At 47.8% G+C, this 122,829-nt stretch overlaps 1 protein-coding gene across 4 annotated transcripts; it reads left to right on the top strand.

Annotated features, from left to right (window-relative positions):
- Positions 1 to 922: 922 nt before the first annotated feature.
- GNB1 (G protein subunit beta 1) lies at positions 923 to 117,329 on the top strand. 4 transcript variants are annotated; one of them, XM_033228690.1, is made up of 12 exons: positions 953 to 1,226; positions 59,156 to 59,204; positions 72,237 to 72,339; positions 80,821 to 80,859; positions 84,391 to 84,497; positions 93,357 to 93,420; positions 95,611 to 95,773; positions 108,622 to 108,688; positions 111,659 to 111,860; positions 113,315 to 113,531; positions 115,184 to 115,299; positions 115,568 to 117,329. In XM_033228690.1, the coding sequence occupies exons 3-11, from the start codon at positions 72,283 to 72,285 to the stop codon at positions 115,288 to 115,290; spliced, it is 1,023 nt and encodes a 340-aa protein (XP_033084581.1). In that variant the 5' UTR covers positions 953 to 1,226; positions 59,156 to 59,204; positions 72,237 to 72,282; the 3' UTR covers positions 115,291 to 115,299; positions 115,568 to 117,329. The 4 variants fall into 4 exon arrangements, with proteins under 4 accessions (XP_033084583.1, XP_033084581.1, XP_033084584.1 ...); XM_033228693.1 differs by having other exon boundaries at positions 1,030 to 1,226; positions 115,184 to 115,295; XM_033228691.1 differs by lacking the exon at positions 953 to 1,226 and adding an exon at positions 27,722 to 27,800 and having other exon boundaries at positions 115,568 to 117,325.
- The last annotated feature ends 5,500 nt before the right edge of the window (positions 117,330 to 122,829 follow it).

The following is a 122,829-nucleotide window of genomic DNA, read 5'->3' on the forward strand; positions in this document are numbered from 1 at the left end:
GGCCCAGGCGGGTGGAAGAGCAGGGCGCTGGCTGGGGAGGAGCAGAGTGAAGAAGCCGGGGGTGAGGGGCAGCCGGAGCTCAGCTGGAAAGACAGCAGGAGGCGGTGGGCGCAGGGGCGGGTTCCACGGGCGTTCTGGAGGCTTCTGAGGACACCAAGCCTGGAAGTCAGGACACGTGGCCTTCTTGACTTCGTTCCCCTTCCTCACCTGGGGTCTCCGGTCCCCGCTGTCCACTGCTCAGCGGCTTGGGAGGGGTCCGCGGCCTCCGCTCCTGCCAGGCGGCCCTGCCTGCAGCAGCGAGAGGCGCCACGGAGCGCTGCCCTCCTCCGCAGCCCGAGGCCCACCTCACACGCACTGAGCCCACGCGCGGGTCTCTGCCCGCCAGCCCCGTCCGCGCTCGCCGCAGTCCCTGCTTGAGAGGCCGGGGAGCACCTGCGCCTGCCCGGGACCCCGACCTGCTCGCGGGGCCCGGCGCCTCCTCTGCAGGCAACGACCTCGCCCGCGGTGCCCCCACTCGCTCCGTCCCCAGAGGGACCGCCCCCGCCCGCGGCCTTCCCCGCCCCTGTCCCGTCCCTCGAGTGCCCCCCGCCCGCCGTTACCCAACCACCGCCCCCGGAGGAGCCCCCGCCCGCGGTTACCCAACCTTACGCTGTCCCTGGAGGACTCCGCGCCAGTGTTCCCCCCGCCCCGTCCCGTCTCCGAGGGCCCATTGCCCCGGTCCCCATCCCGCTCGGTCCCCGTAGGGCCGGGCCGCCGGGGGGAGAGGGGGTCTCCTGAAGCAGCGGTCCGGGAAGACAGCAACACGGCCTCTTTAAGCCGCTCGGACACGCGCTCGGGCCCGTTGCGAGTTGCAAGCGCGCAGGCGTGCGCGTGCCCGTCGGGCCTAGCGAGCGCGCGCGACGCGCGGCGTGCGTGGTGACGCGAACGCGTGGGGTTTCCCGAGACTGCGGGCAGGGGCCCGCCGCGCCCATCCCGATGGCTGGAGGCGTCTGAGGGGCGGACGGAGGCGGCGGCGGCGGCGGCGGGAGCGGGAGCGGGCGCGGGCGGCGAGTGGGGAGTGGGGTCGGGAGTGGAGCAGCCGCCGCGGCGGGAGTGGACCGAGCCTTGCCGGTGCGCACCTGCCCGCAGCGCCTGCGGAGCGCGCAGCGCGGCCCGAGCGCGACGACCTCCCGAGCAGCGGCCGAGGCGGCGGTGTGGGCGCGTCAGGCCGCGACGAGGGCGCTGAGGTGAGCGCGGCAGCCCCCAGCCCCGGACCCGGCCTCGGTTCGTCCACCGGCCCGCCCAGGGGGCGCCCGCCCCGCCCCCACCGCACCCGCCGGCCGGGGCCGCGTCTTCCTGCCCCGCCCGGGTGCGGCGGGCGGCGTCCGAAGGCGGGGGCCGGGAGCTGGGGTCCGAGGTTCGGGGTGCAGGGTCGGGGTCGAGGGCGGGATCTCGGGCGAGGAGCCGGGGTCCGAGGCCCAGGGCTGGGGTCTGAGTTTCGGCCCCGCGGTGCAGGGCTGTGCGCGCCGCGGGAGCTTCCCGTGGCGGCGGCCGGGGCCTCGGGGGCGCGGGTCGGGCGGGGCTGGGCCCTGCGTGGGGAGCCGGACGTGGCGCTCGGGCCCTCGGCGCGAGAACAAAGGCCGGGCGGGCGTGCAGACGGGGCGGTGTCGGCGGCCGGAGCCCCCTCGCGGGCCGCCTATCGGGGTGACTTTGAGGGCCGGGAGGCCGCAGGGGGCGAGCGCGGGGAAGGGGAACAATGAAATGGGGAAGCCGGGCCGCGCGCCGCGGGCGGAGTGGGGATTTAAAGCGGAAGCCGGGCGCGGCGTCGGGAAATGGGAAAATAACGGTTTCGGCCCTTTGGCTGTGCCAAGTCGCGGAGACGGCCGCGCTGTGGCCTCGCCCTTCTCCTGCCGAGGCTGGGGTCTGTCTGGCGCCGGCGCCCCGCGCGTGTCGGCCGGGGGGTTGCGCGGACCCCGGCCCGGGCCCGCGAATGAATGGGCCCGGTGGCCGCGCCAAGATGGCGCTCTCGGCGGTGCCTTTGTGGGGCGGCCGCCGCCGCTCCGAGTTTCGGGGCCCGGTTTGCGATATTCCGAAGGCCCGAAGGTGGGGGAGAGGACAGGAAATAGCACAAAGGCTGGGTGTCTTCCTCCTGCCTGGATCGGCTTTTCGGCTGAAAGCTGGGTGGGGGTGGGGAGTGGGGAGCTGAAAATTCCACACGGCTGCTGGCTGAGGCTTTTGACTTTTAAGAACCTCCTATATTTTTCCCTGTCAATCGATAGTTGGTTCAAATGGTATTTTAACATTTCTTGTGTCCTTTAAATTACATGGTTAGCATGCAGAACCAGTATCAGCTTTGTTTGCTTAATTCATCTTCATGGAAGCTCTTTTTTTTTTTTTTTTTTTTTAATAATAGAGATGGGATCTCTGTGTAAAAGAGATCCTGTTAACCAGGCTGGTCTCGAACTTTGGGGCTCAAGCGATCCTCCTGCCTCAGCCTCCCAAAGTGCTGGAATTAGAGGCCTGAGCCACCACGTCCATCCTGTCTTCATGGAAGGTTTTTGTTAGGATTGTGAAATGCATTTATTGAAGGAAAATGCCGATGTTAAAATTTGTGTTTTGAAAAGGGAGTTGGTGTGCATTTACAGTTAGGGTATACAGTACTCGACTTGTGGATAAATAGTGTAAAAAGGTTAACCTACGGTTTTCGTTTGGGGAGCATTAGTTCATGGTATTTTCAGGTTGCTATCTATCTGATAACAGTAGTCTCAAATAGTATTAGCTGATTAAGCAGTTGCTGGTGAGATTATTAAGAAAATGTGAAGATTATTTTTCATGATTAGCAAATGGACGTATTAGTTTGTGAAAAGTCCCAGTGAACCATGCATACTGAATAAGGCCTTTGGAGCAAGCATTGTTATCGATAAGGTTTCTGCATAAATTATTTTCTAATCTGAAGTGATAGTCTTTTCGGAGAGGGAGGAGCTCTTTATTGAATGTAAGGTTTTAATTTTCATGCTATTGAGATATATAGTTTGTTCTGGATTCTTTGGTAAAGTATATATATCAAGAAAGTGAATAGGCAGGTCCTTCTTTCTTTGCTAACGCTGGGCGCGTGGCTGGGGATGAAGCTGGTGCCACTGACCTGGAGACAGGTCTGAGAGCCCCCCCAGGGTAGGACTGAGTGGTGGATTTTGGCTTGGTTTATGGTAAGGCAGAACTTTATTATTATTATTTTTTGAGATGGAGTTTCGCTCTTGTTGCCCAGGCTGGAGTGCAATAGTGCGATCTCAGCTCATTGTAACCTCTGCCCCCCAGGTTCAAGTGATTCTCCTGCCTCAGCCTCCCGAGTAGCTGGGATTACAGCTACCGCCACCACACCCAGCTAATTTTTTGTATTTTTAGTAGAGATGGGGTTTCACTATGTTGGCCAAGCTGGTCTTGAACTCCAGACCTCAGGTGATTCACTCACGTTGGTCTTCCAAAGTGCTGAGATTACAGGCGGGAGCCACCGCGCCCCGCGGTAAGGCGGAACTTTCTAACAAGTAAAGAGCTGCGCAGAAATGAACTGCAACTGCAAGGTCTACAGGCTCATCCTGTCAACCCTGGGGAAAGGCTGGACTGCAGGTGTTGGGCGGTGGTCTCAGGTTAGGAGCATTTGGTTTTGTCGACACTGAAAGTCCCTTTTTTTTTTTTTTTTCCTTTTAGACGTTGAGAGTTGGAAAACCAGTTAAGTTCTGAGGTGCCCGTGCCCCCTCCCAGTTAAGCACGCACTGCCCAGGCCCAGTGTGAGGATGACATTTCATCTTCTGCTGGAACCTTTCAAGATGAGTCTTAGAGAGGAAACTGTTCCAACATTAAATTTCAGCTTTCTCAAAAGAGCATATCCACTGGACAAAAGCTATTTCTCTAGCATAATCTGAATTTATGACACAGCCATAGTTATCTCATGAGACAAGTACTGACAGTGCTCTTCGGTGATACCTTTAAAATGTTTTTATTTTTCTTTGATATCTTCAGTTAACTCTGTTTTTGGGGGGGTGGGAGAGTTGAAGTAAATTTTCTCAGATTTAATTTTGATCTTAGAAGATTCAAGAGGCTGCAGAATAGTGTTTTTTGTTGTCGTTTGTTTTTAAGCGTAAAACCCACTGGGTGTGGTGACTCACACCTGTAATCCCAGCACTTTGGGAGGTGGGGCGGATCACATGAGGCCAGGAGTTTGAGGCCAGTCTGGCCAACATGGTGAGACCTTGTATCTACTAAAAATATAAAAATTGGCCAGATGCGGTGGCTCGTGCCTGTAATCCCAGCACTTTGGGCGGCTGAGGCGGGTGGATCACGAGGTCAGGAGATGGAGACTATCCTGGCTAACACAGTGAAACCCCGTCTCTACTAAAAATAGAAAAAATTAGCCAGGCACGGTGGCAGGTGCCTGTGGTCCCAGTTACTGGGGAGGCTGAGGCAGGAGAATGGTGTGAACCCAGGAGGTGGAGCTTGCAGTGATCCAAGATCGCGCCACTGCACTCCAGCCTGGGCGACAAGTGAGACTCGTCTCAAACAAACAAACAAACAAACAAAAAGCCGGGCGTGGTGGTGGGCGCCTGTAATCCCAGCTACTCAGGAGGCTTAGGCAGGGGAATCGCTTGAACCCATGAGGCAGGGATTGCGGTGAGCCGAGATTGCACCACTGCACTCCAGCCTGGGTGACAGAGTGAGACTATCTCAAAAGAGTTAAACCTCTGTAAATCTTTTTGATGCCCAATGACTTCGATTTCAAACTTGTATCATGTAGGTAGATTTATATTGATCACTTGAGAAGTAGAATTTGAGGAGTCAATTTATTTCTCAAAGGAGGTGTTGTACTATCCCGCAAAAGTACCAGAGCTTTGTTCTCTTCCCTTTACTTTGTTAAAAATTTTCTGTGTCTTTTGGTTCATTTTCTGTGTGTGTTGGTCCACTGGAAAAGTTGTAGCTTTGTAGCTAAATACAGCTTTGATTAAAGGATGAAAAAGGTCTTCAGGGCATCTGTAGACTCATCTACCATCAGTTGACTTTTTGTAGCTAATACTTTAATGAATAACGTTGATTTTATTTTAGAAGTGCAGTGTCGGCATTTATTGTAGGTTTGTCATTGGATTGTTTGTCTCTGCCCAAAAGATTTGGCTCATGTCGGTCTCTAAATTGGATTACATTCTTACTGTCTGTGACTTTGGCTTTAGCATTAGTGGATTGGTAATAGATATTCTCAATTTTTAAATCTGGCTTGACCATATGGCAGGCCATGTTATTTTGAAACCCCTATTTAGTGTAAGTCTCATAAGACATGGAACACAAATTTTTAGAGAATTTTAAACTGGTTTGGCTGGGTGTGGTGGCTCATGCCTGTAATCCCAGCACTTTGGGAGGCCGAGGCAGGTGGATCATGAGGTCAGGAAATTGAGACTACCCTGGCTAACACGGTGAAACCCCGTCTCTACTGAAAATACAAAAAATTAGCCTAGTGTGGTGGCGGGCATGTGTAATCCCAGCTACTTGGGAGGCTGAGGCAGGAGAATGGCGTGACCCGGGAGGCGGAGGTTGCAGTGAGCCAAGGTCGCGCCATTGCACTCCAGCCTGGGCGACACAGTGTGATTCCGTCTCAAAAAAAAAAAAAATTTAAACCGGTGTTTAAATTCTGATTTCAGGTTTGCATTTGTTAAGAGTGGTTGGAGAGATTATGAAGTAGGCAATTCAGTTAAGTGTTTGGTTTAGGAACATAGAATAAGGAGATAAAATACATTTAAAATGCAAACTATCAGAAATAGTTTATGAAACTGCAGTGTTCAACGTTACTTAAAGAAAAAGTAGGGCAAACATATATGGGAGTGTGTATGAAGAGAAAGAGAAATACAACACCACATCAGCTGCTCTGGGAGAGGGATGGAGCACTACCTCTTTCAAAGCTGTGTATTTTGTTCCAGAATTTTGATTGAAGAAATATAGACAATCTATAGACATTTGAGTTTGCTAGTGGATTAGTGGAATGCTGAAAGCTTTTTTTGTTTTGAGACAGTCTCACTCAGCCGCCCAGGCTGGAGTGTAGTGGCGCAGTCTCGGCTCACTGCAACCGCCGTCTCCCAGGTTCAAGTGATTCTCCAGTCTCAGCCTCCCGAGTAGCTGGGATTACAGGCACCCACTGTCATGCCCAGATAATTTTTTAAAGTTTTATTTTAGTAGAGACAGAGTTTCACTATGTTGACCAGGCTGGTCTTGAACTCCTCACCTCAGGTGATCCGCCCATCTCAGCCTCCCAAAGTGCTAGGATTACAGGCGTGAACCACTGCGTCCTGCCGGAATGCTGAAAGTTTTTTTAAAACCTTTTAGCCTCTTGTTTTTGTGGCAGTGCCTACCATTGGGTGCCATGGTAATCAGTGGAAATTACTCCTGGCTTTGAGTGGTAGAAAAGCTTTCTGTTTTATAGAGCAATGTTGCTTGTTTTCTTTTTTTTAAGATTAAGTGAAAGTATTTCTTTTTTTATGTCTTCTTAAATTAGAATTCTGAGAAAGACCCATTTTTTAAAAGTTAACTGATTAAAAAGACCAAATTAAGATTATCTAAGGCAAATCTTTTTTTTTTTTTGAGATGGAGTTTCGTTCTTATTGCCATTGCTGGAGTGCAATGGGGCGGTCTTGGCTCACTGCAGCTTATGCCTCCCGCCCGGGTTCAAGCGATTCTCCTGCCTAGCAGTCTCGCTCTGTCGCCCGGGCTGGAGTGCAGTGGCTGGATCTCAGCTCACTGCAAGCTCCACCTCCTGGGTTTACGCCATTCTCCTGCCTCAGTCTCCCAAGTAGCTGGGATTATAGGCGCCTGCCACCACACCCAGCTGATTTTTGTGTTTGTAGTAGAGATGGGGTTTCACCATGTTGGCCAGGCTGGTCTCCAACTTCTGACCTCAAGTGATCTGCCTGCCTCTGCTTCCCAAAGTGCTGGAATTACAGTTGTGAGCCACCACGCCCAGTTTGTCTAAGATAATTCTTAAGTTTATTCTGTTGAATGTATTTTGCCATGGATAAAATAATGATTTGATCATTAGTTGCTCCAAGCTCACTAATGCATTTTATCAAGAGAGGACTTTATGTATTAATTCATTCACCTGTTAAAATTGGAATACTGCCGGGCGCGGTGGCTCAAGCCTGTAATCCCAGCACTTTGGGAGGCCGAGACGGGCGGATCACGAGGTCAGGAGATCGAGACCATCCTGGCTAACACGGTAAAACCCCGTCTCTACTAAAAATATACAAAAAAACTAGCCGGGCGACGTGGCGGGCGCCTGTATCCCCAGCTACTCGGGAGGCTGAGGCAGGAGAATGGCGTAAACCCAGGAGGTGGAGCTTGCAGTGAGCTGAGATCCAGCCACTGCACTCCAGCCCGGGCGACAGAGCGAGACTCCGTCTCAAAAAAAAAATAAAAAAAAAATTGGAATACTGGCTGGGCACGGTGGCTCACGCCTGTAATCCCAGCACTTTGGGAGGCTGAGACGGTTGCATCACGAGGTCAGGAGATCGAGACCATCCTGGCTAACACGGTGAAACCCTGTCTCTACTAAAAATAAAAAAATTAGCCAGGTGTGGTGGCGGGGGCCTGTAGGCCCAGCTACTTGGGAGGCTGAGGCAGGAGAATGGTGTGAACCCAGAGGGGCGGAGCTTGCAGTGAGTGGAGATCTCGCCGCTGCACTCCTCCAGCCTGGAGGACAGAGCAAGACTCCATCTCAAAAAAAAAAAAAAAAAAAAAAAAAGAATTGGAATACTAAGGGCATCAATGGAATGTATTCTTGTTTACTGGTGGGTAATCGTGTCTCCATGCATGTCTGTGTGCAGTCCTGTGGCACTTAGAAAATATATTCCCTATGTTGATTACAGACTTCCCGCCGAGTGTTGTCATTAATAAAACTTTAAAAAATTCTGGGCTGGGTGTGGTGGCTTACGCCTGTAATCCCAACACTTTTGGAGGCCAAGGTGAGCGGATCACCTGAGGTGGGGAGTTCGAGACCAGCCTGACCAACATGGAGAAACCCCATCTCTACTAAAAATACAGAATTAGTCGGGCATGGTGGCACGTGCCTGTAATGTCATCTACTCGGGTGGCCAAGGCAAGAGAATTGCTTGAACCTGGGAGGTGGAGGTTGTGGTGAGGTGAGATCGTGCCATTGTACTCCAGCCTGGGCAACAAGAGTGAAACTCCATCAAAAAAAAAAAAAAAATTCTGGACACTTTCTAATTAGATGAGCATGTCAAAGAGTCTACAGTAGATTTCAGAAGTTTGTCATAGGAATTTTAAAATAGTTCCTGGCCGGGCGCGGTGGCTCAAGCCTGTAATCCCAGCATTTTGGGAGGCCGAGACGGGCGGATCACGAGGTCAGGAGATCGAGACCATCCTGGCTAACACGGTGAAACCCCGTCTCTACTAAAAAATACAAAAAACTAGCCGGGCGAGGTGGCGGGCGCCTGTAGTCCCAGCTACTCGGAGGCTGAGGCAGGAAAATGGCATAAACCCGGGAGGCGGAGCTTGCAGTGAGCTGAGAACCGGCCACTGCATTCCAGCCCGGGCAACAGAGCGAGACTCCGCCTCAAAAAAAAAAAATAAATAAATAAATAAATAAATAAATAAAATAGTTCCTAAATTCTAGGGAGGGAGAAAAATTCAGTAGTTTCCAAAAAGGATTGGCACTAAGTTAGAGCCCAGCTCAGCTCTGTCACCTCACTGGCTGATTTGCAGTGTTAGGAATTTTATTCGCTGGCCGGGCGCGGTGGCTCAAGCCTGTAATCCCAGCACTTTGGGAGGCCGAGACGGGCGGATCACAAGGTCAGGAGATCGAGACCATCCTGGCTAACCTGGTGAAACCCCGTCTCTACTAAAAAATATAAAAAACTAGCTGGGCGAGGTGGCGGGCGCCTGTAGTCCCAGCTACTCCGGAGGCTGAGGCAGGAGAATGGCGTAAACCCGGAAGGCGGAGCTTGCAGTGAGCTGAGATCTGGCCACTGCACTCCAGCCTGGGCGACAGAGGGAGACTCCGTCTTTTTTTTTTTTTTTTTTTTTTTTTTGAGACGGAGTCTTGCTCTGTCGCCCGGGCTGGAGTGCAGTGGCCGGATCTCAGCTCACTGCAAGCTCCGCCTCCCGGGTTTACGCCATTCTCCTGCCTCAGCCTCCCAAGTAGCTGGGACTACAGGTGCCAGCCACCTCGCCCGGCTAGCTTTTTGTATTTTTCAGTAGAGACGGGGTTTCACCGTGTTAGCCAGGATGGTCTCAAACTCCTGACCTCGTGATCCGCCCATCTCGGCCTCCCAAAGTGCTGGGATTACAGGCTTGAGCCACCGCGCCCGGCGGGAGACTCCGTCTTAAAAAAAAAAAAAAAAAAATTTTATTCGCACTGAAAATCAAGATCAAGCCAACTTCTGCCTTTCCACAGGAGCTTTCTGTCCTCCCTGAGCCTGCCTTAATTTAGGTCACCTGCAGTGTTAGGACTTCTGTGTCTGTCCTTATCTGTGACACAGGCATCCTAGAGCCGCCTTCATGGGGTCATTGTGAGGATTGAGTGAGTCCGGATGCGGGCACTGATAACGGAGCTGTGCAAGGGTTAGCCATTTCTGTTGCTGATGGCCTTGCTTTGTAAAAATTTCTTTTATGGCAAGGTTAAAAAATGTTATTATAAGATGAGAGTGTACTGAGATTTTTCTTTCTTTTTCCATGGTTCCAGAAGAACATTAATTCAGGGTGTGGAACATACATATTAGCTATCTTTGCAAATCCCTATCACTTATTTACTGCCTCACTTTCTTTTTTTTTTTTTTTTTTGAGACAGAGTCTCGCTCTGTGGCCCGGGCGGGAGTGCAGTGGCTGGATCTCAGCTCACTGCAAGCTCTGCCTCCCGGGTTTATGCCATTCTGCCTCAGCCTCCCGAGTAGCTGGGACTACAGGCGCCCGCCTCATCGCCCGGCTAGTTTTTTGTATTTTTTAGTAGAGACGGGGTTTCACCGTATTAGCCAGGATGGTCTCGATCTCCTGACCTCGTGATCCGCCCGTCTCGGCCTCCCAAAATGCTGGGATTACAGGCTTGAGCCACCGCGCCTGGCCTTTTTTTTTTTTTTTCTTTTTTTGAGACAGAGTCTCACTCTGTCGCCCAGGCTGGAGTGCAGTGGCGCTATCTCAGCTCCCTGCAAGCTCCGCCTCCCGGGTTCCCGCCATTCTCCTGCCTCAGCCTCCCGAGTAGCTGGGACTACAGGCATCCGCCACCACGCCCGGCTAATTTTTTGTATTTTTAGTAGAGATGGGGTTTCACCATGTTAGCCAGGATGGTCTGGATCACCTGACCTTGTGATCCGCCCATCTTGGCCTCCCAAAGTACTGGGATTACAGGCGTGAGCCACTGTGCCCAGCCTTTACTACCTCACTTTCTACTAAATCTTCTCTCACATCCTTGTCTTTTCTTGAAAGGTTTTGTTTCTTTTTATTTCTTTTTTTTTTTTTTGAGACAGGGTTTTGCTGTGTCACCCAGGCTGGAGTGTGGAATGTGATGGTATGATCATGGCTCACTGCAACCTGGACCTCCGGGGTCATACAATCTTCCTGCCTCAGTTTTACAAGTAACTGGGACCACAGGCACATATCACCTTGCCCAGCTAATTTTTTTAAATTGTTTGTAAAGACAGGGACAGGCTGGTCTCCAGCTCCTGAGTTCAAGTGGTTCTCCTGCCTTAGCCTCCCAAAGTGTTGGGATTATAGATGTGAGCCACAGCACCCTGATCTTAAAGGCTTTCCTTTACCTTTGCAGAATAATCTTGAACTATGCCTCATTTTGAAAACTGGTAAGTTTTTGTCCTTTTTTTTTTTTTTTTTTTTTTTGAGACGGAGTTTTGCCCTGTCGCCCAGGCTGGAGTGCAATGGCGCAATCTTGGGTCACTGCAACCTCTACATTCTGGGTTCAAACAATTCTCCTGCCTCAGCCTCCAGAGTAGCTGGGATTATAGGTGCCCGACACCACACCCAGCTGATTTTTATATTTTTAGTAGAGACGGGGTTTCACTGTATTGGCCAGTCTGGTCTCGAACTCCTGACCTCACCCGCCTCAGCCTCCCAAAGTGCTGGGATTACAGGCATGAGCCACCATGCCCTGCCCGTTTATGTTCATTTTTTAGAGAATTCTCCTCCCCCCATTTATGAAACTAGAGTTCTTTGAATTTCACCAAAATTTGTTGACATCCCTTGATTTTTGCTGACTAGGGACAATAATTAAATATTTTCCACTTATTTTTATAAACTGTAATACTGATTTGTTTATTTATTTAACAAATGTTGACTTAGCACCTTCTCTCTCTCTCTTTTTTTTTTTTTTTTTTTGAGATGGAGTCTTGCTCTGTCACCCAGGCTAGAGTGCAGTGGCGTGATCTCGGCTTACTGCAACCTCTGCCTCCCGAGTTCAGGCGCTTCTCTTTCCTCAGCCTCCCAGATAGTTGGGATTACAGGCACATGCCGCCCCGCCTGGCTAATTTTTTTTTTTTAAATCTTTGTAGAGATGGTGTTTCACCGTGTTGCCCATGCCCGTCTCGAACTCCTGAGCTCAGGCAATCCTCCTGCCTTGGCCTCCCAAAGTGCTAGGATTACAGGCGTGAGCCACTGTGCCCGGCCCCAATTTAGCACCTTACTGGGTCCTGAGGCAGTGAGCCGTAGTAGAAGGCACGTGATCCAGGGCCTTGCTGAATTCATGGTCTGATAGGGAGCCTGACACGCAGGCACAGAGCAGAGGGCATTGGCTGTGGCTCCCAGGGAGACCACCCTGTCCAGAGTTTAGTGGCAGCTTCTTATAAAAAAGCTTCAAGTTGAGACCTGAACTGGAGTCTGTCTGGCAGGCAGGTGGGGATGGAGGGGAGGAGTGTATCCTAGGCTGATGAGATGGTGTGTTTTTTATCCGGCAACCAACTGGTCTCCTTTACTGTCTCCAGCACCCAGCACAATGTGTGCCAGGTGCTCAGTAATTATCCAGCAGGTAAGAGCACAGCACATCCAGGGACGGAAGTTCCAAAGGGCTAGCAGAGTGGTGAGAAGTGGAAGCCAAAAGGTTTAGAGCCTGGATAAAGAGCTTTTACCTTGAGGCCAGTTACAGTGGCTCACGCCTGTAATCCCACCACTTTGGGAGGCCAAGGCGGGCGGATCATTTGAGGTCAGGAGTTTGAGACCAGCCTGGCCAACATGGTGAAACCTCGTCTCTACTAAACATATAAAAATTAGCTAGGCATGGTGGTGCACACCTGTATTCTCAGCTACTCATTAGGCTGAGGCACAAGGATGGCTTGAATCTGGGAGGCGGAGGTTGCAGTGACCCAAGATCACCCCAGCCTGGGTGACAGAGTGAGACTCAAAAAAGAAGAAAAAAATGAACTTTTACCTTGAGAGCTTCAGGAAGCCTTGGAAGAGTTGTAAGGAGATTGATCTGATGGGGATCATTACTTGGTAGTTGAACGTAGAGTGCTCAGGGGAGGGAGGGGCCTCTAGTCAGTTGGCAAAGCTGGTGTAGAAAAGGAAAGGGGTCTGGAGCAGGGTGATGATTGATAAGACCTGGTGACCGAAGGGAAGGTGAGGGTGGCGAGAAAGATGTAAATGACCACAGGTTTCCATCTGCCCTCTGGGTAGCTGTGGGGTATGATGAGTTTAGTTTGTGCGTGTTGGGTTTGAGGACTCTCTGAGGCATTCTCATGTTTTGCATCAAGGGTACAGCGGGACTTATACTTTCTTCTCCCTGTCCTTGGAAAACTCTCCTCCTGGCTGTGTGTTTGCGCAGTTCACTCCCTCTCTCCATTCAGGCCTTTCTTTGTTCATGTATCCCTTCCTCCGAGGGTGTGCTCTGATCTCATTGATCTCTGTCGCTTCACCCCACTCTGTCTTCATAGCCTGATACTGCTCTTCCCACTTGTTCTAAGCTCCGTGGACACAGGCACTCTGGTTCACTGCAGACCAGCCCCTAAAACAGTACACAGTAAATGTTGACATAGTGACTCCTGTACCTGTGAACGGGGTGCTCTGGAGGATAGGTCTGGATGGAGGCAGGCCTTTGGGAGTTAGCAACATTTCGATGATGATTGAAGTCTTAGGAGCAGTGGTCATTTAGAGCAGTGGTTCTTAAAAGTGTGATTGTGGACCCTAGGGGCTCCTGAGACCGTTTCAGGAATTCACTTGGTCAGAACTATTTTCATAATCATATTAAGATGTTATTTAACTTTTCATTGTGTTGACATTTCATTGATGCTGCAGAAGCAGTGGAGGGTAAAACTCCTGTCTCCTTAGCACAGCTCAAGGCTTTGATTCCAAACTAGTCTTAGCAGCCACTGTCAAGGCACTCACAGTGCTCTTCACCGCCATGAACCCACAGTGAAAGAAAACCTTGTTAATCTAATGTCCTTGGTGAAGCAATAAAAATTGACTGTATTAAACCTTATCATTTGAAAATCTATCTTTGTAGTATTTTGTGTGATAAAATGGAAGTAGGTATAAAGCACAGTGAAATACAATAGCTGTCTCCAGGAGGAGTTGTGTAATTGAGTTGAAAGAATGGCAGACAGAAAACAACGGCTGTTTAGATTAGATGTGGATATTTGGCCAATACCATCTTGAAAATGAATGAAGTGAACGAGATACTTCAAGGAAAATAACTAACACTATTGTTGCCAGTAATAAAATTTGAGCTTTCAAAGGAACATTTTGGAAAACTTGGTTCTGCTACCATGAGCTTGACATCTTCCCAGTATTGATAGACTTTTCGTATAAGCTAGGTGATGATACTAATGAAATTTAAAAAATATGTAATGAAATGTGTCAGTATTTGAAAGATCTGCTTAATTCAGTGAACCTACATTTTTCTACATTGCCTGTAATCCCAGCACTTTGGGAGGCTGAGGCAGGCGGGTGACTGGAGGTCGGGAGTTCAAAACCAGTCTGGCCAACATGGTGAAACCCCATCTCTACTAAAAATACAAAAAAATTAGCTGGGCGTTGTGGCATATGCCTGTAATCCCAGCTACTCGGGAAGCTGAGGCGGGAGAATCACTTGAACTTGGGAGGCAGAGGTTGCAGTGAGCCGAGATTGCGACACTGCACTCCAGCCTGGGGGATAGAGCGAGACTGCATCTCAAAAAATAAAATAAAGTAAAATAAAATAAAAAAATAAAATAAAATATAAAATATAAAATAAATTTTTGTTCTTGATTACAGCTCACACCTGTAATCCCAGTGCTTTGGGAGGCCGAGGCAGGAGGATCGCTTGAGGCCAAGAGTTTGAGACCAGCCTGGGCAACATAGTGAGACCCCCATTTGTACAAAAAATTTGAAAATTAGCCAGGCATTCTGGGGAGGCTGAGGCAGGAGGATTGATTGAGCCTGGCAGGTTGAGGTTGCAGTGAGCTGTGGTTGTACCATGGCACTCCAGCCTGGGTGACAGACTGAGACCCTATTTCTTTTTTTTTTTTTTTGGAGACAGAGTCTCACTCTGTCACCGAGGCTGGAGTACAGTGGTGTGATCTTGGCTCACTGCAAGCTCCGTCTCCCGGGTTCACGCCATTCTCCTGCCTCAGCTTCCTGAGTAGCCGGGACCACAGGCGCCCACCACCACGCCCTGTTGATTTTTTTGTATTTTTAGTAGAGACGAGGTTTCACCGTGTTAACCAGGATGGTCTCGATCTCCTGACCTCGTGATCCGCATGCCTTGGCCTCCCAAAGTGCTGGGATTACAGGCGTGAGCCACTGCGCCCGGCCAGCTGAGACCCTACTTCTTTAAAAAAAAAAACAAAAAAACAAAAAAAACCTCTTCTTTTTCTTTTAACTGCATATCTATGTGAGACTGAATTTTCCTCATAGACTTCAGCTAAAACTGTGTGTTACAGCAGGCCGAGAGCAGACACAGATGTGAAGATCCATTGCTTCCATTGAGGCAGACAATACAAATATAAAATACAGTTTCTCACCAGATTATTTTTCTTTTTTTTTTTTTTTTTTTTTTTGAGATGGAGTCTCGCTCTGTCGCCCAGGCTGGAGTGCAGTGGCTGGATCTCAGCTCACTGCAAGCTCTGCCTCCTGGGTTTATGCCTTTCTCCTGCCTCAGCCTCCGGAGTAGCTGTGACTACAGGCGCCCGCCACCTCGCCCGGCTAGGTTTTTTTTTTGTATTTTTTAGTAGAGACGGGGTTTCACCATGTTAGCCAGGATGGTCTCGATCTCCTGACCTCGTGATCCACCCGTCTCGGCCTCCCAAAGTGCTGGGATTATAGGCTTGAGCCACCGCGCCCGGCCTATTTTTCTTAAAAAAGAGATGGAGTCTCGCTCTGTCACCTGGGCTGGAGTGCAGTGGCATGATCTTGGCTCACTGCAAGGTCTGCCTCCTGGGTTCACACCATTCTCCTGCCTCAGCCTCTCAAGTAGCTGGGACTACAGGCGCCTGGCTAATTTTTTGTATTTTCAGTAGAGATGGGGTTTCACTGTGTTAGCCAGGATGGTCTTGATCTCCTGACCTCATGATCTGCCCGCTTCCCAAAGTGCTGGGATTATAGGCGAGCCACTGTGCCCAGCCAAGAAAATAGTTATTCTTTATAAAAATGTTATGTATGGTAACATGCAGTGGGCTTCTTTTCAAATCATTTAATAAACAATTTTAGAACATCTCAGTTTTAATTTATAGCATAGTAAATATTGATAGATCAAACTCTCATAAACAAAAGCCCCTGGGGTCCTTAATAGTTGAGAATGTAGAGGGGGCCTGAGCCGAAATATCTGAGCAGCGCTGGTTTAGAGAGTGGGCCAGGCCCAGGGCACCTGTGGGGACCAGAGAAGTTGTCAGCTGGAGGCGGGCACCCTGTCCCTGCCCCCGTGGGCAGTACTATAGGATTGTGCCTTTTCCTGGGGAGGAGAACCGAGATTTGTCAGCGGTGAAGACCCATTGGTGTAGCTTGAGAAGAGGCCCTTGTATTAGGGATGTGCAGAGGAAGAGAAACACATAAAGGAGTGACCAGACGTTGGGAGACCCAGCACTAGTGTCATGGAGCCTACAGAAGGTATTCTGAGAGCAGAGGGAATGGTCTGAAGTTGGAGCTGGATTCATCAGTGGTAGAGATTGCTGAGGGCCAGTGAGTTCCAGTGGGGTGAGGAGAGTCTTGTAGGAAAGTAGTTGGAGAGACAAGTGTGGGGCTAGGGGAGGCTCTGTCTGCACGGATTTTAGATGGGAATACTGACAGGGCAGCGCCCATAAAGGAAAAGGGGAGAGATCTTTGGTAAAATGCATATTCAGGGCCGAAGATGTGTCAGGGAGGGGCAGGTGATGGGCAGTGAATAAGATATGCCAACTTGCTTTGGTGAGAGACACGTCACCTATGAGACAGTGGGAAAGGCTGTGTGCTGAAAAAGATGGTGGATAAGTCTGTTGTAGGGCTCTAGGCATTGCTGGTGCTTCCATGTTGAAAAGGATGGTCAAAACATTTGAGGAGAGAGTAGGAGGAGGTGAGAAGACAAACCAGACAGACATCTGGGAAAAGAGGGTTCCAGGCAGGAGAAGCCCCAAGTCAGGGCTGTGCTTGGACTTGGAATTGAAATAAGTCCTGGAAAATTGGTTAATCCCCGCTTGGCATACATATTATGTAATTATGTGTTGGGAGAGGTACTTGAAGGTTTTCCTGTTGAAATAAATTCCCTACAACCTTGGCCTTCCAGTCCCTCTGCCTGACACTCCCATGGCAGTTGGCGCACTTGCGTTTTGCCCTGTTGAAGATGCCTGTGCCATTAGCTTGCATTTGTTGGGTACCTTCCTTGCATCAGGCACCATGCTGAGAACTATGCTATTACTGCGTGGTCCTCACATCAGCTCTGATAGGTGCTGTTAATAGCTCCATCTTACAGATGACTGGATGTACAGGGAGACCAGGCAGCTGGCCGTGGTGACCGTGAAACCCATGCATGAACTCGGTTCTTGGTTCATTGCTCCTGGAGCCTGTGCAGTATAGACCTGCCGGCATGAGCTCTTTCTCCCCATTCATCTGAGAAGACTTCTGTGTCTGCATTTGCCTCTTCCTATGTTAGCAAAAGGAACATTCTTCCACTGGAAAACAGTTACCAACAGTTTTATCTTGTCAGGGCTCCTTCTATTATACTTTCAAACATGCCTAAATCTTATATAACTCAACACCCAGTTAATCTTGGTGTCTGTTCTAGCCACTCTTATTGTTTTTCTCTTTTTAAACTCCCCAATCTGTTTCCATTGCCTCCACCATCTATCCTGTCCTCTTTCTCTGGAGATCTTGTTCCTGTTGTCTCATTTTTATTTTCAACTTTTTCATTTTGCTAATAAAAATGTCTAAGATGTTCATTGTAGTAAATTGGGGGTTGGGCATAGTTGCTCATGCCTGTAATCTTAACACTTTGGGAGGCTGAGGCAGAATCACTTGAGGCCAGGAGTTTGAGACCAGCCTGGGCAACACAGCTAGTCCCTGTCTCTATTTTTTTTTTTAATAAAATTTTATAAAAAAGGGAAATTAGGAACATACAGCAAAAATCTGTAATCTCTCGATCAGGAAATAACCACATAAGATTATTATATTTCTTCTAGTGTTCTGTATTTCTCGTGCATGTGTGTGGAGATATTTTTCCTTGGATTGGGGGTCCCACTCTGTGTTTGTGTATTTTTTTTTTTTTTTTTTTTTTGAGACAGAGGCTCACTTTATTGCCCAGGCTGGAGTGCAGAGGCACAATCTCGGCTCACTGAAACCTCCACCTCCCCAGCTCAGGCGATTCTCCAGCCTCAGCCTCCTGAGTAGCTGGGATTACAGGCATGCGCCACCATGCCTGGCTAATTTTTTTTTTTTTTTTTTGAGACGGAGTCTCGCTCTGTCGCCCAGGCTGGAGTGCAGTGGCCGGATCTCAGCTCACTGCAAGCTCCGCCTCCCGGGTTCCCGCCATTCTCCTGCCTCAGCCTCCCAAGTAGCTGGGACTACAGGCGCCCGCCAACGCGCCCGGCTAGTTTTTTGTATTTTTTTTAGTAGAGACGGGGTTTCACCGTATTAGCCAGGATGGTCTCGATCTCCTGACCTCGTGATCCGCCCGTCTCGGCCTCCCAAAGTGCTGGGATTACAGGCTTGAGCCACCGCGCCCGGCCCTTAATTTTGTATTTTTATTAGAGACGGGATTTCACCATGTTGGCCAGGCTGGTCTCAAACTCCTGACCTCAAGTGAGCCGCCCACGTTGGCCTCCCGAAGTGCTGAGATTACAGGCATGAGCCACCATGCCCAGCCTGTATATATAGATTTTTAAAATTATGATTTTTCTACTTTGTAATTGTTTCCAAATGTCATTCATCTTGGAAAACGTGACTAGTAATTATGTAGATATCAGTGGTATTTCTTGTACCTTTATCCATATGCTGGACATCCTGGTTCTGCCATCTCAGATTTGAAGTCTGGAGCAAGCTATTGAACATCTCTACCTCAGTTTTCTTGTCTTACAGGATTGTTGTGAGGACTGAATGACATGCTACACATAAAATTCTTAGCTTCAAGCCAAGCAGGACCTCAAAGTGTTAGCTTCCAGTACCGCTACTACTGATGGTGTTTGACTCCTTACCTTCATTCCTGAAATGCTTCTCCATTGACCGGGTGTGCTGGCTCATGCCCATGACCCTTATCACTTTGAAAGACTGAGGAGGGAAGATTGAGACCAACCTAGCAACATAGTGAGACCCCATTTTTGCACATGTGCGCACTTGCCCACTGGTTCGTGCATGTGCACGCTCGCTCTTGCTCTTTCTTTCCTCTGTCTCTCGTGCGCGCATGCGCGTCTTCTCTCTTGCGCGCTCTTTTTCTTTTTCTTTTTCTTTTTTTTTTTTTTGAGACGGAGTCTCGCTCTGTCGCCCGGGCTGGAGTGCAGTGGCCGGATCTCAGCTCACTGCAAGCTCCGCCTCCCGGGTTTACGCCATTCTCCTGCCTCAGCCTCCCGAGTAGCTGGGACTACAGGTGTCCGCCTCCTCGCTCGGCTAGTTTTTTGTATATATATATTTTTTTTAGTAGAGGCGAGGTATCACCGTGTTAGCCAGGATGGTCTCGATCTCCTGACCTCGTGATCCACCCGTTTTGGCCTCCCAAAGTGCTGGGATGACAGGCTTGAGCCACCACGCCTGGCCTGCACTCTCTTTTTCTTAACTAGGCCTGTTGGCATACACCTGTAGTCCCAGCTAGCTGTCTAGGAGGCTAAGGTGGGAAGATTGTTTGAACCCAGGAGTTCGAGGCTGCAGTGATCTGATTGTTCAACTGCACTCCAACCCTGTCTCTATTCAAAGAAAAAGGAAAAAAGTCCTTCTCCAAGCTGATCTGTGATTTCTACCCTTGTGGTTCTGGCTTAGTAAAGATCTTCAGAAATTACACAGTGTTAGTTTCCCGTGGCTGCTGTAGCAAATCATCACAAGTTGGATGGCTCAGAATGGATTGATTCCCTCAGTTGTGGAGGACAGAAGTCTGAAATCAGGGTGTTAGCAGGGCCCCAGTGCTTCTGAAGGCTCCAGGGGAAGACCCTTCCTTTCCTCTTTCTGGCTTCTGGTGCGTGCCAGCAGTGTGGCTTGTAGAGGAGCCACTCAGTCTACCTCTGTTTTCTGTGGGCTTTTCTCGGTGTTGCTATTCTCCTTATAAGGACATAGTTATTAGATTAGGGCCACCCTAATTCAGTATGACCTGGTTTTAACTTAACTAATCATACCTGGAAAGACGCTCCAAATAAAGTCACATTCCCACGTTCCAGGTAGACGTGAATTTTAGGGGAGACACAGTTGAACCTGCTACAGTTCCTGGAGCTTCATCCTTCGCCCCTTGTGTTTCTAGCTGTCTCCCATGTCTTCCCATTCCCCCTGTGGCCAGGCTTGTGAAATGAAGTCTCCGTTGGAGGTTGAAGAAACTTATAAGAGAATTTAAATAGAAAAAGGGGCCGGATGCAGTGGCTCACGCCTGTCATCTCAGCACTTTGGGAGGCCAAGATGAGAGGATCACTTGAACCCAGGAGTTCATAGCTGCAGTAAGCTATGATTGTGCCACTCTACTCCAACCTTGGTGACATAGCAAGACCCTGCCTTTAAAACAAAACAGAATAGAAAAAGGTAAAGTGTTCTTGGCCAGGTGTGATGGCTCATGCCTGTAATCCCAGCACTCTGGGAGGCCAAGGCGAGTGGATTGCTTGAGGCCAGGAGTTTGAGACCAGCCTGGCCAACATGCCAAAATTCTGTCCTGCTAAAAATACAAAAGATTAATAGGGTGTGGTGGCGTGCCCCTGTGGACCCAGCTACTCAGAAGACTGAGGTATGAGAATCACTTGAACTGGAGAGGTTGAGGTTGCAGTGAGCTGAGATCACACCACTACACTCCAGACTGGGAGGCAGAGCGAGACTTTGTCTCAAAAAAACAGAAAAAGATAAAATATCTTATAAGCATGGGCCCCCAACTCCTCGTGCATGGTCTGTTAGGAGCCGGGCTGCACAGCAGGTGAGAGGTGGGCATGCGAGCATTCCCGCCTGACCTCCACCTCCTATCAGATCAGTGGCAGTGTTAGATTCTCATAGGAGCGTGAACCCCGTTGTGAGCTGCACACGCGAGGGATGTAGGCTGTGTGCTCCTTAGGAGAATCTAATGTTTGATGATCTGAGATGAAACAGTTTCATCCTGAAACTATCCCCTCTGTGGAAAAATTGTCCTTCACAAAAACAGTCCCTGGCGTCAAAAAGATTGGGGACTGCTGCTATAAGGATTCTGAATGCTTCACAGAACGAAGTGCAGGAAGCACTTTTTTATTTTGAGACAGGGTCTCACTCTTTGTCCCCCAGGCTGGACTGCAGTGGCACCATCTCAGCTCACTGCAACGTCCGCCACACAGGCTCAAGCAATTCTCCTGTCTCAGTCTCCCAAGTAGCTAGGACTACAGGCGTGTGCCAACACGTCCAGCTAATTTTTGTTTTGTTTTGTTTTGTATTTTTAGAGATAGAGTCTTGCTCTGTTGCCTAGGCTGGAGTGCAGTGGTGCAATCTCATCTCACTGCAACCTCTGCCTCCCAGGTTCAAGCAGTTCTCTTCCCTCAGCCTCCCAAGTAACTGGGACTACAGGTGCATGCCACCACGCCTGGCTTTCCCGGTGCTTTAGTAGAGACACGGTTTCACTGTGTTGCCCAGGCTGGTCTCCGACTCCTCAGCTCAGGCAATCCGCCCGCCTCAGCCTCCCAAAGTGCCAGGATTACAGACAGACATGAGCCACCAAGCCCGGCCTCATTTTTGTATTTTTAGTAGAGACAAAGTTTTGCCATGTTGACCAGGCTGCTCTTGAATTCCTGACCTCATATGATCTGCCCGTCTTGACCTCCCAGAGTGCTGGGATTACAGGCGTGAGCCACTGCCCCTGGACAGGGGGCGTGTTGTGTTTGTGCTTTGCTAGTCGTCTTTCTTTTGTGGGAACTGAAGAGTGTTGTCCTTGGTAGTTTCCACAGGGATGGATTGAGGCTGCTGCCAGCATTTGTCCCACTGACTGTTCTTGGGGACCGGTAACCTAGATCAGAAGTCAGTGAGAAGACATAAAGAATGCCTCCAAAGCAGGGACTCTCTCCTTCCCTGTGAAGGCGCTGAATCCCCTAGAGGCAGGTTTGTGTTCCCTCTTTTATTTAGTCCCCACACTGCCTGCCTGGATACATTGGTGGTTGTCACAGCTGGGGTGTGCCACAGGGATCCTGCTCCACCATGGAGGATTGTCCAGTCCAGCACTCTCAGTGCCAAGTTTATTTATTTAAGACGGAGTCTTGCTCTGTCGCCCAGGCTGGAGTGCGGTGGCACCATCTTGGCTCACTGCAACCTCTGCCTCCCGGGTTCAAGCAGTTCTACCTCAGCCTCCTGAGTAGCTGGGATTACAGGTGTGAGCCACCACGCCTGGCTGATTTTTGTATTTTTAGTAGAGATGGGGTTTCACCATGTTGGCCAGGCTGGTCTTAAACTCCTGACCTCAGGTGATCCGCCCACCTCGGCCTCCCAAAGTGCTGGGACTACAGGTGTGAGCCACCGCGCCCCGTCTCGGTGCCAAGTTTAAAAAGAGCATATTGCCACGGCCTTATATCAGTTACATATTGCTGGTTAACAAACTACCCCAAAATGAAGCGACTTAAAACAGTAACTTCTTGTTCGTCATCCTGTGGGGGTATATGGATGTGGGCTGGGCTCGTCTCTGTTCACTGTGCTGGCCATGCTAGCAAGGGCAGTTTACAGTTGGTTGGCAGGTAAGCTGGGTTGTGCTTCCCATTAGCCTCACCCACGTGGGCTTTCAGCCAGGGTGCCTCTGATCTCTTCAGCCTGCCCCTCCAACAGTCTAGCTCAGGCTTCCTCCCATAGTGGCTGAATTCCATGAGGGCAGGAGCAAAGTTTGACAGGCTACTTGAGGACATGTTTAGAAGTCACGGTGTCACCTCTGCTGTATTCCCTTGCTTAATGCAAGTTATAAGGCCTAGCACAGGCCAGGAGCACTGGCTCATGCCTGTAATCCCAGCACTTTGGGAGGCCAAGGTGAGAGAATGGCTTGAGGCCAGGAGTTTGAAACCAGCCTGGACAACATAGTGAGACCCCATCTCTACAAAAAATAAAGGAGGAAAACAAAAAAAAGCAAAGCTTAGCACAGGCTTGGAGAGTAGAAGATAGACTCTGGTCCTTGATGGTGGGACCTGTAGAAACCATGGTCATTTTTCATCACAGCTTTTCCTATACTGTGTGACCTCGAGAACTGCCTGCTTTAGGATGCCCAGTTAATAATATGGTATCTGTGGGATGGAGTGAACTCTTTAACAAATATTTACCGAGTACTTACTTCGAGCAAGACACTGTGCTTGGTGATGATTGAGTACTGAGAAGTTGCAATTGATAGTTCATTCTCTGTGGGGAGATGGCGAACTTGAGGAAGCGAAGATTAGGCCTATGATAGGTGCTGGGAGCTGTTGGGTGGAGAGGGCACTTGGTTTAGGGTATTTAGGGAAGGCCTGAAGGATGAGAAGGAACCAGGTAGGCAAGGAGCCTCCATGCTTCAGGTGGAGAACAGTGATTACAGAGGCCCTGCAGCAGGGACAGCAGGCTGAAACTCAGCTCAGAGGAGCAAATCTGTAGGGCAGAGGTAGGGGTGGAAGTCAGGCCTTGGCCATACAGCCTCAGGCAGTTGCCAGAGGCCTAGTTTGCCCAGAACAGTCTTGATTTACGCCCAGTGAGTGAGTGTCCTCGTGCAGATGATGCATTTTCTACAGTTTCCACACTGGAGAAGAGCTTGGATGTTTTCCTTGATGCAGTGGGAAGCCGTTGAAAGATTTTAAGCACCAAGTGACAAAAGGTGAATTTTAAAAGCTTGTTAAGGCTGGGTGCAGTGGCTCGTGCCTATAGTCCTAACAGTTTGGGAGGTTGAGGCAGGAGGATTGCTTGAGCCCAGGAGTTCAAGACCCTGTCTCTACTTAAAAGAAAAAATTAGCTGGGTATCGTGGCATGTACTTGTAGTTCCAGCTACTGGCGAGGTTGAGGAGGGAGCATCACTTGAGCCCAGGAATTGGAGTTTGCAGTGAGTGAGCTATGATCACGCAGCTGTACTGGAGCCTGGGCAACAGAGCGAGACCCTGTCTCAAAAAAAAAAGAAAAGAAAAGAAAAAAGATTGTTCAGATTGCTGAATGGAAAATGGATTGTCGGGGGCACTGATTGAGACATAGGTCATTTTAAGGAGACTGTTGATGAGAAATGGCGTGGTTTGACTGAGGATGGGGACTAAGGAAATGGGAAGAAATGGGCAGTAGAGTCAGCCAGGTTGCTGATGGACCCGGATGTAGGGGAGTAGGGAAAGGAAGGAAGCCAGGATGATTTCTGTGTTTGCTTTGCACATTTAGAGGGTGGTGATGTTGAGCACTGAGGGAAGGCAAGTCTGTTGGCTGTGCAGAGCCATGCCTTGAACATCTGAAGCTCAAAACGGGTATAGGGCAACTAAGTGCCAACTGCTGGCTAACAGCCTGTTGGCCTGGAGTCCCGTCTGGAAGTCTTGGTCTTTCTGTTCTTGTGATGGTCAGTGGAGGGGTTAAGAGGAGAGGTGGGGTGCCCACCTATTAGAGGTTAGATCGAGGAGACACGGAGAGGTGGGATGTGACAGTGTAGGGTGCAGTTGAGGAGTCAGGTGAATGGGGGTGGGGAAAGGGTTCCTTAATTTTTTTTGTTTTGTTTTGTTTTGAGAGAGAGTCTCACTCTATTGCCCTGGCTGGAGTGTAGTAGTGTGATCTGGGCTCACCACAACCTCCGCCTCGCGGGTTCAAGCAATACTCCTGCCTCAGCCTCCTGAGTAGCTGAGATTACAGGTGTGTACCACCACACCTGGCTACTTTTTGTATTTTTAAAAGACACGGGGTTTCACCATGTTGGTCAGGCTGGTCTCTAACTCCTGGCCTTAAGTGATCCACCTGCCTCAGCCTTAATGTTAGCGAAAATGCTGGGATTACAGGTGTGAGCCACTGCACCTGGCCAAGGGTTCATTAAATTTAAGGACTGCAGGTACTAGATGGTCAACCTTTTTGGTGTCACAGTAAGGAGTGAAAGCCAGATTGGAGTCAGTTGAAACATAGGAGATGGAAAGGAGACCACCTGTGTAGATACGACTTCAAGAAGGTTGCTCTAGAGGGCTCAGAGAAGGAGCTCAGTAGTTGGAGGGTGATGTGGGGAACAGTGGAGAGTTCTGTTTTTATTTTATTTTATTTTTTATTTTTTTGAGATGGAGTCTCTGTTGCCCAGGCTGGAGTGCAGTGGTGAAATCTTGGCTCACTGCAACCTCCACCTCCCGGTTTCAAGCGATTCTCCTGCCTCAGCCTCCTGAGTAGCTGGGATTACAGGTGCGTGCCATCAGGCCCAGGTAATTTTTTTTGTATTTTTAGTAGAGACGGGTTTCACTCTGTTGGTCAGGCTGGTCTTGAACTCCTGACCTCGTGATCCACCTGCCTTGGCCTCCCAAAGTGCTGGGATTACAGACATGAGCCACCGTGCCCCGCCAACTTTTTCGCTTTTTAAAAGGGGAAAACATGACCGGGTGCAGTGTCTCATGCTTGTAATCCCAGCACTTTGGGAGGCCGAGGCAGGTGGATCGCTTGAGGCGAGGAGTTTGAGACCAGCCTGGCCAACATGGTGAAATCCCATCTCTACTAAAAATACAAAAATTAGCTGAGCGTGATGGCAGACACCTGTAATCCCAACTACTCGGGAGGCTGAGGCAGGAGAATCGCTTAAACTCGGGAGGTAGAGATTTCAGTGAGCCAAGATTGTGCCACTGCACTCCAGCCTGGGCAATAGAGCAAGACTCTGTCTCAGAAAAGAAGCTCTAAGGAGCTTGCAGGTACTGCTGCTGTTGCTGTTCCATGACCATAGGGTGAGACCAAGCGTGCTTGATGTAGGTGGGAATCAGCTGGCAGAGGAAGTGGGTGGCTTGGGGGTTCTCTCTATCTTTCTACTCACAGGCCTGGCTCATCGTTGCTGCCAGCTATTAGGATTAAATTTAAATGGTCACGTGACCTTTTCTGTCAGCCGATTTTTGTGGCTTAAAAATTTCTTTTTTTTTTTTTTTTTTTTTTTTTGAGACAGAGTCTTGCTCTTTCGCCTGGGCTGGAGTGCAGTGGCCGGATCTCAGCTCACTGCAAGCTCCGCCTCCCGGGTTTACGCCATTCTCCTGCCTCAGCCTCCCGAGTAGCTGGGACTACAGGCGCCCGCCACCTCGCCCGGCTAGTTTTTTGTATTTTTAGTAGAGACGGGGTTTCACCGTGTTAGCCAGGATGGTCTCGATCTCCTGACCTCGTGATCCGCCCGTCTCGGCCTCCCAAAGTGCTGGGATTACAGGCTTGAGCCACCGCACCCGGCCACTAAAAATTTCTTCTACTCAGTATGCAGCTCTGTCCAGTTAGCAATTTGGCTGTGACATGAAACACGTGATAGACCTATTTTTTTTAAGAGGTTAGACTGCAGTTTGAATTAGCATAAAATTGCCTTTTTTTTTTTTTTTTTTTTTGAGACGGAGTCTCGCTCTGTCACCCAGGCTGGAGTGCAGTGGTGTAATCTTGGCTCACTGCAGCCTCTGCCTTCAGGGTTCAAGAGATTATCCTGCCTCAGCCTCCCAAGTAGCTGGGACCACAGGCATGTGCCACCATGCCCGGCTAATTTTTGTATTTTTAGTAGAGATGGGGTTTCACCATGTTGGCCAGGCTGGTCTTGAACTCCTGACCTCAGGTGATTCACTTGCCTCTGCCTCCCAAAGTGCTCAGATTGCTTCTTATATCAGAAATAGGTTGAACTGGCTGGCTCTTAGCAGATGATTATATCTTACTGTAATTCCAGCAACACTAATGCACAGCAACAGTGCATAAAAAAGTGTCTTGCTAAGCTCAGAATATTAGGTTTTGGAAAAGACAAAGTGCGATTCAGAAAGTTGAGTTTGATAGGGGAGGAATTTGATTTTTAAACAAAACGGATTGGTTGCAGTTGCTCATAACTATAATCCCTGTAATCTCAGGATCTGGGGAGGTTGAGTTGCCAGGATCCCTTGAGCCAGGAATTTGAGACCAGCCTGGGCAATGTAGTGAGACCCAGTCTCTGCAAAAAGTTTTAAAAAAACAAAATTAGCTGGGCATGGTGCCTGTAGTCCTACCTACTGGGATGGCTGAGGCAGGAGTTTGAGGTTACAGTGAACTATGATCATGCCACTATACTCCAGTCTGGGTGCCAGAGTGAGACCTTGTCTCAAAAAAGCAAAAACAAAACCCCACAAAAACAAAAACAAAAGATTGTCTTTGGGCCAGTGCGGTGGCTCATACCTGTAATCCTAGCACTTTGGGAGGCCAAGGCGGGCAGATCACTTGAGGTCAAGAGTTCGAGACCAGCCTGGCCAACATGGTGAAAACCCTTCTCTACTAAAAACAAAAATTAGGTGAGTGTGGTGACAGGTGCCTATAATTCCAGCTACTCGGGAGGCTGAGGCCAGAGAATCTCTTGAGCCCAGGAGGTGGAGGTTGCAGTGAGTCTAGATTGTACCACTACACTCCAGCCTGGACGACACAGTGAGACACTGTCTCACAAAAAAAAAAAAAAAAAAGATTGTGTTTGTTTTTGAATCTGAAGACATAACAAAGCAGCATTACGAGTTGTGTTGTACAAGCGTGTTAGCGTAGGTAGTCCTTGATAAATTGAATATAAATAGCTCTGAAGTTTTTGTATATATTGACCCATTACAAAATCAGAGACTTTCTTTCGGGGTTGGGAGGGCAGTTTGAGGGTCATTGGATCATCTGGAAGAAGAAGCAGAAAAGAGGAACCAGCTACATGATGAATAACTGTGATAAGACAAATAGGCTCCTCTACTGCCACCTCCTCGTTTTTTCCTGCTTACTGTTTCTGTGGCTGTGATTGTTGGGGATTCACTGGAGGAGGAAGCAGGGACAGTAGGAAAAGCTCCAGTTCCTGATGGACCTGTGTTGCTGTTACTGCACCGTCTTTTCTCTGACTACATCCCACCCACCTTAGAGACACTAAGGTGGGGGCTGAGGTCCGCCCTGTAATTAATTAACCATTAACCCTGTAATTAATTAACCCATAATTAATTAACCCTCATAATCCTCTTGGGCATGAATGGTTAGCTGAAACAGACTGTCGTTCAAGTGAAATTCTGTTTTTTGGATTCTTACAGAAGTCAGTAATAAGTGTCAGATAGTGAATGGGCGGATAACAGAAAGGAGCAGTGGACTGACCAGAGGCTCTGGTCTCTGTAAGTTTGCTTTTCTTTTTTGTAAATAACTTATTCTTTTTTTTTTTTTTTTTTTTTTTTTTTTTTTTTTTTTGAGAAGGATACTTGCTCTGTTGCCCAGGCTGGAGTGCAGTGGCGCGATCTTCGCTCACTGCAAGCTCCGTCTCCTGGGTTCACACCATTCTCCTGCCTCAGCTTCCCGAGTAGCTGGGACTACAGGCGCCGCCACCACGCCAGCTAAGTTTTTTGTATTTTTTTAGTAGAGACGGGGCTTCACTTTGTTAGCCAAGGTGGTCTCGAGCTCCTGACCTCGTGATCTGCCCGCCTCAGCCTCTCAAAGTGCTGGGATTACAGGCATGCACCACCGTGACCAGCTGTAAATAATTTATTCTTTTAACTTTAGAAGATTTTTTGAGTTCTTAGGGAAATAGACCAATGGCATCTGTTTCATGGTCGTTAGGCCTAAAACTTTTTCACTTTTTTCTTTTTTGAGATGGAGTCTTGCTATGTCACTCAGGCTGGAGTGCAGTTGTACAATCTCAGCTCACTGCAGCCTCTGCCTCCCAGGTTCAAGCAGTTCTCTGCCTCAGCCTCCTGAGTAGCTGGGATTACAGGTGCCCGCCACCACGCCTGGGTAATTTTTTTGTATTTTGAGTAGAGTCTTGAACTTCTGGCCTTGTGATTCACCCGCCTCGGCCTCCCAAAGTGCTGGAATTACAGGCGTGAGCCACTGTGCCCAGCCAACTTTTTTCACTTTTTAAAAGGGGAAAGCATGGCCGGGCACGGTATCTCATGCTTGTAATCCCAGCACTTTGGGAGGCTGAGGCGAGTCAATCACTTGAGGCCAGGAGTTTGAGACCAGGCGGGTCAACATGGTGAAACCCTGTCTCTACTAAAAAATATAAAAATTAGTTGGATGTGGTGGCGCACGCCTGTGATCCCAGCTACTCGGGAAGCTGAGGCAGAAAAATTGCTTGAACCTGGGAGGCAGAGGCTGCAGCGAGCTGAGATCACGCTACTGCCCTCCAGCCTGGGTGACAGAGTAAGACTCCGTCTCCAAAGAAATAAATGAATAAAATAAAAGGGAAAACATGTTTAAGTTAGTTATAAGAACTATATGGCCGGGGCCGGGTGCGGTGGCTCAAGCCTATAATCCCAGCACTTTGGGAGGCCGAGACGGGCAGATCACGAGGTCAGGAGATCGAGACTATCCTGGCTAACACGGTGAAACCCTGTCTCTACTAAAAAAAAAAAAAAAAAAAAAATACAAAAAACTAGCTGGGCGAGGTGGCTGGTTTGCCTGTAGTCCCAGCTACTCGGGAGGCTGAGGCAGGAGAATGGCGTGAACCCGGGAGGCAGAGCTTGCAGTGAGCTGAGATCCGGCCACTGCAGTCCAGCCTGGGCAACAGAGCGAGACTCCGTCTCAAAAAAAAAAAAAAAAAAAAAGAACTATATGGCCGGGAGTGGTGGTTCATGCCTGTAATAATCCCAGCACTTTGGGAGGCCAAGGCGGGTGGATCACCTGAGGTCGGGAGTTCAAGACCAACCTGACCAACATGGAGAAACCCCGTCTCTACTAAAAATACAAAATGAGCCGGGTGTGGTGGTGCGTGTCTGTAATCCCAGCTACTCAGGAGGCTGAGGCAGGAGAGTCGCTTGAACCCGGGAGGCAGAGGTTGCAGTGAGTCGAGTTCGCGCCATTGCACTCCAACCTGGGCAAGAAGAGCGAAACTCCATCTCAAAAGCTATGTGAAGGAGCCTTTAGATTCATGATTGAAGGGGTGGAAGAGAACTTGAGTAGATATAAATACAGAGCTTGAATGCAGTGTTCCTACATGTGTGTGCTTGAATATTTTCAAGATGTCACTTGATTTGGAGAAGTAAATATTTGAGGGGGTTCTAAAGAAGAAAAGCGGGAACGTGTCCAAGTAGATTTTTTCAGAAGTACTGTAGGTAAGTGGAACAAAGCAGTCTAGATACTGATGTATAAATTAATGGAAATTATTATTAATGTAGCATTTATAATCAGTTGGGAATGGGTGGTTTGTCATGTAGAAGGTATTGGATCAACTGGCAATCCAGCTGCAGGTAAAGAGTTTCTTAGTAAGACAGTAAGGCTATCAACCATGAAAAGGTAACTGCTTAAGCATTCAGAACGCATCCACAGCAAAAGATGCCTGTTTGGGGACCTTTGAACTGTAGTTCAGAGGCAGGCAAATTAGAGAAAAATGTTAGGAATATATATGATAAAGGATTATTATTTTGAGTATAAAAGTAGCATTTCTAAAATAAATTGTTCCAGCAAGTCTGTTTTTAGAAATTTATTCAAAGGAAGAAATAAGAGAATGCTTATTGTAAAATTAGTTATAAAAACAGAATATTTAAGACAGTCAATGCTCAAAAACTCCCAGCTAGAATTTTTGGTATAAAAGCAAAAAATTGTCAATAGTCACTATAATATAAGCTCCATGAGGGTAGAGAACTTCTTGTTTTATTTACTGATATATCCTCTGACAGTGCCTGGTACATAGTAGGTCTCAATAAATATTTGCTGTATGAATGCCTAGTCATGCTTGTCCAACCTGAGGCCTGTGGGCCGCATTGCAGCCCAACACAAATTTGTAAACTTTCTTAAAATGTTGAGATTTTAGGTTTTTGTTTGTTTGTTTGTTTTGTTTTGGTGGAGTTTTGCTTTTGCTCAGGCTGGGATGAAGTGGCCTGATCTCGGGTTACTGCAACTTCTGCCTCCCAGGTTCAAACAATTCTCCTGCCTCAGCCTCCCGAATACCTGGGATTATAGGCGCCCACCACCACGCTTGGCTAAGTTTTGTATTTTTAGTAGAGACAGGGTTTTGCCATGTTGTCCAGGCTGGTCTCGAACTCCTGACCTCAGGCGATCTGCCCACCTCGGCCTCCCAAAGCCCTGGGATTACAGGCGTGAGCTGCCGCACCCAGCCTAGCATTGAGATTTTTTGTAGCGATTATTATTATTATTATTTTTTAAAGCTCATAAGCTATCACTGGTTAGTGTATTTTATGTGTGGCCCAAGATAGATCCTTCAGTGTGGCCCAGGGAAGCCAAAAGGTTGGACACCCCTGGATTAATCTAAATGCCCATCAATAGAGATTGGTCAAACTAAGGCAGACTTGGAATGGCATACTGTGCAGGTGTCAAAAAGATTTAAGGTGGCCTTTCTTTATTGGCATGAAGAGATGACCACAATACAGTAAGTGGTCGGGCATTTTGAATATGTATAGTTTTGGAAATATGGTATCATTTCATTGATTTGTGAAAAATTATGCACATATGTATCAAAATCTGGAAGAAATATGCATCCCTGTGAAACGTCATGTCTCATGGGGTGAATGGGGAAAAGGAACATACTGTTTTAAGATACTGTTTTCTGGCCAGATGCAGTGGCGCACACCTGTAATCCCAGCACTTTGAGAGACCAAGGCAGGTGGATCACCGGAGGTCAGGAGTTTGAGACCAGCCTGACCAAGATGGTGAATCCCTGTCTCTCTACTAAATAGAAAAAATTAGCTGGCTGTGGTGGTGCATGCCTGTAATCCCAGCTACTTGGGAGGCCAAGGCAGGAGAGTCAGTTGAACCTGGGAGGCGGAAGTTGCAATGAGCCGACATTGCACCATTGCACTCCAGCCTGGGCAACAAGAGTGAAGCTCTGTCTCAAAAAAAAAAAGAAAAAAATACTGTTTTGTCTTTAGTTTTTGGAAAATTCGCTAAAGTCAGTGACAGAAAAAAGGAGGTATTTTTTCATTTTGGAAGAAACGTGAAAGTGGATTATTTACATTTAAAACTTTTAAAAGCTTTCTCAAAGTTAGCATGACTGAAATTAGCACATTACAGGGATTTGTTTAAATCTGCCTTGAGGTTACTATAGTCTGCTCTTTCATAGACCTTGTGGTCATGTTTCTTTCTGTATTCTGTCACTGGTTTTTGGATGCTGTTATTGTCAACAACTGTAATCTGGTAGTTCTTTTTGAGATGGAGTCTCACTCTCTTGCCCAGGCTGGAGTGCAGTGGCGCAATCTTGGCTCACTGCCACCTCTGCCTCCTGTGTTCAAGCGATTCTCCTGCCTCAGCCTCCTGAGTAGCTGGGCCTACAGGCGTGTGCTACCATGCCCGGCCAATTAATTGTATTTTCAGTAGAGACGTGGTTTCACCGTGTTAGCCAGGATGGTCTCGATCTCCTGACCTTGTGATCTGCCTGCCTCGGCCTCCCAGAGTGCTGGGATTACAGGCATTGAGCCACAGTGCGTGGCCTGGTAGTTTTTATAACAGATGTTAAATAGCAATACTCTTCATAACTCTATACAAGGCAATCAGGCAAAACCAAAGGCCAAGTAAAATGTAATTGGTTAAGCTAATTGTCACTGATGAAACCTTCACATCTTGTGGAAGAGGAGACGTGCATGAACAGCTGTAAGTGAGCACTCTGAGATGCAGTGAGGAAAAGGTGTTGGGAGATGAGCAACTAAAATATAACCTCTTAGTTATAAATTGCAGAACATAGACTTTTACTCAGAGTACAAACTTGTGGAAAAAGCCTTTTGTATACTGGGTTTTTCAGAGTTCTTTGGCAAGATTACATAGTTTGATTTAAAGACTCAAAAATGTACTTGGGGTGCAGGAATGTCAGGTTTCTCTTAGGTGGGAATATGTTTTTCATGGCACAGAATCGGCTACATGAAGTTAACCTATAGGCCAGGTGGTAATCGACAGGATGGGTCAGCCAGAAGGAATAACTTGTGATGATAGTGGGAGAAGCCAGTATCATTGCAACTGTTTTAACTACCTGCTGTGTGCTAGACCCTATGCTATGAGCCAGAAGTTGCCACACTACAGCTTGTCGTATCTTTCTATGGCTTACAAGCTAAGAATCGTTTTTTTGTTTTTTTTTTGTTTTTGTTTTTGTTTTTTGAGACAGAGTCTTAACTCTGTCGCCCAGGCTGGAGTGCAGGGGCGCAATCTTGGCTCACTGCAACCTCCGCCTCCCAAGCAATTCTCTGCCTCAGCCTCCCGAGTTGCTGGGATTACAGGTGCCTGTCGCCACGCCTGGCTAATTTTTTTGCATTTTTAGTAGAGATGGGGTTTCACCATCTTGACCAGGCTGATCTTGAACTCCTGACTTCGTGATCCACCTGCCTTGGCCTCCCAAAGTGCTGGGATTACAGGCGTGAGCCACCACGCCTGCTGCCTGGCTAATTTTTTAAATTTTGTTTTGTTTTGTTTTGTAGAGACAGGGTCCAACTATGTTGCCCAAACTGGATCCACCCGCCTTGGCCTTCCAAAATTTTAGGATTACAGGTGTGAACCAGCGTACCTGGCCCAGACCCTCTTGTTTTCAGTCACTGTGCAACATCACCTCCCACAGAAATATTGCTCTGTCCTATTCTTTAAAAAAATTTCTTTTATCGGTTATGTGCTACCATATGCTACACTGAGAGTGGGGATTCTGTGCTTAAGCATAGGTAGGTTTTCTGAATTTTTCCAACTTAAATCTCCTTTGGATTCTTACTGTGTGTGATACCTGAAATTTGGGTGTTTGCTCACTAAAAGGACGTTGGAAGGAGAATTCCTCTGTGGTGGTATGCTGAAGAAGGTCTCAAAATGAGCTGTTCGTGGGTGAAGAGTGAGTCCTGTGGGTTTTTGTTTTTTTACGTTCTTTTATATTTAACAGAGTAACAGCGTGTGGAAGGTGGTGGAGCCTGAACACTGTAGGTTTAGCCATAGAAAGGCAGTTAGGTCTCCTAGGGAGACAGTTCAGTAAAGGGCTTTGTTGACACTTTGCAATGTCTGGGGTGTGTTTGTCCCACTCCCAACCCCCTCCGGTGGCAGCAGCCACGGTGGGCAAGGGACGGCCATGCTTTTCTGAATTGGCCAGGTTTCTTTGGGAGGTGAAGCTCTAAAATCAGTCAAATTATCTCAGATATTACTCAGGTTGGCTATAAATTGTATAACTTAACATGACTGGGTGTTGTCACTTATTTTCTTTATTTCTCTGTGGCCCTCACTGCTTCCATTCTAGCCAGCACCACCACGCACCTTGCCCATCTGAACCTCTGTTACTCATTTGATTGGTTGGAAAACCTCTACAGTTCATTTGTAGACTGGTGGCTGAAGAGGGGCAGTGACCAAGGATTCGTTCATCTGATGAACAGACGCCAGGGATGCTGTTCAGCACCCTGCAGCATCCAGGATCCCAGTGTCCACAGCACTGAGGGTCAGACACATTCAGCCTGGGGTCTAGTACTATGCTGTTAGGTAGAGGGACGTGGCCTGGCGTGGGGCTGAATGAGGTTTGGTTTTCCCTCTTGTGTGTTATGGCTGTTACTTGTGTGGACTTCAGCACCGCAGTTCAAATTCAGCCACCTTGCCTCCTCCATGGTGTTTTTTTTTTTTTTTTTTTTTTTGAGACGGAGTTTCGCTCTGTCGCCCAGGCTGGAGTGCAGTGGCCGGATCTCAGCTCACTGCAAGCTCCGCCTCCCAGGTTTACGCCATTCTCCTGCCTCAGCCTCCCGAGTAGCTGGGACTACAGGCGCCCGCCACCTCGCCCGGCTAGTTTTCTGTATTTTTTAGTAGAGACGGGGTTTCACCGTGTTAGCCAGGATGGTCTCGATCTCCTGACCTCGTGATCCGCCCGTCTCGGCCTCCCAAAGTGCTGGGATTACAGGCTTGAGCCACCGCGCCCGGCCCTCCATGGTGTTTTCTAAGAGTCTCCAAGGGTTGATGCCTATGTGTAATACCTTACCGAGGAGCCCTCCTCAGCTTCCTTACCTTTCTGTTGGGTGTATTGGTTCTGCTTCCATACAAATGAAGTACTGGCCAGGTGCAGTGGATTATGCCTGTAGTCCCAACACTTTGGGGGGTCAAGGCAGGCAGATTACTTGAGCCCAGGAGCTGGAGACCAGCCTAGGCAACATAGGGAGACCCTGTCTCTATAAAAAATACAAAAATTAGGGGGGCATCAGAGCACAGCTTGTAGTCCCAGCTACTTGGGATGCTGAGGTGGCAGGATTGCTCGAGCCCAGGAGGTCAGGTCTACAGTGAGCTGTAATTGTGCCACTGCACTCCAGCCTGGGCAACTGAACGAGACACTTTCTCAAAAAAAAAAAATAAATAAATAAAAAATAAATGAAGTACTTTACCGGGAAACAGACTTAGGAAACTGATTGTGTGGCTCACTCAGAGTGGGGAGAAGTTAATGGGTGGACTACTTCTCACTTAGACTATTGTAATCGTCTCCTAATTGACCTGACAAGCCTCTGAAGAGGAGGTCCCGGGAGTTACTTACTGGCTCTTCATACTCTGATTCGTTGTACATGGGACTGCCATATTGCTCTACCTGACACACAGACTTCATTTATTTGTTTATTTGACAAGGTTTTACTCTGTTACCCAGGCTGGAGTGCAGAAGCGCGATCTTGGCTCACTGCAACCTCCGCCCCTCGGGGCTCAAGCGATTCTCTTGATACTCATTCTCCTGAGTAGCTGGGATTACAGGCGGGAGCCACTGTGCCCGGCCTCCATTGAGGTTTTAAAGAGTACAGGCCAGTTATCCTGTAGGACAACCCTCAGTTTGGGTCTGGTGGCTGCTTCATGGTGGGATTCAGGTTTTGCATTTTGAGCTGAATACCCCAGAGATGTATCCTGGGGCTTCTCTGGTGAATGTTTCCAGTGCTGTCTGTGTTGCTTGGAGGGTCTAGTTTGAGCTCTTACTGGAGTCTCAGCACCAGCTCTCTGCTTTAGCCACAGATTGAAGCCTCCTTCAGGGCTGCTTCCAGCTCTGGCCTGTGTCTTACTTACATCTTTTCCTGCCACTCCTTCACTCCTCCCCCACCACCAACCCCCAACCCCCTGAGTATATAAAATCTCTGAGATGCTTCTGTCCTCAAGGCTGCTTGCCAGTTCTTCTTCTCTTGGGGGATGCCTTTCAATAAGCAGTTACTGAGTTCCTGCTGGCTTTTTTTTTTTTTTTTAAAGACAGTACACAGGGTCTTGCTCTGTCACTCAGGCGGGAGTGCAGTGGTGGGGTCATAGCTTGCTGTAGCTTTGACCTCTGAGGCTCAGTGATCCTCCTGCCTCAGCTACAGACGTGCACCACCATGCCCAGTTAATTTAAAAAAATTTTTGTGTGTGTGTGTGGGGAGATGAGGACTCTTTATGTTGCCCAGGCTGGACTCCAAGTCCTGGCTTCCAGCAGTCTCCCTGCCTCAGCCTCCCACAATGTTGGGATTACAGGCGTGAGCCACTGTGCCCAGCTGTGCTGGATTTTGTTCTGAAACACAAAGATTAGGAAGTCAGTTCCCTTTTTATTTTTTATTTTTTTTGTGAGATGGAGTCTCACTCTGTGGCCCAGGCTGGAGTGCAGTGGCAGCATCTCAGCTTACTGCAACCTCTGCCTCCCAGGTTCAAGGGATTCTCCTGCTTGAGCCTCCCGAGTAGCCGGGACTACAAGCGCCTGCCACCACAACTGGCTAATTTTTTTTTTTTTTTTTTTTGTAGTTTTAGTAGAGATGGGGTTTCACCGTGTTGGCCAGGATGGTCTTGATCTCCTGACCTCGTGATCCACCCACTTTGGCCTCCCAAAGTGCTGGGATTACAGGCGTGAGCCACCGCACCTTGCCTGTCTCCTTCGTCTTTCCCATCCCTCTCCCCCACCTCACTTCTCCTTCCTCTCTCCTTTAGTTTGCCCTGTTCCCCCTTCCTTTCCATTTTCTTTCCTCCCCCACCTCTGCCAGTCAGTCTCTGTTGGCGTCTCATCCCTGAGGGCAGATTCATGGCATCTTTATGTCTCAGGGTATTCACAATGCCCTTAGGCCCCGATACATATGTGACATTCCCTTTATTGAATGTTTTTGTTTTAAGAGACAGGATCTCCCTATGTTGCCCAGGCTGGTCTCAAAGTGCTGGGATTACAGGCTCCAGTGATCCACCACGCCCCGCCCTTTGTTGAATCTTTCCATCTAAACAGCTTAACTCTTTATGTCCTAGGAAGTTAGGGTAGCCATTTGAAAACTAATACATGTCGTTGGGGGCGTGGTGGATCACTTGAGATCAGGAGTTCAAGACCAGGCTGGCCAAACTTGTGAAACCCCGTCTCTAGTAATACAAAAATTAGCCGGGCGTAGTGGTGCACACCTCTAATCCTGGCTACTTGGGAGGCTGACACAGGAGGCTTGAACCTGGGAGGTGGAGGTTGCGGTGAGCCGAGATCACACTGTTGCATTCTAGCCTGGGCAGCGAGTGAAACTCTGCCTCCAAAAGAAAAAAAGAAAAGAAAATGAATACCCATAAATTGAAGGAAACTATATTTTATCTTTAAATAGCCACAATTACTAATGGGTTATACAGCTTCTCAAACTTCAGAATCAGATTGGACTCCGCCCAGCCCCACCCCTTGTTTCCTGTTCCATGTTGATTTCATGCAGCGCTTGCTTCTTTATCACAGCAGCCACTGCACACCGGGCTTTATTAGGATGTGACGTCATCTGGAAGGGTGTAGTGCCATCTGCTGTTAGAGCACGAACCCCCTTGAGCTGTGGCTCCCTTGGTGTCCAGCAGCTGCTGTTTTGCTCTGCTTCCCTCGAATGTCTTTCGGTGTCCTCTGAGATGACTGCAGTGTCCCTGGCATCTTGTCATTTGTTTTGGGAGCTGAGGCTTTCATGACTCACAGTCTGGGCTGGACTCACCACTGTGGTCTGGTGAGTGGGAGTAGTATGTTCCCATGAGAAGGGGACCCACCCTCTGGAAGTACCTGGAAGGAGGGATCTGTCCCTTTTTAAGAATCAAAATAAGTCTTTGGGATGCTACCTGTCACCAGAGAGGAGGCCGTAGGATGCCCAGGAAGAACCCAGGGATGGAGGACCACAAAGGGGTCTCTCCAGCATGCATAATATGGCTTCTGTGGTACAAGTGGAATTTGTCATTAAAAAGAAAAAAATTAAAAACAGACATATAGGAGACAGCCTATGTTTTTCTTTTTTTTTTTTTTTTTTTTTTTTTTTTTTTTTGAGGCGGAGTCTCGCTCTGTCGCCCGGACTGGAGTGCAGTGGCCAGATCTCAGCTCACTGCAAGCTCCGCCTCCCGGGTTTCTGCCATTCTCCTGCCTCAGCCTCCCGAGTAGCTGGGACTACAGGCGCCCGCCACCTCGCCCGGCTAGTTTTTGTATTTTTAGTAGAGACGGGGTTTCACCGTATTAGCCAGGATGGTCTCGATCTCCTGACCTCGTGATCCGCCCGTCTCGGCCTCCCAAAGTGCTGGGATTACAGGCTTGAGCCACCGCGCCCGGCCTGTTTTTCTTGACAGATGCGACAGGTGAACTGAAAGCAAATGACTTGTCAGAATAACAAGTGACTGCCTTTGTTAGATGTTCCATGATTCTGGCCATGGCCTTCTCTCCTGTTTTTGACACAGTGGGCAGATAAGACAGTGGGGATATTCATGAATGCTTTTAAAGGAAAGAAAAAACACCAGAGACTGTTCTGTTGTGTTTTTATTTTGTGTGTTTTGGGGACTGGAATTGTTCTGGATTCTCCATTATGAATCCACGTGTGCTGCTTTGTGGCATGTCCTCAGCTAGTGCAGTGCCAGAGCGAAGAATTGCAGTAGCCCCTGTACCTGTGGCCTTTTGAGGTATGGCACCATGAAATAATCACGGGACAGTATGAGAGAGACCACATTCTCATGACTTTTGTTACGGTATGTTGCTGTGGTGGTTCTGCTTGATTATTAGTTATTGTTAATTTATTACTGTGCCTAATTTATAAATAAAACTTTGTTATAGGATTAAGTTCCTACCATTTGTATAGGAAAAAATACAGCATAAAGGAAAAAATGTAGTCTATATAAAGTGTGGTACGATCCACAGTTTCAGGCATCCCTTGGGGGTCTTGGAGCATGTCCTTCTCAGATATGGGGGTAGTGCTCTAAGCGCACATGTAGAGAAATTGGTTCCCATGTTAAAGACATCGTCATTGCTTGGCCTACCCATGTTCCCTTCTCAGGCACCCCACCCATTGTCCCTGTGTCAAGGGCAGCTGCCCACAGGACTTGCTGTATCCTCCCCAGTTCCATGGTGCACCAGCCACCTGGCCTGCAGCAGTGAGGGAGGGAGTTGGTGCAGAGGAGACTCTCTGGAGACAAAGACATGGCTGACGTTTGCTGATTGCTGTGATGTAGAATCCTAGGCTGGGTTGGACCCTGTACGGGATGAGGGTGGTTGGTTAAGAGAGATTCGCAGAGGAGCAGAGAAAGCACAGCGGAAGGAGAGAGAGGGGAGCCAGCCAGCCCCCAGAGCCACCCCAGACTGGGTTCTTGGTTCCTTTTTCCACTTTCTCGTTTCCAGTTTATTTTCCCTGGCACCTCTCACATTCCTCCTCTCTCCACTTCCCAGTGAGAACCTTGGCTAGACCAGGTAGACTTTTGAAGTGGGGTTAAAGGGAAGTCAGGAGTAGTTTTAATTTTCCATTTCTAGATTAACAATTTCGTAAACGATGTAGTTAATACCAAATTTCTTTTCCCATTAAGGGTTCTCATTAATAAAGCAGGATTTTGAGACAGATGATTGGACAGCAAATTTAATTACCTGGTGAAAATATCTGAAGTGATTAAAATCAGAGTATGCTCTCTATGTACCCGGGCTCTCCTGAATGTCTTTACTGTGTTACTGTTTTCTAGGATACTTCCCTCAGAAGAGTGAACAGTACAAGAGCCTTTTTCTTGGGCCTTCTGAATTAATAATATTTTTGGTTTTAAATGAAATATCAACTGTTGTCAGAAATTACATTCTTGGTTGTCCCAACTGTTAATTGCTACATTAGGTGGGATTGTGGAGGGGGAGAGGAACATTAAGAAATTCTAGGCTGGGTGCAGTGGTTCACGCCTATAATCCCAGCACTTTGGGAGGCCAAGGCGGGCGGATCACAAGGTAAAGAGATCAAGACTATCCTGGCCAACACCCATCTATACTGAAAATACAAAAGTTGGCTGGGCGTGGTGGTGCCTGCCTGTAGTCCCAGCTACTCAAGAGGCTGAGGCCCAGGAGAATCAGCTGAACTCAGGAGGTGGAGGTTGCAGTAAGCTGAGATCACGCCACTGCACTCCAGCCTGGTGACAGAGCAAGACTCTGTCTCAAAAAAAGAAATAAATAAATTCTGGCCCAGTGGAGAGGCTCATGCCTGTAATTCCAGCACTTTGGGAGACCAGGGCGGGAGCTTGAGCCCAGGAGTTGGAGATCTGCCTGGGCAGTATAGCAAGACCCCATCTCTAATTTTAAAAAAGCCCTATTCAGGAGGTTGTGGCAGGAGGATCACTGGAAGCTGAGAGTTTGAAAACAGCCTGGGCAACATAGCAAGACCCATCTCTGAAAATATAAAAATTAGCCAGGCGTGATGGCACATGCATTTAGTCCTGGCTACTCAGGAGACTGAGATGGGAGGATGCTTGAGCCCAGGAATTTGAGGCTGCAGTGAGCTATGATGGTGCCACTGCACTCTAGCCTGGGTCACAGAGCAAGACCCCCATCTCTTAAAAAAGGAGAAGAAGAAGAAAGTCCATTGATTAAAAACAACTGGAGAGGCTGCTTTACGCCATGAGTCCTGAGAACACAGTGGTGAAAAGGTAGAGGGCCCTGCCCTGAGCTCCCCACTTATCACCTTCCCCACATCAGTGCTGTTACTTCATTCTTATAGTAAGAAGGTCATAGCGTCTAGTTCTGTAGGCGCTGTATTGCCTCCTTCTCCTTGAAATAGCCAAGGAAGCAAACACCAGGTGTCTCTATTGCCCCAGGTTACTGTGATGTACTTTCCTTACTGGAAAACAGTGACGTAGTGTTTTTTATTCTTTTGGGAGTTATTGTTTTGCTTGCTTTTTAGTCATTGCTGGTTAACTTGGATGGAATTTGGGTTCTTTTTTCTTTTTTTGTTGACGGAGTCTTGCTGTGTCACCCAGGCTTGAGTGCAGTGGGGGCGATCTCAGCTCACTGCAGCCTCCACCTCCTGGGTTCAAGTGACTGGGATTACAGGTGCCCACCACCACACCCAGCTAATTGTTATTATTATTTTTTTTGAGATGGGGTCTTGCTCTGTTGCCCAGGCTGGAGTGCAGTGGAGCAATCTTGGCTCACTGTAACCTTTGCCTCTGGGGTTCAGGCAATTCTCCTGCCTCAGCCTCCCAGGTAGCTGGGAGTACAGGTGCCTGCCACCGTGGCCGGCTAAGTTTTATATTTTTAGTAGAGATGGGGTTTCACCATCTTGGCCAGGCTGGTCTTGAGCTCCTGACCTTGTGATCCACCCGCCTTGGCCTCCCAAAGTGCTGGGATTACAGGTGTGAGTCACCACGCCTGGCTGTATTTTTAGTAGAGATGGGGTTTCACCACGTTGGCCAGGCTGGTCTTGAACTCCTGGCTTCAGGTGATCCACCTGCCTCAGCCTCCCAAAGTGCTAGGATTACAGGCGTGAGCCACCGCGCTTTTTAGTTTTTTAAAGACATGATGTCTTACTATATTATCCAGGCTGGCCTCCAACTCCTGGGCTTAAGCAATCCTCCTTCCTCAGCCTCCCAAGTAGTTGGAATTACAGGCATGAGCCAAATGCGCCCAACTTAAAAGCTTACTTAGGATGGAAGGTCTGGGACTAATAGGAGATGTATCTGTCTTCCTTAAAACAGGTTTTATAGGCTGGGCAAAGTGGCTCACGCCTGTAATCCTAGCACTTTGGGAGGCCGAGGCGGGCGGATCACGAGGGGTCAGGAGGTCAAGACCATCCTGGTTAACATGATGAAACCCCGTCTCTACTAAAAAAAAAATACAAAAAATTAGCTGGGCGTGGTGGCGGGCGACTGTGGTTCCAGCTACTTGGGAGGCTGAGGCAGGAGAATGGCATGAACCCAGGAGGCGGAGCTTGCAGTGAGCCGAGATCTTGCCACTGCATTCCAGCCTGGGCGACAGAGCAATACTTAGTCTCTAAAAAACAAACACACAAACAAAAACAGGTTTTGTAGTGAGTCCCTCTTGCTGTGTTTTGCTGCCTCATTGTGGTCCCCTTCCTCTACCTTTTTTTTTTTTTTTTTTTTTGAGACGGAGTCTCGCTCTGTCGCCCAGGCTGGAGTGCTGTGGCCGGATCTCAGCTCACTGCAAGCTCCGCCTCCCGGGTTTAGGCCATTCTCCTGGCTAATTTTTTGTATTTTTAGTAGAGACGGGGTTTCACTGTGTTAGCCAGGATGGTCTCGATCTCCTGACCTCGTGATCCGCCCGTCTCGGCCTCCCAAAGTGCTGGGATTACAGGCTTGAGCCACCGCACCCGGCTCCTCTACCTTTTATGACTGAGCTTTTTTGTACTGTCAGAGTTTAATTTAAGAGAAGGATAGCAGTTGGACTGAACATTCCAGGAGAGAGACAATAAAGTTAATTTGCCTCTGACATTCAGAGGTAGAAATGGCAGGCTTTATCAGTGTTCCAGCAGGTAAGAAATCTTGACTAGTAGGAATAAGTTGGAATCTCGGGGACTCTTTATACCTGCTCACCCTCTCCTTGGGACCCTGCTTAGATTTCTCCACACCAGAGTGGCCTTCTCTGGCCACCTTCTGAGAGAGACCTCCCCATCTCACCTGTCTCCCCTTCTTACGCAGTTTTATGTTTCCTTAGCAATGGATAGCAGTTGATGTATCAAAATAAAGACTTGCACTGTTCACTTAATGCCTTCCTCAACCAGCAAGCAAGTTCTGGCACAGCAAGTGCTGTGTCTTGTTTCCTACAGACTCCCCTGAGCTGTGGTGCCTGGCACATGATTGGAGATGGGCAGGTCGTTGTTGAGTGAATGAATGAAGCCATACAAATACGAACCCAGATATTGAGGCCACTTTATTGTTAAATGTGTTATCAACAATTGAAACTTTTATCCTATTTTCATGTTGTTATATAATATGGTTATATATGTACTCAGACTCCAAGTAAATATTTGTGCTTATTTTACTCTGACCTAAACTGGTGCCTGGCACCAGAGTAGGCTCACAAAATGCTTTCCTCACAGTGACCACATAACAAACCTAGACATTAGCTGAGCTTTACAGAGCACTGTGTCATTCTAAATAGCCTGAAGACATAGTTTCTATTATTCCTGTTTCCTTCCAGTTCTCTTTCTAAATCACAGATGATTTAGAATATGGGTTATAAAAACATTTCCAACTCAGAGTACTTTCTGTGTTTTGTAGTTTTTGCAGGAAATAAGCTAAGTTTTGGAAGCATGTCTTTTTTCTTGCCTGGTGGGGAGATATTTTACCTTTAAAAATTGGCTCTCATTCTTTAAGGCAAAAATATGTTCATGTTTCTAGGATTTCTCTTTAAGAGACCAGTGGTCAGAGTTCGGCAGAGACCACCAAAGTCGTCTGGGGTGTTTGTGCCCATGTGTTTGACCTTCTCTAGGCTTACTTGACTCCCTGGGGAGGAGTACCTGGGAATACAGTCGGTAAGAGCTTTAAATTAGGCCAGGCTAAAAAGTTTGATTTTTTCCGTAGGAGGAGTATTTGAAGACTTTTGAGCGGAGGAGTCGCATGTCAGAGCTGTCCTTCAGAAAGATAAATCAGGCAGTGCTGTTTAGGATGGATTGAAGTGGAAAAGAGGTGGGATAGAGAAGCAGATTAGTAATGGGCCAGGCAAAGATGGTGAGCTGTCAGGAGGCTGAAGCGGTGGGAGTGGAGCACAGGGGCAGGAGGGGAAAGGGATGGAACAGGCTGGAATCTGTGCCACAGGAGAGCTGGGAGGGACTGCCAGCGGGTTTGGAAAGGAAAGGGGTGCTGAGGCTTGCTTTACACTGGTGGAATCTGAAAGGATTGAACCCTCAGAGCTCTGCAGTGCATAGAGCTTTCTAGGAACTGGGGTACATTCAGGGAAAGGGAATAAGGAGTGGATCCTCAACTTGGAAGAAGAACCACAAAAGAACCAGTCGAGGGTTCAGAACTGGGCGTGACTGGGTGTGGCAGATGTGGACCTGGGTTGGTGAGAGCAGGATGAGGGGCTGTTGCTGGCCCCATGAGCGTAGGGTAGGCCCGTAAGTTGCACTCCACTCAGGGGCTGAGAACCTGTGTACATAGCAAGGCACACAAGACATTCATTGTATATATTTTTTTCCTTAAGAGACAGAGTCTCACTCTGTTGCCCAGGCTGACGTGCAGTGGCTCGGTCCTGCCTTGAACTCCTGGGCTCAGCCAATCCTCCTGTCTTAGCCTCTGGAGTAGCTAGGTCTACAGGTATGTACCACCATGCCATTTTTTTTTTTTTTTTTCCTTTTTGAGACGGAGTCTCACTCTGTCGCCCAGGCTGGAGTGCAGTGGCGTGATCTTGACTCACTACAAGCTTCACCTCCCGGGTTCACACCATTCTCCTGCCTCAGCCTCCAAAGTGTCTGGGACTACAGGCACCTGCCACCACGCCCGGCTAATTTTTTTTGTATCTTTTAGTAGAGACGGGGTTTCACCGTGTTAGCCAGGATGGTCTCGATCTTCTGACCTTGTGATCTGCCTGCCTGGGTCTCCCAAAGTGCTGGGATTACAGGCGTGCGCCACCTGCGCCCGGCCGTACCACCATGCCAATTAAAAAAAATATGTATATATTTTGAGGCCAGGCGTGGTGGCTCAAGCCTGTAATCCCAGCACTTTGGGAGGCCGAGGCAGGTGGATCACAAGGTCAGGAGATCGAGACCATCCTGGCTAACATGGTGAAACCCCGTCTCTATTAAACCAGGCATGGTGGTGGGCACCTGTAGTCCCAGTTACTCAGGAGGCTGAGGCAGGAGAATGGTGTGAACCCGCGAGGCAGAGTTTGCAGTGAGCTGAGATGGCGTCACTGCACTCCAGCCTGGGAGACAGAGCAAGACTCTGTCTCAAAAAAACTTTTTGAGAGGTGGGATCTTGCTGTGTTGCCCAGGCTGGTCTCAAACTCCTGGCCTCAAGTAATTCTCCCCTGGTATTACAGGCATGAGCCAACACGCCTGGCTCCTAACGTTTGGCATCTCTTTTTATATATTCAATCACAATATGTTGTTGTTGTTGTTTTTTTCCCCAGTAAAGTGAATGTCTCTTTATTTATTTATTTTTGAGACGGAGTTTCGCTCTTGTTGCCCAGGCTGGAGTGCAATGGCGCAATCTCGGCTCACCACAATCTCCGCCTCCTGAGTTCAAGCAATTCTCCTGTGTCAGCCTCCTGAGTAGCTGGGATTACAGGCATGCACCACCACGCCTGGCTAATTTCATATTTTTAGTAGAGACAGGGTTTCTCCATGTTGGTCAGGCTGGTCTCAAACTCCTGACCTCAAGTGATCTGCCTGCCTCAGCCTTCCAAAGTGCTGGGATTACAGGCGTGAGCCACTGTGCCTGGCTGAATGTCTCTTTAACAGGCACTCACTACTGCCAAAATAAAGTGAAGGCTTGTCCTCATGGCAGCCTGCAAGACTGTTCACATCTTCCTGTGAATCTGAACTTTCAGAAGTTGTATGGCTTGCTTTTCTGCCTTTGTTCTGTCCTCCACTAGGTGTGAGTAGTGAGGTTTCCTCTTTGGCCAATTTTTTTAAAATTAAATTTAATAAATTTATTTATTCATTTTTGAGACAGAGTCTTGCTCTGTCACCAAGGCTGGAGTGGTGGCACGATCTCGACTCACTGCAACTTCTGCCTCGGGGTTCAAGAGATTCTCCTGTCTCAGCCTCCTGAGTTGCTGGGATTACAGGCGTGCACCACCACGCCCTGCTAATTTTTGTATTTTTAGTAGAGACGGGGTTTTACCATCTTGGTCAGGCTGGTGTCAAACTCCTGACCTTGTGATCTGCCCGCCTTGGCCTCCCAAAGTGCTGGGATTATAGGCATGAGCCACTGCGCCTGGCCGGCCAATATTTTTTGAGAAAAATATGGTGCCACAAAGTTTAAGGCGGCCCCCTCCTGAGGATTATAAAATCCAAACCCAACTAAAGACTAGATTGAATTAACCCCTCATCCATCCCCACACACTAGTGACTCAGAAAAAGAGGTGTACCCAATTCTGGTTGCAGGTACTGTTTAATTGAGTTTTCTGTTATCGTCTGATATTCAATAAAAAATTATGAGATACACTAAAAAGTGATTTCTGGTTGAGAGGGAAATAAATGGAAGCCAACTCAGAGATGACCCAGATACTGGAACTGCCAGAGACTTCAAATGACTGTGATGGAAGTGGTAAAAGATTGAGGGAGAAAGGTGTACAGCATGCATTGTTTGTGAAAAGATCGAGAATTTCAGGATGCAGAAACTCTAGAAAAAGTTAAATTGAAATGTTAGAGATTCTTTTTCTTTTTTTTTTTTTTGAGGCGGAGTCTCGCTCTGTTGCCCGGACTGGAGTGCAGTGGCCGGATCTCAGCTCACTGCAAGCTCTGCCTCCCGGGTTCACGCCATTCTCCTGCCTCGGCCTCCCGAGTAGCTGGGACTACAGGCGCCCGCCACCTCGCCCGGCTAGTTTTTGTATTTTTAGTAGAGACGGGGTTTCACCGTGTTAGCCAGGATGGTCTCGATCTCCTGACCTCGCAATCCGCCCGTCTCGGCCTCCCAAAGTGCTGGGATTATAGGCATGAGCCACTGCGCCTGGCCGCCAATATTTTTGAGAAAAATATGGTGCCACAAAGTTTAAGGCGGCCCCCTCCTGAGGATTATAAAATCCAAACCCAACTAAAGACTAGATTGAATTAACCCCTCATCCATCCCCACACACTAGTGACTCAGAAAAAGAGGTGTACCCAATTCTGGTTGCAGGTACTGTTTAATTGAGTTTTCTGTTATCGTCTGATATTCAATAAAAAATTATGAGATACACTAAAAAGTGATTTCTGGTTGAGAGGGAAATAAATGGAAGCCAACTCAGAGATGACCCAGATACTGGAACTGCCAGAGACTTCAAATGACTGTGATGGAAGTGGTAAAAGATTGAGGGAGAAAGGTGTACAGCATGCATTGTTTGTGAAAAGATCGAGAATTTCAGGATGCAGAAACTCTAGAAAAAGTTAAATTGAAATGTTAGAGATTCTTTTTCTTTTTTTTTTTTTTGAGGCGGAGTCTCGCTCTGTTGCCCGGACTGGAGTGCAGTGGCCGGATCTCAGCTCACTGCAAGCTCTGCCTCCCGGGTTCACGCCATTCTCCTGCCTCGGCCTCCCGAGTAGCTGGGACTACAGGCGCCCGCCACCTCGCCCGGCTAGTTTTTGTATTTTTAGTAGAGACGGGGTTTCACCGTGTTAGCCAGGATGGTCTCGATCTCCTGACCTCGCAATCCGCCCGTCTCGGCCTCCCAAAGTGCTGGGATTACAGGCTTGAGCCACCGCGCCCGGCCTAGAGATTCTTTAAAAACATCACAGGTGGGGGCCGGGCGTGGTGGCTCAAGCCTGTAATCCCAGCACTTGGGGAGGCCGAGACGGGTGGATCACGAGGTCAGGAGATCGAGACCATCCTGGCTAACACGGTGAAACCCCGTCTCTACTAAAAAATACAGAAAACTAGCCGGGCGAGGTGGCGGGCGCCTGTAGTCCCAGCTACTCCGGAGGCCGAGGCAGGAGAATGGCGTGAACCCGGGAGGCGGAGCTTGCAGTGAGCTGAGATCCAGCCACTACACTCCATCCAGCCTGGACGACAGAGCGAGACTCCGTCTCAAAAAAAACAAAACAAAACAAAACATCATAGGTGAATAATTTCTTCAGTGAGTTTGTCAGCAGATAGGAAAGAATCAGTGAAACTGAAGATACGTCAATAGAAATCCAAAATGAAATAAGCAGAAAAAAATATACCAGAACAAAAATAGCATTTAGGCTGGGTGTGGTGGCTCACACCTGTAATCCCAGCACTTTGTGGAGGCCTAGGCGGGTGGATCACCTGAGGTGGGGAGTTCGAGACCAGCCTGACTAAAATGGAGAAACCCCATCTCTACTAAAAACACAAAAAATTAGCGGGGTGTGGTGGTGCATTCCTGGAATCCCAGCTACTTCGAGAGGCTGAGGCAGGAGAATTGCTTGAACCCAGGAGGTGGAGGTTGTGGTGAGCCAAGATCCCACCATTGCACTCCAGCCTGGGCAACGAGAGAAACTCCGTCTGAAAAAAAAAAAAAAAATTAGCTGGGTGTGGTGGCAGGGGCCTGTAATCCCAGCTACTCAGGCTGAGGCAGGAGAATCACTTGAACCTGGAAGGCAGAGATTGTAGTGAGCTGAGATTGTGCCATTGTACTTCAGCCTGGGTGAGATGGGGAGACTCCATTTCAAAAAAAAGTGTTCAGTAGTTGTGGGACAATAACAAACTGACTAATGTACATATAATTGGAGCCTGGAAGAAAATGGGGCAGAAGAAATATTCAAAGAGCTAACGGTTGAGAATTTTTTCATTAGTAAAAGACAGCAAACGAGAGGTCTGTGAAGTTCAGAGAACTCCAAGCACCATAAATATAAACAAAGAGCCCTCAACACCTAGGGATATTATAGTCAAACTGCTGAAAGTCAAAGAGAAAGTTTTGAATGTAGCCAGAAAAAAAATATTTCATACAAGTCGGACACGGCAGGTCATGCCTGTAAATCCCAGCACTTTGGGAGACTGAGTGGGAGACTCACTTGAGCCCAGGAGTTTGAGAGCAGCCTGGGCAACATAGCGAGATTTCATCTCTACAAAAAAAAAAAAAAAGAAATTATCCAGGTGTTCTGGCGGCACCTGTGGTCTCAGCTACTCAGGAGACTGAAGTCGGAGGATCGCCTGAGTCTGGGTGGTTGAGGCTGCAGTGAGGCAAGATCGTGCCACTGCACGGTAGCCTGGGTGACAGAGTGAGACCTAGTCCCACACAAGACTTCCTCAGACAAAAGTTGTGGGGTTTGTTGCCAGTAGATCTGCCCAGTGAGATGGAGGAAGTTCTTCAGGCAGAAGTGTGTCCTGACACTGCAGTTCTCTTCTGGTGCTGTAAATAGTTTAATACAAATCAGACCGGGCAAATGAAGAGACATACAGCAAGGCCTAGGAGAGTCTCAAACACATATTCTCCAAGCCCTCTCCCATGGGGTCTCTCCTGACAAATCAGGGTCAACGAGCTTCTGACCAGGAAGCTCCCTTGAGCCTTGGTGTTGAGAGTTTTTATTGGGACTTTGTTACTTGGGCACAGTTGATCGAGCATAATCTCTAGCCCCTCTCCCACCCCATCAGAATGGTTTCAGACCCCAACTGTCTAATCCATGGTTGGTCTTTCTAGTGACTAACCTCTGTCTTGAGTCAGCTCATCTCGTAGCACAAACATGGAGGCTCATGAATAACAAAGGACATCCAATAGTTGTTGAAGCTCCTTCTGAGGAACTGGGAACAAAGACCAGATAGAATCTTCAAAAACCATGTAGAAGTAAAATGCTAAAACAATTGTGTTACAAAGAGTGAAGGGGAAGAAGTACCATGACCCTTAACACAGGGGTTAGGGGTGCTCACCTGCTGTGCAGTCAAAATTCTTGTATCACTTGACTCCTAAAACTTTTTTTTTTTTTTTCCTTGGAGACTCTGTTGCCCAGGCTGGAGTGCAGTGGCGCGATCTTGGCTCACTGCAAGCTCCGCCTCCCGGGTTCACACCATTCTCCTTTCTCAGCCTCCCTAGTAGCTGGGACTATAGGTGCCACCTCCACGCCTGGCTAATTTTTTTTGTATTTTTATTAGAGAAGGGGTTTCACCATGTTAGCCAGGATGGTCTCAATCTCCTGACCTCGTGATCCGCCCGCCTTGGCCTCCCAAAGTGCTGGGATTACAGGTGTGAGCCACTGTGCCCGGCCGACTCCCAAAACCTTAACTACTAATAGCCTGCTATTGACTGGAAGCCTTACCACTAGCAGTCAACAGATATTTTGTATGTTGTATATATTATATATTTTTGCAATAAAGCAAGCTGGAGAAAACACTAAGAAAATCATAAGGGAGAAAAAAATATATTTACTATTTAATGAGTGGAAGTGGAAGATCTTCCTTCAGGTTGAGGCTGAGGAGGAGGAAGAGATGGGCTTGGTCTTGCTCACTTAGGTGGAGGAGGTGAAAGGGGAGGTAGGAGAGATAGGCATACTTGGTGGAACTTTACTGAAATACGTAATTTCGGCCGGGTGCGGTGGCTCAAGCCTGTAATCCCAGCACTTTGGGAGGCCGAGACGGGCGGATCACGAGGTCAGGAGATCAAGACCATCCTGGCCAAAATGGTGAAGCCCTGTCTCTACTAAAAAAATACAAAACCTAGCCGGGCGAGGTGGCGGGCGCCTGTAGTCCCAGCTACTCGGGAGGCTGAGGCAGGAGAATGGTGTGAACCCGGGAGGCGGAGCTTGCAGTGAGCTGAGATCCGGCCACTGCACTCCAGCCTGGGCGACAGAGCGAGACTCCGTCTCAAAAAAAAAAAGAAAAACATAATTTCTGACTTTTTTCTTTTTCTTTCTTTCTTTTTTTTTTTTTTTTTTTTGAGACGGAGTTTTGCACTGTCACCTGGGCTGGAGTGCAGTGGTGCAGTCTCGGCCCACTGCAGCCTCTACCTCCTGGATTCAAGCAGTTTTCCTGCTTCAGCCTTCCAATTAGCTGGGATTACAGGCGCCCGCCACCACACCTGGCTAATGTTTTGTATTTTTAGTAGAGACAGGGTTTCACTATGTTGGCCAGGCTGGTCTGGAACATCTGACCTTGTGATCCGCCCGCTTCGGCCTCCCAAAGTGCTGGGAGTACAGGCTTGAGCCACCGCACCCGGCCTGCTGTTTGATTGCTCTGAAGAAGTTTCTGTATAATACCAACCTTCTATTGTGTGCTTTAGTTTTAGTTTCTGTGCCATAAAAGGTCTGTGTCCTAAAGAAGTCAAGTGCAGTCTTGGGTAGTGGAGACCTTTTGCCAGATTGCCCAGTGTCCACGTGTTTTCGGCACTGCTGCTTCCTCATGGTCTGTCTCCACCTTGGAAGCACTGACATCTGTCGAGGTGTCGTCTGTTACTTCCTCTGGTGTGGTGTCTAATAGCTCTTGAATATCTCTAAGATCCGTATGTTGAAGTCCTTACCCACCCCTACCCTTTTAAAAGCATATCCACAGTCTTTTCATGATGTCCTCGATTGGCTCTCCTAAGTCCTGTAAGGTCAGGCGCAGCATCTGGACATCGTCCTCTCCAGCAGGAATTGGTTGTTTCAGGCTTCATGGCCTTCACAGCTTTTTCTGTAACAATCTTGGCATCTTCAGTGGGATAATCCTTCCAGGCTGACACGATGTGTTCTGTCTATTGGGATTCTCTTCCATAGCATTGACAGTTCTTTCCATAGAGTACTGTGTGTCATGGGCCTTAAAGGTCCTTAGGACCCCCTAATCTAGAGGCTGAAGGAGAGATACTGTGTTTGGGGGCAAGTAGACCACCTCAGTGCCTTCAGTATTGAACTCATGGGGTTCTGAGTGGCCAGGGGCATTGTCCAATATCTAAAGAACTTTAAAAGGCAATCCCTTACTGGCAGGGTACTTCCTGACTACAAAGAACATGGATGGAACCAATCCAGAAAAAGGGATTTTGTTGTCCCAGTCTTGTTCCGCAACCAAGAGACTGGCAACTGGTGTTTATCTCTTCCCCTTCAAGGCTCAGGGGTTAGCAGCTTTGTAGATAAGAGCAGCCCTGTTCATAAACCCGGCTGCATTTGCACAAAGCAGGAGAGTTGGCCTCTCCCTGCCTGCCTTCAGTGCTGGGGCTCACTTTTCTTCCTTACTAATAAGTGTCCTTTGTGGCAGTTTTTTCCAGAATAGGCCACTTTTGTCTGCATTAAAACCTGTTCAGGCAGATTTTCTTTTCCTCAATGATTTTCTTTTCTTTTTTTTTTTTTTTTTTTTTGAGGCGGAGTCTCGCTCTGTCGCCCAGACTGGAGTGCAGTGGCGCAATCTCGGCTCACTGCAAGCTCCGCCTCCCGGGTTCACGCCATTCTCCTGCCTCAGCCTCCCAAGTAGCTGGAACTACAGGCGCCCGCCATCTCGCCCGGCTAGTTTTTTGTATTTTTAGTAGAGACGGGGTTTCACCATGTTAGCCAGGATGGTCTCGATCTCCTGACCTCGTGATCCGCCCGTCTCGGCCTCCCAAAGTGCTGGGATTACAGGTTTGAGCCACCGCGCCCGGCCTCCTCAATAATTTTCTTCATGGCATCTGGTAACCCTGATGCCTGTTGGTTGGCAGAAACTGCTTCTCCTGTTACCTGAACATTTTTTAAGCCAACCCTCTTTCTAAACTGATCCAGCCACCCTTTGCTGGCATTAAATTCTCTGGCTTTAAGTCCTTCACTTTCAGCTGCACTGCTGGCTCATGCCTATAATCCGAGCACTTTGGGAGGCCAAGAGAAGAGGATTGCTTGAGACCAGGAGTTCAAGACCAGCCTGGGCCACATAGCGAGACCCTCTCTCCATAAACAAAGAAACAAAAAATTTAGGTGCAGTGTGGCACATGCCTGAGTCCTTGCTACTTAGGGGGCTAAGGCAAGAGGATGGCTTGTGCCCAGGAGTTCAAGGCTGCAGTGAGCTGTTCAAAGCTGTCACCCACTTGGGTGACAGTGAGACTCTGATTGATGGATTAAGTCTCACTTTGTCTCCCAGCCTGGAGTGCAGTGGCGTGATCTCTGCTTGCTGCAACCTCTGTCTCCTGGGTTCAAGCGATTCTCCTGCGTTAGCCTCCCGAGTAGCTGGGATTACAGGCGCCAGCCACCACACCTGACTAATTTTTGTGTGTTTTTTTTTTTTTAGCAGAGATGGGGTTTCACCATGTTGACCTGGCTGGTTTCAAACTCCTGAGCTTAGGTGATCCACCTGTCTTGGCCTCCCAAAGTGCTGGGATTACAGGCATGAGCCACTGCACCCGGCTAAATCTTACTCCTTCTATATGTATTGGCATTAAGAAGAGCTTCGCTTTTCCTCTGTTTTTGTTTGTTTGTTTTCTGTTTTATTTATATGTTATCGTGTGCTTGTGTGTTCTTTTTGTAGCTCCAGTAGGTATATTCCGTTACCATTGTTAGTCATGTTGACCCTCAGATTGTCCTAAATTTGGCCAGTGGACTTCCTTCAAGCTGGTGTGTTTTTGACATGTTCTTTTTAGTTTTGGAGCCCTTCCTTTCTGCCATAGCAAGACAGTTCCCTGTGCCAGACCTTGAGGGAGTGATTTCTTAAAGGAACACTGAAGCTCCTTTTAAAGGGAATCATTTTTGTAAAACCAAGATTTGGGCTTTGTGTGTGGAGAGGTCGTTGCTTCTAGACCTTTCAGTTGACAAGAGATAGGACATATACGTGTGTGTGTATATATATGTATATATGGACTTAACACACACAAATGACTTTACAGAGGAATAAATGTATAGAGAATTTGTACCGTTGTCTCCAAATTCAGATTGAACACCAGGGGCCCTTCCTTGCTTTCAGATAGTCCATGTTGTGCCTCCCTCCTCCAGTGTAAACCTTGCTCCCCAAATAACAACCATATCTTCGCTCATTTTGCTCTGGCATACATATCCATATTAATATTTTAAGCATTATTATGCTACCAATGTGGTACCTAAATTTCAGAACTTTTTGTTACTCTCTTTGCCCTTAGAATATGCCCCCATGTTTGTACAGCTAGAGTACCCTAAATTAACGGGATGTATTTAGACCTTTTTTTGGTTGGTTGGTTGGTTGTGTTTCACAGGTATTGTCATCTTTTTATTGGTACTGAACTCTAATTTTTGTTTGAAAGAAGGCATTTCTAGTTTGTTTTTATCCTGTTTATTAGTTTAATCATAGCTAGTTGAAGATTATGATACAGAGTTGTCATTAAGTTCAGTATTATTTCACATTCTAGTTGTTCAGTGTGTTAGAGCAAGGCTTTTATCAGATACCCCAAAGCCTGTAGTAAACATAAGACTGCTCACACTGAATGTGAGAAAGTCTGTGTCCTATTCTGGTTTGGGCATCTCAGAATTGTAGATAACCAGTGGTGCACTTGTGTGTGCTTCCCATCGTAGGGTTGTGTTGATAGAGAAGAAGTCATCCCCCACAAGTATACCCTGACTTGATTTGAAATATTAATGCAGCCTGTAGAGAAATCTCTAGGTATGTCTCAAGGACTCAGCTTCTAGATTTTGAAAAATGTTGAAATAAAAGTAGGAATATGGCCGGGCGCGGTGGCTCAAGCCTGTAATCCCAGCACTTTGGGAGGCCGAGACGGGCGGATCATGAGGTCAGGAGATCGAGACCATCCTGGCTAACACAGTGAAACCCCGTCTCTACTAAAAAATACCAAAAAAACTAGCCGGGCGAGGTGGCGGGCGCCTGTAGTCCCAGCTACTCGGGAGGCTGAGGCAGGAGAATGGCGTAGACCCGGGAGGTGGAGCTTGCAGTGAGCTGAGATCCGGCCACTGCATTCCAGCCTTGGCGACAGAGCGAGACTCCGTCTCAAAAAATAAAAAAAATAAAAGTAAGAATACTAGGATATATGTGCAAAGAAGTCATATTAATATTTAATACTGCTAAATTAGCTTTATAGAGTCAGTTGATTTTATCAAGAGCCTTGAAAAAGTGCCCAATCTTTTTTTTTTTTTTTTTTTTTTTTTTTTGGAGATGGAGTCTTGCTCTGTCACCCAGGCTGGAGTGCAGAGATGGTATCTTGGCTCACTACAGCCTCCCCCTCTCAGGATCAAGTGATTCTCCTGCCTCAGCCTCCCGAGTAGCTGGGACTACAGGCGCATGCCACTGTGCCCGGCTAATTTTTGTATTTTTAGTAGAGATGGGGTTTCATCATGTTGGCCAGGCTGGTATCGAACTCCTGACCTCAGGTGATCCACCCACCTCGGCCTCCCAAAATGCTGGAATTACAGATGTGGGCCCAGCTCCTGATTTTGTTTAAGGGTGGTGCTACTGGTTTAGGGTTACATTATTGTGGGACCAGTAGTCCTGTCCTTAGTGTGGGGTTCTGTGAGCTGGATAGTCAGAAAAAGAGCATACATTTGGGTCATCTTGTTTTTAGCCAGAAATGGGTCCAGACAACTCTCCATGTGAATCCAGGCTAAGGTGATTTGATAGCACTTTTAGCATCCTTACTCCAATCTTGAGTCATGATTTGAGCCACAGGGCAATCTAGGCATTAAAATAGAGCAGCTGGGTGCGGTGCTTCATGCCTGCAATCCCAGCACCTTGGAAGGCTGACCTGCAAGGATCGTCTGAGCCCAGGAGTGCAAGACAGCCTGCGCAGTATGGCGAGACCCCATGTCTATAAATAATTTTTTTTTTTTTTAAATTAGCTGGGCATGGTGGCGCATGCCTGTGGTCCCAGCTACTCAGGAGGCTGAGGCAGGAGGATCACCTTAGCCCAGGAAGTCAAAGCTGCAGTGAGCCATGATTGTGCCACTGCACTCCAGCATGGATGACAGTGGATGATCCTGTCTCAAAAAAATAATTAGTAATGATAAAATAGAGCAGATTATGTATTTTTTTTTTGAGTAGCGTTTCTTTTCCTACCTGTCCCTTGATCTGGAAAGTACTTTGAAAAGATTTATATTTAGTGATTGAGATAATTGTGACAGTTAAAGAGTTCTCAGCTGGGGTCAGTATGGCCCCTTGGACGCCAGGTGGCTGTTACAGCTGGGGAAAGGAGCGCTACTGGCATGCTGCCACATATCCTACGGGGACACACACACACCCCTGCCTAAAATGTTCGTTGTGCTGAGGTTGAGACCCATGCTTTGAAACTTGATGATTTGATGGCACCTTTCGAGTGTGCTTATAGAACCTTGCCCTGGAGCGAGGCTTCGCTTCATGAAGTCTGGGGTAGTTTGCATCATTCATTGTTTACCTGTGTGCCCCAACTTTCACACCCAAGTTTTTTTTCTGAGGTGGAATTCGCATAACATAAAATTAAACTATTTTAAAGTGAATGATTCGGTGCCATTTAGTACATTTACAATGTATTGCAACCACTGTTCCTACCTAATTCCACGACATTTTCATCACCTCAAAAGGAAACCCTGCAATTGTCTACTGCACACACATGTGCAACCACACACACACACGTGCAGCCCCTGGCAGCCACTGCATTCTGTCTCTTTGGATTTGTGTGTTCTGGATATTTCACATAAATGGGGACGTATATGTGGCCTTTTGTATATGGCACCTGTCACTTAGCATATTTCTGAGGTTTGTCCGTGTTCTAACAGAGACAGGACCAGGACTTCTTCTTTTTTTTTTTTTTTTTTTTTAAGACGGAGTCTTGCTCTATCGCCCATCCTGGAGTCCAGTGGCACGACCTTGGTTCACTGCAAGGTCCGCCTCCCGGGTTCACGCCATGCCATTCTCCTGCCTCAGCCTCCCGCGACTACAGGCGCCCGCCACCATACCCGGCTAATTTTTTGTATATGTAGTAGAGATGGGTTTCACCGTGTTAGCCAGGATGTTTTCAATCTGCTGACCTCGTGATCCACCTGCCTCAGCCTCCGGAAGTTCTGGGATTACAGGCGTGAGCCACCGCGCCCGGCAATTTTTGTATTTTTAATAGAGACGGGGTGGCCAGATTGGTCTCAAACTCCTGACCTCAGGTGATCCACCCGCCTCACCTTCCCAAAGTGCTGGGATTACAGGCGTGAGCCACCACGCCTGGCCTGTTCTATCTTTATAGCTGAATAATATTCCATTGTTTGGATAGACCACATTTTATTTATCCATTCATGCTCAGTGGGTATTTGGGCTGTCTCCGCCTTCTTCTGGCTACTGAGTACTGCTGCTAAGAACATAATGTGTACATGCATTGAGTCCCTGCTTTCAGTTCTTTTGGGAATATACCTAGAAGTAGAATTCCTGGGTTATGGGGTAATTCTGTGTTTAATTTTTTGAGGAACTGCCAAACTGTTTTCCTTCCACACTCACTTTTACTGCCAGAAAAGTATGTGCTTGCTTGTACATAAGCAGCATAATTGCAAAACGAAACTACTTTAAGCACATGAATTAGAATTCACAGTTCAACTGGGAGACATTTCAGTTTGTTGATTCATCTCCTGACTCCAGACTAGATGTGTGCATGTTAGTTTGCAGCCTCACAAGACACTGAATTAATAGGCAGGTGGTGACCTGTGAAGCCTCCGCAAGTGGTCTTTTCACATAGTTTAATTTGAGGGAGCGATTACGAAAGCATCTTTAAATGTTCTGAAATGAGGCCGGGCGCAGTGGCTTAGGCCTGTAATCCCAGCACTTTGGGAGGCCGAGGCGGGCGGATCACAAGGTCAGGAGATCAAGACCATACTGACCAACACGGTGAAGCCCCATCTCTACTAAAAATACAAAAATTGGGTGTGGTGGCGTGTGCCTATAAGCGCAGCTACTCAGGAGGCTGAAGCAGGAGAATCGCTCGAACCAGTGAGTCGGAGGTTGCAGTGAACTGAGACCATGCCATTGCACTTGAGCCTGGTGACAGAGCGAGACAGCTGTCTCAAAAATAATAAAATAAATGTTCTGAAATCAGAAGAAATCTAGAATTGGACATATTTTCATTCCACCAGAAGTGTGTCAAGTGGAGTCAGAAACCTCTCTTGTGATCTCTGTCACCATTCATGCCACCTTCCTGGACACCAGGGCCAGGCACTGGATGGGACCGTGTCAGCAGGAGAGGGACAGAGGGAGGGATTGGAAGTGTCCCAACATAGACTTGCCAGGACTCAGGAAGTAGTTATTTAGTGGCTTCCTTGAGATTCAGATGAAATACTTTCCACTGTCATGCCCAACAGGCAAAGTCTAGATCAAATTAATCTTCAGAATTTGTTGAATTGTATTAGTGTTTTCTGTGTGTGCGTGTGTGTGTGTGTGTTGCGGTTGTTGTTTTAAGATGGAATCTCGCTCTGTGGCCCAGACTGTAGTGCCGTAGCATGATCTCGACTCACTGCAATCTCCACCTCCTAAGTTCAAGCAATTCTCCTGCCTCAACCTCTTGAGTAGCTGGGACTACAGGCACCCGCCACCACGCTCAGCAAATTTTTTTGTATTTTTAGTAGAGACAGAGTTTTACCATATTGGCCAGGCTGGTCTCGAAATCTTGACCTTGTGGTCCACCCACCTCGGCCTCCCAAAGTGCTGGGATTACACAGTCGGGAGCCACCGTACCCAGCTTTTTTTTTTTTTTTTTTTTTTTTTTTTTTTTTTTTTTTGAGACGTGGTCTTGCTCTAACCCAGGCTGGAGTATAGTGGCGTGGTCTCTGCTCACTACGACCTCTGCCTCCCGAGTTCAAGTGATTCTTCTGCCTCTGCCTCCCAAGTAGCTGGGATTACAGGCGCCTGCCATCACGCCTAGCTTTTTTTGAATTTTTAGTAGAAATGGGTTTCGCCATGTTGGCCAGACTGGTCTCAAACTCTTGGCCTCAGGTGATGCACCCGCCTCAGCCTCCCAAAGTGCTGGGATTACAAGTGTGAGCCCCCATGCCCAGCCTGTTTTGTGTTTTTGTTTTGAGACAGTCTTGCTCTGTCAGCCAGGCTGGAGTGCAGTGGTGTGATCTCAGCTCACTGCAACCTCCACTTCCAGGTTCAAGCAATTCTCCTGTCTAAGCCTCCTGAGGAACTGGGATTACAGGCTTGTGACACCACGTCTGGCTAATTTTTTTTTTTTTTTTTTTTTTGGTATTTTTAGTGGAGATGGGATTTCACCATGTTGGCCATGCTGGTCTCCAATTCCTGACCTCAGGTGATTTGCCTGCCTCAGCTTCCCAGAGTGCTGGGATTACAGGGGTTAGCCACTGGCCCGGCCTGCATTCGTTTTTAAATCGTTACTGTAATTTTTCTAGTGATAGGATTCAGTTTAATTCAAGATATTTTCTCTGGGGCATTTCTAAGGATTCTTTTTTTTTTTTTTTTTTTTTGAGACGGAGTCTCGCTCTGTCGCCCGGACTGGAGTTCTCAGCTCACAGCAAATTCTGCCTCCCGGGTTTATGCCATTCTCCTGCCTCAGCCTCCGAGTAGCTGGGACTACAGGCGCCCACCACCTCGCCCGGCTAGTTTTTTGTATTTTTTTAGTAGAGACGGGGTTTCACCATGTTAGCCAGGATGGTCTCGATCTCCTGACCTCGTGATCCGCCCGTCTTGGCCTCCCAAAGTGCTGGGATTACAGGCTTGAGCCACCGAGCCCGGCCTCTAAGGATTCTTAAAGAAACAGATCTGATTTCTTATTTTGTTCCGACACTGAAAAACAAAATATGACAGTAGTGCTAAATAAAGCAATTTTGGGGGAGAAATAGTAATAGGGAAGGGTCGAAATTATGTGTTGTTGCACAAAATGTAACTACTAGCAAAATAGAATATTTTATTCACAACCTTAATGCAATACAAATACAACCTTTTCTGTTTGTTTCAGACAAGTTTACATGTATTGGAAACCAGACCAGAAGCCCTTCTGAATTAAGGTAATTTTGATACATTTGATCCTCTTCAGTTTTAGAAAGACAATATATAAATTTTTTCAGAGTTTGTTTTTTTTAAATAGCTGGTAGTTTTGTTTGTTTGTTTTTAAAGAGGCAGGGTGTTGCCATGTTGCTCAGACTGGATTCTGACTCCAGGAGTCCAGGGGTTCTCTTAACCTCGGCCTCCTGAGTAGCTGAGGCTATAGACATCTGCCAGCATGCCTAGCCAATACCCTGGTTTTTGTTACAGTTTTTTTCTATCTCTGTTAAGCCAAAGATGGTTTTCAAAACAATTTGATCCTCAAAAAAACCTTCCATTTAGTGTTGAGCAAGAAGGTTTAGGGTCCCAGTGATGAGGATTTATATTCCGAATGAGAGCGGTACTTCTCTAGCTGTTTTCTTTTTTTTTTTTTTTTTTTTTTTTTTTTTTTGAGACGGAGTCTCGCTCTGTCACCCAGGCTGGCGTGCAGTGGCCGAATCTCAGCTCACTGCAAGCTCCGCCTCCCGGGTTTACGCCATTCTCCTGCCTCAGCCTCCCGAGTAGCTGGGACTACAGGCGCCGCCACCTCGCCCGGCTAGTTTTTTGTATTTTTTTTTTTTTTTTTTTGAGGCGGAGTCTCGCTCTGTCGCCCGGACTGGAGTGCAGTGGCCACATCTCAGCTCACTGCAAGCTCCGCCTCCCAGGTTTACGCCATTCTCCTGCCTCAGCCTCCCGAGTAGCTGGGACTACAGGCGCCTGCCACCTCGCCCGGCTAGTTTTTGTATTTTTAGTAGAGACGGGGTTTCACCGTGTTAGCCAGGATGGTCTCGATCTCCTGACCTCGTGATCCGCCCGTCTCGGCCTCCCAAAGTGCTGGGATTACAGGCTGAGCCACCGTGCCCGGCGTTTTTTGTATTTTTAGTAGAGACGGGGTTTCACCGTGTTAGCCAGGATGGTCTCGATCTCCTGACCTCGTGATCTGCCCGTCTCGGCCTCCCAAAGTGCTGGGATTACAGGCTTGAGCCACCGCGCCCGGCCTTAATTTTTGTATTTTTAATAGAGATGGGGTTTCACCATGTTGGTCAGGCTGGTCTCGAACTCCTGACCTCAGGTGATCCACTCGCCTTGGCCTCCCAAAGTTGTGGGATTACAGGTGTGAGGCCCCGTGCCTGGCTAGTCAATCGGATATTCTTATGCAAAAGGAGAACTTGACATCATGTACAGAAATTAACTCAGGCCAGGCGAGGTGGCTTACGCCTGTAATCCCAGGATTTTGGGAGGCCGAGGTGGGCAGATCACCAGGTCTGGAGATCAAGACCATCCTGGGCAACATGGTGAAACTCCATCTCTACTAAAATACAAAAAAAAAAAAAAAATTTAGCCAGGTGTGATGGCACGCCCCTGTAGCCCAGCTACTCAGGAGGCTGAGGCAGGGGAATCGCTTGAACCCAGGAGATGGAGGTTGCAGTGAGCTGAGATTGCGCCATTGCACTCGAGCAAGGCGACAAGAGCGAGACTCCGTCTCAAAAAAAAAAAAAAAGAAACTCATTGGATCATATACCTAAACATAAAACCAAAAATTAGAAAAATTGTTGAGATTTTGAATTAAGCAAACAACTTTTAGATACGAGATCAAAGATAAAATGCATAAAAGAAAACATTTATAAATTGGATTTGATCAAAATTTAAAACTTCTGCTCCTTAGAGAAAACAGAGAATGAAAGACAAACCATAGTCTGGCAGAAAATATTAGCAAATGTCTTTTAGGTGACATGTATCTGCAATAGGTAAAGAACTCTCAAAACTCAGTTTTGGCTGGGTACTATGGCTCACACCTGTAATCCCAGCACTTTGGGAGGAGAATTGCTTGAAGCCAGTCGTTCAATAATCCTGGGCAATAAAGTGAGACCCCTGTCTCTTCAAAAAAAAAAAAAAAAAAACTTAGTGTCCAGGCACAGTGGCTCACATCTGTAATCCCAGCACTTTTAGAGGCCCAGGCAGGCGGATCACCTGAGGTCAGGAGTTCGAGACCAACCTGGCCAACATGGCGAAACCTCATCTCTACTAAAAATACAAAAATGAGCCAGCTGTAGTGGCTTATGCCTGTAATCCCAGCCACTTGGGAGACTGAGGCATGAGAATCACTTGAACCCGGGAGGTGGAGGTTGCAGTGAGCCCAAATTGCACCACTGCACTCCAGCCTGGGCGGCTGAGTGAGACTGTCTCCAAAAAAAAAAAAATTTAGCCAGGTATGGTGGTGTGTGTGTAGTACCAGCTACTTGGGAGGCTGAGGTGGGAGGATCACTTGAGCCCGGGATGTTGAGGCTATAGTGAGTCACGATCACACCACCGTACTCCAGCCTGGACAACAGAGCGAGACCCTGTGTCAGAAAAAAAAAACCAAGAACCAAAAAACAATATTAAGAAAATAGGTAACCCAATAAAAAAGAGGCAAGTGACTTGAACAGACACTTTACCAGAAAAATGTATAGACAGCAATTAAGTACCTGAAAAGTTTAGCCATCAGCGAGATGCAGATTAAAACCACAGCCAAAGCCCCCATTTGAATGGCTGTGATACCTAACGTTGTGGGGGTTTGAGGAGCTGGGACTCTCCACATTGCTGACAGGATGTTGGGAATGTGACCCAGTATACCATTTTGAAAAGAGTTTTTTTTTTTTTTTTTGAGTTTGTTTTTTGCTTTTTCGAAATAGGATCTCACTCTGTCTCTTAGACTGGAGTACAGTGGTGTGATCATAGCTCACTGCATCCATGACCTCCTGGGCTCAAGTGATCCTCTGGCCTCAGCTTCCTAAGTAATTGGGACTATAGGCATGCACTACCAGGCCTGGCTAATTTTTTTTTTTAATTGTTGTAGAGACAGGGTCTCACTTATGTTGCTTAGGCTGGTCTTCAATTCCTGGGTTCAGGTGATCGTCCTGCCTTGCCCCTGAAAGTGCTCAGCTTATAGTCATGAGCCACTGCAGTGGCATTTTTTTCTTGAAATGTTCAGCACACACCTGTAGTACGATCCAGCCATTCCACTCCTAGGAGTCTGCCCAAGAGAAATGAAAGCAGATGTTCTCATAAAGACTTGTACATGCAGCAACATGCACAGATTTCAAAGTATCACATCTATCTAATTAACTCTTCTGTTACACTGGTTGCCACTGCTACCCATATTTTTGATTTCTGCAAAAGGGCCTGTTTCACTGACTGAATAGAAAGTGTGGTAGGTGAGGCAGGAGGTAGTCTTCTGGCCATTACTTACATTTTTTCAGGGCAACACTTTTATACCTGCTTTCATAGCAAGTCATGTGTTTAGTAAGTATTTACTGTGTCAGTCATGGTTCTAAGGGCCTTGCATGGATTCTAATGGAATTGTCATAGCATGAGCTGTGGGGACTATTACTGTCCCCACTTTCATACAAAAAAATGTAGGCAGAGAGAAGTTAGGGAACCTACTGGAGGCCACCTGGTGAAAAGAGATAGAGTCCGGGTTAGAACCTGGGGCTTCCAACTTTCCCACCATGAAACATCACTCTGCTTCCAGCCAGCAGGGCTGTCAGACATTATTGGTCCTGCTTAAGTGGGCTGGACATTCAAATGCCAATAAAAACATGGAAGTTTTTCTAGGAACAGAATTCTAACCCCCACCCCCCATTTGCTGTTGGGAAAGCAAATAGTATTCATTGTAGCTTGCAGTAGTAAATGTAAAAACATATTATTTATATATACTAGAGTGCAAATGGCATGGCACACAGCAGTCTTTCCCCAAACCTCAGGATTTCCAGGCCCCTTATGAAAGGTGCTTGGAGCCCGGGTATGGTGGCTCACGCCTGTAATCCCAGCACTTTGGGAGGCTGAGGTGGGCTGATCATGAGGTCAGGAGGTTGAGACCATCCTGGCTAACACAATGAGAACCCTTTCTAATAAAAATACAAAAAATTAGCAGGGCATAGTGGCGGGCGCCTGTAGTCCCAGCTACTCAGGAGGCTGAGGCAGAAGAATGGCGTGAACCCAGGAGGCGGAGGTTGCGGTGAGCCAAGATCACGCCACTGCACTCCAGCCTGGGGGACAGAGCGAGACTCCATCCCAAAAAAAAAAAAGGTGCTTGGAGTTTAGCCTCCTCTGTTGTGTGCGCTGCATGATTGTCAGTCTCCCACCACCTTTCCCTGTTAGGTCTGCCTGGTGGATGGATGCCATTCATTTCATGAGACTCCATCCGTTACGTAGAAAGTTTGACTTTGAAACCATCACAGTGGTACTTCCTGTTTGGCCTCAAGATGTTTGAAGATGTGTATCTATTGAATGATCTCCAGTTGTCCTCGTATGTGCTAGATTTTGTGCTCTGCCCTAAAAGCAAAAAGATTCCATAGGCTAACAGGGTTAGAAAAGGGAGAGCAAAATGGGAGACCAAATGTTTTTTGTGATGCATGAGAAATAATAAGTCTTAGGGAGTGTCAGTAGCCACCTCCTGGGATTTCAGAGTTCCAGGGGTCGGAAGTAAGCTCTTAGCAGCTGTGCCTCACTGGCTCATCCCTGGCTGTTAGACCCCCTCCCCGGAAAATCGCCTTCTGAGGACTTTGTGACGGCACACCATAGTTCCTGCTCTTCCCCCAGTCGCCAGTGTCTGGTGGGTGAGTGAGCTCACTTGTGACTGGGACATGAAGGAGATGATCCTAGGGAGTCTCTTAACTTAGTCCAGAAATCCTCCGTCCATTGCTTGCTTTGTCTCTTTTTTCCCTTGAAGTTTATTTGTTAAAGACAGACTAACCAACCTGCCTGGTTGTCTGTCCTGGAGTGTTTCCCAGGCCGTTGTGTAGCACTGTTGCCTCCGTGTGGGATCATTGAACATGCTCCCCTGTCTTCTAGTTCTGGAGCTTTGGTCACGTTCAGTTTTTTGGTAAGATTACTTTATAGGCACAGGCAAAATCCTGAAGGTATGATTTAAAAAATTGTTACCATTGCAAAAAATAGCACCTCAAAGAAGAACAGTTGTGTTATTTTTACCCATCTGCCTTCCGCTCAATTCTTGGCCCTTATTAGCGAGGTCATGTCTAACAACCATGCAAAGCAGCATCCTCCCTGCCCTCTCTGGCACACTTCACCCGTTTGGTGCCTGTGTGTGCTCCACGTGGTTTACCTGTTAGTCATCTGTCTCCCTCAAACCAGAATCCATCCTGGTTCATGCTGCTCAGCACTGTGCTGAGGCTCTCCAGTGCCTGTCGTGTTGAAGGGAGGTCTGCACGTGCGTTGCTCTGCAGCTGTGGTAGTGGTCGTGTCCTTTTATCAGTTGCGGTGGTGCCCTGCTCGCCTTACTCTTCACAGTATTGTTCGGAGTGGTGCATAAAGGGAGCAGGGCCTGAGGACTTTCTGTTGCCCTTTGAATTGCCACAGTCTTAATTTTGGAGATTGACCTGGACTTGGGAATGAAAGAAAAATGGAAAAGTGAGTGAAATTGGTTTAAATTCCTCATGCAGACTCCTCTCTCTCAAAATACTGCTTCATCTTGGAGGTGAGCTGTGATGCTTGTGTGGCTGGTCACATTAGCAAATTTCCTGACCCTGTGTAAGACACTGGGGCCTCACTGGGGCCGGTTTGGACTTCAGAAGTTTAATCACTGTAAGGCTGACAGAGCACTTTCAGATTGGTTGTCTGATTTAATCTTCATTTTAGCCCTGTCATGTAGATAACACCATTCCTATTTTGAATTAAGCAGATCAGAGTAAAAAACAATTTAAAGCATTATTCTTTGTATGTTGCAGAACCAGAAATTGAAATTATTTTTCAATATCTGTACCCTATTTTGTCATTGGCAAACTTGCAGCCTGAATGTCATTATTGCTGACTGTGTAATTTGGGGTCCTGAGGGCACCGCTGAAGTGGCCCTCCTAGACTCTCAGGGGACTGGATGAGAGGCCTGGCTGGGCTGCTGCATTGCCTTGAAAGTGGAGGCACTACACGGAGCACATTGCAATGCAAATATGAAATATTCTGACTTTAAAAATCATGCTAACTAACACTTGACTCACAAAGATGTTGTTCCAAAGTAGGGGCAGATCCCTTCACCTACTTGCTTTTAAGTTATTTAAATCTCTCTGAAAAGGATTTCCAAAACTGCAGTTCTAAATAAAAGCCAATGGCAGATATGGGTCATTGGGAAGGATAGACATGAGACCTCAGCAGACCCTGTCTTAGTGGATTAGACGGGCAAGTTCTTGGAGTCAGCACAGCCAGAGCTTAGCCGTGACATTGGCACTGGAGGAGAGGAGCCCAAGCCAGGTAAACCTGATGGTGGGTGTTCTAGAAGGTTTGGGGAGACTAAGGATAGTGAAGAGAAAAGCAAAAGCAATTAAATGTAAGTACGACTTTTAAAATTTACATTTATTTTTTAATTTTCAAAGGAAGCTGCGTCAACATTAGAAAGTTTAGTAGAAAAACGTGACTAATAATTATAATAAAAATGCTGTTAGTCTTTTTAACTATCTTTCTTTAAAGTAAGTATATTTTTCTTTTCTTGTTTTTTTTTTAGGCAAGGTCTCACTCCATTTGCCCAGACTGGAGCATAGTGGCGCAGTCACGGCTCGCTTGTAGCCTCGGTTTCCTGGACTTGAGTGGGTTCTCCCACTTCAGCCTCCCAAGTAGCTGGGACTATAGGAGTGTGCCACTATGCCAGCTAATTTTTTGCATTTTTAGTAGAGGCCAGATTTTCGCCATGTTGTTGCCTACCCTGGTCTTGAACTCCTGGGCTCAAGCTATCGGCCAGCCTCAGCCTCCCACAGTGCTGGGACTATAGGCATGAGCCACCGCACCCAGACCTATTTTAATTCTAATAAAGCAGCTAAAATTACTACCTGCGACTGGGTGCGGTGACTCACGCCTGTAATCCCAGCACTTTGGGAGGCCGAGGCAGGCAGATCACTTGAGGTCAGGAATTCAAGACCAGCCTGGCCAACATGGCGAAACCCTGTCTCTACTAAAAATACAAAAATTAGGCAGGTGTGGTGGTGCATGCCTGTAATCCCAGCTACTTGGGAAACTGAGGTAGGAGGATCGCTTGAACCCAGGAGGCGGAGGTTGCAGTGAGCTGAGATTGTGCCATTTCACTCCAGCCTGGGCCGCAGAGCTAGACTCAGTCTCAGATAAAATAACTATGTGCAAATCTATATTGTTTTGCACTTAGTATATATAGTAAGCGTTTTTCCAAATTAATTACTCTCTCCATTATTGTTCTTAGCGATATGTTACAGTTCTTCCAGTAACTATATAGAGACAGGATCTTGTTCTGTTGCCCAGATTGGAGTGCAGTGGTGCTATCATAGCTCACTGCAGCCTTGAACTCCTGGGCTCAAGAGATCTTCCCACCTCAGCCTCCCAACTAGGTAGGACTACAGGCACGTTCCACCATACCCAGCTAATTGCATCAAGTAACTTTTTGTTTGAGATGAAGTCTCATTCTGTCACCCAGGCTGGAGTGCAGTAGCATGATCTCCACTCACTGCAGCCTCTGCCTCCCGGGTTCAAGTCATTCTCCCACCTCAGCCTCCCGAGTAGCTGGGATTACAGGCACACGTCACCACACCTGGCTAATTTTTGTATTTTTTAGTAGAAACGGGGTTTTGCCATGTTGGCCAGGCTGGTCTCGAACTCCTAACCTCAGGTGATCCACCTGCCTCAGCCTCTCAAAGTGCTGGGATTACAGGCGTGAGCCGTTGCACCTGGCTGCATCAAGTAACTTTAAAAAGTTAACTTTAGGCTGGGTGTGGTAGCTCAAGCATTAGATTAGAGTCTAGCACTTTGGGAGGCCTAGGCAGGAGGATGCCTTGAAGCCAAGAGTTTGAGACCAGCCCAGGCAAGGTAGCAAGGCCTCATCTCTACCAAAAATTTCAAAAATAGCTGGGTGTAATAGGTGGTGTCTGCTTGTAGTCCTGGCTACTCTGGAGGCTAAGGTAGAAGGATGGCTTGAACTTCAGTGAGCTATGATCGTGCCACTCACTCCAGCCTGGGCAACAGTGTGAGACCCTCACAGGCGTTTTTTTAAAGATGTAACTTTAACTTATTTTATTTAAACTGAAGAGTATAAAGAAAATTTTTTTTTTAATCTTTCTTGATTCTAGGACCCCAGATTAGCCTCTGTTAACTTTGTGTGTTGGTGTGTAGGGGGGTTAGTAAGCAAACTATATTTGGAGAATAATGAGAAGAATAAAAGCTGCTCACCTGTTTCTCTGTCTCCAAAAACAACACCATTAACATCTGACGTGTCTAGAAAAAAGATGGCGGGCCGGGTGTGGTAGCTCACGCCTGTAATCCCAGCACTTTGGGAGGCCAAGGCGGGTGCATCACCTGAGGTCAGGAGTTCGAGACCAGCCTGGCCAATATGAGGAAACCCCGTCTCTACTAAAAATACAAAAAAATTAGCCAGGCGTGGTGGCGCGTGCCTGTAATCCCAGCTACTCGGGAGGTTGAGGCAGGAGATGAATCGCTTGAACTCAGGAGGCAGAGGTTACAGTGAGCCAGCACTGTGCCACTGTACTCTAGCCTGAGCAACAAGAGTGAAATTCCATCTCAAAAAAAAAAAAAAAGATGGCTTGCTCTGGCATTGGTGTTTGTCCTTTTTGTACACACAAAAGCATCATGCTTTGTACTCTTGTTCCATTTTTGTTTCGTTCACTGTCTTCATGGTAAAGATGAACTAAGAGCCACTGGGAGGGCTGTTAGTTTATGGGAATCAGAAGGTTGTTTGCTTCCCTTAAGTTCTCTCTTCCTGGCACCTGGTGCTCTTGCAGCCCATGGGGAATGTGGTGGCCACGCTTTCTCATCTCTCCTGCCTTATCCCATCAGCCATTCACTGTGCCTGGACTGCTGCACAGGGTGTTCGTGGGGCGTGTCCACATTACAAAAAGATGGTACTGATCATTGGGTTTATTTCCAAAAGTTTTTTTTTTTAATTTGATTTTAGAAAATACGTTTTTAGGCTGGGCGTGGTGACTCATACCTGTAATCCCAGCATTTGGGAGGCCGAGGCGGGCGGATCGCCTGAGGTCAGGAGTTCCTTACCAGCCTGGCCAACGTGGTGAAACCCCGGCTCTACTAAAAATACAAAAATTAGGCGAGCGTGGTAGCATGCGCCCGTAATCCCAGCTACTAGGGAGGCTGAGGCAAAAGAATCACTTGAACCTGGGAGGCAGAGGTTGCAGTGGGCTGAGATTACGTCACTGCACTCCAGCCTGGGTGATAAGAGCAAAACTCTGTCTCAAAAAAGAAAAGAAAATATATATCTTTATCCTGGAGACTACAGAATGTAATTTAAAAGAAAAAGTGAAATGCCTGACAATAGATATCTCTTATCACTTCTGTATGTGGATTGAAGAGAGTCTTACGAGGAAATTTATTTTTATTGCTAACAAAAATAGGCGAGAGTGTGTGTGAGTGTGTGTGTGTCTGTGTATACAGCGTTTTGCCATATTGCCCAGGCTGGTCGCAAACTGCTGGGTTCAAGCAGTCCTCCCGACTTGACCTCCTAAAGTGTTGGGATTACAGGTCACCATGCCCCGCCAGGAATACGCTTTTTTAAAAAAATGGACAAACATAGGTTTTGAGTCTCTTGATTGAAACTCAAATGTCGGCACAGGAGAGAGCTATAATAATTTCTGCTATTAACTATGAAAAAGAAGTCCATCTGGTTGTGTTCTGTTTTCATGGGACTAAAGATGAAAGTTAGCAAGTTTTGGTGTTACTACTTCTGAAATTTTGTGAGGTCACAAAGTTATGTTGAGCTCATTTTAAAGATACTTAGATTTTTGGTAAATTTGTTTCTCTAGTCTCGACATATAGCTGGGTGATTGTTGTGTACATGTTCTTGTATAATACGTAAAAAGAACATCTAATTAAAAGCAGTATATAAGATTTCAGGAGTTATCCCACCTAATGATGGAATTTCGGCCTTTAAACCCCCACCCACCACCCTCCAGCCACAAGGAACATCTCTTTTTTTTTTTGCGACAGAGTTTCGTTGTTGTTGCCCAGGCTGGAGTGCAGTGGCGAGATCTTGGCTCACTGCAGCCTCCACCTCCCAGGTTCAAGCGATTCTCCTGCCTCAGCATCTCGAGTAGCTGGGACTACAGGCATGCACCACCACGCCCGGCTAATTTTTGTATTTTTAGTAAAGATGGGATTTTGCCATGTTAACCATGCTGGTCTCAAACTCCTGACCTCGGATGATCCACCCTCTGCAGCCTCCCAAAGTGCTGGGATTACAGGCGTGAGCTACTGCCCCCAGCTGGAACATCATTTTTGAGGCATCTCAGAACATGCTTTTTCTCTTTCCCCAGATCCCAGGAGTTTGTTGTTTTTAGTCCCATATATAAAAATTAGCTTTACTTTATAGTGTTTAAATTAGGATCAGAAACTGTGTGTGTTAACTAAAGCAGTTCAATTCAGGGTACTTCATAACATTAACTTGTTTTCTTCATGTTGATTTTGGAAGGATTAAAGTAGCTTTACAGACTAAGAACAATTCTCTATTATGCATGGGGGGTGCTGGTAAAACAAAACTACCCCCAACTCTGTAAAATTGTGTACATAATATAACATAATCATGTGTGAAATACAAGTGAGTAGTGTCAGGGCATGCAGAAAGAATGCAAGGCAGAAGGCATCCGAACAGAATCCATTTGAGACGCTACTCATATTGTCCTGGCACTCTTACTGTTCCACACATTAACATTCATAAGTTGTAGTCCTTAGAATTTATATGTGAAAACCAGGGAGAGAATTAACCAGTCTTACCCTTTAAGAATAAACTGCCCTTGAGGTGTGACCTTGTCCATACCTAATTCCAGTGATGCTCCATGTGTGTAGGGAGGACTAAGGTATTTTCCCTTAGTGAAGTTTTCGTCGTGATTAAAACATCCGTTTAAAATAATGCCTTTAGAAACACCTATTTCTGACACTGTGTTGCCGTGCACCCTGCCTCTCCAGAGAGCGGTGGCAACAGGATGCCTGGTCTGCACACTCATGTCATGGCGCATGCCTTGCAGGCCTTTCTTGTTCGTGGATTGTAGACATCAAGTATCTATACTGTAGGTCATTCGAATTCCTCTATGCACACTAGGAAAGTTTAGACTGGAAACTGTGACAGCTGAGCTGCTTAGGTCATCGGATAATTTCCCACAGGTGGGTTTTGATCTCAAGAAAATAACTGCTGTCAATTAGATTTTGATGTATATTATATTAACCTTTTGACTTTTACACAAAAGTTATAATGGTAAAATTGATCCTCTGTGTAATTTATAGAGGAAATTGAAGTGCTTGCATATGAGAGCTAATTGTAAGGGATTAAAGACATTAGCAACTGTATCCTCAGCTTTGTTATACTTCAGTCATACTTAACGATTAACAGCCAAGATCTTGGTCAGAAACACAGCCTCCATTTATGACATTCTCTTGGGAAAATAAGTCTGTTGTTTAACAAGGTGAGTTAGTTTTTACTGTGATTTCAGGAATATTGTCTAACATGAGTAGGGTGAACAGGCAGGGCGGCTTGCACTGAGCCTGATTTAGCCTGTACCTGTAAGGATTAAGGTGTTGTTTCTGAGCCTGCTGGGACCCCGCGGCTCACCTGGGTGGGAGAGTGGGTTGTCCCTGAGCCAAAAAACTGCTGGACACCACCCTGTGTGCTCTTAGGATTGCCATGCGAACATCCTGACAGCTTTTGACCAGTAGCGGTTCATGATTACTGAGATGGGCCGGGCGCGGTGGCTCAAGCCTGTAATCCCAGCACTTTGCGGGGCCGAGACGGGTGGATCACGAGGTCAGGAGATCGAGACCATCCTGGCTAACACGGTGAAACCCCGTCTCTACTAAAAATACAAAAAACTAGCCGGGCGAGGTGGCGGGCGCCTGTAGTCCCAGTTACTTGGGAGGCTGAGGCAGGAGAATGGCGGGAACCTGGGAGGCGGAGCTTGCAGTGAGCTGAGATCCGGCCACTGCACTCCAGCCCGGGTGACAGAGCGAGACTCCGTCTCAAAAAAAAAAAAAAAAAAAAATGATTACTGAGATGAGGTGGCTTTGAGATTCTTGGTTGCCAGGTTGCCACTGACCCCCATTCCCTGCAGTAACTTCCTCTAGGTCTGCATGTGATAGCTATCCTAAATGTCAGGTTTTATTTTTTTTATTTTGAGATGGAGTCTCGCTCTGTCACCCAGACCAGAATGCAGTGGTGTGATCTTGGCTCACTGCAACCTCTGCCTCCCATGTTCAAACGAGTCTTCTACCTCAGCCTCCCAAGTAGCTGGGATTACAGGCGTGCACCACCATGCCCAGCTAATTTTCGTATTTTTAGTGGAGACGGGGTTTCACCATGTTGGCCAGGCTGGTTTTGAACTCCTGACCTCAAGTGGTCCACCTGCCTTGGCCTCCCAAAATGTTGGGATTACAGGTATAAGCCACCACACCTGGTCTAAATGTCAAATGCTTAACAGATTTTTATTTTTATAACCCACCACCATATGTTGACTAGTATTTTAGACATTGTAATATTATGCAAAGCCAGTAAATAATCATAATTATATTTTATTTACCTGGCCCTACTTAGGCATTTTATAAGTTCTGATGAATGCTGAAGTAAAGTTCTCTGATTTGTAATGAGACCATAGTTCTCAAATTTTCCTTTTTTTTTTTTTTTTGAGATGGAGTCTTGCTCTGTCGCCCAGGCTGGAGTGCAGTGGCGCAATCTTGGCTTACTGCAAGCTCTGCCTCCTGGGTTCACACCATTCTCCTGCCTCAGCCTCCAGAGTAGCTGGGACTAGAGGCTCCCGCCACCGTGCCTGGCTAATTTATTTTGTATTTTTAGTAGAGAAGGGGTTTCACCGTGCTAGCCAGGATGGTCTCGAACTCCTGACCTCATGATCTGCCCGCCTCGGCCTCTCAAAGTGCTGGAATTACAGGCTTGAGCCACCGTGCCCACCTTAAACTTTCAATTTACTTTTCTAACCTGCTTCCTTAAATTACTCAACAGTTGTTTATTGTTTGTGCTTGTCTTTCTGTTTCAGATCTCACATTCTTGGAGGTGGCATCGAAGAGCACTAAGATCAGAAGATGAGTGAGCTTGACCAGTTACGGCAGGAGGCCGAGCAACTTAAAAACCAGATTCGAGTATGTAGTTGTGTGTGCTTGGTTTTATTAATCATTTGAGTTTTAGGTTAGCTGTTGGAATTTGTTTTAGGAAAAATGATTTATAGGATGACTTGTTCTGTGTTTTATATTGAAATTGAATCTTAGTTGGCCCAGGGTGTACTAATTATAGATCTAGATACTTGGCCTAGTACATTGTTTTCGGGATTTTGCTTTCGGTATACAATTTGTTATTTGAATATACACCAGATGTCTCTATAGAATTTATAAGTGTCTTTTGCATTTTTTATCATAACCTTGAAAATTTGTTTGTTATACTCTGGGCCACTGATCAAACTGTGGTATCTGCCTCCTTCTCCTGAATATTGGGACTATTGACAGCAGAAATCTTGCTTAAAAATAAGAGTATTAACAACAATTAAAAAAAAGTATTTCAGGTATATCTGATGTATTTTTTTCCTAATTTTGAAAGGAGATCTTCCCTAGCAGTGATGATTGGAATCTACAGCTTCTGATAGACTGCTAGGTGGAGCAGATATATCTAAATCCAAGATAGCGGCTGGGTACAGGGGCTCATGCCTGGAATCCCAGCGGTTTGGGAGGCTTAGATGGGCAGATCACTTGAGGTCGGGAGTTTGAGACCAGCCGGGGCAACATAGTGAAACCCCATCTCTACAAGAAATGTAAACATTAGCCAGGTGTGGCGGTGTGGCCTGTGGTCCCAGCTCCTCGGGAGGACATTAGCTGGGTGTGGCGGTGTGGCCTGTGGTCCCAGCTACTTGGGAGGCCGAGGTCAGAGAACCACTTGAACCCGGGAGGCGGAGGTGCCAGTGAGTCAATGGCGCCACTGCCCTCCAGCCTGGGCGACAGAGCAAGACCCTGAAAAATAACAAAAATTGAAGATAAAAACAACCGTGCGTAAATAAACTGCACTGTGAAAAGAATACCTTTCACAGAATTCTGAAACATTAAATTTCAGTCTGTGACTGATACAGGATGTTAAATTACAGAGTTCATAAACTTTTTTTTGAGAGAGTTTCGCTCTGTTGTGCCCAGGCTGGAGTGCAGTGGCGCTCTCTCTTCTCACTGCAACCTCTGCCTCCTGGGTTCAAACAATTCTCTTGCCTCATAACTTTCTGAAAAGTGAGGAACAGTAGGTCTAAATGGAATTCCTTCTGCTCCTCCTACTTTTGTGAAGCAGTACTTATAGTAAATATTTTATAGAGAAACAATTAATATAAGTATATATTTCCTTTCTGAAACCACTGATGTGAAGAGTAAGAGAAAAAGAGGCAGACTTCTCGGGAAAAACCAGGTCTTCAGTATGTTTTTAGGTTTTTTCCATTTGATGTAAGATCTTTCTCTTATTCTTTTTATTTATTTATTTTTTGAGACAGAGTTTTGCTCTGTCGCCCAGGCTAGAGTGCGGTGGCGCGATCTCACTGCAAGCTCCACCTCCCAGGTTCACGCCATTCTCCTGCCTCAGCCTCCCGAGTAGCTGGGACTACAGGCGCCCGCCACCATGCCCAGCTAATTTTTTGTATTTTTAGTAGAGACGGGGTTTCACCATGTTACCAGGATGGTCTCCATCTCCTGACCTTGTGATCCGCCCGTCTCGGCCTCCCAAAGTGCTGGGATTACAGTCATGAGCCACCGCGCCCGGCTGAGCTTTGTCTTATTCTTGTTTGCTCTGTCAAGCTTTAGCTGTTCTTCAGAGTGTCACTGTACGGGAAGCTGACAACATTCAGTACATATCTAAATAACAGTTTATAAGCTAGGCATGGTGGTGCACACCTGCAGTCCGAGCTACTTGGGAGGATCACTTGAGCCCAGGAGGTCGAGACGGTATAGTGAGCTGTGATCGCACCACTGCACTGCAGCCTGGGTGACAAAGTGAGACGCCTTCTCAAAATACAGTAAAATAAAATAAATAAAATAAAATCATAACATAACATAACATAGTTTATTTTTCTGACTCCAGTGCAAGGATGAAGCCTAATATTTCCTTTTAAACGGCCAATTACATGTTTAGAAAGCCGACCAGGATTTGGAGAAAGAAACACCAATATCATTTTAGGCAACTTTGTTCCTGAACTTGAGAAAAAATAATGGAATTCTCTGAGATTTACAGCCAAAGAGAAAACAAAATATCCTCTATTGTAAGAATTTCAAATTTTAACATTTAAAAGATCTTATATAAGGAAAATATCTTAATAGGGAAGACTTAGATTTTTTTAAGTTTGCTCCGATCAGACTTGTTTAACATGTCCCCTCCCCCAGAATTAATAAATGTGTTCTGAAATATGTAGTTTGATATAAAATTATTCTCTGAAATACCTATTTAAATAAAATCAAAAGATATTCAAATTTTACCTGACTTACTGAAGCTTCTAAGCTTCTGCAGTTTAAGTCAGCATGGTTTTTGGCATGTAAAAAAGAAAAGCAAACTGTTATGTTGTTGTTTAATAATAATCTAATTGGGTTTTCTTTTGAAGGGTTCAAAACACACTCAGCTGTTTACCACCTGCTTTGGAGACTATATTTCTTCTTACAGAAATCAGATTTTTGTTTTTTTTTTTTTGAGAGTCTCACTGTCTTGCCCAGGCTGGAGTGCAGTGGTGCGATTTCAACTCATTGCAAGCTCCTTCTGGGTTCATCCTGCCTTGGCCTCCTGAGGAGCTGGGACTATAGGCGCCCGCCACCACACCCGGCTAATTTTTTGTACTTTTAGTAGAGATGTGGTTTCACCACATTAGCCAGGATGGTCTCGATCTCCTGACCTTGCGATCTGCCCTCCTCAGCCTCCCAAAGTGCTGGGATTACAGGCGTGAGCCACCATGCATGGCCTAGAAATCAGAATTTTAAAATTTATCCTGAAAATGTCTTAAATAGTAGTGTGATTTGGCCTATTTGAAGAAATTTCACTTTTCTGACAGCTGTAAATTGTTCACAAATAGTAGACTTGAATCTATTCATAGCAGATGGAAAGAGCTTGTATGGCACAGGTGAAAGACAACCAAATTTTAAAAATTAAGGCCAAAAGGAGCTGTTGCACCTCCTCCCGAGGTTTGGGCCCTGTCACATTGTGAATTCCCCAGGGCCTTCTTGCACAGGGGGCTCCCTCTTGGGCTGGCACGAATGTCACGTGACATTCCCCACATGCTCTTGTTGCCACATAAAAAATGTAAAAAGAGGCCGGGCACAGTGGCTCACGCCTGTAATCCCAGCACTTTGGGAGGCTGAGGCAGGTGGATCACGAGGTCAGGAGATCAAGACCATCCTGGCTAACACGGTGAAACCCCGTCTCTACTAAAAGAAAAATTAGCCAGGCGTGGTTGGTGGTGGTGGGCACCTGTAGTCCCAACTACTTGGGAGGCTGAGGCAGAAGAATGGTGTGAACCCAGGAGGCGGAGCTTGCAGTGAGCCAAGATTGCGCCACTGCACACTGCAGTCTGGGAGACAGAGCGAGACTCTGTCTCAAAAAAAAAAAAAAAAGTAAAAGGAGATATGGCTGGGCACCATGGCTCATGCCTTTAATCCCAGTACTTTGGGAGGCCAAGGCAAGAGGATTGCATGAGCCCAAAAGTTTGAGACGATCCTGTGTAAGGTAGGAAGACCCTGTCTCTTTAAAAAGAATAAAAAGAAAGGAAACAGAAACAGGTGGAATTAACCCTAACAAGGTTTTTTCGGTTTTTTGTTTGTGTGTTTTGAGACAGGGTCTCTGTCAGTCATCCAAGCTGGAGAGCAGTGGTGCAATCACAGCTCACTGCAGTCTCCCCAGTGGCTGGGACTACAGGAGCATGCTGCCACACCTGGCTGATTTTTTTTATTTTTGTAGAGACAGAGTCCTCCATGTTGCTCAGGCTGGTCTCGAACTCCTGGGCTCAAGAGATCTTCCTGCCTCGGCGTCCCAAAGTGCCGGCAGGTGTGAACCACCACGCCTGGCCCAACAAATTTTATCTAAGGCAATATATCTAAAATATTATTATTCAATATGTAATTAATACATTTTAATTGAAATATTTGACAGTTTTTCTCCCAGTTCTCCTGGTTCCATTTCCTGTGTCAGCAGCCACGTGCAGCTCATGGCCCCCGTAGCGGGACGTTCACTAGAAGAGGCGCCTATAGCTGCTTTGTCTCTGAAGTGCCAGGAACCGCGCTGTGTTAGTTCCTTTGCACGAGACAGGGACAGCAACAGCTGTTGAAGTCCTTTTACCCCAAATGGTAAAGGAAGACTTATTTTTAAAATGTAGAACATTTTTTCCTGATTGCCCAAGGAATACGTGCTTGTTGAAGAATGCAGAGCATAGTGAATCAAACAAGAAATTGTAGATGATTCTAAAAGGGGTTGTTTTCTTTCTTAGATTCGTTTTTCAGCCAAGAGACCCTTAAAGGATCTTGCATGCTCCTTTTGATTATTATTGAGGAAACACAGGCTCTCAAAGGGATGCTGAGTAAAACATGATGTGCCTTAAAATACACAGAGTAGCTGATAGAGTAAGAAAAGCTCCGCAGGATGCACAGGTGTAGATGTGTTCTGGAGCGGCATGCCAGCCAATGCGAGGGAGCAGGGTCCATTCATGTGAGAGGCAGCTGCACTGGATGCCTGGTCCAAAACATTCTGCAACTCCACGCTGAGCAGGGCCCAGGCTTTAATTTGGGATGAAACCCCAAAGTAAGTGTGTTACTGTGTCATTTGACATAAATCCAAAAAGGATGAGAAATCAACTGATAAATGGCTTGGATATGTTCATCTCTGGTTTAAGTGGACATCATAATATGTATCTGCAGGAGTCCATTAAACTGGAAATTAATCTGAAGGAACTTGAAGATTTTATTATTTGTTAAGCAGTTATAGAGCTTGTTTCCATTGAAAGACTTCTTCCTACAGTTTTAAAAGTTGAAGGTTTCTGTTCTCCAGAGTGCTGCACTCAGTTACGTAGCTGGTTATTGGCTAAAATAAAGATTGAATTGAAGTTATCTGTATTTTGTTTTTACAGTAGTTTTTCCTTCTGTTTAACAGTAGTATCAGCACAGTCTGTTACACTGTACCTTAAGAAACTCATTTTAGTCTTTGAATACTAACCAGGGGGAAGTTGCTTAAATCTCATGTTTTATTTTCTCCGTTTTAAATTTTCTTATGATGTTTTAAAATCAAAGGCTATAACATCAACAAGAATAGTATTCACAAACAAATATTAAACTCGGTACTTGCCAGGTAACAGTCATTGACAAAAAGGCTTTTGCTACTCTAAGTGTTCTTCATCCCCGTTACTCCAAATGTTACTGCTTGCATAGAAATACTCGGTTTTTTGTGTGTGTCTTAATTATAAGCAGAATGACCAATAAGAGCTTAACTAAGGCCGGGCGCGGTGGCTCAAGCCTGTAATCCCAGCACTTTGGGAGGCCGAGACGGGCGAATCACGAGGTCAGGAGATTGAGACCATCCTGGCTAACACGGTGACCCCGTCTCTACTAAAAAAACTACAAAAAACTAGCCGGGCGAGGTGGCGGCGCCTGTAGTCCCAGCTACTCGGGAGGCTGAGGCAGGAGAATGGCGTGAACCCGGGAGGCGGAGCTTGCAGTGAGCTGAGATCCGGCCACTGCACTCCAGCCTGGGCGACAGAGCGAGACTCCGTCTCAAAAAAAAAAAAAAAAGAGCTTAACTAAAGATGAATTTGGAATGTATAAATTTGTATATTTATAATAATCTCAATATATTTCCTTTTTTTTCTGAAACAGAGTCTTGCTCTGTCACCTGGGCTGGAGTACAAAAGTGTGATCTCAGCTCACTGCAACCTCCGCCTCCCAGGTTCAAGTGATTCTCCTGCCTCAGCCTCCCCGAATAGCTACGATTACAGGTGCCAGCCACCATGCCTGGTTAATTTTTGTATTTTTAGTAGGGATGGGTTTCACCATGTTGGCCAGGCTTGAACTCCTGACCTCAGGTGATCCATCCACCTTGGCCCCCTAAAGTGTTGGGAATACAGGCATGAGCCACTGCGCCTGACCAATATATTTCCATATTATCGGTTTATAAATATTCCCACAAGCTTCCTAAAGTAGAAATCATTTGCAGTGAGCAGTTTGCCCCAAAAACCTGAACCACTGGGAACTCGTCCTCCACTTCCCCCGTGTGGGGCACTTGGATGCACGCCTGTAAGGGCTGCACATGCCATTAGCCATTTTGAAAGTAGGTGGTCAGATGACAGCATATAAACACATTTTTCTTACTAAAAAGTGTCAGCTGGGAGTGGTAGCTCTCGCCTGTAATCCCAGCACTTTGGGAGGCCAAGGGGGAAGGATCCTTTGAGCCCAGGAGTTCAAGACCAGCCACAGGCAACATGGCAAGATCCCTATCTCTACAAAAATAAGGCCGGGCGCGGTGGCTCAAGCCTGTCATCCCAGCACTTTGGGAGGCCGAGACGGGCAGATCACGAGGTCAGGAGATCGAGACCATCCTGGCTAACACAGTGAAACCCCGTCTCTACTAAAAAATACAAAAAACTAGCCAGGCGAGGTGGCGGGCGCCTGTAGTCCCAGCTACTCGGGAGGCTGAGGCAGGAGAATGGTGTAAACCCGGGAGGTGGAGCTTGCAGTGAGCTGAGATCCGGCCATTGCACCCCAGCCTGGGCGACAGAGTGAGACTCCGTCTCAAAAAAAAAACTAACTAAATAAATAGAAATTAGCTGGGCATAGTGATGCATGCTTGTAGTCCCAGCTATTCAGGAGGCTGAGGTGGGAGGGTCACCTGAGCCCAGGAGGTCGAGGCTGCAGTGAGTTGTGATGACATCACTGCACTCCAGGCTGGGCAACAGAGCCAGATCCTGTCATAAAAATAAATAAATACATCGTTTAAAAAAAAAAAAAAAGGCCAGGCGGGGTGGCTCACGCCTGTAATGCCAGCACTTTGGGGGGCCAAGGTGAGCGGATCACCTGAGGTCAGGAGTTCTAGACCAGCCTGGCCAACATGGTGAAACCTCATCTCTACTAAAAATACAAAATTAGCTGGGTGTGGTGGCGCACGCCTGTGGTCCCAGCTACTCAAGAGGCTGAGACAGGAGAATCACTTGAACCTGGGAGGTGGAGGCTGCAGTAAGCTGACATCGCAACACTGCACTGCAGCCTGGGCAAGACAGAGCGAGACTGTCTCAAAAAAAAAAAAAAAAAGAAATTATTGTGATTTAAAAAAAAAAGTATACCCACACTCAAATTTTAAACCTTTTTTCGTTAAAGCCATTGTTTTATTTTCTGTTATGATATCTTCCTATTATAAACATACGTTCTCTTTTGAGATTTCCAGGTCTGTTTTCTCGTAACATTGATCCCTTAGTAATGAAGACATTTGTGTTGGCATTGGTGGGTCCCTTTACAGTGCTTACTGCTTCCACAGGCCATGGATAGAGGAGAAACGAGAGCAGCAGAGAGGCTCATGTGCATCTGATTATCTGGCTTCAGGTCCCTTGCTCTTTTTCCATGGAATTTACTTATTTTTCTTCGTTTTCCTTTATTTATTTGTTTATTTATTATTATTATTATTATTTTTTGAGATGGAGTCTTGCTCTATTGCCCAGACTGGAGTGCTGTGGTACGGTCTCGGCTCCCTGCAACCTCCGCCTCCCGGGTTCAAGCGATTCTCCTGCCTCAGCCTCCTGAGTAGCTGGGATTACAGGCATGCGCCACCACACCCGGCTAATTTTTGTATTTTTAGAAGAGACAGGGTTTCACCATGTTGGCCAGGCTGGTCTCGAACTCCTGACCTCAGGTGATCCACCCACCTCGGCCTCCCAAAGTGCTGGGATTACAGATGTGAGTCACCGCGTCCAGCCTGTTTTCCTTAAATTTTTAAATGTTATTTTTAGTAGAGACAAGGTCTCACTTTGTTGCCCAGGCCGGTCTTGAATTCCTGGGCTCAAGCAATCCTCCTGCCTCAGCTTCCCAAAGTGCTGGGATTACAGACGTGAGACTGCGCCCTCCATAGAATTTAGAATTAATGATTGTTTCTCTTGACAACAAAGTACTTAGTTAATGCAATCTGAAGAAAAGGTTTTTGGGCTGGATGTCTGGTCCTTTTTATACTTTTTCTTTGGGCCACAACCTTCCTGACCCTAGATGGGCTTTGTCAAAACAGCAAGACGTGTGTGCCAACCTGTGCAACAGTGAGGGCACAGGCAGCACCAGGTCCTAGGGTGTTTGGGTGCTACCCCAGCTTGCAGTTTGGTCTCCTCAGTCCTGACCACAGCTGTGGGGCCCCAGGAATATTGTGCTGCAGGCCTTAGACAGATTTGGGTGTTACTGATTCTCTGTTCAGCGTGGCCTGAACAGTCCACAGATGGCAGTAGATCATGGGGTGTTGAGATGCGAGGAGACTCTGGCATTCTTTCACATTCTGCTTTCACTCCTGACAGCTTAGGAAAGCTCTCTTTGAAACTTTGGTATGTGTGGACCTAAGATTGAATGTATCTGAAACGTTGCTAATTTCTCACTGTCCTTGCTTCCCAGGATGCCAGGAAAGCATGTGCAGATGCAACTCTCTCTCAGGTAAGAGCCCACTGAGTCACGCAGAGCCATCTGCCTGTGAGGAGGCTGGCACAGCACCCACACCTGGAGCCTCGGGAGGGCTCTGCTCGGATTCTCTCCTGTGCAGTGAGGATGTCAAGCCTCTGTGTGGAGTGCTTTTATTAAGAAGTCGTTCTGGCCGGGCGCGGTGGCTCAAGCCTGTAATCCCAGCACTTTGGGAGGCCGAGACGGGCGGATCACGAGGTCAGGAGATCGAGACCATCCTGGCTAACACGGTGAAACCCTGTCTCTACTAAAAAATACAAAAAAACTAGCCGGGCGAGGTGGCGGGCGCCTGTAGTCCCAGCTACTTGGGAGGCTGAGGCAGGAGAATGGCGTAAACCCGGGAGGCGGAGCTTGCAGTGAGCTGAGATCCGGCCACTGCACTCCAGCCTGGGCGACAGAGCGAGACTCCGTCTCAAAAAAAAAAAAAAAAAGAAGTTCTGATGGTAGGCATGGGAAATGGAGTGGCTTTTTGAGATAAAAAGGAGATATCTCAAGCCTTAAATAATTATTTACCTGTTACAGAGGGTAATAGTTGTAAAATATTGTTATTGTCTTAAAATAAGGTATTTTGAAGCTCCTCTCCTTAACAGAATCTGCCTCAGAACTTTGATTTCTAATATCCAATTTGGTAATACCTCAAAAAGTTACACATAGAATTATTGTGTGACTAAGCAGTTCTACCTGTGAATATATGCGCAACAGAATTGAACACTGGCTTTCAAACAAACACATGTGCATAGATGTTTGTAGCAGCACCATTCACAATAGCCAAAATGTAGAAACAACCAACATGTGCATAAATGAATGAGTGGAGAAACAAATTGCGGAGCGCCCGCCCCCTGGAGTATTATCAGCCGTTAAATGGACCTCAGTACAGTCAAAGGCTGCAACATGGATAAGCCCCCAAATACTATGATATGTGAAAGAAGCCAAATAGAAATGACCGTGTATTGTGTGGTTCTATTTATATGAAATATCTAGAATAGTAAAATTCATTGAATCAGAGTGGACTAGTGGCCAGCAGGGGTGCTAGGGAAGAGAGGGAGAGGAAGTGAAGAACAGGGAGTGACTGCTAAATCAATGTCGAGTCTCCTTTTGAATGATGAAGATGTTTTGGAACCAGATGGTGGCAGTGGTTGCACAACACTGTGAGTGTACTAAATGCCACTGAGCTGTATACTTAAAAATGGTTAATTTGATGTTATGTGAACTTTACCTTATTAAAAGAATGAAGTCCATCCCAGGACTTTGGGAGGCTGAGGCAGGTGGATCACTTGAGGTCAGGAGTTCAAGACTAGCCTGACCAACATGGTGAAATCCCATCTCTACTAAAATACAAAAATTGGCCGGGCGCGGTGGCTCAAGCCTGTAATCCCAGCACTTTGGGAGGCCGAGGCGGGCGGATCACAAGGTCAGGAGATTGAGACCATCCTGGCTAACACGGTGAAACCCCGTCTCTACTAAAAAAAAAAAAAATACAAAAAAACTAGCCGGGCGAGGTGGCAGGCGCCTGTAGTCCCAGCTACTCGGGAGGCTGAGGCAGGAGAATGGCGTGAACCGGGAGGCAGAGCTTGCAGTGAGCTGAGATCTGGCCAGTGCACTCCAGCTTGGGTGACAGAGCGAGACTCCGTCTCAAAACAAACAAACAAACAAACAAAAATTAGCCAGGCGTGGTGGTGCACACCTGTAATCCCAGCTACTCAGGAGGCTGAAGCAGGAGAATTACTTGGACCTGGGAGGCGGAGGTTGCAGTGAGCGAAGATTGCACCACTGCACTCCAGCCTGGGAGACAGAGCTAAACTCCATCTCAAAAATGAAAAAAAGGCCGGGTGTGGTGGCTCACGCCTGTAATCCCAGCACTTTGGGAGGCCGAGACGGGCGGATCACGAGGTCAGGAGATCGAGACCATCCTGGCTAACATGGTGAAGCTACTGAAAAAAATACAAAAAATTAGCCAGGCGTGGTAGTGGCACTGTAGTCCCAGCTACTCAGGAGGCTGAGGCAGGAGAATGGCGTGAACCCGGGAGGCGGAGCTTGCAGTGAGCCAAGATCGCGCCACCGCACTCCAACCTGGACGACAGAGTGAGACTCCATCTCAAAAAAAAAAAGATAATAAAAATAAAGTCCAAAGAATTGGACTGAAATGTGAAAGAAAAACTATATTCTTACTTCTGAAGATGATTAAGTTTTTGTTTTTTTTTGTTTTTTTTTGTTTTTTGAGACGAAGTCTTGTTCTGTCGCCAAGGCTGGAGTGCAGTGGCGCGATCTCGGCTCACTGCAAGCTCCGTCTCCCGGGTTCACACCATTCTCCTGCCTCAGCCTCCCGAGTAGCTGGGACTACAGGCTCCCGCCACCTCGCCCGGCTAGTTTTTCATATTTTTTTTAGTAGAGACGAGGTTTCACCGTGTTAGCCAGGATGGTCTCCATCTCTTGACCTCGCGATCCGCCTGTCTCGGCCTCCCAAAGTGCTGGGATTACAGGCTTGAGCCGATGATTAAGTTTTTTACATTGTCCAGATGGTTTAGGGGATGCACTTTATTGAGGTTAAATTGCAAGTTAAAAAAAAAAAATTAGGCTAAGGCCTGGCGCGGTGGCTCAAGCCTGTAATCCCAGCACTTTGGGAGGCCGAGACGGGCGGATCACGAGGTCAGGAGATCAAGACCATCCTGGCTAACATGGTGAAACCCCGTCTCTACTAAAAATACAAAAAACTAGCTGGGCGAGGTGGCGGGCGCCTGTAGTCCCAGCTACTTGGGAGGCTGAGGCAGGAGAATGGCGTAAACCCGGGAGGCGGAGCTTGCAGTGAGCCGAGATTGCGCCACTGCACTCCAGTCCCGGCGACAGAGCGAGACTCCGCCTCAAAAAAAAAAAAAAAAAATTAGGCTACATAGAATTACCTGAATTTCAATTCTGAGAAGCACTTTGGACTGTCCATTTTTAAAAACCCGCTATTGTGATCCACTTACTCCATTTGCCAGCCTGAACCCATTAACATCAGTGTCTGTATGTAGGATGGGCTCAGCTGGTGTGTGTACAGCTAGTACTACAAGTGATGGTCGTGCAGAAGCACGTGTCATCCTGGCCCACACATAGCCTGATGTAGGAACCAGCTATTAAATTGTGGTGTGGGACATCTGTGTGGTGTCAGGAAGAAGAGTTGTGAGTTCTCAAAGAATTCAGAGACCTAGGAGGAGCTGGTCCTGGATGGACAGGGAGAGGAGGAAGGAGGCAGGAAGAGCACAGCAAGGGCTTCAAGGCTGGCCGTGTTCGTGTGCGTGCATTGGAGGGCAGGGCACACAGGTTCCTGATGACCAGCCAGACTAAGACTCGGTAAGAGGTGCAGAAGGGGTTCAGTGCAGAATGCCACAGTGGAAGCCACTGGGGAACTGGGAAGGGCTGGCAAGAGGTAGGCACAGTGGGCGAGCCAACAGCCTTGACAGGGATGGGAGATGAGGAGAGTCATTTAATCACAGATGTTAAGGTTACAGAAATGTTTTTATTTTCAAGATCACAAACAACATTGACCCAGTGGGAAGAATCCAAATGCGCACGAGGAGGACACTGCGGGGGCACCTGGCCAAGATATACGCCATGCACTGGGGCACAGACTCCAGGTAGGTGTGGGCATGAGCAGGATGCTGCTTGATATGTTCAGGGGCTGCTCTGTTTTCCTAGGGGAAAATAACCTAAACAAACCCATTTGCTGTGTTGTGCAGTGAAAACATTAGGAAGTTGGATCAGAACTCTGGCTATGCCACATGCAGCACTCACAGATGCATATTCCCTGTCCAGTTTCCACTTCTTTGGGCTGAAAGGACACTGCCATTTCTTCACTGAGTCACATTAATAGAAGTTCTGACTTTTCTTTCTCCCTTCTCACATCTCTTTCAGTTTCTAGACCTCTGTCCTCCCAGTTCTACTGTATCCTACTTATGGGAACTTGGGGAAGTTACCTCTCTGTGCCTGTTTCTCAGGGCTGGTTGGCCCTCGCCCTCTTGTGATTTCAGTGCCCTGGCTCAGGAAATCACCGAACCTTCCCCGAGGATCCTGAGAGATTAAGTGTATTGAGCCTTAGCATCGTGCTGTGTGTGCTTTACTGTAGCAGACACGGGAACGCGCCATGAGCTGTTTTCATCGTTCTCTCACCTGGCCTGTCTGCCCTGTGTTCCTTTGGTTTACCATCCCCAGAGATAATTCCCTTCATGGGCTCCTATTTCTTTTCTTTTCCTTTCTGTTTTTTGTTTTTTTTTTTTTTAAGACGGAGTCTCGCTCTGTCACCCAGGCTGGAGTGCCGTGGCGCGATCTCGGCTCACTGCAAGCTCCGCCTCCTGGTTCACGCCATTCTCCTGCCTCAGCCTCCCGAGTGGCTGGCTGGAACTACAGGTGCCTGCCACCACGCCTGGCTAATTTTTTTGTATTTTTAGTAGAGACGGGGTTTCACCGTGTTGGCCAGGATAGTTTTGATCTCCTGACCTCATGATCCACCCCCCGGGCCTCCCAAAGTGCTGGGATTATAGGCATGAGCCACCGCGCCCGGCCTCTTTTTTGTTGTTGTTGGAGGCAGGGTCTCACTCTGTCAGTCATACTGGAGTGCAGTGGTGTGATCATATCTCACTGCAGCCTCGACCTCCTAGGCTCCAGCAACCCTTCATACTCAGCCTCCCAAGTGGCTGAGACCATCAGCATGTGCCACCATGCCTGGCTAATATTTTTGGTTTTTTTATAGAGACAGGGTCTCCCTTTGTTGCTGACACTGGTCTCAAACTCCTGGCCCCTAAGTGATCCTTCCACTTCGGCCTCCCGGAGTGCTGAGATTCTAGGTGTGAGCCACCACCACTTCCAGCCTATTTTTTGTACTTTATATGCCTTGCTTCTCCACCAGGCATCTCACTTCTGTGACCCCACACTCTGATTTAGAGGCTATTACAAAGTCTTACTTGCTGCCTGTTCTATCCAAATAATTTAATAAAATACTGTTTGATTTGTGTAGCTATGACATGCTCGCTCAAGCACCTGACATAACACTTTTTAACACACCTTCTTTGAGTAGCATTTCTCTGTGTTCCATTGTTCGCGTGGGGTTTTCTGCTTGGCTTTTTCTTTGTTGGTGAGATTGTCTGCTTTAGAGCACAGACAGCTAGAGAACCAAAGACTCTCTCTTTAGTGTGTTCTCTATAGTATCCCATACAATTCCATATGCAAATGAGAGCTCACAGGATGGTTCCAATGACGGCAGGAGTCAGAAAGAATGAGAATGGGAAGGGGAGGGTGGGGAAGTAGGGAAATGATGTTCGGAGGGTACAGAGTTTTGGTCAGGAATACATTTTAGAAATCTGCACAGCATGGAGACTGCAGTTCATCCTAATTGTTAGTAAAGTAGACTTAAGTGTCGCTACCACAGAGGAAATGGGAAGCGATGGGTATGTTGATTAGCTTGTTTGTTTCGCAAGGTGGATATATATGAAAATATCCCATTGTACTCCATAAATGTGTATATAATTATTTGTCAAAAGTTGTTTTAAATATTCAAAATAAATAAATAACCAGGCACATTGGTTCATGCCTCTCATCCCAGCACTTTGGGAGGCCAAGGCAGGCAATGGCTTGAGCCCAGGACTTCAAGACCAGCCTAGGCCACATGGCGAGACCCCTTCTCTACAAAAAGCACAAAAATGAGTTAGCTGTTGTTGTGTGCACCTGGAGTCCCAGCTACTCAGGAGGCTGAGGTGGGAGGATCACTTGAACCCAGGAGGCAGGGAAGCAGAGCTTGCAGTGAGCCGAGATCACCCCACTGTGCTTCAGCCTGCATGGCAGAGTGAGACCCTGTCTCTAAATAAATAAGTAAATAAGTATATACTTTGTGAATTCAAAGTTATTCCTTTAAAAAAATTAAAAGCAATAAAAAAAATATGTTCTGGCCGAGTGCAGTGGCTCACCCTTGTAATCCCAGCACTTTGGGAGGCCGAAGTGGGTGGATCACTTGAGGTTAAGAGTTTGAGACCAGCCTCCTGGCCAACATGGCAAAACCCCATCTCTACTAAAAATTTAAAAATTAGCTGGGCGTGCTGACTGTAGTCCCAGCTACTTGGAAGGCTGAGATACGCAGAGGTTACGGTGAGCCGAAGTTGCACCACTGGGTAACAGAGTGACATCTGACTCAAAAAAAAAAAAAAAAAGAAAATGTTGTTACTAGTCTATCTATGTTAGAACTTACTGTCAAAAGTAGTTGCGAAACAAAACAATATGCTACCTCTGGGGCCTTTCGTCCATGTGTGGGGACATTGGTGTCCGGATCAGGCAGGTTATTGGAGTGGACAGTGCTGTTGCTGGGGAGTGTTCGGGTACTCAGAGCACTGCACTGCCAAGTAATGTGTCTCTTTCACCAGCCGGGCTCTGGACTGGGCAGTCTGGAAGGGATGAGAGTGACCTGCTGGCAGGTTGTTCAGGAACCTAAGACATGGGTGTGTGACCTGAGCAGTGGAGGTGGGGCTCGGGCCCCACCAGATCACTGGATGGGAGACTTTATGATCCCTCTGTCTCAAACACACTTTGTGTCTTGAAAGCCCCAGGATTAGAAGGAAGAAAAGCAAGGGCTGACAAAGCAGGACCAAGTTCAGAGTCATGGCCACTCTGTGAGCAAGGTGGTGTTCAATGAGGCCTGTGGGAGGCTGGGGTGCCACATTGGTCCTTGTTCTTGGACAGGGTGCTAGGTGCATGGCATTTGTTGTATAATTGCACAGTCATGAGAAAACCAAAATAATATTATGGAGAACCTCTGCTTTCCAGAGCCTTCTAGAGAGTGCTTGTTCTAAATAGTCATTTGTTTCTGGATAGGCTAGTGTTTGCCTCTTTAAGGTCCAAAAGAGGTTTTTTGGGGGGAGGGTGTGTGTGTGTGTGTATATCTATCCTTGTTCCATAAGCTCTCTTTTTTTTTTTTTGGGCACAATGTGCAGATTTATTACGTAGGTATACCTGTGCCATGTTGGTTTGCTGCACCCATTAACGCGTCATTTACATTAGATATTTCTCCTAATGCTACTCCTCCCCCTGCCGCCCACCCCATGACAGAGGGGGGAGGGTATATATTTTCTTTAATCTTCATATTTCCTGCCTTCATAAACAAATGTTACTGCTTAAGACTTTTTGCATGACTTAAAGATATAATTTATGAATACCAGTTCTTTTTTTTTTTTGAGATGGAGTCTCACTCTGTCACCCAGGCTGGAGTGCAGGGGTGTGATCTTGGCTCACTGCAAGCTCAGCCTCCTGAGTAGCTGGGACTACAGGCGCCTGCTACCATGCCTGGCTAATTTTTTTGTAATTTTAGTAGAGATGGGGTTTCACCATGTTAGCCAGGATGGTCTCAATCTCCTGACCTCGTGATCCGCCTGCCTCGGCCTCCCAAAGTGCTGGGATTACAGGCGTGAGCCACCGCATCCAGCCTATGAATACCAGTTCTTTCACTGTGTGTGTTTGATTTATGGACACTATGAAACAGTAGAAATGACTACTAATTTGTCTTTCTCTTCTCTTCTCTTCTCTTCTCTTCTTTTTTTTTTTTTTTTTGTTTGAGATGAAGTCTTGTTGCCCAGACTGGAGTGCAGTGGCAGCTCACTGCAAGCTGGACTTATTGCAAGCTCCGCCTCCTGGGTTCATGCCATTCTCCTGCCTCAGCCTCCTGAGTAGCTGGGAATACAGACTCCCCCCACCATGCCCAGCTCATTTTTTTGGTTATATTTTTAGTAGAGAAGGGGTTTCACTGTTAGCCAGGATGGTCTCGATCTCCTGACCTCGTGATCTGCCTGCCTCAGCCTCCCTAAGTGCTAGGAGTACAGGCGTAAGCCACTGCGCCCGGCCTAGTTTGTCTTTCAAAACTACATGAGGCTAGACGCGGTGGCTCACACCTGTCATCCCAGCACTTTGGGAGGCCGAGGCAGGTGGATCCCTTGAGTTCAGAAGTTTGAGACCAGCCTGACCAACGTGGTGAAACCCCATCTCTGAAAATACAAAAATTAGCCAGGGGTGTTGGCGAACGCTGTAGTTTCAGTGACTCAAGAGGCTGAGGTGGGAGAATCGCTTGAACCCGGGAGGTGGAGGTTGCAGTGAACCAAGATTGCACCATTACACTCCAGCCTGGGCAACAGAGTGAGACTCTGTCTCAAAATACATAGATATAGGTATAGATATATATACACACGCGCGCACGTGCGCGCACACATTGCACTCCCACCTGGGTGACGGATCGAGACTCTGTCTCAAAAAGCAAAACAAAACACAAAGCTACATGAAAGGCCAGGCACCGTGGTTCACACCTGTAATCCCAGCACTTTGGGAGACTGAGGCGGGTGGATCACCGGAGGTCAGGAGTTTGAGACCAGCCTGGCCAACGTGGTGAAACCCCGTCCCTACCAAAAATACAAAAGTTAACCGGGTTGGTCGTGGGCACTTGTAATCCCAGGTACTCAGGAGGCTGAGGCAGAGAATTGCTTGAATCCAGGAGGCAGAGGTTGCAGTGAGCCAAGATTGCACCGCTGCACTCCAGCCTGGGTGACAGAGTGAGACTCTGTCTCAAAGAAAAAAAAAAAAACAAAAAAATCTACACGCGAGGTCTACAATGACTACTTGTTATGTATGTATTAACGTATCAGATGTACATTTGTAATATGTTTATCAATATATTTGTTTGTACTAAAAGGTGACTTTTTTTTTTTTGAGACTGGATCTCACTCTGTTGTCCATGCTAGAATGCAGTGGTGCGATCCTAGCTCACTGCAGTCTTGAACTGTGGTGCTCAAGCAATCCTCCTGCCTCAGCCTCCTGAGTAGCTGGTACCACAGGTGCACATTACCGTGCCCAGCTGATTTTTTAAAAATATTTTTTGTAGAGACCGGGTCTCCCTATGTTGCCCATGTTGGTCTCAAACTCCTGGACTTAACCGATCTCTTATCTCAGCCTCCCAAAGTGCTGGGGTTACAGACATGAGCCACCACCCTCCCTCCTTTGAGTTAAATGAAGGGCGTTAGGTGTTTTGACTTTTGACAGCTACTTTCAGGGTACTGGAGCCATTTAGCTTGCTTCCGGGCTCTTGCCTCTATGTTCTAGGTGAGTGGCACCTCAGATAATTGATTGTTGAGTAGGCACTAGCAGGCAACGTGAACCCAGTTCTTGAACAGCTCTCTGATCCGGGACTAGGAGGCATGTCTTCTCTCACCTTCTGGAGGATCAGTCGACAGCTTACATGCCCCTAATCCCTCTGGAAGTCAGCAGTTATTAAGCTCTCTGACCGGGAGACATCTGTAAAGGTGATCCTCCTAATCTAGGAGGATGAGCTGCTTTAGATCAGCTCTGATACTCAACAGAAAGTCTTAGAAGGGCTGGGCAGAAATGGAGCTAGAGAGGGAACCTCATACCATTACATAGAAATAATTTTCAGTGTTTAATATGTTGATGACAACCTGGATTGAGAAGTTTGCTTTAAGAATTGCATCTGAAGGCTGGGTGCAGTGGCTCACGCCTGTAATCCTGGCCGAGGTGGGCAGATTGCCTGAGCTCAGGAGTTCGAGACCAGCATGGCAAAACCCTGTCTCTACTAAAAATACAAAAAGTTAGCCAGGCATGGTGGTGCACACCTGTAATTCCAGCTACTGGGAAGGCTGACACATGAGAATTGCTTCAACCTGGGAGGCAGAGGTTGGAGTGAGCTGAGATTGTGCCATGTTGCTCCAGCCTGAATGACAGAGTGAGACTCTGTCTCAAAATAATAATAATAATAATAATAGCATCTGAAAAATAATAGGATGGGAGCCTACACTTAGTTTTTAGTTCTGTGATAAATTTTGTAATAAATTGCAGGTGAAAAGGCTTTTATTTGTTAAACTCATTGACACCTTTGTAAAGAAAGTTAGTACTTAGTGTACCAAAACATCTAGTTTGATATTAAGAGTGTCAGTTATCAACAAAACTTGAGAGAGCGTTACTCCAGCTTTGGGTCAGCTTTAAGAAGTTACATATGTTCACAGCTGAAATAGTTAAAACCTGCATTTTGAGGCACCGTGGCTTACGCCTGTAATCGCAACATTTTGGGAGGCCAAGGCAGGCAGATCACTTGAGGCCAGGAGTTGGAGACCAGCCTGGCTAACATGGGGAAACCCCATCTCTACTGAAAATACAAAAATTAGCCAGGTATGGTGGCACATGCCTGTAATCCCAGCTACTTGGGAGACTGAGGCATGAGAATCACTTGAACCCAGGAGACAGAGTTTGCAGTGAGCCGAGATCACGCCAGTGCACTCCAGCTTGAGTGACAGAGGGAGACTCTGTCTCAGAAAAACAAAAACAAAACCCTCTTTTGATAAAATCCTTAAAAGTAAAAATCCTTATGCCAACATTTACCGTACTGACAGATATCTCTGCATCAAACAGTAGAACCTTCTTGCTCTTCATTGAAAACGGCATTCTGTGTTACAGAGTTCCTTAGGACCTCTCCTGAGCAACTGTGGTTCCCAGGAGTTATTTTCACCCACCTTACTCGCCTGCTAAGGTGAAATTCTTTTCCTCCTTATTCATATTTTCCTTTTAGTATGGAGCTCCTTTTCAACACGTGGATTCCAAACTGAGCACAGTTGCCAGAGCAAGGAAATAATTATGAAAAAATTGATGGTTGGGCGCAGTGGCTCAATACTTGTAATACCAGCACTTTGGGAGGCTGAGGTGGGCAGGTTGCCTGAGGTCAGGAGTTAGAGACCAGCCTGACCAACATGGAGAATCCCCGTCTCTACTAAAAATACAAAATTAGCTGGCCGTGGTGGCACATGCCTATAATCCTAGCTACTTTGGAGACTGAGGCAGGAGAATTGCTTGAACCCAGGAAGCGGAGATTGTGGTGAGCCGACGCGCCATTGCACTCCAGCCTGGGCAACAAGAACAAAACTCCGTCTCAAAAACAAAAACAAAAAAGGCCAGGTGCGGTGGCTCATGCCTATAATCCCAGCACTTTGGGAAGCCGAGGTGAGCGGATCATGAGGTCAGGAGATCAATACCATCCTGGCTAACACAGTGAAACCCCGTCTCTACTAAAAATACAAAAAAAAATTAGCTGTGCAAGGTGGTGGGTGCCTGTAGTCCCAGCTACTCCGGAGGCTGAGGCAGGAGAATGGTGGGAACCCAGGAGGCAGAGCTTGCAGTGAGCCGAGATGGTACCACTGCACTCCAGCCCGGGCGACAGAGCGAGACTCCATCTCAGAAAAAGAAGAAAAATTTGTGATAGTTACTGGTCTCTGCTGCCGGACCAGGCGCAGTGGTGCTGTCGTTTACCAAGCGGGTGAGGAGGGAGTGCCTCCTTTGGTTTCTAGGAGACCTTGATTCCAATTTTAGCTCAGTCTGGGCAATTTCATGGGGTATTTTGGGTGAGAAATGTTTCATGAATTTGGAATGTCTTAAAAGTGGTTTGTTTTTTCATTTGTTTTGTTTTGTTTTTGTTTTTTCCAGTCAGGATCTCGCTCTGTTGCCCAGGCTAGTGTGCAGTGGTGCCATCTTGGCTTACTGCAACCTCCGCCTCCTGGGTTCAAGCAGTTCTGCCACCTCACCCTCCTGAGTAGCTGGGATTACAGGCATGCACTACCGTACCCAGCTATGTTTTTGTATTTGTGCAGTGGAGATGGGATTTTACCATGCCAGCCATGCTAGTCTCAAACTCCTGTGATCCACCTACCTTGGCCTCCCAGTGTTGGGGTTAAAGACTTGAGCCTCTAATTTGATTTGTAATGAAACCAAACAGAAGTACTTATGAAATGATGTCAGCCTGTCTCGGCTGACAAAGGGAATGGGTGCCAGGGGTGATATGGCCTGCATTCGGTTGGGGCCATGCACTCTCCACTCTCAACTGTAGTCTGTAACAGTGTTTTTGTTCATGCTTTTAAAGTTGGTCTGACATTTAGAGCCTTCCTTTCCTTCCTCCTCTCCTCTCCTCTTCCTCTTCCTCTTCATCCCTTCCTCCTGTCTTTCTTTCTGTCTTATCTTTCTGTCTTTCTTTCTTTTTTGAAACAGAGCCTTGCTCTATTGCCCAGGCTGGAGTCCAGTGGCATGATTTTGTCTCACTGTAACCTCCACCTCCTAGGTTCAAGCAATTCTTCTGCCTCAGCCTCCCGAGTAGCTGGGATTACAGGCGCGCACTACCATACCCAGCTAATTTTTGTATTTTTAGTAGAGACAGGGTTTCGCCATGTTGGCGAGGCTGGTCTTGAACTCCTGACTTCATGTGATCTGCCCACTTCGGCCTCCCAAAGTGTTGGGATTAGAGGCATGAGCCACTGTGCCCGACCAGAGATTTTTTTTCTTATAAATAAGTGGCTTTGTCTGAAGCACATGTAACATGGAAGCACATAAGTCACCAGAGTCTGGGTTTTAGTTTGTTGCCCTTGTACACTTTCTGTGTTATGTGGTACTGATAGGTTTGCTTTTGTCTGTCCCTCCAGGCTTCTCGTCAGTGCCTCGCAGGATGGTAAACTTATCATCTGGGACAGCTACACCACCAACAAGGTAGGGACTGGAAAATTCCCTTCCTTGGAAAACCCACCCAGGAAATAGTATTTTAAGCTCTGGAGTCTTTTTTGTTAAATCACATAATACAAGATAGGGAAGGCAGGAGTGGCAAGCTCTGTTTGTTAGTAGTGAGGTTGTGCAGGTGAGACAGGAGCTGAGTCACATGCCAGCACCTGTGACGGTCTCTTCCTCTGAACCAGGTGCTGTTGTGCTATTTTCCGTTATCTCCTTACCGAGCCGGTGGGAGCTGAGGACCTTCTGTGTTTCTGGGAGACCTCAATTCCAGTTTGAGCAGAGTCTGGGAAGTTCCATGTTTTATTTATAGAGTGCAGAAGTATCGTTTTTCATTTAATTATTAGTTTTTTAGGAGAGATCATCATACTTTAAAGTGTAATGTATGTTATTTTCAAGACTTAATCCAAATTGTACTGTTTTGAATAAAAAGTATTGTTGGCTGGGCATGGTGGCTTATGCCTGTAATCCTAGCACTTTGGGAGGCTGAGGTGGGCAGATCACAAGGTCAGTAGATCGAGACCATCCTGGCTAACAAAGTGAAACCCTGTCTTTACCAAAAATACAACAAATTAGCCGGGCGCGGTGGCGGGTGCCTGTAGTCCCAGCTACTCGGGAGGCTGAGGCAGGAGAATGGCGTGAACCTGGGAGGCGGAGCTTGCAGTGAGCTGAGATGGCACCACTGCACTCTTCCAGCCTGGGCGACAGAGCGAGACTCTCAAAAAAAAAAGTATTGTCATTGGTCCAAATATATACGTAAAAGATGTTAATTCAGTTTACTAAAGAATACTAAATGTGTATAAATGGTTGCATTCATTACAGCAGATCTAACACACTGGGAGAGATGTGGCAGGATAGATTATAGGAATGTCCATTTTGGTTATTCCGTAAAAATACTTTGTTTTCGGCTGGGTGCAGTTGCTCACACCTGTAATTCCAGCACTTGGGAGGCTGAAGCAGGTGGATCACCTGAGGTCAGGAGTTTGAGACCAGCCTAGCCAACATAGTGAAACCTCATTCTCTACTAAAAATACAAAAAATTAGCCAGGTGTGGTGGCAGGCACCTGTAATCCCAGCTACTCAGGGAGCTGAAGCAGGAGAATCACTTGAACCCAGGAGGCAGAGGTTGCAAGTGAGCCTAGATCGCGCCACTGCACTCAAATCTGGGCAACAAGAGCGAAACTCCATCTCAAAAGAAAAAAAAAAGTTTTGTTTTCAAATAAGTTCATAGCCATTTGACAGGGTAATGCAGTGTTTTCCTTCTAATATGTATGGGTTTTTTTGTTTATTTTTTCGAGACGGAGTGTTGCTCTTACCGCCCTGGCTGGAGTGCAGTGGCATTATCTCTGCTCACTGCAGCCTCCACCTCCCTGATTCAAGCAACTCTTCTGCTTCAGCCTCCTTGAGTAACTGGGATTGCAGGTGCCCACCACCACACCCAGCTAATTTTTGTATTTTAGCACAGATGGGGTTTCACCAATTTGAGGCCAGGCTGGTCTCAAATTCCTGACCTCAGGTGATCCACCCGCCTCAGCCTCCCAAAGTGCTGGAATTACAGGTGTGAGTCACCGCGCCCAGCCTGTTTGTTTTCTTGTGAGACGGAGTCTCGCTCTGTTGCCCAGGCTGGAGTGCAGTGATGTGATCTCAGCTCACTGCAACCTCTGCCTCCTAGGTTCAAGTGATTCTCCTGCCTCAGCCACCCGAGTAGCTGGGACTACAGGCATGTGCCATCACGCCTGGCTAATTTTGGTATATTTAGTAGAGACGGGGTTTCATTATGTTGTCTAGGCTGGTTTTGAACTCCTGACTTCAGGTGATCTGCCCACTTTAGCCTCCCAAAGTGCTGGGATTACTGGCGTCAGTGACCACACCCCGCCTAATAATGTAGTTTTGATGAGTAGGCAGCACTACTGTTAAGTCCCCACCTAATCATAAGTCGTGACTTTAGTAAAACTGGATTGTGTGGATTGAATTTGAATCCCATGTGCAGCACTGGACTTCTCATTAATAGGCTTCACCTGAGTGGCCACTCATGGGAATTACTCTCTAGATAATTTTGGCTCTTATTTTGTTCTGTTACCTCCTATGCAGTGAAAGTTGGAGATGAGAAAATCCTAGTGTCAGTGTTGTTTTTGAACATAAAGGTGTTTGCATCATCTGTGTTTCTGTCATTAGGTCCACGCCATCCCTCTGCGCTCCTCCTGGGTCATGACCTGTGCATATGCCCCTTCTGGGAACTATGTGGCCTGCGGTGGCCTGGATAACATTTGCTCCATTTACAATCTGAAAACTCGTGAGGGGAACGTGCGCGTGAGTCGTGAGCTGGCAGGACACACAGGTACCCATCCTTGTTCATAACCTTCAAGTGACACAGCTGTTTAGCCGGAGTACATTATATGCTTTGGATATTCACCTTTTATCAGTCATTATTATTATTATTATTATTTTTTTTTTTTTTTTTTTTTTGAGGCGGAGTCTCGCTCTGTCGCCCCGGACTGGAGTGCAGTGGCCGGATCTCAGCTCACTGCAAGCTCCGCCTCCCGGGTTTACGCCATTCTCCTGCCTCAGCCTCCCGAGTAGCTGGGACTACAGGCGCCCGCCACTTCGCCCAGCTAGTTTTTGTATTTTTAGTAGAGACGGTGTTTCACCGTGTTAGCCAGGATGGTCTCGATCTCCTGACCTCGTGATCCGCCCGTCTCGGCCTCCCAAAGTGCTGGGATTAAAGGCTTGAGCCACCGCGCCCGGCCCAGTCATTATTTTTTAATTAATTATTATTATTATTATTATTTTGAGGTGGAGTCTTGCTCTCTCGCCCAGGCTAGAGTGTATTGGCACGATCTTGGCTCACTGCAAGCTGTGCCTCCCAGGTTAACGCCATTCTCCTGCCTCAGCCTCCTGAGTAGCTGGGACTACAGGCGCCTGCCACCACGCCCATCTAATTTCTTTTTGCATTTTTAGTAGAGATGGGATTTCACCGTGTTAGCCAGGCTGGTCTTGAACTCCTAACCTCATGATCCGCCTGCCTTAGCCTTCCAAAGTGCTGGGATTATAGGCCTGAGCCACTGTGCCTGGCATTATCAATCATTATTAATGAGACTGGTTCAAATAAAAGTCACAGTAATGGCCAGAAGTCTTCTGAAAATGAAACTAAAAACAGGCCTGATATGCCTTTACCAGTAAGAAACCTGTGGATTTGCGCTGGACATGGTGGCTCATGCCTGTAATTACAACATTCTGGGAGTCCAAGGTAGGAGAATAGTTTGGAGCCAGGAGTTCGAGACCAGCTGGGGCAACAAAGCTTAGACCCCTTCTCTACAAAAAATGAAAAACTTAGCCACGCACAGTGGCGCACACCTGTGGTCCCAGCTTCTCGGGAGGATGGCTCAAGCCTGGGTGGTTGAGGCTGCAGGGAGCTATGATTGCACCACTGCACTCCAGGCTGGGGGAAAGCGAGACCCTGTCTCTGCAAATGAGGCAGAATAGAGCCCCGTGGCTGTAAGTGCTAGGTAGTCTATTATCTCACCAAGATTTTGTTTACTTGTGACACTAATTCATCATGAAAGGCATACATTTGCTGAAAGAGGATGTCCTATTCTAATATATTTTACCTCTCTGGCTGTATGATCTCTTCTCAGAAATGTTATGCCCCAGTACTTCTTGGTAACACTCTGCCCACTTCACATGCAGCCAAAGAAATCAGTTCATGGAGTCACTAGTACTGCTTTTGACACCCATTAAGCAGTCTGTTAAATAAGTTAATTTTGGCCAGATTACAAGTATAACCTTGTCCTTTGAAAGATACGCTGCTATTGTTGATTTCTGTTCTTGATTCTTTCCTGCCTTCTGCTTACTTTGGAGTTGCCTTCTTAATTTTCCAGCTGCCTAAAGTAGATTTGTAGGCCACTGGTTTGCTTCCTTTTCAGTTATAATTTAAATTTTTAAATTTCCCTCTAAGCATGGCTTTAGCCGCATCACACACATATTTTTAATATAGTCTTTTTTTTTTTTTTTTAAAGATGGAGTCCTGCTCTGTCGCCCAGGCTGGAGTGCAGTGGTGTGATCTCAGCTCACTGAAACCTCCACCCCCTGGGTTCAAGCGATTCTCCTGCCTCAGCTTCCCAAGTAGATTACAGACGTGCACCACAATGCCCGGCCAATTTTTGTATTTTTAGTAGAGACAGGGTTTTGCCATGTTGGTCAGGCTGGTCTTGAACTCCTGACCTCAAGTGATCCGCCCACCTCGGCCTCCCAAAGTGCTGAGATTACAGGCTTGAGCCACCGCTGCCAGCCTATATTGTCTTTTAATTATCATTCGATGTGAAATTTTTAATATCCTTGTGAGTGCTTATTTGACTTATGGGTTATTTAAATGTATAATTTTTACGTATCTGAAGTTTTCTTAGTTATCATTGATTTCTAATTAGATGCCATTGTGCTTTAAGACACACTCTGTATCATTTCAGTCCTTTGACATTTGAGGCTTGTTTTTAATGGAGCTGATGGTCTGTGATGGTGCCCGCGCTGTGTGCACATGGGAATGATGTGTGTGTTTGTTGTATCTGGGCTTGATTTTCTACATACATGTTAATTAGAGGAAGATTTTTGGCATGTTCAAATCTTCTGTATCTTTCTATGAAATGTTCATGTAGGGCTGTTAAAATGATTATGGATTTTCTAATTCTCCTGTTAATTCTGTCAATATGTGCTTCGGATACCTTGAACTCTTTTAGTAGATGCCTTTGTTTGTCCTCTCTTTGTGACTAATTGACCCTGTGACCCTGCTATCATGATGAACTGTTCTTTCTCACTCATAATGCTCTTTCTTGGGAACTGCTACTTTTTCTGATACTAATGTAGCCAGCCCTGCCTTCCTGAGGGTCCTTTCAGCTTAACTGTGTCTTTGAAAATAGTCGGTTATTGGCCAGGCGCGGTGGCTCAAGCCTGTAATCCCAGCACTTTGGGAGGCCGAGACGGGCGGATCACGAGGTCAGGAGATTGAGACCATCCTGGCTAATACGGTGAAACCCCGTCTCTACTAAAAAAATACAAAAAACTAGCCGGGCGAGGTGGCGGGCACCTGTAGTCCCAGCTACTCGGGAGGCTGAGGCGGGAGAATGGCGTGAACCCGGGAGGCAGAGCTTGCAGTGAGCTGAGATCCGGCCACTGCACTCCAGCCTGGGCGACAGAGCCAGACTCCGTCTCAAAAAAAAAAAAAAAGAAAAAGAAAATAGTCGGTTATAGACTTCACATAATTGTTGGGTCTTGGTTTTTTCTGCCTGCCTTTGGAATATGCTTTTGCACATTTATATTTCCTATTGTAGCTCTGCTACTTTGTCACCTTTTTGTCCCTTCATTTTTGTATTTTGGTTGTTCCTTTCCTACCTTCCTTTGAGTTACTTGATTACAGGCGTGAGCCACCACGCCTGGCCTGGGTTACTTGATTCTTTTAAGAAATCTATTTTACTTTGTGGGCTTTGTAGGTAAACCATTTTGCCCGATGTCTTAGTGGTGTCTTTAGGGATTATAGTGTACATTCGCAGTGTCTCGGGGTCCTCTAGTTAACTGTGGTCCTAGTTGATAGGAAACGTAAGGAGCTCGCAGCCACATATGGGCCTCCTGTCTGCCCTTCCTCACTCTTGGTGTGGTTTTCATATGCATCACACCTGTGTGTGTTACTAGCCCCATGATGCATTGTTGTATTCTTTACTTGAAACATTCTTAAGAAATTAGGGGTCTTATAATGTGAATAAATATGAAAGTAGGTCGGGCGCGGTGGCTCAAGCCTGTAATTCCCGCACTTTGCGAGGCCGAGGCGGGCAGATCACCTGAGGCCAGGAGTTTCAGATCAGCCTGGCCAACATGGCAAAACCCTGTGTCTACTAAAAATACAAAAATTAGCCGAGCATGGTGGCACGCACTTGTAGTCCCAGCTGCTCGGTAGGCTGAAGCAAGAGAATCGCTTGAACCTGGGAGGCGGAGGTTGCAGTGAGCTGAGATCACGCCACTGCACTCCAGCCTGGGTGACAGAGAGAGACTCTGTCTCAAAGAGAAAAGAATGAAATAAATCTACTCTGCCCTCCGGAGAGAGCTTCCATGTCCAGTGCCCTTCCCGCTCTCCTGCAGAGGCGCCTTCTGCGGGCGTCTGTCGGCCGAGAGCCCTACCCAGAACAAGTCATGGTTAGTGCAGGTCTCGGGTCTGCTGCTGGCAAAAGCACTTAGTGTTCATTTCCCTAAGATTTCTATTTTGCCTTTATTCTTGAAGGGTATTTTTGCTAGATATCTAGAATTATGGGTTGACTCTTTTTTTCATTTTTCATTTTTTTAGCAATCTAAAGATTTGTTTTGGGTTTTAGCAGTTTGCATGTAGGTGCCTCGATGTGATTTTCTTTGCATTTATTGTGCTTTGGCATCTTGAATCTATAAGTTTGTCTTTCACCAAATTTGGGAAGTTTTAGACCATGTCTTCAAATGCATCCTCTGTCCTTAGTCCCTGCCCCTCTGTGCTGCAATAACACATGCATCTGTGCTGTCCCCGAGGCTGTGGGGGCTGCGGCTTGTTCATCACTTTCCTACTTCAGATGTGTTCCTTTTTGTTGTTGTTGTTAGCACCGCTCACTTGCTTAAACCTTTTTATTTCCATTCAAGTCCATGTACTTGTTACCTCTGATAAACTAAGGCTCTCCAGCAGATTCTTTATGTCAGATAGTCCTTCTGCAGTTCTAGAATTTCTATTGCTTTTATGTAGAAATGTTTTATTTTCCTGCTGAGATTCCCTGTCCTTGTATAATAGCATGTTTTATTTTGCATCCACAAGGAGAGTTTAAGAGCTGCCTTTAGAGTTCTTGTCTGCTGATCTCAGCATCTCATTTTCCTGAGGTTGGTCCTTGCGGATCTCTCCTCTGGAATCTGAGTGACATTTTGCTATTTTTTAGTACATGTAGTAATTTCAAATTGTATTCTGGACATTGTAAATATTGTGTCATAGAGACTTTGTGTCTGGTTACGTTCTCCAGAATTAACTGATGTTTAGTTTCGTTTTATCAGGCAGTCTGTCTCTTTCTTTCTTGTGTGGCAGCAGCAGAATCCTCTGTTCAGCTTTTCTGCGCTGGCTGGGCTGCATGCCTGTGCACCTTAGGGGTTGGATATCTGGTCAGCTGTGTGTGTAGTTTGGGACTCCCTTTCTGTGGCTTTCTTCTTTGTATTGTTATCCTTTCGCTTTCTGGCTGTGGTTGCCCAGTAATCTGTCTGCTTGAAGACCTTGGCCACAGGTCTTGTGTGTGAGGCTGTAGGCCTGGGGTTATCACAGACAGTCCCCTCCCCAGGGAAAGCTCCTTAAGAACAAACCATGCCCTGCTTTTCTTTTCTCCCAGGGGAGACTCCTCCAGTTTCTGTCTGCTCTTTTTTGCATGCTTTCAGGTGTTTGGTTTTGTATTTCATGCAGTGCTTGTAGTTGTTTCTGTGAGAAAGTAATGCCTACGGATGGGAGCCGCTGGCCGTCACTGGCAGTCCAGCCAGGCAGCTCACACCGACCCTGTAAACCACACAGCTCTTTCTGATGCAGCACCCTTTTTGGAAAGCTGTTCTCTGTGTTCAGCAGCCCCTTCCCATGACCGTTAGAGTCAGTGCCTCTGTTTACATTGGTAATCAGAGGTTGCTGGATTTAACACTGACTGTATTTGTCTGTTGAAACCAAAGAAAGAAAAGCCAAAAATACCCAAGAAAAAAAACTGGTATTAGTAGGAATATTTTGGAGATTTTATTTCCTTCGTAGTTCATGAAATTTTACTTCTAAGGAGTTTTGTTATTTAAAAAAAAAACAACAACACATTTGGCCTCTTAAGAGTGTTTGTGAGCTTGGGTGACATAAGGAGACCCCATCTCTACAAAAAATAGAAAAATTAGCCAGGTGTGACTCAAGCCTGTGGTCCCAGCTACTCAAGAGGCTGAGGCGGGAGGTTCCTTTGCGCTTGGGAGGTCAAGACTGCAGTGAGCCGTGATCGTGCCACTGCATTCCAGCCTGGGAGACAGAGTGAGAGACTGTCTCCAAAAAAGAAAGAAAAAAGGTATTTGTAACTTTCTTCGGTCATGATTCATATTTTACAGCTTCAAATCAATAAAAGTTGAAGTTTGAGGCTGGGCATCGTGATTCACACCCATAATCCCAGCACTTTGGGAGGCCAAGGCAGGTGGATCACCTGAGGTCAGGTGTTCGAGACCAACCTGGCCAACATGGTGAAACCCTGTCTCTACTAAAAATACAAAAATTAGCTGGGTGTGGTGGCGTGCACTTGCAGTCCCAGCTACTCGGGAGCCTGAGGCAGGAGAATCACTTGAACCCAGGAGGCGAGGTTGCAGTGAGCTGAGATTGCACCACTGCACTCCAGCCTGGGCAGCAAGAGTAAAACTCCATCTCAAAAAAAAAAAAAAAAAGTTTATTTCCAGCCCTCTGACCTAGTCTCAGATTTTTATCAAAGCAGATCCCTAAGGACCAATGCAGGAGACTCAACGCTTGCTCTTAGAACTTTGTTCTTTGCAAACCTCTTGGGCAGTGGAGACACGGCTGCCCTTGCCTGGATCATTCTGATCAAGATGGCTGCAGATACATGAGCCTTGACCAGAAGTCCAGCCCAAGGCCTTCGTGGTAACAGCGTACACAGGTGTCAGTGATAGAGCCCACTGTGGTAGCCAGAACTGGGGATTTTTAGACACAGTATCTTCATGTAGTGAGAAGCAGAACATTTTCTGTATTCATGAAAGTAGTGGATTTTTTTCTGACAGGCCTCACAAGCTTGGACAGAGAAGGGGATATATGTTGTCTCCCTGTAAACCTGCTTCAGGAGCTCTACAACAGGGCAGCTGGTGACTGGAGTGCCTGCTTGAGGCTCACTGTCATCAGCCCCGGCATCTCGGCTGCACTGGTTGGCCTCATAGCCTGACACCATCCTGGAGGCACTCGTGGTGCCTTGGACACTCCTCTCTGCCCCCCTCTGAGCCTCACTTTCACATCTTCAAGTTACTTCCTCATCTCTTTCATTTTCCTTCTTACTGAACTCCTTGAAGAAAAGACCTCTGCTCTCCATCTCCTGTGCACGCCTCGGCGCAGGGCTGGGCACCTGTCTCTCCAGGTCTAGGCTGAGCCTGTCCCTCACCAGCACGGTCTTGTTTTTGCTCCTTGAAGCCGATCCTGGGGCGGCACAGGTGCTCCTGAAACTACCTGTCTGAGGAGGACTAGTGAGGGACTGGGCGTGGTCATGGCTGACTTCTTGGCATTTGCCCGCCTGCCTTTCAGTGTGTCCTGTGCTCCTCCCCTGGGGGGGCTCTCCTTCTTGCCCCTGCTCCCGACAGGGGATGTTCTCCAGGGTGCAGGCAGGAGAACTAAACCTTTCAAAGTGTGTTCATTGTAGAAATTTTGGAAAGGGGGCCGGGCGCAGTGGCTCATGCCTGTAATCCCAGCACTTTGGGAGGCTGAGGCAGGTGGATCACCTGAGGTTAGGAGTGCAACACCAGCCTGCCAACATCGCAAAACCCCATCTCTACTAAAAATACAAAAATTAGCTGGGTGTGGTGGCGTGCACTTGCAGTCCCAGCTACTCGGGAGCCTGAGGCAGGAGAATCACTTGAACCCAGGAGGCGAGGTTGCAGTGAGCTGAGATTGCACCACTGCACTCCAGCCTGGGCAGCAAGAGTAAAACTCCATCTCAAAAAAAAAAAAAAAAAGTTTATTTCCAGCCCTCTGACCTAGTCTCAGATTTTTATCAAAGCAGATCCCTAAGGACCAATGCAGGGAGACTCAACGCTTGCTCTTAGAACTTTGTTCTTTGCAAACCTCTTGGGCAGTGGAGACACGGCTGCCCTTGCCTGGATCATTCTGATCAAGATGGCTGCAGATACATGAGCCTTGACCAGAAGTCCAGCCCAAGGCCTTCGTGGTAACAGCGTACACAGGTGTCAGTGATAGAGCCCACTGTGGTAGCCAGAACTGGGGATTTTTAGACACAGTATCTTCATGTAGTGAGAAGCAGAACATTTTCTGTATTCATGAAAGTAGTGGATTTTTTTCTGACAGGCCTCACAAGCTTGGACAGAGAAGGGGATATATGTTGTCTCCCTGTAAACCTGCTTCAGGAGCTCTACAACAGGGCAGCTGGTGACTGGAGTGCCTGCTTGAGGCTCACTGTCATCAGCCCCGGCATCTCGGCTGCACTGGTTGGCCTCATAGCCTGACACCATCCTGGAGGCACTCGTGGTGCCTTGGACACTCCTCTCTGCCCCCCTCTGAGCCTCACTTTCACATCTTCAGTTACTTCCTCATCTCTTTCATTTTCCTTCTTACTGAACTCCTTGAAGAAAAGACCTCTGCTCTCCATCTCCTGTGCACGCCTCGGCGCAGGGCTGGGCACCTGTCTCTCCAGGTCTAGGCTGAGCCTGTCCCTCACCAGCACGGTCTTGTTTTTGCTCCTTGAAGCCGATCCTGGGGCGGCACAGGTGCTCCTGAAACTACCTGTCTGAGGAGGACTAGTGAGGGACTGGGCGTGGTCATGGCTGACTTCTTGGCATTTGCCCGCCTGCCTTTCAGTGTGTCCTGTGCTCCTCCCCTGGGGGGGCTCTCCTTCTTGCCCCTGCTCCCGACAGGGGATGTTCTCCAGGGTGCAGGCAGGAGAACTAAACCTTTCAAAGTGTGTTCATTGTAGAAATTTTGGAAAGGGGGCCGGGCGCAGTGGCTCATGCCTGTAATCCCAGCACTTTGGGAGGCTGAGGCAGGTGGATCACCTGAGGTTAGGAGTGCAACACCAGCCTGCCAACATCGCAAAACCCCATCTCTACTAAAAATACAAAAATTAGCCGGATATGGTGGCAGGTGCCTGTAATCCCAGCTGCTTGGGAGGCTGAGGCAGCAGAAGTGCTGAACCGGGGAGGCGGAGGTTGCTGTGAGCAGAAATCGCACCACCACTGCACTCCAGCCTGGGCGACAGAGCGAGACTCCGTCTCAAAAAAAAAAGGAATTTTGGAAAGGAACTTTGAATCATCTTCTTTTATGTCGGGGGACCTATAATTCCATCCAGAATTACAGTATTATGCAGTCGCTATGCAGTAGTGTTACACAGTATTATACAACTGTAGTATTACACTGTCGTTCTGTGACTCAGTAGCTGTAGAGAGTTTCATGGTGTGGTGCACTAATTTGTTCCTATTGTCGGACATTTAGGCAGTTCCCAGTTTCCCACAATTTATTATAAACATTGCTGCAGTAAGCACCATCCTTGTAGATGGATGGTTTCTCAAGCCCATCGTCCTGTTCTTGGGTAAGTTTCCTCACAGGGCTGCGTCTGGCCACGCTTGTGTGTCCTTCTTGGCTTTGCTGTCTTTGGGTCGGCAGCCATGCTGGGTAGAGCAGTGTGTGCACCCATGCTGTGCTCTTCCCGGAGCCTGCTGATGTGCTCCTTTCTAGACTCTAGACTCACTCTATCCTTGAGGCACCTCTGCTGACACCACACGCCCAGGAGCCCGTCTTTCTCCTACGCTTCCACCGTCTGCCCTGCCTGTCTTCAAGCTACCCCCTCTCTCCTGGGCTTTCGTGGCCTTGTCCCTACAGCCAGTGGTCCCTGTGAGACACAGGACAGCCCTTCACACCCACTTGCCTATATGACCAGACCACTGCGAGGTCCCCCAGCCGCATTTCAGCCTCTCCTTGAGGCACCTGGTGCCACCTTTGTGCCCTTGCACTTCCGCACTGGGTGCACACTTTTGTTCAGGGTCTGTTTTCTCTGCCCCTCTGCAGGCTTCCAGAGGGTGGCAGCACAGGCCCCCGCACCAGGGGAGGAGGGGCGTGTTTTCACCTGAAGTGTCCCCCCACACATACCTAGGGATTTGTTCAAATTCAGGAATAACAGGAATAGTAACTGCCTCCGTTTACTGAGAACTTCTTATGTGCGCAGACAGCTCTGCTCCTCCCATCAGCTCCCCAGTTACACGGGGAGGCTGAGACTCTGAAAGAACTTACAGAAACTTTCACTGCTACTTAGCTGCCATGCTGACAGTGGAGCCCCAGGTATTTCTGACTTCAGAGTCTGCAATCTTCACCACTCATGGCCTCTTGGCCAGAAAGCCCTGCGAGACTTTCCTGGAAGAAGGGGTTAGGCCTGGTCTGTGCACAGACTGGAGTGTGCTTGGCACCCTGGGCACTGCATCCCAGTCCTGCTCTCCAGGCCTCATTGGACACACCCCCCAAGCATCATGTCTTGCCCAGCCCCTCAACCTGAACATGCACAGACACGAAGAGTGGCCTCTGGTTGGGCAGAACCATCTAACATAATGCATATCTTATAATAAAAAGTTGAACATCTCATGTAAATTATTGGACACCCCTGAAAATGGAGACATAGTTGTATGGGTATGTGGAGCATGGTTTTCCTCCTAAATGTGTGTGTCTTTCAAACCGTCTTAAAGTCACAAAATTGTAAGTCGCGGCCACGTGTGGCTTACACATTTGGTCATTTCCCTTGTCCTTCATAGTTCCTGTCAGCTGATGCTTGTCCATATCATTTTATCAGCGCATGAGAGCTGTGACTTTAGGGTTCAGTCTCTGGTTCTTGGAGTAAGAAGCTGATGTCTTCTGTGTAGCTTCACTATAGCCTGCACAGGGTGGGACCGAGAGGTCATCTTTGAGATCTATGAGGTCATGATTTTATTTTATTTATTATATTTTATTTATTTATTTATTTTTTTGAGGCAGAGTCTCGCTCTGTTGCCCAGGCTGGAGTGCCCTGGTGTGAACTCCGCTCACTACAACCTCTGCCGCCTGGGTTCAAGTGATTGTCCTGCCTCAGTCTCTCAAGTAGCTGGGATTACACATCCAGCGCCCACCTCCACACCTGGCTAATTTTTATGTTTTTAGTACAGATGTGGTTTCACCGTGTTGGCCAGGCTGGTCTCAAACTCCTGGCCTCAGCCTCCCAAAGTGCTGGGATGACAGTCGTGAGCCACCGCGCCCGGCCAAGGTCATGATTCTTTCATGCAGTAAATTTGGGAGGGCCTCCGCCTAGTCCCCTGTGTGAGATGCAGGCTGTGCTGAGGTCTCCATGACTCTTCTTTCCTGCCCTTCTGTGCTCACATTCAAACAGACTAAGTGCTCCAAGGCTCAGTGGCATGGTCTGGATGGGCATCTGATGGGGTAGGGGTGCTTCCCTGAAGCAAGGGTGAGCATGAACCAGGAAGCCAGTGGAAGGGGTTTGGGTGGAGACCCCGGAGCACGACGGCGAGCTGCAGGGGGCGCCAGGTATGCAGGGCTGTCCTCCCCTGAGCTGGGTTCACCTTTATGGTCCCTAGTGTCCCTGTGGTGTGGCCTCCAGGAAGTATTTGACCACGTGTGCTTTTGTAGGCACGTAGTTGATATTTTGAGCTCTGTCATCTATGCATATTTTTTTTCTGTCAGAGCCAGTTTAATAATGTTTGTTGGCCAGGCGTGGTGGCTCACGCCTGTAATCCCAGCACTTTAGGAGGCCGAGGCAGGTGGATCACGAGGTCAAGAGATCAAGACCATCGTAGCCAACATGGTGAAACCCCATCTCTACTAAAAATACAAAAATTAGCTGTGTGTGGTAGCGTGCACCTGTAGTCCCAGTTACTTGGGAGGCTGAGGCAGGAGAATCGCTTGACCTAGGAGGCGGAGGTTGCGGTGAGCCGAGATCACTCTACTGCACTCCAGCCTGGCAACAGCACAAGACTCCATCTCAAAAAAATAGTGACAATAATGTTTGTTAAATAAATGCTTTGTTTTCTCTGTAATCTTACACGTTCTCCATTAAAACCCTCAGTGGGTTTATTCCTTTTTTTTTTTGGTTTATTCTTTTTGTGCATTTTATTTTTGTTGTTTGCTGATTCATGCAGTGTCATATGACTCCCTGGGGTGTAGTTGGGGGGAAAGCATTTCAGTGAACACCCAGATCTAAACAGGTCTCTTGAAAATCACCCGTGCCACTGGAACCCCTGAATCTTCAGATTAGGGCCAGTCCGTCAGCAACCCTGGGCACACACTAACTGGTTTGTTGACCCTATGCTTTTAGTTCCACAGTAAATACCAGAACTATGATCAGTGTACAAAAGAAATAATGGTCAACAGAAGTCATTAACAATTTGAACTGTGGGGTTCAAATGATTCTCCTGCCTCATCCTTGCAAGTAGCTGGGATTACAGGTGCCCGCCATCATGCCTGATTAATTTTTGTATTTTTAGTAGAGACCAGTCATCATGTGTGGATACTGCAGACTGATTTTTTGTTGTTGCCTTTCCTTATTTTGAAAGTTTGTTTAGGATGGGGCATCGTGATGTGTCCCCACCATGTCTGCTGTGTCTAGCCTCTGACGCTTCCTTCCCAGTGGGAGTGGGTGGGAATACACAGAATTGTGCCCATGCTGATGTGGGTGTCACAGCCACTGTCCACAAGAAAACAAACGCACCCACACATATTCACGAGTACCCCCGTGTCTGCGGTGTTGCTGCCATGCCGCTTTCCTGTTGCCCTCGTTATCCCTTCCATGACTCACTTACCCTTGCCACCCTGACCCTGTGGCCTCACCGCCTCCTGCCCTGTCTGGGCCCTCTGTTTGGATCCTTCTTCCCTGAGTCTACTTTCAGGATGTCGTCCCTCCTCTCCTGGCTCCCATCTTGTGAGGCCCCTACCTTGCCCTCCTCCTTCCCTTAGCACTCCCTTTCCGATGTGCTATTTCAGTGATTCTCATTCTCTGTCCCCGCTGGAGCGTGGGCTGTAGGAGAGCAGGAGGTGTCTGTTTTGTGAAGGCTGTGTTCCAGGTGTCTGGATGGTTGCCCTCCTGGGCACTGGAGTCAGCTTCCCCTGCATGAGTAAAGAGACGAGGGATCCCCAGCCTCCGATGTGTCCAACAGTAAAGCAGATGACACGTGTGTGTTTCATGGGGGTGGTTTCTGCTCCTGCCCCCGTCACGGAGCTGTGGGTCTCTGTGGGACGTGCTGCCCTGCCTGGCGAGGCTCTCACCCCCACCAGCTGTGCGTGTGGACCTGCTGTATGCACAGATGGGAACAAAAGACCAGCACGGTACTGGTCTTACCTTAGACATAGAGCTTCTACCTGGCCAGTGTGTTTCTCTGTGTATGAGACTGGATGCAAGGCCTGCTGGATTCAGCTCATCACTTAGGCCTGTTCTTTGCCAGGTTACCTGTCCTGCTGCCGATTCCTGGATGACAATCAGATCGTCACCAGCTCTGGAGACACCACATGGTAAGTACCTGACCCGCGGCAGGCAGTGCGTTGAGAACCCCACACCCCTGGCACATTCCTCTGTGAACATGGAGGAAATAAGGTTCTTGACATATTAGGCCATCTTTAATTGAAGTGGCCTTAACATTTTAAACACATAGTAGCAATGTGTGAATTCATTAGACTTTTGTTTTTTTGAGATGGAGTTCTGCTCTTGTCACCCAGGCTGGAGTACAATGGTGCAGTCTTGGCTCTGCGACCTCCACCTGCCAGGTTCAAATCATTCTCCTGCCTCATCCTCCCAAGTAGCTGGGATTTCAGGTGCCCGCCACCACGCCTGACTAATTTTTGTATTTTTAGTAGAGACCAGGTTTTACCACGTTGGCCAGGCTGGTCCTGAACTCCTGACCTCAGGTGACCTGCCCACCTCGGCCTCCCATTACAGACGTGAGCCACCATGCCCAGCCTCATTATACTTTTAATAAATTTACAAAGTTTAATTTTCAGCAGCTAAGATCTAAAATACAATTTTTTTTTTTTTTTTTTTTTTTTTGAGACAGAATCTTGCTCTGTCTCCAGGCTGGAGTGCAGTGGTGCGATCTCGGCTCATTGCAACCTCTGCCTCCCAGGTTCACGCTATTCTCCTGCCTCAGCCTTCCAAGTAGCTGGGACTACAGGCGCCGCCACCACGTCCGATTAATTTTTGTATTTTCAGTAGAGACAGGATTTCACCATGTTGGCCAGGATGGTCTCGATCTCTTGACCTCGTGATCTGCCCACCTCAGCCTCCCAAAGTGCTGGGATTACAGGCGTGAGCCACCGGGCCCGGCCAATATAGATACTTTAACTACAATCAGGCTCAAAGTACCTGCTCTTCTGTTTTTCCCCTCTGTATGTCTGTACCTCCTTAGGTGACGTTAGGTGGGAGCAGGGTGGGTTTTGATTGTCCCTTTCTGATAGCAGCGTGTCACTGTGAACAATGAGCACATACTAAAAATAACAGACATCACAATTCAAGCGATTCCATCGGACTTCATTTTTAGCGTTTTCACCTTACAGGTGAACGGAAATCCACTTAAAACGCTAGAAGTTTTTCATTTGTGGCATCAAAGTACTAAATTAAATGTCCAGATAGTTATTTTATGAGTCATTTTAGACTTCAGCTGGCCATGTGGGTTTTTCTGATCTTCTGAGGCATGATTTGGTGGCAGGAGCTGTGCCCAGGCCAGGGCACAGACCTGTAGTCACGCAGTTGGTGGGGTTCACCGAGACATGGGCCCTTAACCACCTTGTCAGCAGAGCATCTGTGGCATTATAAGGTGTCTCACTATATAAATTTCATAGGTTTACAAAAGATTTGTCACCTAGATTGTCAATCTTGAGAAAACTTTATTTATTAGAAGATATTTTTATTTTATTTTATTTATTTATTTATTTATTTATTTTTTTTGAGACGGAGTCTTGCTCTGCCACCCAGGCTGGAGTGCAGTGGCCGGATCTCAGCTCACTGCAAGCTCCGCCTCCTGGGTTCACGCCATTCTCCTGCCTCAGCCTCCCGAGTAGCTGGGACTACAGGCGCCCGCCTCGTCGCCCGGCTAGTTTTTTGTATTTTTAAGTAGAGACGGGGTTTCACCGTATTAGCCAGGATGGTCTCGATCTCCTGACCTCGTGATCCGCCCGTCTCGGCCTCCCAAAGTGCTGGGATTACAGGCTTGAGCCACCGCGCCCGGCCTAGAAGATATTTTTAAAGCGCTTCTGTTCATTAATCATTTTTTTCAGACTCTTTTACGTATCTTGCTTCCCTTCTGCAGTCAGTCCCTCAGGCCCTAGAGGGGAGACTCCCTGTGCGGTGTCTGTTGAGATCGGCTGGTTGGATTTGCATTGCCAGGGCCAGCCAGGCTTTCCTCTGAGGCTGACAGGAACGGACAGTGCTCTCTGGTGTTGCCTTCCGTGCGTCAAGGCACAGGAGAATAGCACGGTTTTAGGCGTGTGGCCCTCAGAGCTGTCCTTACACCTAAGCCAGGCTTCTGCTCTGTGCAGGGCTCTGTCAGCGTCTCACCTTTTAACAGTTCGTTAAGCAGAAACACAATAGAATACCAGGTATGGCCGGGCGCGGTGGCTCACCTCTGTAATCCCAGCACTTTGGGAGGCCGAGGTGGGTGGATCACCTGAGGTCAGGAATTCGAGACCAACCTGACCAACATGGAGAAACCCTGTCTCTACTAAAAATACAAAAAAAAATTAGCCAGGCATGGGTGGCGCATCCCTGTAATCCCAGCTACTTGGGAGGCTGAGGCAGGAGAATCGCTTGAACCTGGGAAGCGGAGGTTGCAGTGAGCCAAGATCGCGCCATTGCACTCCAGCCTGGGCAACAAGAGTGAAACTCGGTGTCAAAAAAAAGAATACCAGGTGTGATCACTGAGAACTCAGCTGCTCTCCTGTTTGTGATTCTAGGAAAGGGCAAGGGGACCTCAGACTTGCTGCGAGCCATTTGTTTACCTGGCATTGGCCTTCTCCTGCCTGCCTTTTCTAAGACCCTGTGGAGGGGAGGCCAGGGGTGGGCACAGAGGGAGCAGCCACAGGTAGAGTCGCATCCCCCTCCGCCATCCAGGGCCTCCCCATAGCTTCCTGCCACCCACTCCGTGCCCATCCATGACCGAAGAGTGGGACACAGCGTCAGTGTTGCTGCTTGAAAAGTGCCCCTAGCTCCCTGTTTGCTGGCGTTTGAGTTGAGGTAGTGACCCCGTCATTCTGAAACCCAGGCCGTGTGTTCATATATCAAACCCAGGCTCTGTATAATTTTGCTTACTTTGCTTTGTTTCCCTTCCAAAGTTGTATTACATTTAAATTTGTCATTAAACAATTTACGTTTTTAAAGTAACAGTGCAGAGGCTCACTGTGGCCCTGGGTGGTTTGAAGGACAGACTGTCACATGACTAGCCACCCGAGAAGTTGAGGCTGATGTCCCCTTGTCATTCGCTTCTGCTCCAGTGCCCTGTGGGACATCGAGACCGGCCAGCAGACGACCACGTTTACCGGACACACTGGAGATGTCATGAGCCTTTCTCTTGCTCCTGACACCAGACTGTTTGTCTCTGGTGCTTGTGATGCTTCAGCCAAACTCTGGGATGTGCGAGAAGGCATGTGCCGGCAGACCTTCACCGGCCACGAGTCGGACATCAATGCCATTTGCGTGAGTCTGGGTGAAGGTGTGGGGTTGGGGCCTCTGCTGTCTCTGCTAGCCATTCAGATTGCTGAATTTTAAACTTTTCTGGATTAAATGTTCTCCTTTCTGATCCTTATACAACCGCATCTACAGATGGGGATACGGAAAACTCCCTAAGGGAAGCGTCTCTATGTTGACCGCTTGTCTTACAGATATTCACAGGGTGTCTGTTATGTGCCGTTCCCACCTGTACAGCTGAGCAGTGGTTGGGATCCTGGAGGGGAGAGACAGTAAGATAACTCAGGCCACCAGTTACTGGTTACAGAGCATTACTGGTCAGGGGCACAGCTAACCAGGAAACCTGCTCTCCTCTTTAGCACGCAGATGGCTAGGCAGTGTTTCCAGCCCCTGGCCTTGTGAGGAGACTGGGAAGGATTTATCTGTTGGTTGGATAGAGCTCTGCTGCAGTCCTGACCACTGCCCTGGTCAGCCCGCTTCCCTCCTTCCTCCATGAGATTAGCCCTGATGTCTGGCAGCTACAGCAACATTCACACCTGTCAGTGATGACTCCTTTCTCAGTATTCCTTTGAAATAAATTCTACCCTTTGGGGACAGGAATCACAGTGTCCAAGATCGCAGTGTTTATGTGCTTCCCCAGTGCAAATCCCCTTCCATCCCATTCCCCTGTAGTTCCTGGGAAATCTCCCCTGCCTTTTTTTTTTTTTTTTTTTTTTTTTTTTGAGACGGAGTTTTGCTGTTGTTGCCCAGGCTAGAGTGCGATGGCGCAGTCTCGGCTCACTGCAACCTCCACACCTCCTGGTTTCAAGCGATTCTCCTGCCTCAGCCTCTCGAGTAGCTGGGATTATAGGCACATGTCACCAGGCCCAGCCAATTTTGTATTTTTAGTAGAGCGGGGTTTCTCCATGTTGGTCAGGCTGGTCTCAAACTCCCAAACTCAGGTGATCCACCCGCCTCAGCCTCCCAAAGTGCTGGGATTACAGGCGTGAGCCACCACCGCGCCCAGCCCATCCCTCCGTTCTTACCAGAGCAAGACTTGCTGGTCTTTGCTGTGTTCTCTGCAGCCCTACCATTGAGCAGTCCATATGCCCAATATTTCTTTTTTTTTTTTTTTTTTTTTTTGAGGCGGAGTCTCGCTCTGTCGCCCGGACTGGAGTGCAGTGGCCAGATCTCAGCTCACTGCAAGCTCCGCCTCCTGGGTTTCCGCCATTCTCCTGCCTCAGCCTCCCAAGTAGCTGGGACTACAGGCGCCCGCCACCTCGCCCGGCTAGTTTTTGTATTTTTAGTAGAGACGGGGTTTCACCGTATTAGCCAGGATGGTCTCGATCTCCTGACCTCGTGATCCGCCCGTCTCGGCCTCCCAAAGTGCTGGGATTACAGGCTTGAGCCACCGCGCCCGGCCATATGCCCAATATTTCTTTCTGAGTGTTTACATGATGTCTTGATTTGCTTTCTCTTTCCAGTTCTTTCCAAATGGCAATGCATTTGCCACTGGCTCAGACGACGCCACCTGCAGGCTGTTTGACCTTCGTGCCGACCAGGAGCTCATGACTTACTCCCACGACAACATCATCTGTGGGATCACCTCTGTCTCCTTCTCCAAGAGCGGGCGCCTCCTCCTTGCTGGGTACGACGACTTTAACTGCAACGTCTGGGACGCGCTCAAAGCCGACCGGGCAGGTACGTGACCGGGGGGCTTTTCTGTGTCTCCTGGACATTTATGTGGTATCTTTAGGGCAGACACAGAGTGGTTGATAAGCTGCAGTGTTTAATATCAGTAGGACTGTGGCATGGTATAGCAGGAGTGATAGTCACAAACTGATGGCCCAGCTCTGGCCCTCCAGGCAAGTGGACTCTGAGGAGCACCAGCAGATCTTCCCACATGTGTGGGGGAGGGCTCTGGGGAGGGTCAGTGGGCAGGAGAGGGTCAGCTGTGCAGGCTCCAGGGCCCAGTCCCATGCTTTCCCCTCTGAACTCTGCATCAGGGGGCGGAGCGCCATGCAGGGACACCTCTGGGTGCTGTTACAGTTAACACATCAAAGGCAAGCATGTTATTGCCAGGTGTATTAAAACACTAGATGTACAAAAAATGAGGCTTCCTTACTAAAAGTGGACATTTGGGCATTTCAATTTGAGAACTGTTGACACTTACAGACTCTTAGATTCATTCATCTCAGTACCTGGGAGGACGGAAGAAGGGAGCATGGCTCCAGGTCTTGGCCCTTACCGGGGCTTCCTGCTTCCGGATGGGTGCCATTCTCATGTCCTGGTTAAACACCCTTCTTTTTCTCCCCAGCCTGGGGGGACCAAAGTGGAGCCATTTCCGGGCAAGTCCCACAGTCATAGTGCTGTTGAAGGGAGGTGGAAGCCAGCCCAAGCCTTGGCAGAGCACACACCGGCCCCTGTGCTCAGCTGTGTGGTGGCTGCAGGAGGTGGAGGAAGGTGGCTGAAATGGGCCTTCAGATCCCCCTGGGAGGAAGTGGAGCTTCTGGCTGGTGATGATCCAAGCCAAGGTTATTGGGAGTGTTGACAGAAGGCCCCCCTCACCATGTGACAGTGATAGTGCCAGTGGTCTCAGCCACCATCGCTACTCTTGTGTTCTGTGCCTTGTGCTGGGCTCTAGGTATCACAGATGAAGGAAAAACAGCTCATGCCTCTAAGCTTCTGTGTTACAGATTGCTTTGAGATTGGGGTGGTTTTGATTTTTCTTTTTTTTTTTTTTTTTTTTTTTTTTGAGATGGCGTCTCGCTCTGTTGCCCAGGCTGGAGAGCACTGGCACGATCTCGACTCACTGCAACCTCTGCCTCCCGGGTTCAAATGATTCTCCTACCCCAGCCTCCCGAGTAGCTGGGACTATTAGGCCCGCACCACCACGTCCTACTAATTTTTGTATTTTTGGTACAAACGGGGTTTCACCATATTGGCCAGGCTGGTCTCAAACTCCTGACCTCGTGATCTGCCCGCCTTGGCCTTCCAAGGTACTGGGATTGCAGGCCTGAGCCACCGCACGTGATGATGGTTTTGATTTTTTTGATTGTGGCCTTTGCTTATTTTTTGAGTTTTATAAGTGAGTGCTAAGAAGTCAGTGCCGGGGGCTCTGGATTTATTGATTGTGTGTGTGTGTGCGCCTTTGAATTTTAATAAGGCAGGCCATATGCTGCAGTTTAATTCCCACGTGGACGCAACTTTCCCTCCCTTCCTGGCCGTGGGAGACTCTGGGTCTTGTCCCACGAGGGGCTCACCATCCGCCCTCGTCACAATATGGCACACAGGTCACAGGTGAGATAGATACCTCTGGGCTTTGGTGTGATTCTGCTGTTGTTTGCTTCCAGGTGTCTTGGCTGGGCACGACAACCGCGTCAGCTGCCTGGGCGTGACTGATGATGGCATGGCTGTGGCGACAGGGTCCTGGGATAGCTTCCTCAAGATCTGGAACTAACGCCAGTAGGTAATGCAGCAGCCCAAATGTCCTTCTCTGAGGAGAACTGTGCGTGTTTCTCATAGAACGTGTGAAGTTGTCATTAACGGTTTCTAGATAAATGTTGATGTAGCACTGATTTGGAATTGTGTTGTGGGAAACGTTTACAGAAATCTGAAGTCACGTGCCCTCAGCCACAGACATTCATGCAGTGGTGGGAAGAGCAGTGACCTGACTGTGCGTCTGCACTTAGATTCTCTGCCTCTTTTCACATTTCTTTAAACTCTGTTTAAAACAGCATGTGGATGCCATGGAGACTGGAAGACCATTCCAACTTGGACGCGTTACCGTGAGAGCATATCCTATCCAACCGTACTAACGTGGACACCCTACACCTCCCCTCAGAACTTCAAAAGGGCAAGATCTTTTTTCCTTCACTTATTGCTGAAACCAAGAGCACAATTCCCAGTAAGAGAAGGATCTCTGTGCTGTAAAACTAAAACAAATTGTGCATTCCTTCCGGGGCCATCGTCTTTGTTTTCTTTTTTGTCTTGAATGAATTTTAAAAGGAAATATATAATAAAAATGTTAACCAGAAGGTAAACCTGAGTGTAATTGTGAGACAGACACACCTTTCCACTAGTTTATTTGAATTTTAGACCAGTGACCCTGTTTTGTGGCATTCACACAAAACACGCTGAGGGCTTTGTTCATCTGGTCATCGTGTCCAAATTTCAGTCATGTTTGTAGCAAGATTTTGGAAGCATTCATATTTCCTTTTTAAAATATATTCCTTTGTGTTCAACAGTTAATCAAAACCAGAGAGTCTAGGGCAGCCTCTCTGATGTTGTCAGTGATGTAAATTCAGCCCCTGGTTTTTAATTTTCTGTCTAGTGTCACAGATCATTGTCGCACACAAACGTGGCATAGAAAAGAACATGTTCAGAAGCCATGGGGCCAAGCACATGCAGGGACGGTCTCGAATGCGTGATCAGAGAATCCTTCACCTTTGCTGAAAAGTGAGCTCAGATCCAGCACCATGTTGCTCCTGACCCATCCTGTCTTATCTTCTCAGTTGAGTTTTTAATCTCACTTTGGGTTTCCTTGTGAAGTTGGAGGGAAGTTGATAATAGCCTAACACTACCCCACCCCCAACTAGGAGGAACCTCTGTTTTCAAGAGAGATGCCTGTCCTGTGCTTGGATAGTCAGTCAATTATTTGTGTATGAAACAATGTACAAATCAATGTTTTGAAAATAATGATCTCAGACTTTCTAAGTTAAATTTTAAAAATTTTGATTGTTTGCCATATTGGGTGGGTTTACTCTTAGAATCGCATGCTGTAGAAATGCTCCAAAGTGCATAGAGGACTCAGTCCTTAGGTGTTCTTTTTCTTTTAAGAAATAACCTCTTAGAGTTGTAACCATTGCGGCTCTGTCCACTTCTCGTTGCTGCTCTGTGGCACATATCGGAAGCAGTACAGCGCGCGGCTCTACACGCTTGGGTAGCGGGATAAGTCACTGTTTTCTTTATTTCTTTGAAAAAAAAAGTTCTGTTGCAAACGACTGCTGTTGGATTCTGAGGGTGGGGAGGGAAGGAGGGAGGGGAGTGAAGAGCCTGCCCTCCTTTATGGATTCTCCAGGCCCTCCGCCTCTGAGGCGGCTCATTCCCATCACACAGATTGTCCTGGTGTTCATTTCAAGGCCAGTGTTCAGCAGCAGCGTTTGGAAAGCAGGTTCTGTGGGACCCCCCCCCCGCCCCGCCCCCCGCACTCCTTCATAGCAGCAGTAGTGGCTTCTCCATCCTGTTTTCTGCAACATTCTATACAAAACTGTGCTGTGACCTTGCGGTAGGCCTGGATCTGGCAAAGAGAATACAAATGAAACCCCTTCTTTCTCTTTCCGTCCAACAACTCTGTAGAGCTCTCTGCACCCTTACCCCTTTCCACCTTTTGTATTTAATTTTAAAGTCAGTGTACTGCAAGGAAGCTGGATGCAAGATAGATACTATATTAAACTGTACTGTTATTTAAGATGTAATAAAGCAGTTTGACATGAGGGACTTTGGTGTGGTGATTATTTACGGGTCCATTTTCAGTTTACGACACGCCCACCTCCCTAGGCTGCCTCTGCTGCTGTGAGGTCTGACGGATGTGGTCATGCCAGGCAGTGCCTTGGCCACCAGCACGTCACAGAATCCATGAGTGGCACATTGGCTCCTCGGAGGGGTTCCTGGGAAGCTCCACCTCCAGGCCAGCAGAGCAGGGAGGTCCACCTGCCATCCCCCAGACCCCTCCCCATGCATAGGCCTTGCCCACGGCACCGTGGGAATCTTCACAGGTGGCTGCGTTGCCTTTCTCCTCTGCCGTTTCCCTCCCTTAGAATGTCTGAGGATGTTACTCCAGAGACTAGCTTTCGTTGGGACTGAACCAAGTGTTCCTCTTGGTCTGAATAAAAACTGCATCTTGTAAGAAAACATATGAGCACTGACCACGGTAGAGTGGAAAACCATGGCTGCACGTGTCCCAAATAGCTGCTCCTAGGCTCCAGAACCATCCACTTCCCTGCTTTCCAAACTGGTGATTTTTTAAAATCTTAAATAGGCAATACAAAATTAGCTGGGCTTGGTAGCACACGCCTATAATCCCAGCTCCTTGGGAGGCTGAGGCAGGAGAATCACTTGAACCCAGGAGGCAGAGGTTGCGGTGAGCCGAGATCACACCATTGACCGCCAGCCTGGGCAACAAAAGCAAAATTACGTCTGAAAAAAAAAAAATCTTAAATAGGCGTGTGGGGTGACTCTCGCCTGTAATCACAGCACTTTGGGAGGCTGAGGCGGGCAGATCACTTGAGGTCAGCAGTTCAGGACCAGCCTGGGCAATGTGATGTGGCAAAACCTCATCACTATTTTATTTAATTTAAAAAAAAAAAAAAAGCTGGACGTGGTTGCTCATGCCTGTAATCCCAGCACTTTGAGAGACTGAGGTGGGCAGATCACGAGGTCGGGAGTTCGAGACCAGCCTGACCAAACAGTGAAACCCCCATCTACTGAAAATACAAAAAATTAGCCGGGCGTGGTGTCATGCACCTGTAGTCCCAGCTACCTCGGGAGGCTGACGCAGGAAAATCGCTTGAACTTGGGAGGTGGAGGTTGCAGTGAGCCAAGATCACACCACTGTGCTCCAGCCTGGGTGACAGAGGGAGAATGCGTCTCAAAGGAAAAAAAAAAAAGATAAAATCTTAAATAATTGGTAAGGTTATAAAAAGGTAACTTTGGGCCAGGCGCGGTGGCTCACTCCTGTAATCCCAGCACTTTGGGAGGCAGAGGCAGCAGGATCATGAGATCAGGAGATCGAGACCATCCTGGCTAACACAGTGAAACCCAGTCTCTACTAAAAATACAAAAATTTAGCCAAGCGTGGTGGCGGGTGCTTGTAGTCCCAGTTACTCCAGAGGCTGAGGCAGGAGAATGGCATGAACCCAGGAAGGCGGAGTTTGCAGTGAGCCAAGATAGCGCCACTGCACTCCAGCCTGGGCAGGTAACAGAGCAAGACTCCATCTCAAAAATAATTTTAAAAAGGTAACGTAATTCCTGTGGCTCCAGCAACTGGAACTTTTTTTTTTTTTTTGAGGTGGAGTCTCGCTCTGTGGTCCAGGCTGGAGTGCAGTGGCGCGATCTCAGCTCATTGCAAGCTCTGCCTCCAGGGTTCACGCCATTCTTCTGCCTCAGCCTCTCAAGTAGCTGGGACTACCGGCTGAGCCACCGCACCCGGCCGAACTCTTTCCTAGTAAGTGAAGAAGGCTCTCAGCGGAAAGTACCTGGAGGCCCCTCTGCTGGGCACCAGAGAGCCCAGCAGCCCGTCCTCTAGGCTGGCAGTCCCTGGGTGGAGAGGCTCCCAGAGGGCACTTGGGATTCATGGAGCAGGGCCCATCTGCCTTTGTTGCTCCAGGCAGGGTGCTGGTGTGTTTCTGATGCAACCAAGGGTACCCATCTGCCACCGCTGCAAGTGACAATATGGCACTGTCTCCCTGGTGGGGTGACCTGGTGCTGTTTTAGGCTGCTGAAGTGGGTGTGATTGGCAGGCTGAACGGGGTAGGTTTGCCTGGCTTCATCCTCATCCCCCACTTCTCCCTGAAATAAATCAGTTCTTCATAGACAAGCAAGTTCTTCACAAGCCCTAACCCTGCCAGCTGTCTTACAGAAGCCCCATTGAAAATGCTAGAGAGTTGAACTTGTCTTGGAGGCGTGAAAAGAAAAAAAGAATTAAAAATTAAATGCCAGAGAGTACCTGAGGCTCTTCCCCAGCGGGCAGTTCCTGGCAGGGAGTGGCTCCAGCAGTTGGGAGGCAGGGCACCGGCCTGCAGTGGCCTATCTTGGTCCCTGCACAGAATAAATAAAGGCCGAGCATCTCAGCAGGGCTGCCACACCCCCGACTGCACTGCTTCCCTTTGGGAATTCCTGTTGGCTTCTGTGTCCTAGCCTGGCGTCCAGCTGACTGACAGAGCTGGCATGTGGGACCTGGAACCCTCTGGTGCCCCTTCCCCTTGGGTTTGACCTGGAAGAGCCAGAGCTGAGGGGAGACTCCTCCCTGGGGCAGCCTGCCAGTCCCTCGGCAGGCATGGAGGCCACTGCCCCACTTTCTTAGCAAAACAGGAAATGAAAACGGGCGCCAACAACGTGCACTTGGACGGCGGCCCTGGCTAAGGCACTGTGGAAAGAGGAGAATAATTCCACACTGGCTGAGCGAACTGCATTTTCAAACTTCCCGTGTCCGGGTCACCTGGCTCCGCCCCGCGTGCGCGGGCGCACCTGTCGCAGGTGGACACAGGCAGTGGAGTGACTGCAGCTCGCTCTGGTTGTGGACTGTTCCTGCAGGGCCTCGGCCCTCCTTTGACCACACGGCGCGGGGCCGCCCCTGTGCTCCATGTCCCAGGGATGGAGGCCCCCCACCTCAATTTTACTCTAGCACGTGGCATGCACGTCCACACTTGAGCAAGACAAGGTTTCTGTTCTGTCCCCTGCGTGTCACGCACCTAGCAGAGGCTGGTCCTCCAGCAGGATGCGCGGGGGCGCGCTCTGCCCACGCAAAACGGAGACACTAAAGCGTCCTGGCGCGGCGCCCACCCCCAGCCGGTCCTGGGAGCCTGAGTGACTGGGGCCAATAGAAGGGCGGGCCCCGGACCAGGGCACCCGGGAAAGACCGCCCCTGCCCCTCCCATTACTCTCTGGCCTCGCCCTGTCCCCTCCCCCCGCTTTCCTCGCTGGGTGACCTTGAGCATATTACTTGGCCTCTCTGTGCCTCTAGCTCCCGCATGAAAAATGTGGACAATAAACGTACCAGGCTGTGGCTGGGTGCGGTGGCTCACGCCTGTAATCCCAGCACTTTGGGAGGCCGAGGTGGGCAGATTACCTGAGATCTGGAGTTCAAGACCAGCCTGGCCAACATGGTGAAACCCTGTCTACTAAAAGTAACAAAAAATGAACTGGGTTCAGTGGCGTGCGCCTGTTAACTCCAGCTACTCTGGAGCCTGTGGCAGGAGAATCGCTTGAACCCGGGAGGCAGAACTTGCAGTGAGCTGAGATCACACCACTGCACTTCAGCCTGAGCTACAGAGTGAGACCTCGTCTCAAAAAAAAAAAAAAAAAAAGGTACCAGCTGCTTGGAAAGGATCTTGTGAGGTCAGAGTCCTAGTCATGCCAGGTGGTTACTGTTGATGATCCCCGCCCACCCTGGGCTCTCACCACCTCAGGGCCCTGGGTCTTGCTGCTGCCTCTTCCTGAGAAACACTTGTCCCTGCTGTACCCCAACCCCTGCCTCCCCCCACCAATTCTGCTTCTAGTCCGTCTGCCCCACTAGAAGGTGAACACCTGATGGACTTCTGTTTCCACTGTTGAGTCCTCAGTGTGCCTGGTACATGGCTGGCGTCCTGGGAGAGAGGTCGCCCCTCGCCCCAAACCAGGTCAAACAGGAGACTATCATGTGAGCAGATCCAGACACTGGCCCCTACAGATGCCCCTGTCCTGGCTCTCAGCCTGGGCAGGGCCTGTGCCAGGTGCTGGCTGGAGGCTGGACGAGATGACCAGATAGCCTGCGACACCGATGTCCTTCACTGGGAGCCTCAGTCCCTCCCAGCCACCCTTTCCCCAGGCTCCCGGCCACTTCCCCTTGTGGATTCTGGGCAGACTTCGTTCACCCGTTTCACTGGAGCCAGGCCACCTGAAGTCAACTTCCCTCCCTCCTCAGCCTCCCCAGGAGTGACCTGTACCCCAGTGCACCCCATCCTGCTCCACCCCTCATGGCCTCCATTCCCCCTTCTCCCTCTACCCATCCCATTCCTGCTGGCCCCCAGAAGAGGATGGGTCCAGGTTTTGGGGGTTCTGAAGTAAACAACATGGGCGCCATCCTAAAAGAATACAAAAAGTGGCCGGGCGCGGTGGCTCAAGCCTGTAATCCCAGCACTTTGGGAGGCCGAGACGGGTGGATCACAAGGTCAGGAGATCGAGACCATCCTGGCTAACACGGTGAAACCCCGTCTCGGCGGATCACGAGGTCAGGAGATCGAGACCATCCTGGCTAACACAGTGAAACCCCGTCTGTACTAAAAAATACAAAAAACTAGCCGGGTGAGGTGGCAGGCGCCTGTAGTCCCAGCTACTCGGGAGGCTGAGGCAGGAGAATGGCGTAAACCCGGGAGGTGGAGCTTGTAGTGAGCTGAGATCCGGCCACTGCACTCCAGCCTGGGCGACAGAGCCAGACTCCGTCTCAAAAAAAAAAAAAAAAAAAAAAAAGAAACCCCGTCTCTACTAAAAAATACAAAAAACTAGCCGGGCGAGGTGGCGGGCGCCTGTAGTCCCAGCTACTTGGGAGGCTGAGGCAGGAGAATGGCGTGAACCTGGGAGGTGGAGCTTGCAGTGAGCTGAGATCCGGCCACTGCACTCTAGCCTGGGTGACAGAGCGAGACTCTGTCTCAAAAAAAAAAAAAAAAAGAATACAAAAAGCAACGCAAACTGATGTGAAGCGTCCACCGCCACCTTGAGCAATGGCAGCTCTGGGGCTGAGGAAGGTCAGGGCAGGGGATGCCACCCACTGCTGCCCTACCCCCAAGGCCTGATCAGGCAGGAGGGGGCCTTTCCTGACCCTGAATCCCTTGGAGGCAGACCCTCCTCCTGAGCACCATCTGGTAGGGACCCTCTACTCCTGCCCCAGCCCCCATGACAGCCTTGGACCCTTCTGTTCCTGCTGCTGGGACATCCCTTCCCTTTGATCTCAGCCCAAGCAAAACTGCCTCTAGCACCATTCTGGGTTTCCTAAGCAGCCCTTCCCAGCTTTGGCCTTAGTTATTGCCGGTCAGGCCTGGGGGTCAGGTGTGGGTGTGAGGTCTTGGCCTCTGAATCTTCAGGGTAATATATGGGGCCTGCCCTGAGAAATGACACAACCTGTCAGCTGAAGGAAACCACAGCCCTGGTTTTGTTTTCTCGTCTCTGAAATGGGGAAGCTCTCCTGCAGGCAGTGCCCAGGCCCAGGGTAGACAAAGGGTTTCCATGCCACAGACGGGGCAGC

This window comes from Trachypithecus francoisi, unplaced genomic scaffold (assembly GCF_009764315.1).
Source record: "Trachypithecus francoisi isolate TF-2019V2 unplaced genomic scaffold, Tfra_2.0 Lachesis_group12, whole genome shotgun sequence".
Lineage (NCBI taxonomy): Eukaryota > Metazoa > Chordata > Mammalia > Primates > Cercopithecidae > Trachypithecus > Trachypithecus francoisi.

Bases quoted from the DNA above. Each gene is read 5' to 3' on its own strand.
- GNB1 (XM_033228692.1), top strand. From the start codon at position 72,283: ATGAGTGAGCTTGACCAGTTACGGCAGGAGGCCGAGCAACTTAAAAAC. The intron at 95,774-108,621 runs GTACCCATCCTT...GTTCTTTGCCAG, and splicing joins TGAGCTGGCAGGACACACAG to GTTACCTGTCCTGCTGCCGA. The intron at 111,861-113,314 runs GTGAGTCTGGGT...TTCTCTTTCCAG, and splicing joins CGGACATCAATGCCATTTGC to TTCTTTCCAAATGGCAATGC.